Source organism: Phoenix dactylifera, chromosome 5 (assembly GCF_051530095.1).
Source record: "Phoenix dactylifera cultivar Ajwa chromosome 5, Ajwa_hap1_PhDact_Kaust_v1.1, whole genome shotgun sequence".
Taxonomy (NCBI): Eukaryota; Viridiplantae; Streptophyta; class Magnoliopsida; order Arecales; family Arecaceae; genus Phoenix; species Phoenix dactylifera.
Genome location: NC_143194.1, coordinates 24,400,775 through 24,529,827, shown reverse-complemented (window position 1 = coordinate 24,529,827; position 129,053 = coordinate 24,400,775). Strand labels below are relative to the sequence as shown.

The window sequence follows — 129,053 nt, the reverse complement described above, 5'->3', positions numbered from 1 at the left end:
ACCTCCTTTTCTCCTCTCTCCTCTCTCCTCTCTCCTCTCTCCTCTCTCCTCTGCGGTGCAACCTCCTCTCCTCCTTCCTCCTCTGCGGCGCCAACCGGCCGACCCTTATCTCCCTCCGTCCGAGAAAGAGCTACTTTATAGTAGAATGGAGAAGTAGGTAGTTTAATTTTATGATACTTTACATCCATATATTACTGTCTAATAAGAGAAGGTTTTTGAGCTGTTAAAAATATTATTTTTTTTCAGTCTCCAAACTTCAAACTTACCTCAATTCCCAAACCTACTCAAATTTCAAGACCCTTTATTATTTTTATTCTTTTTCCCAGCACGTGCATCGTGCGTGCTAGGCCACCCAAAGGGTTTGCATTATGTTGTAATAGTAAATGTTAATATTTTTTACAATTTAATGCCATCGGTCTATTAGGATAGTTATTCAATTTATCATAACTCATAAGTATTCATTGTCACCTTGACGTTTGCAAAACGAGCAACATGTGCGCGATATGGAGCATGCAGTTGGGTCAGCCACACGTTAATACGCAATGGTTAGCCCATGCTACATTGGACAATGAAATAATCCCAAACTCGTTGAACCACATTGCACTTAATATCTTGCTAGTTCTTTTCTCCTAAAGCCTATTTTGAAAATTCACGACCTATGTATCCAAATACTCATCAATCATAAATATCATAATATAGAAGTTAGCGTTCTAAAACTTCCACAAATCGAATGCGTCAACTTCTAATACCATGCATGGATTTCTCGCCTGTTCCGGTCCTCGAACCTATACGTACGCATGAGACACACATACTTAAAATATAGAATTCATATATATTGTTGATCATATGATTATGATGTCTCCTAAATTCTACTTTAAGACAATATGCTAGATGATGAAATTTTTTGCCGTAGTTCGTGCTAGCTCCAACAAGTATTGGATTAGTCTGATTAAGCTATGCAAAATTTTTGTTGCGATGTACACTTTCTTGGACTGTCACAGATTAAAAAGCTTGTGATGATGTTGAAGAGTTAGCCCGATGAGGTCTACATTTTTAATTCTACGAGTTATAGACATGTAGAATTTGAACAGTGAGTTATTTTCCACGAGTATTGTTTTGTCGATGTGCTCGCGCTTATGTGTGAAGAATCGTGCTGACATGGCCGCATGATTGATCTTGAATGAGACCAGTCTGATGAACTCCATTAGGATGCATGCAACTTGGTACGGATATATTGTTGGATAGATCGTCATATTATTAAAAATAGAAAAAAAACTATGGATGTGTACGGTTTATTTTATATAATAATAATAATAATAAAAGAAGAAGAGGAAGGAACTAACAAATGTTATTTACGGTTATTTTTTAAAGTTGAAGTCTTGAGATTTTGAAAAGATATTAATGCCGTATGACAATTGTTGTCGTTAGATTGAAAAATCTAATGAATATAGATTGAAAAGAGTCGTGTACCTACAAAAAGATGATTTATTTGGACTCTATGAATATAGCTGCGGTCAAAAATACTAACTTGTTTCTTCTTCTAAAAAAATTTATTATTTTTTTAACTTCTAAATAATTTTATAAAAAAAATTTAGATTTTTTTTTTGGTACGACGGCTGCTTATATCAATCTAGCATAAGTACAATCAGCAGAATTAAGAGAAATAAGATAAAAAAGCAGTGTAGGAATAGCCCTTTGACAAACGAACGGACTTCTTGTGAATGCTGGGCAAGAAAGATATCTTAGAATTTTTTCCAGAATTTTTATTTATGAAACTTCTTAAAAATAGTGATTTGCAGAGAATCTATTAGCAAACTTAATGTTCAAGTAGGAGCAAATATTATTTTAAAGATGGAGATCGACGTGCCAATATCAATCTAGCAGGAGTACAATCAGCAAAATTAAAAGAAATAAGATAAAGAAGCAGTGTAGGAATAGTCCTTTGACAAACCAACGGACTTCTTGTGAATGCTGGGCAAGGAAGACATCTTAGAAATTTTTTCAGAATTTTTATTTATGAAACTTCTTAAAAATAGTGATTTGCAGAGAATCTATTAGCAAACTTAATGTTTAAGTAGGAGCAAATATTATTTTAAAAATGGAGATCGACGTGTCTCCAAATCTTGAATTGTTCTACTGTTTTCTCCGGTCAAACCATCCTTTCCTCACCACTTTTTTTTTTTTCATTTTTCATGCAAAATCGGAGTGGACCGGTAGGCATCTGGTTTGGACTTATACCAAAAACATGATTACCAACTAGAAAACAAAGCGATGTAGGCATCAAAACGCTGTGATCATTTGACATCCGATCATCCAATACCATGAACAATTAATGAATCAGCTGAATGACTTCAATGGGAGGAGAGAAGTCCACCACCATCAACAATCGCATGCCTCTGATCGTGATGGGCGTTGATGCTTCAAGACAAATCATATGCAGTCGCTTGAATGACATCCGCTGCCGTACCGTGTCCTAATTCGATTTCTTTTTATTTTTTGGTAAGTAATTCGATTTCTGTACAGTGATCCATCCTTGACTGATGGATTACGTGCCATCCATCCCAGATTTCTCTGGTTGCACGTTACCACTTTCAACCTTTTCCATGATCAGGATGGTTATTATTTTGCACCAGCCTAGTTGATTTAATAAGATATCAATGTGCAAGTACGTCGAAATATATCTAAAAATTTTGTAGATGTATGAAGTAATATAGTTTATACTTACGTACACGATTAGTTTTTGTAGCTGGCGAGAGATTCGGATCGGAACAAGCAAATGAACAATAGAGTCTCCACTGAAAGAGACCGTATGGTTTTTGACCCTTAATTTTCCTAGCTTATCTGGAAGAGAAAGAGCATATAAATACGTGCTAATTAAAACTCCCAAGTTTGAAGGAATTACATTTTCTCCTTTCCTTGCAAATCTCTGTAACGAAGAAAACCAAACTGATGAACATATAGGACCTGTCTGCTACTCAACCAACAATTTTTAGAGTCCATGATTTCGGAAAGACCATATTACACACGCAGAATTCTAAATGTATGACCATAATATTATTTTGACAATATAACAGCCATCATATTGGAATGACTATGAGGACTGCTGGGGCTGATGTTGTGGGATGAAATTATGAAAATATACGATCATGCAAACAAGAATACCATGCATATGTTTTTTTTCAAAATCTACAGGCAAAGCTTGAGGCGAGTTGTCTGGCAACACCTTAATCGAACATAAAGCCTCATCTGAAGACTAGCTGGAAGAGTATTATTTAGGTTTCTTGGTTCTATCTAAGATCTATAGATCTATTAAGTGCATAGTTGATGTGACACTGAACCTGCACGAATCTTCAGAAAACTCTTCCTATTTAAATTTTTGTATTTTCTTCAAGTTAAAAATTCAAATCCATTCAAATATAATCATAGATCAATCTACATGCCTGTGCTGTATATCTCCTAGTCTATATAGACCATAGGCTGAATTTGCCCTAGTATTATTTATAACAATTCAGGTTCTTATCGAAAAAAACTAGCCAGAAAATATTATTTGGAATTCCTAACACTTTATAAGTATCCAAAATCTATCTCGTACATATATAACTTGCATGAGACCAAATAAATGCTTGTATGAGTTCTCACAAGCCTATATCCATCTCCATGGTGCATGGGTTCCAGTTTCGTTAATGACAGTGAACCACGATAAAGTGTGACCCTTTTTAGAAAGCCGCAGCTTTCAAAAATTTATCATATGATTTGGTTTCCCGTTGCGACAGATCCATTTCCTACTAGCCTCAGCACTCGAACAAATCAAAAGCAGATTCCATCAAAATCCAAATCGAACCAAAGCCACTTTAGTATTGGAACCAAGTGTTGGCACAGGGCGCACATATACCGAGCTACATAACAAATCAATTAGCAAAAGTCTTACAAGGTAAAGTTTCGAACCCGAATGCAATATTGAAAAATTATGTAATTTAAAAACATATAAAAGAATCATTTATACTAAATACATTATGATTTTGAATACAAAATCTAACAACGAACCATATAATGACTGTTTATGTCAATGACCTAACGGGATGCCTCCAAACCTTAAATGACCCTGGCCATTCTGACCTCGTTATGACCATGATTGCAAACAGAGCGGCAGATATCGTATTGGACCTGGGTTTAACTACAGACAAAATCTAAGCCTGCTCGAGGACCAGATTTGATCGATGGGAAAGGTCAACAAGGGGCACGGAAAGGAGAAACCGTGAGGTTTTGACCGCGGACTCCTGCTTCTCGCGCTCGCCATGTCGTCACATAATTTTAAAAATTAATCAATCTAAACACGTGAACTCAAATCCCCGTGATCGGCCAGATTACGTGGCAGATCTGCGCAAATCTCATCCGTCCATCAGTCAGCGCACAGATGGGTCCATGTACGGTCAGCGTCTTCATGCATCCTCGTGCGCGGACTTCTCCGGTCCTTGCATTCCGGCCTATATTTAGTCCACGGCGAAGGTTACGACTTCTATTATGGCAAGGTCTCGGGGGACGTATGATTTGTTTGTACAATATTTTAGAATCTCTGACTTAATTGATCTTAATTCTATTATCTTTAAAGACTGTTTGATTAATGGAAATCAAGATTGATGTCTAAATAAAAAATTCTTGATTCTACCATATTAGTCTTAGGCATTTGAAGTATTTGTGTGTAAACAGGAGTTTTTGAGTACAAATCCAGTACCTTGCTCTCATGGGGGAGAATGTATGGCTCTTTTGGGGGGTATGTGCTGTGTCCCAATGCAAAATAGACTGAATAAGATGATGTTCATCAAAATCTTAGATACTTATAGAGATGTTTGGTTATTGGAACAAATGGGGAATATCCTTGTCAAGCATCAAAAAAGACCACGAAATAGGGATTTGTCCCATGTGGGATATATAAGTGGATACACATGGTATAAGTTTATTCCACCAAAATGATAAACTAGGCTTATCATGTAGAATAAGCTGGTCTCTATTTCCTTTAGCTACCATTTTACCTTTGTCCATTCTGTAAATATTCAAAAGAAAACGAGAAAGCAATTTGTTTTTTATAATAAATTTTAAATTATTGCGAAGTCCAATATGCATTAAATGTTGCTTATCCTTACACCTATCCATTCAACTAAACATCAAAAAGATTGGATTCTATAAAATAGATTATTCTTTCAACAATTCAAGGGTTATATCCCTTTCAAAATTTATTTCAAAATTCCTAATTGAGAACAATTTTGTTGCCCCCAAACAAAATAGCATATCTCTCATACATTGTACCTATCCCCTGTAATGAACAATTCAGGAAGTAGAAGTCAATAGCAGCACTGAATTTATTAATCCTTTTGTACATGCACTTCTTGCTCTTGTCGTGTTCAGAAGCCAAGGGGGAGTGTATCTTCAAGACCACATCTATCAGCCAATTTTGTCGAGATCCGATCTTTGCCTTATCATTAGGTGGTCTTTTTAAATTCTTTTTCATGCAAATAAGCCAACCGACGATCACTCGTCAGGATTGTGTTCACGACCTTTTAGGGGTCATACGTTCGCGGCGCGAACTACCAATCCCTGCATGACACATGGATTTTTTTTAAAAAAAAAGAATTGGAACTTGAAACCTGTTTTCGATAAATAATTGTTATATCAACAAAAATAGAGTTATAGGAAAATATAATGGACAAGGTTTCTTAATCTCATTTTTAAAATTTTGTAACATGTCAAGTGTTATGAAAAGCACTTAAAAAACATATTTTTATAGAATCCAAAATTAGATTTTAAGCACGACAGTTTTAATAACATTTAGAACCAACTAGAATTACTGAAAAATAAACCTAATTATATGAAGAAATTTTTGAAGAAAAGGTACATTACTTAATAATACTAATTTATAAAAAAAATTTAATTTAGATTGTATTGAATCACTATATCCTTAGACTCAGTGAATGCACATATATAGCTGAACCAATGTACACAAATGATACCACACACTTCAAAGATGTTGCCATGCTTTACCATGTCATGGTGCATTTATACAAACTTTTCTGAAAATAAGAGAGGCAGCTACCACTCATATCCATTAAAGGGCTGTCTCATCCATGCTCATGCTCCGTTCTATAATTTTGCAATACATGTGCATCATATTGTACATGTTGAATACCTGAACGTACAATGAATGCATCTCATAATGAATAGGATCATACTATTCGATATGACTGTCCAATAAAATAAAAATAGATTGTATTTTCAATGCATTTGGTTCTGAAAAAAATGAGGGTAAAGTGATTTTTATCACTAATTTATTTAAGAAAAGAGACATTACTTTTGTATTCTCTCTTTGTATCTTGAGAGAAAGCCTACTACTCTGATTTTAATTTGCAAATTCACTCTAATCCCTCTCTTACATGCCCTTTAGATGCCAACCTGCCGGCATCAATCTTGGACAAAAGGGATATAATTCACGATTATGTTTATTAGAATTTTTACATAGATATTATTCTAAAAATTTAAATTTATATAAATACTCCCTTAAAATTTATATTTATTTTTGTATCTTTATAAAACACTATTTTTGTATAAATACTTCTAATATAATGGTTCTTCTAACACCGTCAATAAAAACCATATTTATTCTAATTACAAATAAAATAAAATTTTAAATGTACCTTTTTGTTCTCCATCCGATCACCTTATAAAAATATATTTTTTACACAAATACCTATTAAAAGTATTTTAGTCATTTTAATTTGAAACCGTTAATTTTTTAACAGTATTAGATGGTGTGGGTACATATGTAAAAAGAAAGATAAAAAAATAGTAGAATGACAAAATAAGTATTTTACAAAAATATACATATAAATATTAATTTTTTAAAAAATATTTATATAAAATTTAATATTTAGAAGGATATTTTTGTTAAAAAAATTTTATTTATTAACCCCAGCTTATCCACTCTTATAAATCAAGAATAAAAAAATACTTAAAAGCTTAAATGGACTTCTAAAAGTACTTAAAAGTAGAATAGACTTATAGAGTGACTAGGAGAAGCCACCAATCCACTTTTCCATCCATGATCCCTGTGTTCAAGCGGCGCGACTTTGTTTTGGACGGGGTTGTATGTTTTGCGCGTAAGAAGGATTCACCTTCCTTCGCACCATTCACCGTTGGATCATCCGCTTTGAGACCTGTGCGGTTGGTGATCCAATGGCGCTTGTGCGCAGAACATGCAACTAGCTTCCATGCTTTATTGCTATAGACCTTGAGACTTCCTCTCTGCTGGTGTTGCGCCCAAGCCTTGCATCTTGGAGCTCCCATCTTCTAGTTATCAAAATTCAACCATCTTAGTCTACCCGCTAATGGTGATAGTGCTGAAGTGGCGTTCGTGATCAGAGACCAGACCTCTAGGTTGATTGCTACGGGGGCCATACTTTTGAGACTTCTGTTTTTGGGGCAGAGCTCAGAGTTGAGTGGAAGGAACTCTCGTATGCAAGACGTGTGCTAGAGTCTGGGTATATCATCCTCGAGGAAGATTCAGCTGTAGTGATTGAGCGCATTTGAAGGGGATGGAGGGAGGCGGACCACCGGCTTTTAGGCGACATCCGGCTGATGCTGAGCGAGTATTATGTTTTTCGGATCGTGCATGTATTTTGAGAGACAAATAAAACTGCTGATTAGATCGTCTCATTTATTGTCCAACACCTTATAGAGATGCTTTAGTGTTCCTGTCTCCCCATCACTGTAAAACCTATTTTGAATGGTTCTGCTGCCTTTGCTGACGAGAAATTAGCATAAGCAACCAATGTATAAATAAATAAAAAAAAGGTTTAGACTTGACAGCCCTGTGGACCCTATCCTCGAACTCCGGACCAATTGCTAATTTCCATCACATAGCCCCGAGGGATCATCATCGGTCCCGCTGTCACGCATGCGATGAGATGACATGGGAGGCATCCTCATGGGTTTACCACCTCCACCCCAAAGTCTTCTCCGCCGCGTTCTCTCTTATTACCAGTCAACTCTCTCAATCGCCTGCCATATCTTTCTTCCAAGCCTATTCCACCCCCCTCACGCTTCCCATAGACCTCTTCCCCACCCAAGAGATTAGACATCTCTCCTTGATTCCCATGGTCCCCTTCTTCCTCAGTTGTTCTTTCTGCTTTTATTCTCTAGCTTCAGTTTGAGCATCTTCTCGACTGCCACGGTCTCCAAAACCTATCGAAATCCCCTTTTCCGCGTTTTTTTCTTATGCAATTTTGGCCCTGTTTCGCCTATGTTCTTGTGGGGCAATAAAAGAGACACCTTTTCACGGGAGAGGAAGGAGATGGAGCAGCAGCAGCAGCAGGGGAAGGGGCGGGGGCCGCGGTTGGAGCGGCGGAACGCGGGGAAGAACATCGAGTACGAGGTGGCGGCAGCGGCGGTCAGCGGCGTGTCCTGGTCCCCCTTCGACTCGACGGACGAGTCCTCTGGCCTCCGCACCTCCCGATCGCTGGACCTCCCGCCGTCGTCGTACTCGAACCAGACGAGTTTCCGAATTGGGGGCAGCGTCGAGGGCGAGGTCGACCTCATCTGCCGCAGCCTCGGGTTGACGGGACCGGAGGACTTCGCCATCCCCGTCACCGCCTGGAAGGCCCGCAAGGTCCGATCCCCCTCCGACCTCCTCCCGAGATCCCGCCTCCTCCGCCCGGATAGCCCCGCCCTTCAAGATCCCACCTTTGCCCCGAATTCTTCTCCTGCCGATGCCGATCCCCCCAATGTGCCGGCTGAAGAATCCGTCGGCCGGCAGGATGTGGAGGAAGTTCCAGGCGAGCCTGACAGGCCCGTGGCTGAAAGCAAGGTTCTTGATGATGAAAAGCCGAAGAATTTGACTCCGTCTCCGGTAGTAAAAGGAGGGGATGGAGGAATTAGAGGTGTTCGACCTCCAGTTCTTGCTCCTCCCCCGGTAATTTCAACTCTTTCCCCTCCACCAGGGAGGGGGGTGCTGGCACTGCCTCCATCAATGTCAATTCCTGCCATTGACAGCGGAGACTCGACTTGGGATATACTGAGGTCTTTTGCTCCTGATGAAGACAACAATGATTTTGGTTCGGAAGGGAGGAGAAGGAGATCCTTCAACTCGGAGGAGGATGAGGAAGAAGAAGCTGCTCCTGCAGGAGGAGAGGTTGCAGGGGAGGAATTGAGGCTGGGGGAGACATCTGAGGACTTTACTGGGACATCGTCATACTCCACCATGAATGATGACGACGCCTCCAGCACAACTACGGAAACAATGTTCATCATCTCGCCGAATGGCAAGTTCAAAAGGAGGATCAGGTCATGGATGCGGGGTGGGCTCCTTGGGAGTGGTTCATTTGGCATGGTGTATGAAGGGATCAGCGAGTAAGTAAACAAGCAAGGTTACAAGTTGCTGCAACTTCTTTGTTTGTGCTTATTTTTATATGTGCATATATCCGTCGCAAAATCTTTTATGGCAAATGTTGCTGTGACATTCACATAAATCCTACTTCTTCTCAACTTCCTATTATTATATCTGTGTTACAATTTTATGAGTGACTCAATGAATTTCTGTTAGGACTGCATTTTACTCGATAATTTAGTGGTATTTTAAATCCACTCCTTGTTATCATATAATTCTTAAACTCTCTATGGAGCAAGCATAATTGAAATCTTTCTGCTGTGATCATTATATTTAGCGGCATTCACTACAATTAGAATTATATTTTGTTGTCATTTTTATAATTAAGCCTGCAAATTATGTAAGGATTTTTGTTTTCAGATATATTGCTTGTGGAATTTGAATCCTCAGAGAGACATTGGAGTGAATAGCAATTGATCTGCACTCTGTAATTCTGATCATAATAATAATAGCAACTGAGAACCATTTCTAATACATGTGACAAGAGGTGGGACAGAGTCATAAATCCTCTTTGGCAATTTGAAGAGGGAGTTCTAACTAACACTAAATATAAGAATATATTTAGTTAGTATGGGGGACCTCAACTCATGATCCATCAAGTGTTTCTGTAGTATTTTTTACCCATGATCCATCAAGAGATTCCGTATTTCTTTTTATCCATTTCATAGGTTGAATGTAGTATCTTGAATTTTTAGTATTTAGGATGGCCAAAAACTGAATCGAATTTACAAGATCGACGTGATTGTCACCCACCGCTACTTATTATGGACGCATCTGTTCTCTTGTTCGGGATGTTAATCACAAAAATATATATAAGAAAAGAGATATTTAGATGGTGATTAATAATCTATGTCATAATCTTCTAAATCACTATCTTTGGTTTCCATATATAGTGTCAGTGATCGGCCTCATATATTTACAGCAGAAGATGGTGACAGCGCAGAGTTGCATTAAGCTGCAGCAAAAGGAGAGAGGGGAGAGTTCTATAAATCAGATAGGATGTGGAGAGGAATGTAATTGGAAAAGTACAAAAAGAGGTGCACAAGAATATAAGGGACAAAATTGCAACATATGGCCAGTGAAACCTTTATCTCACAGCTTCAAAAGATTCCCTTAATCACTTAATAACAGATCTGCAAATTCCCCGCTGTAGCTGTATTTTGTTATCATGTTTTTGGAACATCCGCACACAACTAGTACCTTGTTTTGGAAGTTCTCATTTTTACTCTTGAAAATAGCACTATTTTGTTTTTGCGTGAGCTCAATTATGTCTGCTTTTGTTGTCCGAACTTTGTTTGATGGCTGCAACTATCAATCTTATTTGGAAAATATCTTCTCTGCAACTCAATTATGATCCTTATCTAGTAAGATCGTATGCTAGACTTTTACAAAACATATTCATTTGCAGAATGTGTCAGACTTGAGTTTGCTGTATAGTGAATCATATATCCAAACTCCATAGGGGAGCAAATGAAATTTACTATCTGGTCAATATCACTTCCTCTGTAGGATGTTAGCTATGATTAGTTTGTTACTGTACTGGTATGAGTTATCTTGGTTGGTATTTTTTGTGATTGACTATGCTTGTTTGTGTCATCTTTACAGTGAGGGTGTATTTTTTGCTGTTAAAGAAGTATCTTTGCTTGACCAAGGAAGCAATGCCCAACAATGTATTCTTCAGCTTGAGCAGGTGGGATATTGTCGACTCTTTTGTCTGTTATACTTGATGCATTCATAACTTTTCTGCCCACTATTGTTCGAGTTGCTTCTTTTCTTTTCTGTTTGTGAAATTTGTGAAACTTTATTGACTCCTTCAAATATGTCAATTGAAAATTCTTCTGTTTGTGTTCACAATTCTTTTACTGAGCATGTTTTCTTCTAACTTATCCTTTCAGGAGATTGCGCTTTTAAGTCAGTTCGAACATGAAAACATAGTTCAGTATTATGGAACAGATAAGGTACGCTTGCATAGTCATTTTGGTGTAGCATCGAGTTACCGAGCCTTGCATCAATATTTCTATTCTGTTCACTTTTAGTTCTCAATGTTAAAGGAAATTGCAGTTTTAAGGTCCCATTTCATGATTTCCCCTTCCTAATGTCTCACTGTTGAGGCACAAAATTGTTTGGCATTCCATTGGAAGAAAATGTTGTCATAAGTATGAATTGCTTATTATAACGTATTAGTTGTCGCGAACTTATGCTTGAATAATTGCTGGATACTGTAGTTTGTTTGTTTTTAGTTGATCAATACTTTCATCTTGCTTATTCTACTGTACTATTTCTTTATATTAAAACATGGATTATCTTGCAGGAAGATTCCAAACTGTATATCTTCATTGAGCTTGTTACTCAAGGATCTCTTGCATCTCTATATCAAAAGTACCGTCTGCGCGCTAGTCAAGTCTCTGCATTTACCAGGCAGATCTTAAACGGTTTGAAGTATCTTCATGACCGAAATGTGGTGCACAGGTGCAGCAACTGCTTTAGTTTATGTGACCATACTTGATTCATTCATTAAATTTTCTTGACATTGTGTTTGAACACTGTGATAAAACACCCTATAATATGATCCTTTATTGCTCAATAATGGGTAAGTTTCTTGCATTTATATGATGAAGATGTTATTTCACTATGTAATCTTAGCTTAGAAAAAAGGTTAAATAGTTTAGACTCCTGATTTGAGGTAGTCGCATTCACTGTTCTGCAAGGTGTTTGAATATTTCCCTTCATTTTCTGTGATGCAATAAAAATTAAAATAGTATCAAGGAGCAGAAAAGAAAAAACAGGTACAGGGTTCCCTGTTCTACTATCAAGATAATAAGGAAATAGGGAAACCAACAGTGAAAAATGTCTAAAGAAAGGACCCAGAAATACCATATTGACTAAACTCACATCATAACTTAATGGCATTCACAGATTACAGAAAAAAAATGTCAAACTAATTTGTCTTCAGAAGTTCTATATCCTGCCTCTTTTTCTTGATATCCAAGTTTCCCTTGGTGTATGGAAAGACATTTCAAGCATCTTCGTTATGTGACTGAGAGCTTCAAGCAGCTAACAGACATGCATGGCTCGGTTTTCTCTTGTTAAGCTGCAGTACCAGGCTTTCTTTATTAGCTTGCAGTATTAAAAGCTGCATGGTGAAAGTAAAATAAAAAATTTAAAATTTTAACAAACTTTTATCATTCATTTGAAAATGGGATCACAAGGTTATTGTGGCATAGTTTTTATGCTAACCTGTTCAGCTGATATCTGCAATATAGCTTTTTTCCATTCGGCAGAGTTGAACAAGATCAGAAACTGAAACTGTAAATACACATAATAGCGCATATGAATGCATGTACATCAAAAAGTCAGGCTGTCATACTTGTGTGAATGCTAGGCCACAAAGTGCTTGTTAATTAATCTCAAGAAGGGGAAGCTGTTTCTATATGATGGTTCTGCGTTACTTCTATGATAGATTGGTGGTAAGCAAAGGAACTTTTAAGTTTGGCAATTTTATGTATACCAACCTGCCTGTACCTGAGTCTGAGTTAATCCCTGTCCCATCCATGCAGGGTTATTATGATGCACCATGTTTTGAGAATTATTTATGTTAGAAATTTCAACTTTGCCTAAACATTCTGCAAAATATACTAGACAGTAACCGTGTTGGAAATTGCCATGTGAAAAAGATTTTGCTATGTTCATGGAAAATATATAAACCTTGCTATGATATTTTATAATGGTATTTTATTCTTGATAATCTGGTTTGTATGATATAATTTTGGTTATTAGTGATTCAAAATATTCACAGTGTCAACAGTTTCTTAGTATATAGGTAAGATGATCCTTTTGTTCAACTGTTGATATTGTCCTGTCTTCTTGCCAGAGATATTAAATGCGCTAACATTTTGGTTCATGCAAATGGATCTATAAAACTCGCTGACTTTGGATTGGCTAAGGAGGTTAGTCTCCCCCATGAATGGTTTTATTATTCAACACACTTCAATGTGTTCCTTATCAATACACCTTCCCCCTCCCTCTCTCTCTCTCTCTCTCTTTCTCTCTCTTTCTCTCTGCAAGTGACTTTCAAATGTTCGAAAGTTAGTTGATGCAGTACTGCTCCTGTGTACATTTTCAGATAACCATGTTCAACATGCTGAAATCATGCAAAGGAAGTGTGTACTGGATGGCTCCAGAGGTTAGCTTATTCTTTTTCAAATATTCTTTTATTTATTTAAGAACCTGTAATAGACATCACATGCTATTAGATACCATCTTAACTCCATAAAATGTGAATGTAGTGAGCAGTGGATGCATTTGATATCTCCATTAGTGATAGGATCGAACACTGCATCTATAGCATGGTAGCACCTCTATTTCGTTTTAAATTTGTGACATTTTGCAATTGAGGGAATATGTGTTGTGAGAAGAAAGTACCACTCCAGCCATGGTGTAAAAAATTATATATATATATATACACACATATAATAGATGACATGAAAATGAGGCCCCTGCTGATGTTTGTTGCCTGTGAATTAGTTTCATGCTTTCCAGGATTCTTTAGTTTGTATAGTCACACATACCTTTACAGTTATTTTTGTCGAGAAATTGCTTTATGCTGGTTCTGGTCAATTATGTTTAGTGATTGCTATATGCAGGACACTCTAGCTGGCAAATTATTCAAGTAGTGGATACTTTTAGGGGCATCACATATTATACTAGTTCGTTGTTACTTTTATAAATTACATTGATAAATAGACTCAAGTAGGTTTAGAAATCAAGCTTAGATGATATGATTTCTCTTCAAAGGCAGATGATGTAGCCTTTCTCTTCTTCAAACTACACTTGTTACATTCTCTCACTCCCACTGAATGTGTACTATGTATTGTCACTGTATCAGACTTTATATTTGATTTGAGAGCAAATGTCATAAGCATTTGCTAGTGGTGATTCCTAACCTGTTATAGATTAGGGTGTCAAAAAGCTGACTTGGAGATTTGGAATAGATCTGTTCCTCATTTAAACGTCAACTAATATTCCTTGGAAAAAGAAACCACATGCACATGAACAATCATATGTGGATGTTTGTGTGTATAATATCCCATGTCATTGGTGAGGTTATTGATCCCAGATATCTCTTGTTCCAAATCCAAATCAGATATCCTCTTGCACCTCTTTTGCCAATCAGTATTGTTCCTATTGGACCTAATTAGGTTTTGGATGGAGTCCCTGCCTTTTGTGACTGAATGGAGAATGATCTTGTTATTTTTTTCATCTTCTACTGTTTTCAGAATAGTACTGCATGTGGGTTTTGAAGATGCGATGGCATAAATTTGTGCAAAATTCCGCGAGTTCTTATTAATTGGGGAATTCTCATTTTTCAGGTTGTTAATCCTAGAAAAACATATGGGCCCCCAGCTGATATATGGAGCCTTGGGTGCACTGTCTTGGAGATGTTGACACGTCAGATTCCTTATCCAAATCTTGAGTGGGTGAGTAATCTGTTTGTTTGAAACAGTCAGCTACTGTTCCTTCCTGTCTTTAAAGAAATTTTCTTCCAATTTTGTAAAAGATATAACAAACAATGTTCTTGCTTTGTTTCTTTTATTTTTAAAAGTCGACTTGCCTCAACCATGCACCTATTTACTGTACAACTTAATATAGATTCCTTAAATGCTGAATGCTAATGCACACTGTTGGAACAGCGGGTTGAGGACTAGCAAGCATGGGGTCGATAAAATTTGACTAAATAATCAGCTGCATCTAGATGACTTGAATAGTTCAAGGCATGTTTTTTTTAAAAAAAAATAAAAAAGAGAGGCTTTGTAAGTATCTAATAGATTATGAGGATAAAGTTAACACTTGGAAACGGTATATTATAAAATTGAAAAATATAATGCAAGAATTATATTCAATAGCTGCAACAGTTGAACTTGCTTTCAACTTTTGAGAACCTAGGGTTAGCGCGGGGATTGGATAATAAATCTTGGAGGATGAAATAAGATGAGTAGAAGGGGAGAGGAGATGTGGAACATTGACAGGATGAGTGTATGAAGGAAAACGAATCAAGAATGTGGATAAAGAAAGAAAGAGGTAACTAAGTATAAAAAGTTTGATATTATGGCTCGCAGGTTCAAGTGTATGCTATATACTAACAATTATGATAAGAAATAATTCTGGATTCAAAGATGGATAAAAGAGCAATTTAAGGTAGCAAGGACTTAAAGCTTCATTTAAAATAAATCAATAAACCATGTTGTAAAAGGTGGCTAAGTAGATGAAGACTGGCTAGGTAAAAATACTCCAGACCCATTATAGTTGTTCTTAAACCCCTTATGCCAAAGTGAGCTTGTAAACAAGTTGCTTGCCTTGGTTCACATCATGAGGTGATCGATCGCATGATGTGGATGGGCACTGCTAGAGGTCCAGCAGTCCCCATGCATTGCACCCAGAAATGACACAACTTGCAGGATCCTTGGATGTCCACATTCTGTTGGATTGTCTCTGATGCTAGCTGATTTTTTTTTTTTTTTTTTTTTCTGGAACGAGAGTGTGTAACATAAGCTGAATGAACTCTTTTGCCATCTTTCTTATAGATTTTAGATTTCACATATGGGATCATCTCTCAAATTAGAAGAATCTGTGAAGAATGCTCTCAATGTAGGAGTGTAAAAGCTGCTTCGCTTGTTTCCAATATAAATGGTCTTATGCAGTTGTGCTTATCTTATTATGCAATTAAGCACTAGAGCAAACTCTATTTTAATATTCTTCTTTTAGCACTCATGCTTTCAGATAAAGATGCACATGCATCACTCTCTAATGCATGTGGGTTATGAGGTCCCTTGAATTCAATATCTATGTTTTAATTAAAGACTGGCTTATGGCAGTGTTGAAGTAACCGACTTGCCCTGATTTTTTTCATCCCTTGCTCAAAATTGTTTTATGTTCTAAGCTGAAGCCTTCTTCAAACTTGTTCTGCATGTAAATTCAGTACTGGATAATGCAATTAGGAAAAGCTAGATGGTACTTCAAGTAATGTCATGTTTATCGTCACATCTTTTATTTAGAATAATTTATCCTTGCTATAATTTTGGAAATGGTGAGTCTATTAGAGGGATCCTGATATTATAAAATACTCCATTAAAGTCATATAGAAGTATTTATGAAGCTGTATACCACAAAGGAAACTAAAAGTAGCTGCAGCAGCGTCTGTATTAGTGAAAGTTGCAATTAACGGAATATCTCTACAAAACAGTGCATGCCAGAAGTGATTGAAAATCACAGGTATTGACATATGAAATAACTCAGCCACTTGTTTCTGTTTTGTCCCTGTACCTGTATGTCAACAAACTTGTTGGCTCAAACCTAAGGGGATCAAAGGTGAAACCTGCTCGACTTGGCTGGTTGGTCAGATAACATGTCGTTTTTTTGCCACATATAGTAAGTAGATTGATCCTCTGTGTAGAATTTTCTTCATGATAGAGCTGGTCAGACACCTTGCTGGTTATGTTTGTTGAGTTGGACAGACCTTGACCAATCCAATTGGCTAGACCACAATACCAGAAAAAAGCAGGAGTTTCAGATAGTAAAGCTAATTTTCATTGATGAAAATTTTCTTGCCATTTTACAAGACACCGGAGATTCAAGTGATGAATTCAATTCTCATCAATGAAAAATATCTTGCCAAGTTGTCATCCTCTGCATATGCAGAAGAACAAAACACTCTTTCGGTCTTTCCTAAAAGGTAAATAGCAGAAGATCATATAACATTTGGGCCTTCATGTTGTAGAAAGATCTTCTAGCAATAACTGCGACTGGAGTAGATATTGTAATTCCTTTTGATGTCTCCATCCTATTAGTTTGCCATGCCTGTCATGCAACTTCTAGGCCTGCCTTCTCCTTGTAAGTCAAAATTTGAAAGACTGAAGATATTTTCACTTTTATTTCATGCTGCAAGCTGCAAATAATGAGTTCCATAACTGTTTGAAGGAGTTAATAGCTACCTCCACGCATTAAGATGTTATTACTAATTATTCATGCTCTCTAATTTGCAGACACAAGCTTTATTTAAGATTGGCCGTGGCGAACAACCTCCTATTCCGAACAACTTGTCGAGAGATGCCCGTGATTTTATCAGTCAATGTGTGAAACTAAACCCAGATGAACGTCCATCTGCTGCTCAACTATTAGAGCATCCATTTGTGATGAGATCTCTGTCATCTTCTTCTGGATCCGATTCCTCTGCACGTAGTAATGATGGATGGAATTAACTGAAAGTGAGAACCAACACTCGGCTATGACTAGGCTGTTTCATTCTGGTGTCCCCCCAATGATATTGCTGGCTTTAGGTTGTTAAATTTTTGTTTTTGAGATGACCATCTGAAGATAAAGCAGATAATTGCAAGTTCCTGTGCAAATGGGTGCACCGGAGACTAGACTGGATTCTCTCCTGATTTACAAGCAGATTCTTGGCAGGCGACGAATAATTTTCTGTTTCCTTGGTGTAGGAGCTTCAGCAGTAGTATGATTTTTTTAAATAATTTTTTTTTGGGATAGTTTTGGTGTGTTTTGGTTCGTATCCGTCCAAAGTTGGTCATGTATTTGGGCTCAGAAGGAGAAAAGTTGATACGCACCCAAATTTGGGTGTGATGAATATATGATTATTATGTAAAATATGTATTTATTGAAGTATTTTCTGCAAGGCTATGTTTGCTTGGTAAACATTTTAGAGTCTTCTCGTGTTGGGAATATAAAAGTGCTTGCCTGCTTATGATTTTATGAATTTTTCTATGGTGCTATTTTAATATATAAATATATTATTCGAAATATTTTTCAATTAAGCTGTTTTTTATTTGAAATGGATGATTCATATAATTTAGGTATGAATATATCCAAAAAAATATAAAATAAAAAAGACAATAGATTGCGGAGCGCACTGGGTAAGTTTTTTTTTTTTAAACCCAAAGGCTCTCCACAAAGCGCACAGTGGTTCAGCCCTTCATTTTGGAAGGGTAAAACGGTAGTCCTTGATTTCCTCTCGTGGGTGGCAATGCCGTCAAACACGGTGGACCAACAGCGGTGGAGAAGTAGCGCTGGGACAACTGGACGGCTGTAGTGCTGCCGCTGGCAACGGTGGCGAGGTCAAAGTGTTGCAGGTGGTAGTTTGGTGGTAAAGAGGCTTAGACTCCATCCGAGTTGTTCGGATCGAAATGCGCGGACGCTGATTAAATCAAGGAACTGCATGTTCCACAACCGGATGATTCTGTGTGGATATGTTTTTCTTCCATCAGTACTGAGGTGACGCTATACGTAGATAACCCAGTAGGATTTCTTACGGATTGAGGAGGACACATGAAAACTTGCGACCCGCATTAAACATTCTGTGATGGAAGAAGGTCTCAGTGGGGGCTGCTACGTGGGTGGAATTCTGCCCCTCCCCCTCCTCTCCTATTTTTTTACCAAAAAAAAGTGTTGCGTCGGGTTCATTAAAAAAAATAAAAAACCTGTCTTTAAAGCTGCTATTGTTGTACCAAAAAAAAAAAAAAAAAACTGGTATTGTTGGCCATCCGGTCATCAAATCGTTCCTCTTCAATTGGAAAACAAAGTGTGCACGCGTCGAGTATTTGTCCGATATCTTTCTGTTTTGTTTGGGAACGGCGTTAATTGCCGTTTTCTCCCGTCTTCTCTTTATTAACCGATAAAGGCGTCAGAACCAGGCGGCTCGGGACTGTAACTCGTCAGAGGGGAAACAACTGAGATGGATGATTAGGTTAATAAACACTGCACCTCGCATCGAATTTGGCACGTGCCAAACCTGATGTGCTGCGAGAACCTTCCTAACGGCAACAACGATACGCATCGTAAAACCGTGTGCTTTTCTTTTGAGCAGACACTGATATGGCTAGCTAGCTAGAACACAAGCTGATACTGCGTTTGTTCCATTGAGAATAATTTTCTTCTTCATTCATGAGGCAGAAACATAAAATATGAATGAATGCGAAATATACTGAATCAAAGAAAGCCATACTAGCCCGTACGAACCGGTCCGCAGGGATCGATAGCGGATCAACATGGAATCCGGTACCGAGAGCTTTTCATAAAATTTTTTAACTTTATCTCAATTTCTTTACACTTTCTCTTTATTTCATAAAATACAGTACAAAAATGATTTCTCAAGACTGCTGCAAGTATTTCATTGCCCAAAATTTCATTGTTACATTGTTCAGATCACATTTTTCATGCTGATCATATATACACTGCCGATCATATATACACTGCCGAGATTACACAGCATGATAGGCATGCCATTTTTTACACCCGTCAAAAAACTATACAAGGTCAAGAAGTAATTGCGATATTCCTATATACACAACCTGGAAAATGAGTTATTAACCAAACTAGAGTTGCAGCATGTTGTAGCAGCATTAGTGGAAAGATCCTGTTTGCTAAGTAAGTAATTACTCGGTTCGTGTAACTTGCAATCAGCCTAGGTTCAATATCATTATATTCTGGTCTTAAAACTTCAGCCTCTCTCCAGGATACAGTGCATCAGATTTACCTATCTCTACTTTCTTTTGTGTGGAACCCTCCATGCCTGCTTTTTGAGTCTGTAATGGCACAACTGCTGTACTATTTTTCTCTTTATCTCTCTTTCTCCTGCTTTAAAATAAGATAACATTTTAAGAAAGAAAATGTTCAGCCAGATGAGGTTTAATCTAGCATTCATCTTAATTCCCAATCTTCTCACTAATATGCTGTCATACCTGAGGTGTAGTAAAAGAAACAGTGAACCAACTAGCGTAATTCCTCCAGCAACTGATTTCAACATTATCTTGCCTGGCCTCTGCATCTCGCCTGTCGTTCCATCTCTTTTCCCACTTGAATCAAGTGGTGTCACCAATTCCTCTTCACTTTCTTTTGTACCCTATTAAAAGAAACAAATTCTTGATTATTTTTAACAAATCCCGTATGCAAAATTTATTAAAGAAATCCTTAAACTTAAACAGGGAATGGAGATAGCTTGAAATTAGAGATGCGTGTCCCCTAAATTTCACCTCGGAAATTTGCTCTACGCAATTATTCTCTTCCCCTTCCACTGCACATCCTGGAGCTGAGAAGGGCAGGTTTTCCTCAGTCTGCAAAATGTTGTCCTGAACCTGCTTACCATTGCCATTGTAGGCAATGCTGTCATAACTTGCAGATTCGTACATAGACACCATTTCACAATCCCCACCTTGATCTGGTGATCCAGGACCTGCATTATGGGTATCCACAAATTCTGAGCCATCAAGTTCATTTGGGTAACGGGTGCAGGGTGCTTTGGAATTTTCAGTAACTTCAGTCCCTCCTGTTTCCGACCCATTAAATTCGTTTCTGTCCTTACAATATATCCCCAGGCTACCTGATGCTTTTCTCTGCATGATATCATTTCCCACTGGCAAGTATGTGTTGTCTGACGCATCAAGAACAGTTTGCTGAATCTGCTGCTGACATGATGAATCGAAATCACAAATTGATAACATGTCATTTGGCATTGATGAATGCAAATGCCTAATGGTCATTTCCTCTACTGAAAGAATCTGCTGCTGGCAAGATACCTGACAGCTGTTTGACAAAGGTTTCATCCAGCGAACACATGAATCTTCTACTTCGGAAGAGCTCGTGCAACACTCGTCATCATTCTCTGTTTCAATCAATTGTAAGCTGCATTTGGTGGAAAAGTCTGAGATGCTTCCACCCTGAGTATAGCAATTCAGACTATTTTCTGCACATTGTTTCTCAGGTAAGTGTTGTTTAGTCTCTACCACCGGATCTTGGCATGCTTCACATGGATGAAAACAGGAACTGTCGTTCTGTTCAATTAAGCTATTTTTCAATCCACCTTCATTTGCAGTGTTAAAGTTCCCAGCAATTAATTGGCTTTTGACACCATGAAAGTTGAAATTGGTCACAGATTTATGCTTTGGACAACTCATGGAATGGCCGTAAGTGGTATCTTCTTTATGTGCTGTTGAATCATCTGGCTGTTCAATTGCATCCATCTCACTATCAGAGGTGGAAACGTCTCTATTGCCTGGTACTAGGCACATTGCTACTCCTGAAGTTCCACTATGGGCAGTCCATACATTTTGTGAGAGAATATCTTCTGATTCAGCCTTGGAGCATCCATCTGACATGATTGTGCCAGTGGCACTATTGTTTTTACCCTGTGTGATCCCTGAATCAGAGAGGATATCAGAATGGGAAGGTATAACCCATTCATCACTTTTGTAAGCTGAATCTGCATGAGGTGGGTTATGATATTGGCTGCATAATTGCCTTACATTTCCCACACAAAAATCCTGCTCGTCTGCATTTGATGATAAAGATCCAGCAGAATTTTCATCCTCAGTTTTGAAGCAAGGCTGTGATTCTTTAGTATCACATCTAAGAAAATCAACAGGTTTACTAGAATAAGGAATGGGCGGCAACTTTATCCCATTCAAAGAGGTTCTTTTGATACCTGCAGTTTTGGCCCTTAAACAGCAGCTTTTGGGTGTCAACAAATCCTTGTCCTCATTTCTCTCTCTGTCATGCCAACTGGTAGTGGTACAATCGTACTTGTTTAATTTGTCTTCAGTGACAGCATTTTCTGAAGGAGCCTGAGCTTCAGCTGTAGACAGTATTTCAGAATCCAGGTCCTCCTCAAAGGGTTTCCTTTTATCCTTGCATTTAATGCCTCTACAATTTGAATCTAAATTATCCGTGTCCATACCGACTGAGCCACCTAGTACCAGTGAATCAGAATTAAGAAAGTCAGAACTGTCCATGCTGTAGACATTTAAGTCCGAAAAACTTGCTTGATGACTGATAAAGTCTGCTGGTGAAGTCTTCCTGTCGACAAAATTTCCGTCATGTTTAAGTTCCTCATTTCCAGAAACATTAATACATCCTCTGGGAGTTGGATCATATTCTCCATCTAAAAACTCTATGATGTCACTACTTCTAGGCTTCCTATCATGAGATTCAAGTGCACAATTATAACAATCATTGATGGTGTCCTCATACCGAACCGAGCAATCAGATCGTACATTATCCTCTCCTGGGGCATCACTTACAATTTCACCCTGACCACCTGCAGATGCCTTGGCAAAATCTTCTTTTTCATTGTCAAGATCTGTACAAGTATTGGAGATTGTGCATTTCGAAAAGAGAGTTTTATCATTTATATTCCTCAGAGCTGAGCCGACATACCCTTCATAAGCTTCTTCCCCGCTGACATTAAGTTTCTTATCTGATCCAGATGTAGAATCCTCAAAGCATGAAGGATAAGTTTGGAAACAGTTGATTTTAGCACTGTGAATCTCGTCACCAGATTTCTGGCAGTTTGGATATTTTATGTCTCCCATTTGAGCAAAATAGGTCCTTGAACCTTGATAAGTTTGACATTCGCTATGGAACAAGAATGACTTACAGTAAAGTGTATCTATGAAATCATGGCTGTCATTTCTTCTAACACATGCATGAGGCAAATCTACTAATTCAGTTAACATAATTTCTTCATGAAGCCTACACTTTTGCTCATCTTCACGACACTCCTGGCTATCCATGCTAAAGTCCATATGCATTTGAGATAAATTTTCATCATCAACTGAGTTTCCTTCAGGGCAATTCCCTCCAATGATGTTGAACAGGGCAGCAGCATCATATGAAGCATTTGACCGTGGACTCTGAAATTCTACTTCAGTAAAACAACTTTCTGCTTCATCTGACTCGGAATTTGAGTCATGGTGCTGAGCATGGTTACCACTGGGATTCCTCTACAAGAAAGATGAGATAACACCATCAGAATGCTTGAATCAAATTCTAGTAATTGATGCAATGAACAAAAAGCACCTTCAAGTATGCTAAAACTGCATTTTGACTATTTGGTTATAGGATATTGGAGCTTGCCTGTCGGTATATTTCCCTTAAATCAATGCAAGGACTATATCCGCTGGAACTTGATGAGCTACATTGTGCTTGTTCCAAGTTTCTGCGGATACCACCAACCAGATCGGTGGGCATGACTATTGTATATGTGACGATATCAAAATCTGGAACCTGCCACAGAACAACCAAAATATCTATCAGACTGGAATAACTCTTCTGTAAATCATGTACATATAGAACTACAAACTGCATGCCAGAGTCATTCCGCAGTTCTTACTCTTAAGTTTTTCAACCTGGCTTTCTTAGAGAGAGAACGTATACACATACAGACTCTGCGAACATCTCTTTTCTCAACAACATCAGATGGGGAGAACAAATCAATGCTAGTTAACCCCAGGATCTGGCAGATCTGTCAACAAGCAAACTTCTCAAACATTAGCAACTTCTGCAAACTATGACAAATTTTAACTCTTTACTCATATTAAAAACAACTTGGCTCCTTTCCTACAAGAGAAAAGAAGCAAAAGAATTCGTGTTTCTGACCACTTAATTACATGATATACAAGAAGTTTGGTTTTTATACTTTTCAAGATAAAAGAGAAAGGAGTAACAAAGTAATTGGAGACATAAAATGATTGTTTGTGGTAATACCATAAGAGATAAATGGATTCACGGGGACAAGCTTTGAGAAGACAAGGATGTATTAGTTTGCCATGCAGCATCTTGACAACTACTGTAGTAAGGGGTCTACGAGTTTTTATGGATAATATGATCCGGAATACATCAGGTGGCAACTATGAAGAAAAGTGCATCAGCTTTTTACAGATAAGGAGATATTTGCAAACGGGCTATTAAATTGGCTGAACAGAGAAGATAGCAGGGATTTAAGAGTTTTCATCAGTAACTTGCAAGCAGGAATTTAGCATGTCATGTAGGCAAGTTTCTATACAGAAGAGAACACAGGTTAGACATGACGTATGTCAATAGGAAGCCAGAAGAAATTTGGACAAGATTATAATATGTTCAACATTGTGATGAGGGGGAACTATGTGATGATTTGGGATAAAGCTGTGATATAACATTCTTGATGCCTTCCAACAAATTAATTAGTGCTTTTACTCTTCATCTCCATTGCTACATAGATAACCAAATATCTGTTTCACTCGTGATATCACAAAGAATAAATAATTTGATCTGATGACATCTTTTATTACCAAAAATAGCTTCATATCAGGATCAGCAAATGTACAGAATGTGCGACAGGCCAGATAACTATTTTACATCATCACACTCTATAACATAGTATGATGCACTTCCATCATTGTTTCAATGTTATAAAGCAGTTGTGAGAAGCCAACTATGGGCATAAAAGATGTCAGCTAGAAGATATGATGCTTTGCCCATCAGTATTACCATATAATGTTAAAGGGAAAAATTGAACTCCAATTCGTGATATGGGATGATGCTAAATTCATCTAGAATCACTGAACAGGCATATGTGAATTGAGCTATATGGAATTAATTTACAAATATTTGTTGGTAGGTGAGGATAAGTCTCCTGAAGTTACAAAGTATAGTGCTAGAATAATCACATAAAATTACACGAATAAGAAGAATAGCGAAGGACTGAACCACTATAGCCAGCAAGATAGATGAAAGAAGAATCACAAAAAGATTCTAAAACAAATGAAAGAAAGGCCACTGCAGAGGGGGGAAAATGCAGAATTGTGCATCAATGTGGAACAATTAATCTGCTAATTGAAATAACATGGAAATAAAATGGTGCCAAATGCTATAAAGATGGGGATAAGGGCTGTAACAGTAATTGGTTTGTGTAGCATGGGATGTTTAACAAAGTAAAGGAAGAATTACAACTACAAATAAGAAGTGTTAAGAGATGTTATATAATGGACTAAGAAACACTTGATCAATGTTTCCACCACAAAAAAAAATGTCTAACAGTTGAGCCAACAAATAAGGTAATGATGGAAAATCTCAAGAACTAGGAGGAATATGTGGATGTCACCAATTAACATACTTCTATACGTTGAGGGAATAATCAAACACAAATTGTTGCTAACATAAGCATGATCAAATAGTTTTTCTTTTCTTTTCTTTTCTTTTTATGACCAAGATAGAGGCAACTAAATTGCAAAGGAAAACATTTCAACTAAAATTAACTCCAGAATATTTTAATTGAAATTCACTTTGATCTCTAGGTGATACAAAAGTAAGCAAGTTGATGTGTGGTAGGGAATACCTTCAAAAATGAGTCAACCTTTGGATAAGGCATGTACTTCCTACCACTTTTGCCAAAAGAAGTTCGTTCATATATATAAACTTTCGAATGCTTCAGCTCTGGATACTTTTTCAAGAGCATTTTCCATACTATTTTTGATACTTGAAACCTGTTGGGCATGTAAAAGAAGTCAAAATAACAAACAATAAGAAAATATTAGGTGCACAAAAGAAAGAAGAAATTTGCAGTAGTACATATATGTTACATTTCGTTTTTGAATATTGTTTAGCCATGAGGACATGTCAAAGCACACACTGCATCAATCATTACATACTACATGGACATATATAAATAAGTAAATACTTATAACCATCTGTATGTATGTAGCAGTGTGCACACGTGTACATCTATGTGAGCATGAGCATGTGCATGTGCTTGTCTGCATCTCTGCATCTCTGCATCTGCATAAGTGGGCATTTGCATGTCCACATCTGTGTGCTTGTAGATGTGTAACAAAGGGTGGCCTTGTGCACGAGGCTCCCACTATTGTAGGGTCTGCAAAGGGTCATATGTAAGCTGGCTTAACTCTGGATGTAGAGAGGTTGTTTTCCATATTTCAAACCCATAACAACCAGGTCACAATAGAGCAATCTTACTATTGTACCAAGGAGCACCCTTTAGTGCTTGCACACATGTATGCATGGAACATTTCCTAGTACACTAGGTGATATACTCTGGATGATTCATATACCCATATTTTCGTTTTTTAACTCTTGGGGCATGAGTTGATGCTTGGACACAACATGATGTGCTTGGTTGTGAAAATCCTTTTCTACAAACATACACACAACACACATACACATGCACAAGCGTGCACACGTACACACCACACAATGAGATTTATATATAGCATTAGAAAATTAAGTATAAATATGGTGGCAAGCTCTCTAAATATCTAACAAACTTGAGACTTGTTGTGCAGAGGATAAACTCGAAAAGCCAACAAGGAATACGACTTACTAGAGATTTCCACCCTAGTAAGAAATGAAACAGGTTTAGACTTTAGACAAGATCACGTCAGTTGGCAAGTTAAGAGCAAATATAAGAAACAAAATATGTTTGAGAGAATCAAGTGAACAAAATAATCAATCAAAGACAAGTATCATAGAAGATAGTGGGATGAACCAAAAGAGGAAGACATTCGAACATAGTTAATGCTAGATCAGAAGACAGTCTTACTCTAGTCGGACAAATATGACCAGCTCGCTAGAATGAGAATCCTATGGATTATAAGGACAGAATCAATTCATATTGTGGAATAATGAGAAATAAGCTAATCAACACAAAAGATGTTCATGGTAAGCTTAGGAATACAGAGACAATGAAAAGCATCAGTGAGATCCATCAAAATGTGATGCAAGAATGAGCTCACTAAAAAGAAGAAGAAGGCATACAATGAACAATAGAAGAATGAAATAGACCAAATTATGGCAACAGATGAACCAGAAAAAGTGATGCTTCTAGTTCATCTTGCATATCTTCAGCATATCTTTTGACAGTCTGCTGATGCATTTTTGCAATACTTTAACTTGAGGTTCATTACACTTTCATAAAATCAGCATTAAAATAAAGTTATGCCATTAATTATCAATGAAGCATGCAATGCTATATCTGCATAGCAAATTGCACTTTTCAATAATTTCTCTCAAATAATATTTTATACAAAATGTTAAAACAGTGTAGTCAGAGGATTTAAATGACAAACTTTTAACTTGTGACACAATACAACTTTATGAAAATTACAGATCTGTAACAGTTTTAATGTCTTCCCAACGCCAATCTGCAACCAGCTAAATATTATTTTACCAAAAAGCAGGATATTGATGTGTATGAGATATACTTCCAATTTGATTTGTCATGGTATGATAGACATTTATATGACAGCACCAAATGAAGTACTTGCAAATCTAATGTGAATACATGAAAAGAGAAAATGAGTCAAGCCTTGCAGTTAGACAATGTCTTTATTGTTAGTATTAACAAAATTTTCCATGGTTATATTTATATATGCGCACCACTATGGATGTGAACCAAAAAAATCAATACATGGCATGGGCTGAGCAATAAGATAAAATCAAGAAAATAGTTAGACATACAGCAATTCCCCATCTGCAAGTAATTCGGCAATAGCCATCTCCTCATCAAATCTGATGTGCAGAACTTCCGCAAGCCATATTCTTGCCTGAGTCTATACGATAAACAAATAGAATGAACTTCCGCATAAAAAAGTCAACATTTCAAAAGATCAGAAGATATGTTGTTGCCGAGAACAGAAGGACAGAGTACCAATAGATCCACTGGACACTATTGTTCATCCTTCAATGTTTCTTCATCAGATGATAATTTTAAGACAAACCAATAATTAGTTGAGAAATATAAAACTGGAATGAAATTTCTCTAAGGAAAAGGCAGCACAGATTTTTTCATTTTCTTGCCAAGAAATATGCTTTATGTGTAGCTCTTCAGAACCACAAAACAGATTAACTCCTCTTTGTCCCATGACCCAGTATAAAGACTTTTCCATCAGTGCTCCATTTTTCTTTACAACCTCGGGACAATGAAAATGATAAGATAGTGCAAAGCAAAAGCCTACAAAGAAATCCTATCTAAAAGTGTATGAGGTGGAAATTTAACAAAATTCTTTAAAACTTGAGATGCAAACAAAGAAAAGATTGACAATTAAAGGGAAATATTGAGAAACTAAACTTAAGACAAAGACACACATATAAACACTGCTAAGTGGTGATAGAAATTTTGAGTTGTGCTGAAGAGAAAGCTGGAAACAGAGGGGTCACTTAATTGGAGTTGCCATCAAAGGGCTTGAAGAGCATAGCAAACATATATAGAAAGGTAAAACAAATACAGGAGAAAAGCAGAATAAATGCAAAGAAGGGAGCAAGTTATTAAGTTTATTACACACCTAGAAGTTGAAATTATAGAGCCTAGTCAATGCTGGTACATAGTGAATCGCATAAAGGCAAGATAATGCTGACTTCTAGTTACACAGTGCTGATTTCAGTCAATTGTTGTAAAATTTATAAAAATTAATAAGTAACTTCTCTCTCTTATGGTACTGCTTCCAATAATAAGTACGTGACGGTGAATCCTGGGCACAGAAGAAGTTTGGTTTCTTGTGTCATCAAAATGTGGGAGACTGAGAGACAAAACATGAACCCCCTCGACTCCCATATTTCATTATTCGGTTTCACCTCAGCAGATTCTAAATGGTGCATATTGTTGAAAAACAAGTAACTAAATCAGGCACATGTAAGCCTACAGTTGGTGTGTCCTTTGGTGCTCACAATTGATAACAACAAACAGGAATTCTTCAAATTGCAAAATTGCATTAGATGTTATACAGATTTAGACAGATCAAATGCTTGACAGATACATTAAACTTATTACTTCAGATTATTTCGTATCTTCTGTCCTGTATACTACTTCCATGAAAATATTCAATGTAGCATTGCATGGTATTATCTAGGTTATAAATCATGTTCATGTTATCCTTGTCATTTCTAATAATAATTAAAATTGTTGTGATCTAATTAGCAATAACTTGTATTGTAGAGGGTTCTGCTAGATGAAACACAACATTCTTTTCGCCCTATAAATATGCATAGGAAACAGTGATAACCATGACTTCGTTAACATTTACAATCGATCTGGCACATATCTTAAATTCATTTAATTATCTGTCCTTATCAGTCTTAATTTTTCCTAATATTATCTATCATTCTTTTAATTTAATATGTAATTTGTCATACAACAACAGAATGAATGGGTTCCGTACCTAGTGGTACAGAGGTCGAAAACTTTGCTAATATGTATATGTATATATATGTGTGTGTGTGTGTGTGTGTGCACACACACACACACACATATATATATATATATCTATACAAATACACACACACACATATATATATGTATGTATGTATGTATTTGCATATTAAAAACAAGATCTTAACTGCCAGTGTATGACGGTGTTGCTGGTCCATTTTGGCCCGGTGTTGACATGGGGCACACATGTCACATGCTTGTTTGGGCACCTAAGATTGCACAGTATCAACCCATGCCGCCTCACATCAGCGTATGAGGCTATGCCAGATGTGCGCAGATTGATCAGGTTCATTACTAGATATGGAGACAAAAGTTTCTTATTTTATTTTATTTTACTTTTATTTGGACTGGAATGGCTTATTCCAGGTGGCATGGCACAGCACAGCATGGCATGCCCCCATGCCAATAACATCTAAATTCTTAGTTATCGACAAAGGTGAATTGCATATAACTCAGTTGGCCTCACCTAGCACAAATCTACAGAAATAAACTTCGAGATAAAGAATACCATCCTGGACGACAAATATGATCCATTTAAATACTGATTATCGAATAAAAGTTGGCATCCATGGCATTTATATATGAGCAATTAATTTGTCACCTACTGGCACATCAACATTAACAAAAAAGCACTACAAAAAAAAGAAATCAAAATAAACTAAGCAGAACTTCAGATTGAATTGCATATTATATGACACTACTATGTGAAACTGCAAAAAAGTAACCTCTAAAAGCAGCATTCATCTCAGCATGTCTTGCCAAGCATTCCTTTGACATCGTCATAAAAGCAGAAGAAAATTCCTCCCATACCATCTCAAGATCTCTACTATGAAGCTAACTTTTCTTTGGCTTTCTAGAACATATTTTCTATAACCAGAAATGCTTACACAAAGATCTTTTCGTAACTGCAGTTTTAAAGAAAATCCCAGCACAAGCACACTTTACAATACTTTGCTATCAAAGTAGTCATCACTTGGCATGCGTTAGGGAGGTGAGAAATTCTTAGATTTCTTTAACAATCTAATGACATTTAGAATCACTTTACTGGTCAAAGAACCACAAATTTTAAGAACATCTGCAAATTATACAAGTTATAAAGAAATTAGAGGACTAGATGGGACTGAACAACAGATCTACAATGCAAAATATCTCTCATGCATCTTATCTTTTTATTATCTCTTTCCTTGATAAGAGAGTTGAGAATGTGGTCCAATGAGATTCGGACTTGCAACCTGTGGCTCATTCACCAACATTCCAACCGAGTGATGAGGAGTACACTTCACTTTCTCCTTCTTCTATTAAAAAGTTAATCATACTCCACTACATTTCCTTCAAAATTAAAGTTTTCTCATGTAATCAATTCTCTTTCAAATTCATAATATTTTAGCTATTATATCAAATATAATCTTACAAAGCTAATATCTATATGTGTATGATATATTTATTAAGGTAACAGTTAATCTTCGAAGGAAGGATTCGTGCTTCTTCCTGGACATCACTATAAATTTCTAGGTAGATAGCATTTTAGGTTATTTTCCTCCTTTACATTATTAATTGTAAATTAGTTTCTAAAGTCTTAAAACAAGATCTTTATCCAGTATCTCATTCTTAGCTGCATAATTCCCAAGTTTGGTCATTGAATAGTTATAAGAGACCATCAATTTATTTGTAAGCATGCAAAACATAACTCCATTAACATCTTATACTCAAAACAAGGTTTTTTTTTTTCTCCTAACTTTTTCTCTGTTTAAACAGAGTGATACACACATAATGACCTCTCTTCCTTAAAAAAAAAAAAAAAGGCTCGATGAGAAAAGAAATAAGCTGATATGGTAGAATTTAGTCAATCTCCTCAAATGACTCCATAAGCACCAAAATACGATGGTCTTCAGAGCTTGCCAGAATAAATCATCAATGAGATGGAAAAAATTGCCTTTTGGAGTTTACCATATCCAGTAAAGATTTCCTCCTGTTAAAAGAATACACATTGATTTGTTTCTAAACATCTTGTTAGTTCAGATTACTACATTCCTACAAATCATAGTCTGTTTCAGAAGAAACCCTTTCTGTAGCACACAATTAATGCCTATGTTCCCCACTTTCTGCTGTATTAGCTAGAGAACTGTCAAGAAACCATTTTTGTTGTATTAAGATTCTTGAAATCTTGTTTCCTGAAAATTTCATAACACTGATAAATGCTTAATAACTGTGCCTCCATTCCCGTTTACCTGAACCAATTTGTCAGTATATCAATAGCCACCGTGAACTACATCCTCTGTCACTATTGAAAACCACTGTTTCCTAAATCATAAGAAGCATATAGACATCTCAAACTAAGAAGCAACAGTCCATGATGGAGTACTACCACCAAGCAGTCTCATAACACCTATCTACCAATCAGTCCGACCTTTCTCATAACGAAAACATCATCGCAGATAAGGCCATCCAGAAAGAAAAGAAGAAAACCGATCGATATTATCAATCCCAAGACAAAACTTGGGACTGTTTCTCGTGTCTTTTCTTGATAATTTTGCAATATCCACCACTTCTCAATAAGCAAACCCCTTCCTCCATCATGCCATAAAATTCCAACTCAACCTTTGTATCATTTGTAACCATTCAAGAATCTCCCTTTCCGTGAAACCAGATACCGAAAATCTATTGAAAAAAAAAACATATATATCAAAGAAACTCACAAGATGTTCATCGATCAATCTAACCGCCACTATTCCATCAAAAGCCGATTCTTGAACAAGAGAAGCAATTCCAATTTCCCGAAGAAAAGAAGCGAAAAGGCTCCCACCAAAAGTACCTGCAAGAAGACGTCGTCGAGCTCGCGGAAGCTGGACTCCGGCGAGGACTCGTTCACCCTCACCACCTCGACCACCTCCGGCGAGTCCGCCCGCCCCACCCGCCTCATCTCCCACCTTCCCGCCAAAGCCAAACCAGAGCCCAAAAATAAATAAAAGAGAGAACCACAAGAGATCCAAAAAGAAGATCTCTCTCTCTCTCTCTCACTCTCTCTCTCTCTAAGCCATCTACAGTCGTGCTGCTTCTGGCATCAGAAGCTTCGTAGTCAAAGCGGCGGGCGGTGACGGGATCCGAATCGGAATCATGGCTACTTTTTTCCTCCCTTTCTAACAATTTAGTATTATCTCTCCGTCCTAATTTTTCTCCGCCTCTCGCTCGTACTCCAACGAGACTCGAACAAAACTCGCAGCTGTCTTCTTTCTCTCTCTCTTCTCTTGGTTTTTATTTTTTTCTTCTCGAATTTTTCTTCTCTTTCTCGTTTCTGCGTCTACCCTTCCTCCGGTCTTTGCTTTCAGACGGTAGCTGCATCTTGTCGGTACTCACCCGGAGTATTCCGGTGTGCGAAATCTCCACCGTGTGATCCTGATCTTATGGGTGTGATGATGGATTTTATTTAATTTATTTTCTTAGAATGCGGACAAGGGGAGCGCATGATGTCGTAGCGAGGGACGTAAAACCCGGGGGGGGGGGCGGCGGCAAGTGCATCCATAATAAATGTAATGAATTAAATGAGGTTAATGAGAGGACGTGCCGGTTACGAGACCCGAGAGATGCCACGTTCTGGTCCCGGCCGTCCCAGGTGCGTGTGCATGAGACAGCTTTCTGTTTTTCGGGTAAGGAAATTAGAAGAATTTAATTCGCAAACACCTTTCTGTTTTTGGTTTTATTAGATACATCGGACGATGTTTGGGGAGTACGCGTCTATCGAGAGTAGGAAGCGTAGACCGCCGGGAGTTTGAACTTGGGGACGAGGTTTGCGCACGGCCGCTGCAATGAGCGGCTTCTATTGGTTGGATGATGCTATCTTCATCGAAGGGAAGGAAAGGAAAACAAAAGGGAAGACAAAAAGATGGTGAACCTCGTAGATGAAAGATGCTGGAAATTTGGTAGTTAGGATTTAAAAAAGAAATTGAAAATCAAAGAAAAGTACTCTATTAGGAGCTAGCCTAAGAGCTTTGTTATATATATTAAACAAAAAAAACAAAGACGATGGAGCATTAATAACCAGAGGTGAAATTTAGAATATCAAAGTAAAACTAGACCTGACTAAAATTAAGACAATGCATAAATTTGCTGCTATGATTGCCGAGATATCATTCATTTTTGTTGGGTTGTAACATAACATGACTATAACCTAAGGATGATTCTGTCTTTTATTTTTTAGAGAGAGAGAGAGAGAGAGAGAGAGAGAGAGAGAGATCCTCTGATGTAAAGTCCCAACGTTTAAATACCAAGTCCAATTTGGAATTCACCTGTATTAATCCACCAGGATACATACAACGCTTTTAGCTGAAAAGATTTAACGTCCAGAGTTAGATAAGACCCACCCGTAAAAGAACTAAACAATTCAACTCTAACCGTTAAAAAGAGAAGTTACCGGAAGTTTGGTTCGGGATACAAGCATACAGGCATGCCCCTCAAATACAGTTTCTAAAAAGGATTTCTGCAATGGTTCGGCACAACCTATAACTTACAAGAATGCCCAATTTTTCTCAGCCACATGGAACTTTTACAGAACATATTTTTCTTCTTTTTTCTTTCCAAGACATCCACATTCGACATGGCTCGCAATTTTGTCACTCACCCCTCTCAAAGCAATAGTAGTTTGCAATCATTCAAGGGTTCAAAGCCCATTACAAAGCTGTAGCTGTTCACAACAGCCACATAAAGACAGGTATAGTCCACGGTAGAAGCTCTAGCAAAAGGGCCTGAAGCCTGGGCCCTTTGTTTCCCTACCAACACAACAAAGAGAGATAATCGACCGTTTCGTACTAACGAGCTTCGTTTCGGTGCATCCAGATACAATAAACACCTCTGCCGCATTCCTTCATGTAAAAGCGGATCCAGGTCAATAAAAATGATCGTTTTTCCTTGCAATGACTAAGCACCACAATCTTCCTTTGAATATTAGCAAAAAGTATAGAAAATAAAACAAAAGACAAAAAGGTCAAAAAAAGCTCTGAACTTTCCGGACTGTGCAATTTTTTTGTACCCTGGTAACCCTATCTACCTTCCTGTTAAACCCCCAATTGATCCAACAAAATCGAAAGGGAGAAGGCTTCAATGAGAAAGCACTCAAGAGTATGGCAGGACAGCACGATGAGTTTGAGGATTGTAGCAATGCATCTTATTTCGCATGTCACATCTCTTTTTCGAAGCAAGAGGGGAAAAAACAGCTTCCTTTTCTTTCAACCTTGCAGATTTCCATGAACACTCTTCCCGGCACTCCAAATCCTCCTGATGTCAATCAAAAAACCTCTTGACTGCAAAAACAAGAGCCCTCTCAGATATGGAAGCGGTGGTTGTTCAGCAAAATCGCACTTCCGCCTCTCAAATGAGTTCAATCGAGACGATTGCCAGCTACACCACTCTGACCAGTATCAGGAAGCACCATCCTCAATGGCCGAATCTCACGCTGGCCTGTCCTTAAAGATGTTATCCGAGCCTCATGCTGTAAAAGGTAAACAAAAATGAAAAAAATATACAATTAGTTGGTTACTAATCAATTAAAAAAAACCCTGCTAAACACCATTAGAAAAACGCAACCCTTTTCAGATAGGATCAGTTACCTGACGGACAAAATCATTAATCTCCTCAGGTGTTAGAGCATCTCCCTCCGCATTTTCATCCCATCCAAGTCGTCGCAGTAAGTCTAATTCTTCCTCGCTTGGTACAACAAGAGGGTCTGAAGATGGACAATCATCAACATTGTCAGGTGCAAATACTGGGGCAAGAACAGGGCCTGAAGAACTCTCTCCTACATTGCCAGGACCAGAATCTGGGACAACAGGGACTGAAGATGAACTTCTCTCGTCATTGTCAGGATGAGCCCTGCTAGGCAATTCACAAGCATCGCCACCACATTCAGTCACACCATCCCCATTCTCCACCGGGCGCTCCGAATCAAAACAAGATGCAGAACTGCCCCGTTCTTTATTAACAGAAGTGGAAGTGCCTGTGATCTGCTCACCCAACTTTGCCGAACAGGATGATGCAACACAGCTTGGCTCAGGAAGATCAGCTGAATGGTTCGCAGGTGTTTTCTTCCGAATGAAATTGAAGAAATCATTACGATTCTGAGCCTGAGAAGTAGGCCTTTTTTCCCCAAAGGAACTGTGAGTAGAAGATGGAGAACCGGCCTTGCTGTCTGCTTTTAGCTTCGGTTTAACAGGGCTCTTGGGTGCAGGAATTGAAGTTGTCTGAACACCGCTGAGTGGGGTTGCAACTCTGCTGGGATTCATTAGACTTGGGGCATCTTTGGCAGTAGGAGAGATGCCATTTCTCTCACGGTTGAGGACTTGGAAATTCCCAACCTGAGATACCTTTTGGGTATCTGTTCTAGCAGGTGCACGGAGGGTGAGATTGACAAATTGAGATGACTGCTGCCCAACTTTGGAAGCACCACTGAGATCTCCGCTTCTCACTCCTTTGGTTTTTGACTTCTCTGAAGAGCTGAGAGCCTAAAAGAAATAGCACCATCAAAAAGTTTAGAATGCTAAACAAGAGTTCCATAGCATCTGAAAATCAGATTTCAATTTTGAATCAAACTAATATTATGTTCATGAAAGAAGCTATAAAAAGTAATGGTGTTTCCGATGGAAGGCATGTTGGCTGAGACTCTGGACAATTTCATCGAATAAAGCCCAGAAAAATGGAACAGCTAAAGCTTGAAGTTGTGGACTTGATTGGCAACCTGATCCAAGCAAAATTTGACTTGTGTGATATCAATGACGCAAATATGGTACACTAGAAGCACATTTCAAGGGATTCCTTTCGAATAGTTTTTGACAAATTACAATAAATGTAGTGTGGTCATGTCTCTAGGGTAATTTTGCATTACATTTCAGTTTAGAAATTAACAAAATTGGTTTACTCCAAATTAATACCTAAAACTCATTTGGATTTGTGCATCTTTCAGCAAGTTGTATATCCAAAATCATGATTCGAGCTCAGGTATCATACTGTCTTTGATTCTGTTTTATTATTTGGTAGTTATTTTTTGCATTGCAATAAACATTGCCTCCCCACCATCCCCCCCTCTTCTTTTGCTCTGGATATCACTTCCCATTACCAAAATAAAGCATTTTCACGCATTATATACAGAGCTTCCACGTATCCTCAGTGGGTATCAAATCTGAGACTTTTGCAAAGATTGTCTGATAATAGATTCTGGAGCTCTATGTGCATTTCCCACACCAACCATGGCACGAGATTCTACAAAAAGAACACGTCAAGAACAGCATAGAAAATAATTAAAATTCTCATTAGATGGATCTGCAGTGAGATCAGATGGCTTATCATATTTTGAAAATTAATGTGAGGAATGATACAATGCCTAGAAGAACGAAAAGAAATGATGCTTCCACATTTGGCCCAATCTTTAACCTAGATGCCAATCACGACAACCTTCATATCAGATGAATAATCCACTGGCTAAACAAGAGGGCTGTCCCTTTATAAAACTCCCATACATGAATATGAATCCAAGTAAGAGTGAGGCTACTCCATTGTTCAAAGCTTGAAATAATAAAACAATAAACATTATCCGAAACAGCTCCAATGGAATTCTTAGACTCTAAAATGATCATAAAGACCAGAAAATCATTGCTCAACAAGTGTGCAACTTCCATAAAATGAAAACAATAGAGGTAGAACATGCCCAAGTCACAGAACGAAACATTACAGTAGGGGTGGTGATCGGGCCAAGTCAAGTCAAATACGGGCTGGGTTGGATACAGGTTGGGTCAAAAATTCATCAACCCAAACCCATCATGTTTATTAAACGGTTCAAAATTTCAAATCTAAATCCAACCTATTTATTAAACAGATAATCCGACCCGACCCATATAACCCATTTATTAAATAGGTTAAATGGGTTAGACGGGTTTTTAACAAGTTAAATGAATCTAAATAGGTTTAGCAGGTTGAGTTAAATAGATTAGAAACAGATTAAACAGGTTCCAAACAGGTTAAACAAATTTTAAACAGGTTAAATGGATCAGGTATAACCCAACACAATAATTAAATGGGTTAAACAAGTCAAAAATTTAAACCTGAACCCAACCCATTTAATAAAGAGATTTAGATGGGTTGACCTATTTACAACCCAAACCCGTTTATGTCAAACCCAAACCTACTTAAAGTAGATCGTTCGCGGGTCGGGTCATAAATTGCCACTCTTACATCACAGCATGTTTGCTGTCAAGATCCCATCAAACACTTAGATGAATTTTAAAAAAAAAAAAAAATCAATCAATTTTCAAAGCTGAGTAGGCTTAGGAATATAAAGCCTAAAGAAACTCTCCGATAACATCACATATGTGGGTTTTTGATACAAAGCAATTTCAACTTGTTTCATGTTGATATGAATCTGGTATACCAGAAGGATATCGTATTATATGCTAAGCAATTCTTTCCCATTTAGGCTGATTAAAAATCACATAACTTAGGGCATGCATCTAGTATGAAATTGGATATTTACAATTTAAAAAGCATTAGACCTAATCTGGATTTTAACAAACAAAAAGGATTACTTGGAATTACGGATTAATTTTTTTAAAAGAGCTCCATGATATGAGCAAAGCCTAGTGGGAATGGTTATAATTTAAAAGTCATACATTTTTTAAGGTAGAATATTTAAATAGTAAATTCATATCCTTCCTGTTCTTCTTCCCTTATTGTCTCAACCATCACTAGTTCCAGTCAATGGACCAAAAGAGAATTTGATTGCTTAGCATAATATTATAAAGGGACTCAAAGGCATTTTCAATTGCTAGTCAGTAGAATTTTCTAATATTGAGCCGTCTATCATTACATCCATCATACCCAAGTCATCCGATACAACCTAAAGCAAACTACCCATCCTTAAGATCAGAACCTCTTCACCACACAAGCAAATCACATCTTCAGCTTTTATAAGATTAAACATCCTTGCTTCATAATATAGACACTTTCAACACAACTATTACTCGTCCACATGCTAAAGACACAGCACGGCCCCATGCTCAGCAAGACGATTTGTTCTAATACCAGTTTGAATCTTGCCATCCTTGTGGATAAAATCAAAATTAGGATCGACATGATAGTTTAACCAGACTTCAAGAAATGAGAAGGAAAATACAGAGCTCATCAGATCCATAACTATAGCTGCAAATCCTCAAGCCAAGGAAAGCCTATAGCATAGACTCCAACAGGTGCAAGCAGAAGGGGGGCTACAATTAAGTTTTCTTCAATCTAGTCATTCTCCTTGAAAATTCATCCCACTACAAATAAAGTGCACAATGACTTGACTGCAAAAAAGGGGAAGAATCAAATAACTAATTTAATAAAAACTAATGCTACTCAAACTACACTCATGAAACAAAAGAAAATAAAAAGGAAGATAAATCCATGTTCAAATTCAAGCCATGATACCTTGGTTTGCATGAATCAATTTGGTGCTTTCAAATTTGAAAGAAGTACCTTGTCAAGGTGCACTGAGTAATGCAACATAAAGCTAAAATGGATGCTTGAATCTAAATTCTAAATATGGAAAAAGAATTAATAATGTTAATATAAAAAATTCAAGTGGCACTGAGAGGTATCAAGATACACCCCCAACCTTAGGTAGATGCAGGCTTAAACCTAGGTTGTCACACCCATTTCCTAAGTATGTTGTTAAACAATCTTGTTGATAGCTTCACTTTATCAAACCCATAACCTAATTCAATTCAGGTAACCAAGCCACCAACTATAATTAGCTTTTAAGAACAAAGGACTCAAAGTGATGAAAGACCTGAACCAGCTAAAATTCCAAAAATGGAGACTGCAGAAAGTATTCTAACAGGTTTTTCTGTTGATGAAAGTTTACCTAATTTACAAAACAAAGCTTAAAGCTTTACCAAAAGTAACATAGTCACGGATGTAAATCAATAGAGAATGTACAAAGATGCATAAAAAGGGATAGAGTCAATTGAGACAACATCATCATGTGCAACAAATGCCAGCAGAGGCCATGTCAGAATTTGGGCACAACAAGCTTGCATCCAAACAACAAAATTGAAAGAATAATGTCACCAGCTTACAAACACATGCAATACAAAATATAAAGAACTTAGACCACAAAGATAATGAATCAAAGGGAAATCAAAAGCCTTGAACTCCTAAGCAGCCCACAAAAAGTCGCAAAATCACAACAGCTCCTCCCCTATACTATCCCAGAAGTTGATAATAACTATGAAAATACAAAAATAAAATGGGCCCTATACCTGTACCAATCATACCATACCGTACTGATAAGGCATTGGTACGGTACCAAGGTTCAATTCGGTATATGAGCCGAATCGGTTCGTACCAATCCGAACCTAGCAGAACCGCCTTGCACCGCTTGGTACCAACCCATACTACCCAATTTCGGACAGTGCCATTGCTGGAGTGAGAAAAAAGGTCGGAAGGCTATCTCGTATGAGATGCGTACTGTACCATCCCGAACTGGTAACGTACCAGCATGGTTCTCGATGACAACTTTGTGAACCTTGATTTCAACCAAGGTTAGATTGGAGTTCCTACCAATGCCAATAAAATACTCCTCCCTTGTGGCCAACTACCACCAACACAAACAAACATATTGCACAACTAGTTCTCATAAGGTGCTATTATGGTCAATCATCTTGCTTACACCATTATGCATAAGCCAAGAACACAATCAAATAGGAAATACCCATACAAGCACACCAACAACTTCCGTCCATACATGGATTAAAAAAATCATCCACATTATAGTTCGACTACCACATTTTAAAAAGGTACCCAAAATTACAAGTTCCCACACAGCCTCTTCGAAAGCAAAAATTAAAGTAAGAAAGTGGGAGCAAAAAGGTACCATAGAAATGCATTTCCAATCGATAAAAATCCAAAATGCAAAAGGAAACATAAGCAAAAGCACTTTTTGGAGAAAAAAACATGCATATGAAGTTTACGATCTCTGTTTCCACTCAAAACTCTCCTTGAAATATATGTCTCCAAGCATACAGAAAGCAACCATGGCTCCGGTTTGATGCCAAAAGAAAAAAGGATTTACAAAACAAATAGAAGAAGAGAAGAGAATATGTACAAGAACCAAAGGAAAGAAAACATGCAGGTCTCCTTAGCTAAAACATAACCTACCAAAAAGCTTAAAGTTTCACTAAGCATAAACCTCAAAGCCCCAATTCTACTTTCAAGTACAATCAACAGGCTATTTATAGTTAAAACTCCCCAAAACCCTAAAATAACCTAAAATAAGCTTTTACCACAAAATCAAAAACCATTTAGCCTAGCAGCTTCAAGAAACATAAAAGAAGTTGGAACGAAAACCATGATAATTTCTGCAAGCAATGTTACTATGGATGGCAGAACCATGATTGCTTATTGTTTACCATCAATAAAGATGGCCATAAGGCTGAATTTTATGACTGGTCTATTGAAAATCTTATTTAGAGAACCTTCCCCTAGCTTTCTCTTAATCTTTAAATTCCACGCCATACCTAGCTTGCTATAGAGTAATATGTTGACTCTTCATGCATACTAATGGTCTTCAACTAAGACTCCTCATGAATTCTGATCTGCACTTTATAATATCACAGGCATCCTAGTATCCCCTTCACTTTTCACACAACAGTGAAGACCTCTTACATATACAACAATTAATGAAATTCTAGCTATTTATAGCTGCATGAGAACTTCCTCAGCATCTCAAGCATTTGTTGATTTTAATCTTGATGAGTTAACAACATTGGTTCCTCTCATCCTTCTCTCAACTCATGACTCTATCTGAAGTAACATTTTCTAATATTAAAGACCAAAATCCTCTTCATGAATCAAATTAGTGGCTATCTTCCAACACAGATAAACCCATATTTCATCAAGTTCAATAACAATATGCTCCACTGCTATTTGGGCTTCAATCCTAGACAACCATAACTATATGCAAATATCACTTTATTATTTGAATAGGTAACTAGAATTTCAAATAAATCGAGCTTTATTGGATATATTAAATGCATCGCACATACATGTGAAACTTCATAAAAACAAATTTCTAAATCACAACCTATTCACGAGCCCCACAAAATTTCATTTCTAAGCTAAGATACATCTTCGACAATTGCATGGAAAATATAAAAAAAGGTGTTAAACCATCAAATGAAGCTTTCAATGTTCGAAAAGACTGGAACTTTAATAGTTCAACGGTAACAAATATCAGTATCTGAAAGATAATAATCATTATGCAAACAATAGAATCACATACATAATCAAGATAATACTCATCATATTTAAAAATCATTAAGTGTTTAACCAGAAAAAAAGTCTGCAAATGATCCTACAGCTACACTCCCACCTTAGAGCAACAGCCAAAGGAAATGCTTGCATTTCAAATGCAGAAGATAAATGTGAGGCAACTACAGAAACAATGAGGATATAAGGTACCTTAGAAATGTTGTGCACAAATATTTTTAAGAAAACAATTGAAATCTTAAGTCGAATATGCAGCAACCATACAGAAAATATGGAAGCTTCTAATAACAATGCAATAGTTCCTTTTAAAATGCTAGAATGGTGAAAGTTACAATGGCCCTAGGTGATCCAAGGCCCTAAGCACAAAAGGGCCACCCAAGATCACAACTAGCGCCTATTTTCTATAAAGTTTAGATACGAAGTTTATTTCAGATACAGATAGCAAATTGTGGGTCCGATCCACATATTGGACATGAAAACTATGATTTGCTGATGTCTTTCATTCAGAACAACTCCCTCCAGCCTGTTTCTGTCAAGCCCAATACCCTCCCAAATTCATCAGTAACTTCGTATTCCCTAAAGTTACAGTTAACAGATGCAAACCTGCTTTGTATAATCTCATCGATAACTGATCTTTCTTGATTCCAATTTCCAAATAATAACAATCCCATATATAGGATCACACCTGTTTTGTCCTTGAATCCTACTATTTGTATGGTTAAAAAGAATATGTATGCCACTCATCTAAGAGTGAAGCTTCACTAAAATGGAGCCATAAATGGTGCACACTAAATATAGCAAACATGCAAAACTTTGATCCAATGGAGGACATGATCTCAGACACACATGTTCGCTAAACTAATGAAGCAAATGATACTCCAATTATAGATGCAACATGAAATACAGCAGATAACCCTTCAACTTGCTTCGCAGATAGCAAGTTGATACTTGAATATGTCAGAGACACCTGAACTGTGATCATGAACACAACAAACCATGAGATGCTAAGTTTAATGATCATGGAAAGCAAATCACGCTTGGTAACAAAATGACAAATAAGAGAATAAGACCCTACCAATCCACAAACTTTAAGTTGCCCATTCCAGATATTTGATATTCACGTCTAGAGATGAAAATGTAAAATCAGAAATTATTATATTTTTACAGGGATTTATGCTGAGTCAATCTCGATTAGGTTTTCAACAAGATAGTCTTTAGTTAGAGCCTAATCTTAGTGTTTATTCAATTAGTTTGGACAGTGAAACAAAGTTGTATACAAATAAGAAAATCACATTTAAGAGGTGAAAACATGTTGTCAAATATAATATGTACAAGAGCCAACAAAATCACCATACTGACCAAGAATTATAAGTCTATTTGATATTAGCCTAGGCAAAGCATTAATATCCATGAAAATAAAGCTACCCATCCACTTCATGTAAATGATTTCTTAATCACACTGTACATAATAGTACCGTCCAAATCATTGGGGCACTTGTAAACGGCACCACAATAGAACAGATGAGTATATGTTAATGAAATCCATTGAATGTATCATTCCATATGAACACATTCACATGATGCCCATATCACAAACCTCAATAAGTTAGTCAACTAATGTACCCTATGCACTTGACCACCAATATACTCCATTAAATCTGTAGCACATCAATCCATATAATAAACCCAACAAGTCATCACACACACTCACAAAAAAAAAAAGAATACCACTCAAGATCAGCAAATTTATTACTATTATACACAAAAACCCAAAGAGCATTCATGAGGCTCCGCTTGGAACGCCATACATCTCCACTCACGTGCATAGCATGTGTCAATCTCTAGCTGCATAACAAACCAAACTAACATACCAGAACATCATGTCAACTGAACTCCTCCAACTGCAATATCCAAATCCAAGATAATAATACAACTCCAAGCAACAGCATCATCCAAATCTTAAATCTTAAATTCTTAAAGAATGATAATTGGCTTACATACATCTTTTATATTACCTTTAAATATTCTTTTATATTACACATTCAAATTCCACAGAACTTTCTCACTTAAGATTACATCATGCAAATCCTAGCCCTAATTACCTCCCAATTGTGATTAACAGGTATCTAAAAGTCATATAATTCTCTAAGCTCTTCTCCAAACTTCTCATGAAAACATTATCCTACAAGACTACCAATTAAGTTCCTGTTCATTGGAGCTACCACTACCAACGTCCTCCTTCATCTACTATATCCAATAATCAAAGCTACTAAACCGCTGAACTTCCAACCCGATGAAAAAAGTTAAGAAACCAAGTTGCCTCAACGACAGAATGAAGCATACAATCTCACATTGTAAACCATAGTTCAAATGATACCCTTGTAATCTAGCACTAACAGGAAGTGCTTATAAGCAGCAAAAATATCACTGAGAGGCCTAAATAGAAAATTATCTTCCAAGTTCCTAAATGACAAGCATCAAACTTATTCAAGCCAATGGAGTAGAATAAAATGCCTCCATGTCACATACTATTCCACGTGATGATCCAAGAGTGAACTTGTCCCAAATCTTTTTGATGGTTGCTCCATCCTTACACTCATTTATTACACATTCTCCATGGTTGGAATCGAGAAAAACACTCTAATAGTTCTCAGAATACCTAGCATTACCTTCCACTGTTAACTCACCAAATAGTTCCATCATCCTCTATTAGTGCCCTTCACATATGGTCCAGCATTCTTATAACCAAGTCTTCTTCAAGTCTTAGTTGAGCATATTCATGCCATCTCAACTACTTCAACAACTACATACCAGACATGGTCCAAGATCATAAAGGATAACTGTAACTCAATTGAAATTATCAAGGAGAACATCAACAATCTTCTAATACTCACTTACATACGATCCACATGCCCATCGCACTAACATGCCAAAGGCACATCAAGAATATCACCATGTTAGGCACATATATATGTATTTGTTGAATGTAGATCGCATACTCCATCAAGAATATCACCATGTTCGGTCGCATACTCCATCTACCAATCCAGCAAACTACTTGAGTCACATCTTCTAGCCTATATAGGCGAACATTAAAATCCATTTGCATAAAAGAATATGAGATCCTTCATGCATCTGCTCCTTCCTTTTTATGGATCATTAGGTAGGATTTCGTTGGCCCAAGCCCTTATTTGTTGAGAAGAAACTGGTCCAATTCGAAGTTGTTGATGTTTATACCAGTCAATCATAGAATAGAAATTCTGATTCATTCAAATCAAGCTTCCTTTCTATTAATCTAGAAGTTCTTCTCAGATACATGAAAATGATTCAGTTCTAAAGCTAAAGATCGTAGTTCTTGAACGATTGCCAATACTGGATGTCGTTTTTTCCCAGACAAGATGCCTAATATTTATAGCACTTTGGTAGTTGAGGGCCGAGATACTATCAGTCAACAAATTAATGTGACTTGTGAGGTACAACAATTATTAGTAAATAATCAAGTTAGAGCAGTAGCTATAAGTGAAACTAAAGTTCATCGACCTTCAGCTCCCTGCTGCACTTAATATTGATAACCAAACAGAACAATGACATGCTTTACCAATGACCAATAATCTTCTCTAAAAAAAATAAAACCTTCAAATGGAATTTGTTCACCAAAGTTTGCTCCCTAATCCTAAAAACCTCAAACTTTCCTAAAGCCGTCCGACAACAACAGTACTCAGCTCGATAGAGGAAAACTCTTCCATAAAAGGAACAAGGTCCTATAAAAGGACTACAACCCTATACTCCTGAAAGAACATACCCCACATTGGAATAGCCACATGTCCATCAAACTAATCTCCCCTCCATCTGCTCAAATATTCAAGCAAACCTTCACTCCACCCTCCAACACCTCCTTACTCCCCTCCACTGGGTCTACCTAGAATAGCAAATAATCATAATAATCTTCAAGCTAAGGATTCAACCATTTTAGTATTTTTCAGTTTCAGGTTTCAAAGATTCAGTATCATCAGCAAATGTTTGCCATCATTTATATCACCGCCAACCTTGTATGAAATCATTAGTGGTCGTAAGTTTTTCTAAAAGGAGAAAAAGAGACACAGACTCATAACTTTGAAAAAACTGAGTATCGAGTGTAAACGACCTTCCAAACCCAAGTTACACAAGTCATAAACTCTTGTTTGAATGAGTTCAACAAAGATACAAGCATTCCGTATCACAATGTTCGATCAGAATCTCACATTTCTGTTGCTAACTTTGCAGTAACTGATAATGCCCAACCAAGCATTTCCAAATCACAAAGTTTAATAGGATCTCCTATGTTTCTCAAACTTTTGCCAGCTAGTAAAATTCTCAAGTTTTGTGAAGTAGTATTACATAATTTTTTCACGCTAAGTAGAAATTAAAGCAAAAGGATGGGAGCAAAAATGATAGCTATGTTTCAGCAAACATCAGCAACAAAATAAATGAATCCTATTATTCAAATCGAAAAGCCACAATAGAAACAAAAAATTATGCTAAAATAGGATGCATGATGCTATCCAAAAAGTTCCTTTTCAGAATGCAACATTTTAACAACCTCAAATAGAGCCAAGAAAACAAATTTAAAAAAAAAAACAAAACTGACATGTGCTCAAGACAGTGGATAAAACATTATTGGGAACTTTCTTCAGATCATGCAATAAAAGAACATTACAAATTCCAACTAAGCACCAACAAAAGCATATTGACGAACATTATTTAAAGCCGTACCCCCTAGTTGAATACCCATTTTCTTAGAGATTATGCATACATGTTCAAGTCCGCGTTGCATGGACACAGATATAAGAATTGGATTTGGATGCATATCCAAGTATCAAACTTGGCAGGAAGGAAAAAGGAGACATGAGGACACTTAAGATAAATTATAATTTTAATTGAATTATATACATATATATATATATATATATATGTACACACCTTTGATATTGTTTGTTTAAATATTAAGAATAAACATTAAGAAGATATCATTTGTTAAGGTCTTTTAATATACATATTTTTCATTAAACTTCATAATTAACTTAAGAAAAATAAAAAAAAAGTAATACTTGCAAAGTTATTTCAATACCTACATCCTTGACCAATCACTAAAACTAATGAACTTCTCACTTTTAACATGAAAATGGTGGGTCCGCCTCATTGTTAGAAGAGTTAACCCTCTGCTCATCTTTAAAGGTGGCAACCATAGAACTTCATAAGTATCCAAGTGTCTGATATGCATCAGATTGTATCCGACATGAAATTTTAGAGCCACATGCAAGTGTTCAGGTAACACAAGTTTATCCAATTTAAAAATACATAATGTGTCAGAACAAAAGGATACAAATTTCTAATAATTATATAAGCAAGCCATGCAATGTATATGCTAATAGTAAGCTAACAGTACCTACCAAGCTTTTAGTCGTTGAAGGAGTCACAGGTATCAGCTTGCTGTATTGTATACGAGTCCGTTCCTCAATCCTCTGGGTGTCAACGGATAACTGCAACCAGAAAAATAAAGAAAAAATGAATTTAAATGACAACTATCTACACACAGAAATCAATAGATTCAATAAGATACCTGAGGTGGAGAACGAACTCGTGAAGGTGCCTGAGCCAGTGTCTCAGCCATGTTTAACCCTGTACTACTGCTCGAAGCATTAGATCCCGGAGTTGCAGAAGTCTGTGAAGTGGAAGAAGGCACTGGTCCATTGCCTCCAACTTTCATGGGAATGTCTACCAGAGCTGAGGTCCAACCATTACCACCAATCCCTTTGGGAAGGTTTTGAATGGCAGAGCTAAGACCAGGAGAAGACACCCTGCCTATTTCTGGAGGCCCTGGCTTTTCTTCAGCCCCAAGAGATGGAAAGTCTCTCTCAAAAGAAGTTTTACTGATGCCACTGATAATACTCGCCCCAGATAATATACCATTTTTCAAATCATTCCCCAGTCTTCTAGGCAAAGACTCAACTTGTTTTCCTGATACCATAGAGTGGGAGCGCCTCAGAGTGTCTTTCCCAGACCTACTTCCCATGAATGAATCAGAATAATCACAGAACCCGTTGTCCGCCAAATGGGACCTATCTCTGTCACGAAGGTCGATATCCTTCTCCCGATCCCTATCACGATGGCACCTACCAAAACTACCATAAGTGCGTGAGTGCAAAGGGCTATCCTTATCATGGCTCATGGACCCATTACTGCTTGCACTCCTGCGAAAAGACAATGAGCTTCTATCCAGAAGTACAGAAGATCGAGGAGCATCATGCTCACTCACACTCAACAACAATCTGTTTCTTGAGGCATGTCCAACTCTGTGTTCATCTAAAACAACAAAAGCTAAATTAAGTTGCAATTCAAGCAATACGGCAAGTATAAATAACGACTAACCAGTAAAATAAATGCAAGAAACAAGAATTTAATACCCAAATGCGATGAAGATCCAGAATGGTGGTTTGCACTGCTACTTCCACTTGCACTGCTTGTAGAACTTTTATACCACTCGGGAACAAATGTCGGCTCACCTCGCTCCATAACGAATACAGACCATCATCTGACCATTAAAATTTGCTATATCTGCACACTGTCAATCTACCCTCCACCTTCCATAATCCAACCTCCAAACTAAATTCTAATCATCGTGCATGTACAACACCAGAAGCCGCTCAAAACCCTACTCAGCCTTGGAGGAAGGACGAGCCCCAGCTGGGCCAATGGAGGCCAGGACCCGGCATCCACTTGGGACACCGAAGCCACCCCCGCCGTTGTATTCTTCCACACACACACACACACACACCTTAAAAAAAAAAAAAACAAGAGATTTCTCTCAGCGCCCAAAATCCAAATCCCTCGGACGGCTTCAAGAATGCAGCAGAAGACAAGTGTCCATCTCCAACTGGCACCCGAACGAATCAGACACGCCCGCGTTTCACACCAAGAAATCCAATCAATCAAAGTATCGTCATCACAAAAATGAGCCCTAATTCGTGGGGAGGAAAAAAAGCTACGGACGCCCTCAAAAGACCCTCATCCCCACAAAAGATAGAAAGAACGAACGAAAAGAAAAAATCGTTCAGAAATCGAACCAAAGAAGATGGGAAGAGTGAAGAAGAACTGGAAGAGAGAATAAGAACCCTAATCCCATCCAAGGGGTCATTCAGGGAAGATTGGAGCCGAAATGAAACCCTAGGATCAGAGCAACCAGCGACCGAGAGTCGAGAAAAAACCCAGCGACTTTTGGAGAAACCCTAGGGAGGGAGCAATGGTCGAGTCGAAGTAGAGGCGAAGAGAGAAGGTGGTTGGAGAAACCCTAACCCTCGCTTCGATTCCGGCGGGGGGGTTTCACGTTTGCAATAAGACCCGTGCTTCAATAAAAGGGAAGGAGGGATTAGAATTTAGATGGGATGCGATGGTATTATAGAGCGAAGAGAGACTTGCGGCGGAGGGAATGGAGAGTTCCACTCTTTCTCGGATTCTTCTCTTCTTATCTCTTTCTATATGCCTTCTCTTCCTCCTCTAATTCTAATAAATCTCTATCTCAATCTCTTCTTTTTATGCTTCTCTCGATGTCCGTTTTTCTTTTGCTACAGTTGGGTTTAGAGGGGAGCGGCGGTTGGCGTTCCTCTCGGGGATGGAGGGAAATAAGAGGGGAGGCGAGGGGTTCCCACGGTGGTTTTATCCTGCTCTAGGGGAATTGGAAGGGAAATTTTATCGAGAGAGAGAGAGAGAGAGGAGGAGTGGTGAACTTGGGAGGGCTCTCTGTTTTCTTGGAGTTTCTTTATCTCCTTCGGATTTTAGGGTTGGGAAGGCACTGCCTCTCTGGGGCTCGCAGGATTTGGGGCTCTCTGGCCATGGATCTCTCTCCCGGCCTGCATGTATCCTGGTCAAATTTTGATGGCACCAGCTCCCCCGAGTCACAACTTTTATTACTTTATATATATATATATATATATATATATATATATATATATATATATATATATATATATATATATATACATATTTGATTATCTTTTTATTTTTTCAAATTGTTCAGATTCATGCATTTCTTGTAAATATTTTTCAAATTCTTATTTCCATATGTTTTTAAAGCACCAAATTTTTGTGCTTTCTTTTATTAGCTATTTTTTGATCTAAGTAGTGTTAATTTTATTATTGCTTTATGTTTATCTCTAGTTTATTTTTTGGATTTTACATGATATTCATTTCTCATTTTTTTCATATCACAATCTTCTTATTTCTATGTTCCTAAGTAATTTTTTAACTCATATTTATTAAATGTTTATTCAAAGATAAATGGAAGAGAGGGATAAAAATTTAATATGGGCATACAATATATAAAAAATATGAAAGTAGTAAAACAGGAAAATAGTAGGCAGAAAGAAGATTTCATTATTAAATAGGAAAGATAATTGGCTGATGATCATTTAATTGAGTTTCCCAACTTGATTGCTCCCTAGAGGGATTGATTGGCCACTTGTTGTTTCTTTTCTCCATATTTATACTATCAACATAGGATATAGAATATCGAGTGAGAGATAATTAAAAAATATTAAATCAAGATGTGCCTTTTAAATTGATAGTATTGATCAAAAGTCAACAGTGTTAGAAGCCAAAGATTTTTGTTCCCCTCTTTTTTTTTTTGATTGAATAATAGATTCAAATCAACACAAAAATTTGCAGCAAGCAGTTTTATTAAGCTAATAATGATCAATATGAAGTTTTTTTTCTATGGTTTGAATTTAATTTTTTAATTTTTTTTAGTAACAGATCATAATGAGTTTATTGATGCCATGAATTAGACATCACTTTTCTATGGTAAATGTGTATTCCTTTCCAATTAGATAGGTTGCTACTCTAAATTTTATGTATAGTTTCTAATGTTTGTGATATTGTTAATTCCATATGAGTGCTATATTTATATTTATGACTATACTAGCAAACTTTGCAAATGCCCATGCATGGTATGAATGAAATTATTTTAACTTTAAAGATTCAAAGTGCGAAAGCTACGAAAATAGAACAAATTATTTTAGAATAAAGTCAGCAAGATCTTAGATATATTCTATCATTGCTTGATTTTACCAATGAAATGGTAATGAATTTTTTGGTGACATAAAAATAATCCATCTAGTATATGATTCTTTGTTGGTGATATTTAAACAAAGCATCCAGCATATCAGAAGGGTAATACAAATATAAGTCATCTCTCATTTGAATCGATGTGATAACTTAGAAGCTTGATCATATTTTTAGAGAGGGAAAACAAAAATATCTATGAATTTATCAATTAGAGATATTAAAAACATGAAATGTATTTCGGTAACAATACAAGGAACATGTCAAAAAAAAAAAAAGTATGTGTTAGATGAGAACCATATATCAAATGCTCTTGCCATCTAAAAATTAAACTATAATATGTTGTATATAATATCGCCACATTTTATCATTCTGTATTTTCTCTCTCGCACTAGTCTATCAAATTACGGCGTCAAAACATATTTGTTGATGCATACATGTCCATCTTACATATCATAAAGGGCACACAGGTTATTTATATATTTTATGATCTCATATAAAAGCCATATTTATTATCAAGAAAACTATATTATTGTATTTCTCAGGGGCAATATTAAAGTAACACGAAAACTAAAATATAAAAACCACACATCTATGGAAGAGTTGATCACAGGCCAGATGGCCCGCTTAGCACAGCTAAATATTTAGCAGGCTTGGGCATTAAAAGTAGGCCCGTAGAATGGGCCTAGGAAAAAAAATCAGGTCTCATAAAAAAAAAAGCCGAGCTTGGAAAATTTAAAAACAGCCCAATCCGGGCCTCCGGCTCGACCTAAACCCAAGATATTATTTATATATATATATATATATATATATATATATATATATATATATATATATATATATATATATATATATATAATGTAGTATCACAAGCTATGTGTTGAGCCTAGTAAACGTTGCGGCAACCAAAAAAAAAAAAAAAGGTAGAAAAATAAATCCTAGTCCTGGAGAGCACCATCAGGCAATGCCTTGATCTCCGTTTAAATTTTGTTTTTAGAATTGCTTGGGTCGTTGCTGGGTCCACTTCCAAGCAAATAAAAAAAAAATAAGGTTGGGTAACCTTGCTCTACAAAATTGTGTTGTATAGGTAAAAATTTAAACTCGATGGTCGAGCCGGGTCAGGCACAACTTGCCTCATGTTTGCAATAGAATTCAAGCTGAGCCCGGCCTGACCCAAAGTTTGATTGGCTCTAAATTCTATGGATCCCGGGTACGATGCGGTCGGCATCAAGCTACCGTTGGATCATCTATTTGATGCTTTGAGATCTGTGCATCCAAAATTCAGATCACTTTGAGAGCTGTGCAGTTGGTTGATCAGCCGGTGGATTGCGAATACTACTTTCACGCCACTCCTGCTGACGACCAAAATGAAAAGGACCGGGTTGCTTCTTTAGTTCTCTCGCATTCGCCTTCTTTCGCGCGAGGCCACCGTTGGATCATCCACTGGATACTTTGAGAGCTGCGCAAGTGGAGGGCGAAGGAGTTCGGATCACTTTGAGATATGTGCAGTGGGTGATCCGATGATGGATTCTCTCGAAACATTGACGCCTTTGGCCGAGCGCCGCCACTCCCTGCCCCTCCTCGGCAAAGGGGGAAAAAAAAAATGCTCTCTGCTTCTCGGCAACTACAACTTCCTTCCCAAGCCTCATATTCATATACAAAACGAAAACCAAGAACTGAATGCAACTGCAGCCATTGGAGTCTGCTCTGAAAGCGCAAGCAAAATTGGCAGGAAGAGCATAAGCCAGGTCTTCAATTACTCCTCTATGAGCTGACCCATCTGCAGACTGGTTGTGTGAAGATCCATGCGGGTGTGTGTTTAGTCCTGCATTCGTTATTTACTGAAAAAATTTTAGAACTTATATAGAACTAAAGAATCCAAAAAATACTTTTTGGCTAGTCTGTTTGGATTGAGGTCCTGAATCATTACAAATAGTATCAAAGCAAACTCGGTCTATAGTCTATGTAGACTAGGGGACACTGTTTTATGGAGGTTGATCAAGGGCCTATTGTGGTGCTTGTGATTAAATTTGAATGAATTTGAATCCTTAGCTTAACGAGGATGCGGGCGTATGTTTAGTCCTACATCGGTTGTTTACTAAGAAGATCTTTGATACTTATACATAACTGAGGAATCTAAAAAAATATTTTCCGGCTATTTTTGAGTAAGATGAATGGTTGCCCTTAGCTCTAAAAGAAAACTAAGCTCTTTGCCGTATATCCTTGAGCAATGGGAGATGATCTTCGTCTTCTTGAATTAGTTTGTTCATCCATCTGATAACCACCATTGAGTCACCTTCTAGCTATAAGTTCAGCTGCAGGTACAGAGAAAGCATGGCGAGTTCGAGATGCAGAAGCAGTCAGTTCAGTGTAGGAGCCAGCTTCATCTCTGGTAACAAGATTTACGTGGAAGCCTTCTCCGTATTACTTCCTGCCAAAAGTATTTAATTCGAGGTATATACTAGATGAGAGGACGCCTCAGTATATTTAGTGATCAAGCCATATACCTCCTTCAAATTAATCCTATAAGATTTCCTGCAACTTCCTTTAGGTATCGGCAATCTAGTAGTTAGTTCGAACAATATCTCAGACTGAAGAGAGATGATAGCTTATGGAAGTCCCATGTTGTTTTTGGAGCGATCGAACCTGCCACCTTTCAAAGCAAAAAAAAAAAAAAAAAACTGCCACCTTTAAAGCATCATCATAGCTATTCATGTTCAGAGGACTAGGAAAAGAATCAAGTGCAGTGAACGAGATCCAAGGCTGACCATAAATATTGATATCCTGGCCTTTAATATATTCTCCAAATGGATGAAGACCTCATGTAGGTTTATATATATCCCTCCCAAGTTCCAGTAAATTTATATTTAGCCCTTATCACTTTGCTCCATGGTGTGAGGATGTGGAGCAATATGAACAACTGACTTTGCTAGTAGCGCAGTTCTCCTTGATCAAAGCTGATAAAGGCCTAATCCGCCATTTTGCTTAGTTTGGCGACTAGAATCCAAACCAACTAGATGCAATCTCCTCTTGTATGATGCATGACCCCAGACTCAGAGGGAAAGCCTTGTATTCTTTCTAAATTCTATCCAAAACCTGACAAGGCACAGAACAATCACCAGCAGTATAGATTAGGACTTGAGGATTATTAGATTATACTAATTGTAGAAGGGTATAGCTCTGCCTGCAATCGAAAGACTTCGCCATTTTCAACTGTCGAGCCTGGACTGAATTTTGTCAACGAAATATCCGAAGCCAGAGGAGTGTAATTTGGTGCAAGATAATGGAGTTCCAAGGTATGATCAAACCTCCTCCTTGATAGATATAAAAATATTTGACATTGTTGTGTTGCCTAAATTGCCATTTATCTAGAAGGGAAAGAAATCATATTTTATCAGAACATGGAGAAGTTAGTAGGAAAATGTAACAACACTAGCTTATAGATACGAGACCTCATAAATTTAGCAATAACAAAATGAAGAGATGAGATTGTTTCACCTGTTAGGATGAGAAAATATGACAAAACAAATGGGTTTTGGATAATGGCAATGAAGGTCTAAAGCATAAAATGTTTGATGTAAACAATAAGTGATGGACCTAACTTGGTCCAGTTGGTAATTGGTTCGAAATACGGTATTAATATTTAAATATAGTTCTTTACTGTTTTCTGGATTCACTAAATATCAAAACATAGAGCTGAAAGATAATTTGGTGGACACTAATTGGTCATGCAAAGCATGGTAATGCACACGTTGGAATGCAAAGAACGAATGTAAGTCATGTCATCATACTAGTGACTTGTGAGTGTGTAGTGGCACATGATTCAGCAATTTGTGTAGGGAATTCGATACTAATCTTGATCGAGATGGATGAATTATGTCGTATTGAATTAGAAGGTATTTATAGGTAAATTTGAAGAAGGCATTAAATGCAAAGCTGAATGCGATTCAAGAGAAGATGCGAAATAAAGGTTCAAGATTATTTTGGGAAATGGCATACCTGAGTGTGTTCTGATTGATTTACGACTAACATTTACTTTTACAAGGGATACATGCATCGGCTAATCCATTAAGCGGGATTAAAGAAAACAAATCAGAAGAATCTGCAATGAGATGGACTACATGTTGAGGCAATCGATAAGAAAATGTTATTATTAATGTGTAGATAGTGTCAAGTATTGTCTACGAGTTTATGAGAGGTCCAAAGACGGATATTGTGAAGGAGTAGCGTATAGCAACATGCGATCTAGTGACACCAAATGCTTAGTTTACATTAGATACATTTAGTGTTTACAATAATAGATCAGGCTTGGTACAAATAGATTTTCTTTTAATGAGGGGGGAATGAACAACGTCCCAACATGAAATTATTAGCAGATAAGTCTGTCACTAACTGCATATGCTATCAAGCATTGTCATGGAAGTAGAGATGAGAGAGAGATCAAAGCAATTTTTGCTGGAATATAAGGTTCAGCAGGGGATCCATGAAAAAGGTTGATGGTTCGAGAAAACCTATGTGAATAATATGAAAGAATGGAATGCATTATGATGAGAAAAATCTGGTAAATGTAGATATTTATTTGGCTTATGGCGTATTATACAATAGATTAGGCTTGACGGAAGGCTAGGATGTCAGCAAATTCTAAGATAATGGTAAAGGGAAACTAAATTTGCCGTTGATATTTAGGTTTTTGTCTGCAGGAATGGTTCGTGATTGTGGAAAAAATTACAGAAAGATCTGAGGGAAATAAAATGAGACATACTGAAATATATGAAATAGTTAGTAGACTAGCTAATGCTTTGTCCTACTAGCTAATAATTAGCCTGTTATATTGTGGCTCAACTATTGAAGGTGGGAAGGCAGTTTACGAATTAGCAAAATATGAGGGAGGAAGTGGAGATATAAATCAAATTGCCTATTATTACAAATTTAGATTTGTTGAAAGAGGATGAGGTGAACCGGAGACAAACTGGACAGTTCACAACATCAGCGAAGAAGAAGTTTCCGGGGGGAGCAGACTTTGGAGGAGACCTTCATGGTGAATTTCTTTGTTGCATTGGTAGATTAGGATGACATTGGCTATGAAAAATTCGAAAGGACATAGAGTTTTAATTTGCTTGGACTAATTCTAATGCTAAACAAGTATCAAACATTAGGGAAGAAAATAGATTATTATGGTAACTAATGTGTTTATAGCACTCTCTGGAGTTTTAATTTATGGTAACTAATAAACTAGATTCATTAGTGAACACATATGATGGGGAGGCAGGGAACTGGAGCCTGCATAAATTCTCTGGAGCATTAGCACCTTTACCTCCCCCACCTGTGACTACCGTCAGCACCACCACCAAGCCACCACCGCAGCCTGCAAATTTGACGTACTCCCCACCTTCCACAGGTTGGGGAAGGCTTTGACCATGAGCAGGAGGCACCTTGTGGAAGGAGAACTAGATATCATAATGGCATGAAGTTTGAAAAGCCCTAATGTTGTTTTTTAACTAGTATATGGCCATCCCTATGAGTTGGAGAAAGAGAGTTGCCTAGAATGCTCCGTAATTTACTGTCTTTTGACTTTTTTGGATTTGTCCATACTAAAACTGCATGAATCATCCGTTTTAGCCAAAAAAAAAAAAAAAAAACTCTAATATTGAAACCTATGGCAGCTTAAAATCTTTGCAGATTACTTATTTGAGAACTTGGCCGCATGGAAGGAAAAATATCCTAGGGCTTCCATGGCAGCGGCCGAAAATATGAATGCTTCTCTTAGTGATACAAACAACCACCATAAATATGTATTGGCTCCATGTACATTTTTTTTCTAAATGGGACCACTTGTGGATGGAAAATGCACATAGGGTCTTAATTATGCTTTCCATCTTAACACATTGATTTCTTATGGATAACATTTTCCATCGACACTTCAAACTGATGATGTATGGTGATTCTTTACATGGGGTGGAGAAAGGGTCACACATACCTGAGTCACGTGCAACCACCTTTAAGCCCGCATTGTTAATAAGCTAGGCCAACAAGAAATCCTGAATAACATATATTTTTGGGCTTAAATATGTAGAGCTTTTTTTTTTTTTGCATGAGTAACATATATCTCAAGATTGCAACCCTGGATGCACAAAAGCTCTACCTATTATAGCTTGCGTAAAATGAGAATTTAACATATTTAAGCACCATAATCCATCAGTATAGACACTTGAGCACAAATTAACCAACTGCTAGTGTTTAAACGTAAGTTGAGAAACTCTAGCAGCGAAGTCAAGGTGCAAACATGCCAAACAAAATAGTACACAATGAAAGTCACGAGCGTGCCATGAAACATGCAAAGCAAGCGAACCACAAGTAACCACAAAAACTCTTCCAGCACCATAATCCAACAGAAATTCCTGGGTTTTCCCTGAGTTTTTCATTGAGCTGACCAACCAGATCTTAACTTTAAGTTGCTGAATGCTGTTCTGCTTATGAAAATACGAAGTACCTATGTCATGCCACTCACAAAGCTTTGAGAAATATTCTATAGCATGCCGCATGCCTAGATGATACAGACAAAAAGATACAGACTGTAGATAAATTACGGGGGAATCATGTAAAATCTGAATGAAACTGGGTGCAAATGATACGTCAATTGCAGACATCCTGGGGCCAGCTCTGCTGATGGGTCAGCTAATTCCTAGTCGGAGTCTTCGTCAACCTCTCCGTCATCAGACAGCTCATCAAACGATCTTATATCAAGCTGGTAACGCAGGATTCCACCAATGCCACCAAACCCTCTGCAGAACTGCGAGCCCTCCTGAGACTTGTTGGTAACAAACTCAAGGGTGCAACCAAAACGCTTGTATTCATTGGCAAACCACTCAAGCAGAGAAGTTTTGTCCTGCACCTCTAATTCGGCATTTGAAGCTGGATCACGGAAGTTGTTCTGGTCAGCTTCTTGCTCCTTGTTCAAATGTTTTATGATGATTTCTCCAGTAACACTGTTCTTCAGCACGTATCTGTTAATATCCAGATTTTCCCAAACAATCAAGGTCTCCACAGCACCCATTTCAAGAGCTTTAAGGGTGTCATCCACACCAAAAACATACTTTCCAGTGTCTTGGCTTATTTCCTCAAAATACTTCCCAATTAATTTCTTTTCCTGTATAAACTTCACATTTGACAGAATTTCCGCTGACAACTCAATGGCCTGATTGAAGCCATTCTCTCCTCCATAAGAAACATCAACTACATTAAGTATTTTGGCCTGAAGACGGGGATCAAACATGTCTGACTGGCTTAATTCTGTTTTGAAATCAGCAGAACCAGCCAGAATAAGCCCAGCAACATTCGGCTGACTAGTAGCTGGATTAATGAAGAATTGAGTGGCAAGCTCGGCCGTCTTTCGTACATAGTTATGACGTTTCTCCATCCGAAGCCGAGCAAATCGCAATGCTGATTGCCCTCCTCGACCATGCTTCTTTGGAAGGTCGACAGTGAATTTGTGAAGCACCTCGCGTGTATTGCCGCTCAAAGTGCCAAAAAGTGTTCCATTTCCATCCATGACTATGAAACCAAACTTGTCATCAGATTCCAGGAGTTCATTTAAAGCCTCCGTGTGGAACTTATTATCACAAAGATACAATGACGCATTGATGGGCTTGAATGGCTCAAAATCTATAGTTACTTTCTTTTCTTTTCCATCCTCCGTAACTATGGTTCCGGTATACAGAACCAGTCCATTGGGAGGAACCTTGCTATAAAGCTTGAGCCTCTGCTGCGCTGAGGTAATGGCAGCCAACACAGACTGCCGATTGACTCTACTCTTGATGTTTGATGCAGTTCCATATTCATCACCCAACATCTTGGTGACTCGAGAGATTTGATCTCGTGGTGGCATTATAAGAGAGATCATGCTAGTGCCATTACCTCTTGCAGACTCCAGTGCCTTAATCAATTTCTTAATCTTCCATATCTCAATGTTCTTGTCAGTTTCGTGACCATCCGCCATTTTAGGAGACTTCTAGAACACCGAAGGGGCACTGTTTGACCAGCGGAAAGCACCAAATACACCATGGAAAAAGTGTAAGAATCTAGTGCAAATGGGGGAAGAAAAAAGTAGTATGGACACTAATTAGCTTGCCAAAACACACGATTGGCTATCCAAGTAAGGTGCATGCTGATTTAACATACAATAATGTCATTTTGATGATGCTATATATATAGTTGCTGAACGACTAGCAGAATTTCAAAAAACATGAAATACCAATGGTAATTGTAAAGCATGCAACCACCATGCAGTATACCTAATAAAGACAGCAAGTGTGACGCGTATATTTAGAAAACTAGATCTTCTGAAGAGTGAAAAATAGAATAAATTTGATCAGAAATAAAATGCTTGACTGCCACAGTTCACTAACATTAGTTGTAAAGAGTTTGAGTGGCTGGTAAAGGCAATCTACCAAAAATAAGCCTAGAACACCGTGATCCATATGGTTAAAGGCAGTCTAAATAGGACTGGAATCTCTAAATTATACAATATTAACCAAAAGAGACTGTTTTTCATTCTTAATCAAATTATTTCCCATAATGCTGCATCAAGGTTACAAGCCTTAAATCTTCTTGTTTCTAATTGATTCGAAACTTTCAGGTCCATAATTTATGAATTCAATGGATTAGTATCAACCACTTCAATTGAGAGAGGTAAGAAATTCAAGAGTATTATCTCAAAAATTTCAGTAAAGATGCTCTATAATTTCTGGGACTAAAAGATAGTTTTAGATCTAATCAGATTTTGTTCCACATAACACTTGCTGAATAGAAATAATGAATGTCCACATGCATCAACTTTTTTTTCCAGGCTTATATACTTTAGCCACATCTGGTGAAAAAATGCCAGTTCACTAATGAAAAATCAACATAAATCTGGACAGACAGTGACTCTTAAATTTCAGGGTTTTATTGTAATTTAAATAATTTAATTATATAAATCATTCACTAGAAAATAGATTGAGCATATTAAGTTGTAGAAATATCTAAAAGTAGTGAAGTCAACATTAATATTGTGGATTTCAAATTTGATATGGTCACGCTCAAATTATCAATATTTAAAAAAAAAAAATCTCACATTTTACATAATTTATTTTTTCCACAACATAAACAATAACCTATTCCTTTCAAATACCTTTCTGCTTCTCCCTGGAGGACCTAACAATCTTCACTTTCTTTTCAATTTTTATTTCACTCCATTGCTCATCTTTCCCAGCAGCAATCTTAATTTTTGTTCTAAATATGATATAGCTCATATGTACAGCCCCCAATACCCTTTCCATTAAACTGAAACCCAAGCAATATCCAGCAATGAACCCCCCACCAAAAAAATTGCATTTGGCATCAAAATCAAATTCTAAGAGATTGAATTGATCATGCGACATTTTCAACAAAAAAAGAGAGAAGAAGCATTTTTTTTTGTTGTGCTGGACTACCAAAACATTCATTACTAGAAAGAACTGCCAGCTACTCCCAACTATACCAAATTAGGAACCAACAAGAAAATCAGTCAAAAGAGCCAATGAATTCTATTTCATTCTTAATTAAGCGATCCTGAAGTCATGATTAATATCATGGACTGATTCAATGTGCAGACAGTTAATAATCAAAAGATTCATCAACTGCGAGAGAACTACATGCACATTAAGACAATCCCTTGACCAAGAAGTCAACCACTGGAGAAGCATGCATGTGAATACAAGTTATTATTAGACTTTATGGATTTTTCATATATTAATTTCAGCCTAGAATTGCCGAAACTATATAATGGAGATCCTACATAATGCAAAATACTCCGAAATAATCTGTGTTAACTTTTCTTGACTTCTTTTATTATTCTCCTACTTTTCCTTTTTTGAACCAAAACTTAGAAATTGGAGCAACATTGTCAAAGACAAACTCCACAATCCTGATGAAACTAAAATTGGGCTCTGAAACCTTGGTATAATAATAACAAAATTTATCAATTTGAATAACTACTTTATATGAAGTTTAAATGCAAAATGAAGGGGTCAAAGAATGACATAACAATCAAAGCTCGGACTTAGTTAACCCTCCATTGTTTTTGTTTTGAAAAAAAATGTGAGTAATAAATGGAAAGAGCTAGTCTTTTTTTTCTGTTGAGGTTAAGAGCTAGTCAAAAATGTTAGGAAATGAACACAGAAGCAGAAGCCAGATTTAAAAATAATCATTGCACCTTGATAAAACATTATACATATTGCATAAGTAATGTGAGGCACAGCTATACTTTGAGCCAAGAGTTAAAGTCCTGGTCCCTGTGCCAGTATTAGTTGGGCAACAAGTCGATAGAATACCATTGGGAGCTGTTGGCATATAGGTTTAATATCGATGCTAATTTTTTGAGTTTTTCCCTTTGTTTCGATTTTTATTGTTGTTTAGAATCTTTTATGTTTGGTTAGGTCATAAATTAGGTCACTTGAGGGTATTTTTTTTCATTCCCTAAATTAATTCTTTTTATTTTTATTGCTGTTTTTTCTTTATTATCCCTCTCTTTCTCCTTTTCCCCTTTCTCCACTCCCCATTCAAATGCCAACAGAAAAAACAGGGATCCTTTTCTACATGTTCTGATCAGTATCAGTCCATACTGGTTGGTGCCAAACCCCATTCCATTTGGTACCAGTAAATTACCAATCAATAACTACTGGGGGTTGGTCGATAAGAGGATTGGGGTTGCAGGTGCAACCATGACCCGATCAGTCACAGGTGCGATTTTAGTCGCCTGGTACCAACAAGGTTTTAACATTTGCTCTGAAGCATGGCTCAGAGCAACCTTTCAAAGAAATTGATGATGTCCAAACTCGAATAAATTTAAGATATTAAATGTAATGATACATTGAACAATGGCTGGCATGTGGGAGTAAAAGCAAAAGCAAAATAGTGCAATCAGGCAACATCTCAATGAGTTTTAAGATACCAAAAATTAAGAGAAAATACACAAAGGAGAAGAGAAATTTCTCAAACAAACTACAACCACTTAAAATTATAAATGCTTTAAGAAAAAGAATAATTAGTCTCATCAACAAATAGAAAAGGCATTATGTTGTCATCAAAGAGGGAGATTTTTTGTATGGAAGATTCTTAAATAGCTAAGCCACAAATACATAAAAAGATTCACCTCAGCCAAGTACTCTTCTACCTCAGCAAAACAACAGCCTTTCCAACTTAAACTTTTTATTTAACATATTACAGAATGCAAAAGAGTTCTTCAAAGCAATATGATGAGAAGGGAGAAAAAGAACTCTTGAGGCATCCTAATATAGGTGTCTTTACATACTAGAATCTCCAAGTGATACATGTGCATGCACACATGTTCTCACATGCACAGACACATAGACGTATTGAGCTTGAGCTCCAATTTGTAAATGACCATCGTGAACCAATGAATCAAATAAAAAAAAAAGTAAACTATGTGCACAATTGTATCTTCTTTCAAAGCTGCAAGGACAAAAGAAAGCAATTATCCGGAAAATGCAAAAGATTTAGATAAACTTTGATTATACAGAAAATAATCGGAGCATAAGTCCGATATAGTAATTTTTACAAATTTCAATATTAAAAACTTATCATAGTTTAAGCGAAAATACACAAAACCATGGGAATGTATTGATATGTAATACTGAATTACTGACACAAGTCAGAAGCAATTCTTAATTAACGGCAATATGTAGAGACTACACGATTTTTAATTATTTTAAAAGTAGTATTTTCAGCAGAACTTTGAGTTGGATTGGAGAAATTCTAGGTTTTCCCTCTCTTCCACTTCTCCATCCACCCAATTCTCCTCTCTTTAGGTTTAACAAGGCTTTTAAGACTAAAGATCTCTGTCTTCATGATGGGTGGCCAAGACCGAGATGGACCAAGATCTTGGTTTGTCTCAGCTGATATGGTAAGTTGGACAAATGGGGAACGAGTAATATATTTTGGCCAAATTTTAGGAACAGAGATTTCCAAATCTAGGCTAATATAGTCAGCATGAGGTCAATTATCATTTAAGACGATGATCTGATATGAGAAAATATGCCAGTTTATATCATCCAAGTCTCTGTGAGCCCATGTATTGACTATATCATATTGGTAAGTGACCAAGATCAATGCAAACCGATATCTCAGCCAATAAGAATATTTTTTTTAAAAAAAAACTTGATGTTTAAAGATTAACCTCAAATTGTGGATATGATCTCCCCCATAGTATGAATATATGATTTTGTTCCCTGGAAAGTCTTTACTCATAAATAACTTGAATTTCTTTTCAAAATTATGCAATTATGAAGATATTAAATGAATTCAGAGTTTTATGACTTGTAAAAATTGGTCATCCTAATCTTTTCTACAACAATCACACTGACCCATTTTAGTAGAGATATAGATAAATAAACAGAGGGAAAACAACATTTTATGACCCAGAAGAACATCATTCAGTCAAACAAATAAATTGGCTGAATGGTTTATAAAAATTCTATATAGATCTACATGTCAACAAAACTGCACGCACCGATATAATTTAAAGTACCTATATCACAGCAACATGTACATATAAATCAAAAATTCAAAAAGACGCACACATGAAAAAAGCGTATAAGACCGAATACATTGCAAGGCTCCACCCCCTGACAGATTATAACCATCTGGCCTGGTCCCAAGCATATGGGATGGCTCCGTGCCTAATGTATTAATGAAACTAAACACATGAAAATAATATAACAATGGATCTTACACAGGCACGATTTGAAGTCTCTGAAGACAATTTACATTTTCTTATATATAATCAAACAGAGAGAAAGAAGCTGCAGATATGAAATGCAAACTTACCAAATATAAACTAAGAGAAAGAGCAAACTATGAAAAATTACGCACAGAAACATCAGATCAGAAAAGGTGCCTAGGATCTATAAGTGAGGATGGAGGACAAAAAAGAACAATAAATGAATGCAAAACTCTGGGTGTGTGAGAGGGAGAGAGAGAGAGAGACCCATAGTAACTCAAAAACTAAAAAGATTAAAAGTACGTCCTGCTTTGTAGTTTATACTCATACAAATACCAGGCACGCATGGGACCATATTTAGTAATTAAGAACCTAAATCTTAAAATATAGGTTTTTAATTAGTTCATAGCAAAATCCAGAACTGCTTCAACAAGTAACAATAATGATAATAAAGCAGACAATGAAAATGTGGATTTAAACCCCAGATTTCGTGAACTATAAGGAAAGAGCGACATACATATTATATTCCTAATCCACACATGGGCCCATATTAAAAACTTACTTGAAGGAGTTCGACCCTCCCGCCTTATACACCATATTGGCACATTCCACTAAACCCTAAACTACCAATCCCCTCAAAATAATTCCAACCCTATAAATCCTGAAGAACCATCTAAACTCAAAAGATCTTCATCCCTAGGAACATTAAAACTGCATCAGTTCATCATAACATCCATACAAGTCTAAAACGCACAATGGCCTAAGGATGCGTGCATCTGACCCTCTCCAAACCGCACAATGGCGGGAGCCCACGCTTTTTTATTTAAGAAATCTGGTGCAACAACCACCGAAAATCTCAACACTCCTCAGATATCAAACCAAAGCATCAAGGAGGGGAAAAAACTAAAACCAAGCAAACCAGAAATCTAGCACCTAAATCGGAAAACCCTGAAATCTCGGTGTTTAACAGCTACCAGAAATCCGATGCAACAGCAGTCGTAAACTCAAGATCCTCCGAAAGAAGTCAAGCAAACCCGAAGTCCACACCGTAACAATTCAAGATCGATAGCATATCCTAAAAACATCTAGAAAGTAAAATTCAAGAAGAACCCATCATTTCTCAGCTACAGATCTGATGTCTATACAGTCACAAAGCTTAGGATTCTTCGGTAAAACGGCTTCAATCGGAGAGAAAAACAAAACGAAGAATTCACTGCAAGACAAATCAAAGACCCCAGAGATGGGATGAGGGAGAGAAGGGCTACCGGCAAAGAGCGCTGACGGCTGTCGAAAGAGAGCGAGACCCGAAAAGTTCCTTCTTCCCCTTTCTTTTTCGGATCCGAGAGAAAGAAGACGAATGAGTCTTCTCATTTTCTACTCGGTCGCCGTCCAGTGTCCGCACCCCAGCTTCGAATTCCCGAAATGCCCCCGCCGGTCCAAGGGCATGCCCTAACCGCACTAACCAGTGGAGAGTGTAAAGCTGAAAGTAATGACGGCAACCTGTTTGCCGACTCTCAGTTCCCCTCACCCGAGCCGAGCATCGCGTGCAAAACGTTGGAGGAGGCGGTGAACAAGAAAATTCTACGTTGGGGCCTCGATGGTGCATCATATACATAGAGAGCCCTTTGAAAAATATGTGGATTTGTAAAACCATAATTCATTTGAAAAATATAGTCTTATGATACACACACCCAAAGAAATCCTCAATAAATAGAGTGCCATTTTTCTTTATTCATGTTTTATCTGCTAGTGAATTTAAATGCTCTCCTGAGATATTCTCTACAGAAATCCGGTTGAACAATGCTTTTGTCCTCTGCCAAATGTTATACATAGGTAGTATCAGCTTGTTTTTGTTACTTTATGCAAGAGAGGAGCATGAGCTCTTTATGGTTTGACATCCAAGCCATTGAAACAAATGGAGAGCCTTGGCGTAGCTGTACAGTTGCTTTATTTTGACCTGAAGATTATATTTGAAACACAAAAACCACCTTTTGCAATCTCTCTAGATCTTGTGTAAGAGCCCCGTACATTGGACTGCTCTTTTTAATCCAAATTGTGAGAATGAGATTGAGATGCATTAGAGCTCCATTTTTAATACGACGGCCCATAATTTCACCAAATATAAAGATCCCAATAGTCAACATATTTGGAAAGATTAGAGGATGTTCATCTGATTAGAATGTGCATTGTTTAACAAGTGACAATTAAATTATTTTCATTTTTGTATTTTGCTTAAAAATAGAAGGCAGCTCTTTTTTCATAAATACTGTGTTCGAGATCTGCAAAAATAGTGTCGAGAACCGTATCAATATATTATCGATTCGGTATAATATGATATGTATCCCGTATTAAAACAAGCATCCAACACTTATTCTCACTCTCAGCTATTATGTGGGTCAATACTAGATGGTACAAAATAGTTTTGCTCAATTTGAACAGGAACAAATCGATTCAACTCATATGCCTAACTGATTTGCACGATACGGTTGGTATCGGTCAGCGTAATAAACCTTGATTATGTATTCACTTCTGGTTTTGTCATGTGAGTATTAACAACTGATCAAATTTCAAGGGCATGGAAATGACATGGGACACTTTGATCCCATGGTGGCGAATATTGGTCAAAATGTAGAGTCTCTGCATGTTTCAAGTGTATTCATCCGCACTGGTGGAATATTTGAGCACAAAGAAATTTGAGAGCATTACAGCGTTCGGACAAGTTACCCCCATTAAAAGGCAATTGCCAGAGACAACCTTTCTTCAAATCCATTTTCTCTTTTTTTTTAAATTATTTAATTTTGTAAAGAGAAAAGCTACTCCTCGCGTGAGCACTTCAAGAGGCATGGATTATTTGTAAAGCATGTACAATCAGAAATAAATACGTTTTTTGGTTGGCGTTACATTTTGATTGGCTGAACTCAACAATATATTCTTAGAACATACAATGCTCTTGTTCTGAGAAGGGGCAGTCTTAGTAATGACAAATTGGCTCTCCCTTTCAGGATAGCTATTTCCGCTTGACTCATTTACGTCAGCAAGAATTCAAAGAATTAACAGCATAAGCCCCTAAGGGTCCTCAAAAATATCTTGATGGGCAGTGATAGACGTACTTCGTATGTTTGAGAAAATATGGCTTGACTGACTGGAAACACACTTACCCCGATCAGGAAGAACAATGTCATGTACCTTGTAAGGATCTTAGGTCTATATGAACTTGGATAAGAACAAAAATTACATTTACAGTCTGTTCAGGACAGGCTGCATGCTTTCCTAGCACAAGGTGACATTTTCTGTAGAACAAATATAGACTGCATTAGATAAATACATTAATTGAAACCCTGGGGAGTTTCCAAAGCAGGATCCTAGCTCTACATAAACTTGACAGATTTTGGATAAGAAAAAAAAATTACATGTGTATTTTGTGCAGAACAAAAACTGAAAGATCGGCCGCACCATTTCCTAGCACAGCGTACCATTTTCTGTAGAACCAATATGGACTGCATTAAATAAATAAGTCATTTGAAACACTCTGGAGCTTGCCAAAGCTGAAAGATTTTTGAGCGAATATTGGCGCATCTCATTCTTCACTTCTACTGGTCACCTCCACATTTATCCAAGTTAGTACTGTAAGTCGTGCTTGAACGAGCAACTTTATCTTTTGTAAATACTTGTCATCCATTTATCATGTGGAACCTACCCCATTAAGGCAGCTGCTTTGATTCAAAAATTCCACATCATCAGGTGACAGTGATAGTGCGCCAGAACTCAAGTAGTGCCCTGATTGCCGAGACCTGCGAAAAAAGGGTTAGCACATTCACATGAGTAAGCTCAACAAGCATTGGGAGCTCAGCTGTGTCCCTTTTTAGCCTGGAACCAACCCTAAACCTGGTGATTGGTACTGAAGCATCCAGCAATGTCCTTGGGTCAAGCTGACCAGACAGATATTGATAACATGACAAGAAACTGAGGGCAATTTTATGGAATCACATGTCAGGCTAGATCAAAGGCAATCCTTAGTGAACATAATTAAGCCCATAGATGGACTTGTTAATATGTATCTCCTGACTCTCCAATAGCTGTCCATAACTAAAGGGTTCATTTTGTAAAGTGATCTAAAAATTAAGAGCATACCTTGTCCGTGGGTACCTTCTCTGTGGGCTCTGATTTGTGCTTTTTGAGAGTCGCGAGCACTCTAATTTGGAGATCTGGCTCATGAAGGACAAGTATTCATGGAAAGCAATGCCTGTGAATGTCTTGAACAACCTTGCTGGAGCTATAGAAAGAATGATGTTGTGAAGTCTAGATTCCAATTCCCTGCATAACAGCAATGGAAGAGTCAACACTTGAGCAGCAGTGAAGAAAATGTAAGTCCTAAAGAATAGATGGAAATTTTCAGCAAAAAAAAAAAGAATAGATGGAAATCCCACTGGCTGTTATTCTACAAGCATGGCCACATATACATTGCCACAACAAGATAGCCCATCTTTCAGTCCAAGTATCTTTTTGAGGAACTTTTGCCCAGTACGTAAGAGAGATGGCATTTTGTTTTAACAACAAAACAAAGATAAGCACCATAAAAAATATTGGTTCAAAGACTTCCATAAACTGACCTCTAACCCATGCCTACAATTTATAATGCATCTGACCAATAGATATCCAAACTATCTAGCGTAGAAGTGAAATCTGTAAATTGTGTTTTTATTCTCCATAGCTCTATTTTATGGTTGCAAACTGACTTTAATCAATTGAGCTCTAGCTCATTCCCATGTTGCTAATTGCACCGACCAAAAATACATATGCAAATTTTTTAAAACAGAAATAAAATCTATAACTTCTCTCATAGCAGAACTGAGAAAAATGAAAAAAGTCTGTTAGTATATATGGTGGGACCGTATTTATCAAAAAATAGATGATTCTCTTCATGGAATCAGCAGTCTTTTCTAAGTAAAAATCTGAATCCAAGCTTTGGAATTCATCCAATATAATATACTAAAATAAAATGATAGTTCCACCTAGGTGGAAACTGATATCGGCCTTGCCATGTGAAATAATATTGGTGAGCAAATCCTTTAAACAACATCTTAGAGACTTTGAAAGAATTAAAAACCTGCTCTTCAAATTGCTATACAGAGATCTTCTATATTGAATATTAGATTGATGTTCGCATTAATTAAAAGAAAAAAGAGTTCCCTTAAAACGGCATTGTCCTTGCATCTTCCAAGAACACTAATTACCTGACTCTTTGTGAGTATATTGGGGCTTGTCTCAATAATCACACCCCTCTCCTCAGCAAACAGAGGTTCTGGATTCGAATCTTGGGTAGTGCATCCCCAAATCTTTAGGCCTGAGTGATGAAAGTGCAGGTCGCTGCCTCCTTTTATCTCAGAAGGGGAAAAAACTCTCTTTATAAAAGCATTTTGATATTATGTTAAGACAGAACCCCTTTTCTTAATTTAAACCTTAATTATATTCTCCTCTTTGACTTGAGGAATCTAACGCGCCAAAAAGCTTGATATTTGAAACGGCCAATCCCCAACTCCCAAGACATGAATAGATCGGTACATCGTCCACGGACAAACCATGCAAAATAAATTCTATTATTCTCAGCTAGATTATGACAGAAACTGGAAACTGGAAACTGGAAACACTTATGCTCATGCAGACACCATGACTCCATGCGTATAGAAAAGAGAACCCTAGACATATTCTAGAGTGGTTGGACTTAATACAAGGGAAAGACATGCATGTAAAGAGGAAATGACTTAATGACTAGAAAATCACAAAAGAGGCAAAGCATTTCAACACCTACCCTTCATGCATAAGCGATCTTATACGTGCTTTAAAAGATGCATAGTTAGAGATGCAGGATACTTAATATTCAGAGCTTACTCCAGCAAGTACCATTTCTTCAACAAGCACCTTATAATTACTGCCTTACCAGAAGATATAAGGTCATACCTTCTTATGGATAAGCCATATCTTGGTGCCTTTATATGCAATCTTCCATCATATAAATTTTGACTGGTGACGTTCCCCTGGGCGAGCAGCTTCCCCAGGGCCATAACATTAGTGCTGGAAGCCAGCATTTCCTGTGCCAAATCCACTGTGTTTTCAAAGCCTAATTCTGAGCCTAGGGACAAGCACCTGCTTGCGTGAAAGCAAAGGCCATGTTGTGCATATGTAGATCCCATCTCAAGTTGCTGATCATACCAGGAAGAAGCATCTGGTTCAACACAGGGTGTTAATGACGGCTCTAAGATGTCCTGCAAAAATTTCTCAACATCATTCAGGAAGTTCCCAAGGCCTAAAGAACATAATTTCTCAAGTGTATAGAAGTAAAAAGGTTATTATCTTACATTGACAATGGGGTTGCAGCTACTGAATATAATGTCAGTTTCAGAAAGAAAATCAGTCAGTCCAGAAGCACACTTTATTATTGAAGAAGCTTCATTCTTGTTACTTCTTAAATATGATTTTAGATCTTCACGTTGATTGCGTAGTTTTCTCCATGTTTCTGGCACAGAAACAGCTTCCTGAGAGCACTTACCACATTTCCCAGGTGTCAACCGCATGTTGAAATCAATCCGGCTACATTCATCCATCAATTGATATCCACTGGCTGAAGGTGTTTCAACTACATTTTGAGAATCTCCTTGTTCCTCATGTCCATAAATTGACTCCACATCCTCACGTGTAATTCCAGCATTGCTTTCCGAACAGGTTATTGATTCAGCCACAGGTCCATCTAGAGTACCAGCATTTGCTTCTGGCAGGGCACAAGTTGACTGAACAAAACCAGTAAAACAAACAGATGCATTGTTAGAAGATACTGCCATTGATAGAAGATCATCCTTTTTGTGGGCCCCAGCCTCAGATATGAAAGAAGATTCTGGAACAAATGACACATCCAGCAATTTGAATGTGTCACAGATATGTGAAGCAGATACCATTTCAAGAGTTTCAAATGAATTTTGAGCATTAACATCCCTTCTAGATTGATATATGGGATCACTACACAGATCCAAGTCATTTAGTGCCTGTAGACTTGGCACTGTCAACATATCTGCCAGATGACAGCTGTTAGGAGCTACTGAAGTAATTTCTGCAGGTGGAAGGTCATTAGCACATAGCTCATCCTCAGACTGGGAAGACAATATTGTACTTCGACTGTGCTTAACTTTTCGTCGAGCATTTGTCGCTGGGGAATCTGAAGCATCAAATAAGTCATTCAGATCATTGGCCTGAGCTGAAAATTCTGCACAGTCAAGGCTTGAATTTTTTCTTTTTAACTTGTGTTTTTTCCTAGTCTTGATAGTATTTGCTGTGTTCTTTCTCGTTTTGAAAAAATTGGTATTTTCTTTTGAGTTAAGTTCTTCTTGCTTCGTCATCTCCATGAACTGTTCTTCTACCAAAGAAATTGTTTTATTGATCTCCTTACCCACCTTTTCTGACAGTTCACATCGAAACTCAAACGGAATTAGTCTTGGCATTATGAGATGTGCAGCATCAATATCAAATGGGAGGGGACTGTATGTGGTGAATTGCATTTTCCTGTCTGAAGAATAGAAAGAGTAGAAATCACTAAATAATTATTTAGAAGAGTATGATAAACACTATATTATAACTTATTAACAAACTTTCAGTATAAGTAGATGCAATTTGACATAGGTAGAAGTGAACTGGGAAAACAAATGATTGTTAAGCTTAGAAACAGAAGATAAGAGTTGCAGAAAGGTAATATAACACCATAACTTGATACAATTCAACTTCTTAATTACTCATAATCATTTACAAATACCCAAGGCCTAGTTCTGTGATTAGTGAGAGTCGAATAAACATATCGCAATCTAGGGGCATCTAGCTAAAGTCACCAGAAAAATCTATGACAGGAACAATGCCTGCCACTAGGTTTTAATGTTTAATCTTCACAGTGAAAAGTAGACAATGGGATTCCAGAACCAAGCAATAAGACAGTTCATGGCATGAGATAACATGAAATTTATAAGCTGATCCTCTCATCAGAGGATTAATCTGCGTACACAAGAAAATACAGTAAACAAACACAGCTTCAAGGCAGCAAAATATATACAGTAGCAATATAAACTAAAATCCTGGCCTTCTCAGCAAAGAGCAAAATACTTGTCTTGTTATAATTTGCTAACCTGTATGGTCTCTCTTGCCCTGGCACCAGAACTGAAGAAGCATAAGAGTCTTACGGATATCACCTAGACAAGACCTGATTAAGTGCTCCATCAATTGGGCAGAAATTTGAGCTTTCTCAGAAGCACAAATCTACAAAAAAATTGAGAATGAACAATTTGGAACACCAATTAACACATCCAAGGTACCCAAGGCATGTAGAAATGACAGATATATGATTTCAAAATTGCAATTTTTTTTACCATGTGTACAAGTGACAGCAGCTCCTCAGATGATGGATGTTTGAACTCCAAAGTGACCCGGTCCAGAAGCTGTGGTAAGATAGGATTCTTATCTACATATCAGATAAATATACAAGGGATAAGAAATTTATAGTCGCTAACAAACTCTACCATGGATTGATTAGTTACTCACTATTGCTTGTAAGTATCATGGGTCGCTTTGCAGTTTCAGCCAGCTGAAGTATAGTAGAAATAAAACCACGATCTTCATCAAAAACAGTATCTACATCCTCAAAGAGAATTAGGGTTTTATTTGCAACTTGGGTCAGGGCACGTCTATTCTCTACAACATTACAAGAGCATTCTATATGAGCTTTCTCTATTTCACATTCTCTTAAAGCCATCTTAATTGAGCAATTCTCAAAGTCATCAGCTTCTCTCATGCAAACTGTGTTAGGCAGTAACTCAGAGTTATGCTTTTCCCTCGGACCTATCAGTTGAGACCTGGATGAAGGAACACAAGCACATCATGTTAATCTTCATCAATAAAAATAATATAAAAATAATGCAGTTTGTTTTATCCCTGACTGCATTGCAAAAGCAGTGGAGCAAAATACAATACATGCAAACATAGACAGTCTGTCAAAGTCATCGCTCAAAATATACAGAGAGCAATCAAATGAAAATATAGCTTAAACAAGCTAGAACACCACCTATTTTATGTGTTGCATTCAAATGGGTCAGCACTTGTTCCTTTCAGATTGATAGAATAATAGAACCATCATAAAAAAAGATCCGAATAATCCTTCTGTGCGGCTCATCTCTATCATAGTAGAGATTTAATACTGCAGAGAGCTTTTTCACAGAATCTAGAGAATATTTTGTACCGAGATCTAAAAACTAGAGAATATCTTGCCAAAAGCAGAGTTCCTGTATAATGCACCATTTAGTGGAAGGGTTGTAGAGGGGATTACAAAACTCATATGAAGTATATGACTATTTACAAATAAGCCAAAATCTTCAAGATCTGAAAGACCAAAGAAATATTTGAAGATCTTAGGGTATCCAGAACTGAATGATTTAATAAGAAGATTAGAACCCTCGTGAAACAGAAAAGAATAGGCATATGCAAGTGTTGGTACAAAGAATGATCATTTAGGGCCAAAAGGAGACATGATAGCCACAAAGTTGGAACCGGAAAAGGACATCAAGTTGGTTTGATCTAAATTATATTAGCAGGTAGTCTCTGCATCTTAAACATTATATAAAGTAACCCTATACTTGCTGAACCCTTTGCTTTATTTGCATAGCGCAAACTGAAGCCTCGTAACCATCTTGCTTTAGTGGCCCTCCTTAATTGATTTTCCTCCCTCCTTGCTCCTTGCTTTATTTGCATAGCAAATACTTGAGACTTTTCTATCTCTATAGCCAAAATTCTAGGTCCATAGGAGACTTGAAAACTACAATAGTCTAGCTCATATGAAGAATGCATATTAGTTTGCGAATGAAACAACATAATCTTAAGTTTGGGAATAGTTTTTGTGCAGAAATTTTCATGTCAGTAAAACAAATAGCTATTTCGTAGTCAAATGTTGCCCACATGAATAACAGGTGCACACAATGTAGAAAATAAGATTATTTATTTGATAAGTTGTACACGTACAAAGACATTTGCTTCCTTTGTTCTGATTCTATTTCAGACACTGAAAATGGTGCTATATGCGAAGAGGAACCTTTAGCATTTAGAAGTTTTTGACAAAGCATATGGAAGAACATAAAGAATCAACATTTTTATCCACACAATGTTGGAAAAAGAATTCTTTAGCAATTGTCCAAACTAGACTAGTTAATTCCCAAAATTATACACTCAAACTACAAGAGCAAACATCTAAACAAGCTACAGTCAAATCAACTATCATATCAAGTATAAAAAAAAGAAACCTTAAAAATTATATTAAAACCTTGTGTGCAATTAAAGATAGAGAAGATTATGGGCCGAGGAAGAAAGAGCATATCAGATGGTTTGGGCACACATTAAACAAATAGAAAATGAGATCTTAAATATAAAATCTATCCTATAGAAGTTGTGACAAACCATCTGTTAAATCCATGTGATTCCATTGCCTCTCCAAATTTTTGCTTTACATGTGCTCCATTTCTTAATTCAGATGCATTCACCTGTCAAAGAAGATAAAGCTTATAAATACAGAACCACTGAATCCAACAAAAAGTATCATTACTTCATTGAATAGATTGCTTAAGCCTCACAACAGAAGATAGTTAATGCTTCAGAATAAGTTTGTGAACATAATTTAGGTCGTGACTCCCCGATGCAGTTCTAGAACTCCCGCCTCTCACCCCATCCCCCTCCTCCACCCCCCCACCCCTTCCCAAACACACACAAAAAAAAGGAAAAGAAAAGAAAACAGAAAGTGAAAATAGATTACTTTAATAGAACACCTTATAGAGCAAAATCTGCAGAAATTGTTTTAAATTGTATCTATTTGTATGACCAGACAGGTCCTTGGATGTTAATACCATTATTCTCTAGTTATAACAGAGCTAAAATGAAACTGTTTGTCATCTTTGCGGTTTCAAAGAATGTGCATATTTCCCAATAAAGAGATACTCAAAGGATATATTGTCATGATCCGAGATTCAAATCATTCAAACGAGGATTAGCCACTTCATCTGAATTGTCAATATTCAAATGACCATCCAAGATTCAAATGACTATCCTATGCAATTAAAATATGAAAAATGTTGAAGTATATGCCACTTCATTCGAATTATCAATGAGGATATGAGTGGACCCTTGGCCAATTGGTATTAGTGGACCTCAAGTATATGAGTAGCTTCTTATCCTTTAATAATGAGTATACAAATAACTTTATCCAAATTATTGATGAGAATATGAGTGGACCTATGACTAGGTGGTATACATGGCCTCATCCGAATTATCTATGAGGATATGAGTGAACCTCTGACCATCTAGTATTAGTGGATTTGGAGGATATGAGGAATCTCATCTGCTTTAACAATGAGAATATAAGTGACCCCATCCGAATTGTTGTTGATGATATAAGTAGTCTCATCCATTTTAACATTGATGATACAAGTAAACCCCTATAAGAAATGTGATCATCCGAACCATTTTTTGAAGCGTTGTAAGAAAATGTAATTTAGTTTGAATTACTTGAACTTTCCTAACTCTTGTAGTGAATGATCCTTTTCAAAGAAAGAGAGCCTGGGCTTTTCAAATCACTATTGGATTCGATGATTATTCAAGCAATGCCAGCAATGCAGCTGATTGCATTTTGTTTATGCTGTTTATATCAAACAGATTATCTTCAAGAGTTTGCAACTGGATTTTGTTTAAAATTTATTTCTTGTGATACAATTTTAGTAATGCTTTGGGAAATCATATGCTTCCATTTTAATATGGTTCATATTTTGATTGTTAATGAAGATCACATTTCAAGATTCAAATGAAGTTCCAGTCACCAGTCATGACATACATAGATACAATCAGCTAAAAACAACTAGTAAGACATAATCATGGTGGAATTTAAAAACAAAACAATTGATTTTATGCCAGATTCTTCTCTATTAATTAAGAAACAGACTTGTTATTCGACATGGAGGGAAAAAAATTTGGGCATCAAGCAAATTGCATCATTATAGGCATAAGAAATATTTGCACCACATCCAAATTTATTAGGCAATAATCTAGGTTACACGCAGTGGTGGCTCAACTTTTGGAACCATGTGAGAGGAAGGCATGATGTCTCAATTTGGACACCTTAGGCCCAAACTTGTGCTCCACTCAAATATCTTGAATCAAAAAACCAGTAAGAAGTGAGAGTGAGATAGTGAGATGGTGCAAAAAATTTCACATAATCTTCAAGGAAACTTTCAAATTACAATGTCTAAATATTGAAAATTTGGACCCAAGCTGATCCAACTAGATGGCTAGAAATGTGTAAAAAACAGCATTAAGTTGATCAAGCTCAGTTTCACAAGGCACATATAACTTTTATGTATATTGTATACAATATAATGATGTATATAAACTAAGATGTACTTAATGGTTAGACCAAATCCAACAGCTGATCTTTCTTCTTTTGTCTGGTTTTAAAATGATGAAAAGGAAGAACCAAGAATGAAACTGAACTTGAAAGTTGATTCAAACTTGAACAGAGCTTGAAGGAAGCATTTATGGAGCTTGATACAAGCTCAAATTGATTGCATCTATAACAAGATTATCGAGCTGATCAAAATAGGCTTATGTTTGGCTCAGTTTGAAATTAACCTTAATCAAATAATAAATAGGGCCAAGCTTGATCCCATATTTCAGGCTCAAAATCAATTAAGCCAAGCTTGACTGGACCCAAACACAATCGAGTTTGGCTTGATTGCAACCATACTCCAATTTATTGTTTCTTCTTTCTCTTATTCTCTCCTTTTCATTCTCTTTCTATCTCAACTTTCTCTATTTTCTTATTATATTTTCGATTTTCCTTTAAGTCCGTAGCACTAGATCTCATAGTTGATTTGCATAAGAGTTGCACAACCAAAAAATATGCTTCCTCCCTCTTTAAGCCTAACATGAGTTAGAAGCCTGATATGGCACCTCTTCTTTAGTATTCATAAATGAGTCTAAAAATCTAACAAATTCCATGCAATTTCAAACTTATCAGACCATTCAATCAAAGCCTGATATGCCTTTCTAAGGAACAAAATCTATTGCGAGTCATTTTAAAAGGATTGAAGTGCCGGCCATGCCAGTAAGCATGAATCAACATAAGCTACGACATGTCAGTCAGAGAGGAAAGTTCTGTGCATGCCAACATGTGCCGTCTGTTGGCCCATGCATGAGTCACCCAAGTGCCAATCAACATTGCCGTCTGTGCACCCAGGTGTCAACACCAGCCTTCATACCTTGTTTTAGACCATATATACATAAATTTGCAGACAATATCTCGTGTGATTTAAATAAGAGTGGATTTAGGGAAGGATAAACAAGCTTGTGAAATTAAGAATTGGATGAGCAGACAATTCAAGTTTTCTCAAGCTGGCATTGAAATTTAGGTGTTGTCTATTAATCTAACAATCAACTTGAATATAGGTGACTAAGGCAAAGAAAATAAATTCATAAGTACCTCAATTACTTCAAAGCCTTGCTCCTTTGCACAGGCATAGATGGCAGCAGATTTACCACTCTGCATGAGAACACACCAAAAGTGATTATAGATTCAATTAATTCATGCAATTAATGCAAGTAAAAGAGAAAAAAAAATAAATATATATATATATATGTACCAAAAAAAGAGAGAGAAATTATATAACAACAGCAAATCAGAATATCCACTTCGGAAAAAAGATAGACATTAAAATGCATTGGACAGATTCCCCTTTTTTTCATGTAGGTTGATGGGTTAATCCAAGTAGTTAAACGAGTGAGTTAAATCAAGTTATATATTTGTATAAGAAGATAAAATCTAATCGGCTATTTACAAGAAATAGACAATAAGAGACAAAGACTATGTACCCAAGAAGGAAATTATTTGTTCAGTCATCATATCTTGAAGCAGAAGCAACTGATCAATTGAATTAAGTTTTAAGTATAGTCTTCAACATAATGCATACTGGAATTAATCGGAAGTTAGTGGATGGTTAGGAACTAATCACACAATGCATCAGTAATAAAAATAATGTATATTATCCTAAAAAAGATGCATTTTGCATGCAACAACTCGTAAAAGATTTCTAAGTAGTGGAAATGACTAAACACTACTCTAACATGACACTGATATAGAGAATAGTCCTTCTGACTTGTTAAAGGTACGACGATCAGGAACCGATTACTGGTTTAAATTTCTCTTTTCTATTTGTACCCGTTGCTGAGAAAAAAAGAAGAGAAAATATGCAAGTATGAAATAACAGGATTAGACTGGATAAATAAAAGATAATTAATTTTTCTTTACTTTTTCACCCATGTTCAAAAAGATGGAATCAGTATTATGATTCATAGACTTAATGCCTAATTCTTTAGAATAATAGACACAATATGTGTTTTATTGAAGAAAGAAGTTAGTGACAAAGATTATTTCTAATTTTAAAGATAAGAATGGTACCAAATTGAAACTTGAATTTCAGGTGAAAGCAAAAAGTTAAATAGGGTTAAAGACTACGGAGAAAATCTCTGCAGTTCCTAAAGGAGCAAAAGTACTAAGAATAGGGTCCTAAACTGGATTAGCTGTAATTGATGCATAGATCAAATTTGGAGTGCAATAAAGAGGATTAATAGCAGATAATGTGCAAGGAAAAAGAATAAACACAAATTTCTGAAATTCAAGGTAGATCCAACATCTAAAAATATTATCTGAAGATCATACTCAGGAATAAGTGCAGCATTCAAAAAAGTCAGATCAGGAGGAGAAGGACCTTCCTTATCTTTGTACAGGAACTCCATTTAGCCACTCAATGTCCTCCCCCCCCCCCCACCCTTCCAAACACACAAAAAAAAAAAGAATAGAACAGAAAAGAAAAAACAAAAAAGGAGAAGGAAAAAAGAGCCTCCTCATCATCTCCAAGTTTGTCCTCTCAGAACCCTACAAATGAAGTAACAAGATTGTCTTTATCCTAAAAATTATTCTAAGCAGCAATAGACAAAAATTTTGATGACCAATAGGTATATGACTAGTCAACGTAAGAAAAAAGACTTCCTAAATCAACTTAGTTTCCTTTCTTCATTTTTTTTAATTTAAAATTAATCCTATTAAAGTCCTTTCACCATTTGACGCAGCCCTCGGAAACTTTGGTTTTCCCTGATCCTTTTTATTGCCAAAAATCCGAGCTTTCATCCAGCAAGATCAGTCAAGATTGCATCCTTATGGAGAATTACTAAGACAATTTGACATTTTAAAAAAATTGTGAGGCTATCTACCAGAAGATGCACTCAATGCATGACATAACACATCTCGGCTCTTGTAGGAAAGAATATTTGCTTCTGTACGTATCAACATGCCTGGTATGGCTTGTTACTTGTTAATATGTCAATTAAAACCACTGAAAATGCACACATAATGCTCTAAAAACACATAACAAATGGGATAAAAGGAAAAAAAATATAATAGTAATAATATATTTACTGAGGTGAATACACACCCCAACAGGTCCAGTAATTAAAAGCACATTTTTAAGGATAGCTGCATCTTCTCTGTCATCCCTGTCAGAATCATTTTCATATAAGCTATCCTCACTCTCTTCAATGGCACATTTTTCACCAGATTTACAGTTCTGACTGCTTTGCCGTCCTCTTTCATGCCATGACTTCAGCCATTCACTGAGGGATCTAATAGATTCGCTGTTTCCACACACCTGGAGAATAAACCAGTTTAAGTTAATAATAATAAAAGCTATAGTGATATTGCGTCAGGATGGCATGCATTCCACATAATGAAACAGAAGCAGCAGAAAAGGCAGAAAGATCCATAAAAAGATTTTTCTATATCTTTATCAAAATATGGCATACATTCCACATACTGAAACAGAAGCATGAGAGCACCACAAGTGACTCACTTCTGAGGCATTTTCTGGCTGGTACTTGTTTATCCATAGGCTACACTCAGGCCAATAACTGCAACGTCGAAAGTATGATGCCAACCTAGAGATGAGAAAATTTCAGGACATTATGTTCAGAACATGATTATTTAATTTCTCTCCTTGGATAAGAAAAGCAAACTATATTAATTGTTTCAGTCATCAACATGAACATAGTAAATCATCTGCACATTATTTTTGGAGATATCTTACCTTTCCTTAAGTAGCAAATCCTCATGCTTGCTCTCCAAATTACTTACGCAACTACCACATCTAAATGACAAAGAACTATTGCCATTAACATGGACCTACAGGCAACATGAGCAATGAGTAAAATGATGCACATAAGACACTTGAATGAAGATTTTCACATTGTCTGAATACAGCAAAGAAAGTCTTGTATATATAGGTACTTTGGAAAATATACCAACTTCAAGTGTGAGAGCAACTGCTCGCTTTGATTTTGCCCAGTGGATAATATAGATGAGGCTATTGCTGAGGTTAAAGAATCCTTTTCTTCTCTATCTAATAGTTGATCTAGATGCACCTCTTTAGGACAAAGAGTATGTAATCTGAAAGGCTCAACTGAGCCCTCAAAAACTGAAAAATCATTTCTCATGGCAGAACAACCACTCTTGTCAAGCAGAGTCCTCTCTGAAAATACCCAGTTTTTCCAATCTAATGAAATGACATCATCCTAGAGAGGAAAAAACATATGGCAGAATTAGCTAACATAAAAGTTTTTTAAAATTTACATATAAACTTCACAAATGAATACATTGTAACATCAGATAATAATGATAAACTTTACGGTAACACAAAATCAACCTCATTTTCAGTACCTGTTTATCAAATACATGAACAGGAGGACAGGAAACAAAATGTCTACTTTTCACTTTTGCAATGGCTTGAGCTGATGACGCACTCTTGGCTGGTTTCGAACAAGTGAAAAATGGATGCATTCGCTTTCCTGTAGATAACCACACATTTTCCTGCTAACAAGCAACAATTGCTATTTAGACAGTCATCGAAAAACATTTAAATTGTTTGTTGAAAAAATAAACAAAAACAACAAAGCAAATAGGTGAAACAAGAAAATAAACCCGAATAGGAAGGGTTCTACAACAAACGACTTCTACATACAAGGTAAGTGCTTACTATGAATACCCTCCTAGTATCATGCATGTGGTTGCTTAAGATTTGAGATAGAATACAGATACATTATTCTTCCTACAAAAAAGAGAGATATCAAAAAGGAAAAAGCCCAGCATGATGCCAAGGCAAACCCTCTCCACACAACATAGGGTAGTAGTTTGACAACTGGTGTAGGAAGAAAAGAAATGAAAATGCTATACGCCTCATATTCAAAATTGATCAAAAAGAGATCCAATAATATGATCAGCTTGTTATCTAGGATCCATTACACAAAAGAATGGAAGCCTAGACTATGCATATAAGCATGCAACAGAAACAGAACTGGAGATAAGTGACACGATGCTTCCTGGTGTTATGTGAGCGACCTATCCTCTGAAGGCATAAGAAAAATATATAGAACAGTAACAAAGCCTTGAATGCTGTATGGAGCAGAATGCAAGGCAATTAAAAGGGCTTGATCAACAAGATGTACATGACAGAAACGAAAAATGCAGAGATAAATATGTGATGAAAGCAGGTGAGCAGGAGCGACAAGCTTGCAGCAATTGAAGACGAGATGTCGGAGAACTATTTGAGAGGATATAGGCCCGTGTAGCAGAGATCTAAGTTTCAGAGAGACTTTAAACAGAAGGGTGGAGTCTAAGTTATGATGGATGGAAGTTGCATGAAAGGACTTGGAGAAACTTGTTCTATCATCAAAATTAGCTCTTGATAGGTGATAAAGAAAGATCAACTCTGAGTATTTGGGATAAGACAATCGTTATGGAATGGTGCTGGTTATGGCTATGGAAAACAGAATCCAAGAATTTTTTAGATCAATTGTTATTTCTTGGTTCATCGGCTTATTGATGGAGATAAAAAAGTGCCCTTTCTAGTAAAAAATTTAATATACAAGTGTTCTCACATGCAAAGTTGCAATAAATCATATATTACTAAGTATAATGTTCCTCTCCTATGATGAAAATGGACCGTGTTTGAATTTCTTAAAGACGATCTAAAAATTTTCCAATATGCCTTAATGGTGAAATAACAAACAGGTACACATTTCCTTGTCAAGGGTGCTCAATTTTTAGGGTTACGATTGCACATACGAATGCAAGAAGTCATATCTAAAGGTTATACTTCTTAGTTTATCCCCACCGACACATTCAGTTTTCTTGAGATAAATAACTAATTATAATGCTCTTGAAAACATCTAAAATTTGAGGAACTGGTTTCAGTATCACTGCTGATACATGTGCATTCCATTTGATTTAATAAGATATTAAAAGCATATTTTTTAGGACTTTTTAAAAATTTTATACTATTTTTTCTGGCAACATATTGGTCACACTAATCGTACACATTTACAAAAGTATGAAGAGAGGTTGTCTAGTGGTTTTGGCCAGAATTCATATATTTATGATTAACTATTTGCATGCAGCACGATCACGTGCACTAATTGTGCCATGACCAAAGAATACATTTATTACAGAAAATGTCACTGTTGCAGGATCCAAAATACTGGGTTCACTACCATCCATCCACTCTTAAGTGAGTATGATATTAGAGATCCATTTCATAGCATGTAAATTCTTTAACTATCAAAACAAAGATATGTAGAGTTAAATGAATATATAGAGAAAAAATATATAGGGCATCCAAAACATATCAGAAACAGAACTACTGAAAGAAAGAAAGAAAAGTAATTGAAGAGTACCTCTGCAGCTATTTTTCCCTCCAACCGGAGATCACAGACCAGTTGGTCCGTATGCAGACTTAGGCCATCTAGATCCATTGCAGCATCAGATTTGCCATTGACTTTTCTCTTCACAGAATATGACTCCTTTAGGTCACTAGGTATTGCAACCTTTCTAGGTTTAGCCTCATCACTCAGGTTGTCCTTCAACTGCTGACAATCTTTGTTACCTTCAAAAATGTGTCCAGCAATCAAATCTTACTACTCAATTTTCCATGGCATACCAAGAACAGAATAAGGGTAAAAGTGTTCCTACTCTGCAGCATAACTTTTTCACTGCACTTCACAAGCAATAGTCAATCAAAGAAGAGGATGGAAACAGCTATGAAGATAAATACGACTTGCAGAAATTATTCTCTATTATAATTTCCAAATAAAGGAAATAAAGGGCATTAGCAAGCATCTTACCCCTAAACTGAATCAGAGCATCACACCAAGTTCTCAAGCAAGGCATAAATAAAGTTGCACAATTGGAAAGCTTAAGCCAAATCGAGGATTTTCTAACAAGAGAATGTGTATTTTTGTAATTCCTTTTTCACCCTCTACAGCAACTTGATATTTGGAAACCTACTAACTTATTCAATTCGAAAAAATGGATATACTTGTGACTAAAGAAATACTATTTTAATATCAGAACCAATTGAAATTTATCATGAATCATGTATTAAGCCAAGCTTACCTTAAATTTTATTCTCTGTCTATAATCATTAAAGCAACAAATACTTGAGAGAGAATTAAGAGTTGGAGGATAATCAAGAGTTAAATATGTATATTGCACTAACTTTAAGGTCTTGAGCAAAAAAGAGTCCAGAATTTTCTTATGTCTGTCTTCAATGTTAGTCCTTAATGTAGGCACCAGGTGGCATGCCACAAGAGTAAAATCCATTATTTAAAAAAAAAGTCATAGCAACCGCTATAGCGGTTTTGGACATAAACCACTATGCTGTGTGCTGTAGTGACCTCTTATAGCATTTGGGCCTATAGCACCCAATACGATGGGTAAAAAGCCTCTTTACGGTGACTATGCTTTTGGATTATAGTGGGTATCATGTGCCAAAGCGGTTTATATGGGCATCCCTTAATCCTTAGCATGATGAGAAAGTTCACCAATAAAAGAGATTTGGTGATACCAGGAAAACTCGGTTTGCTACTTTTTGAGCTTGCCAAGTATGATGAGTAAGAGAACAGACTTACTGATTAGGTTAGTTCTAAATAGTACAACAAAAATCAAGGAAGGAAGAACCAAGGCATGGTTTTGAGCTCCAAATTTTAGAATAATGTGGCATTTTCTTTCTATTATGCGAACCTGAGGTGCTTAGGCATGGCCATGCGTTGTCTATGTGGTGATTTGATGAATGTTAAAAAGGCGGTAGCTTTACATTTGAATGAAGATGAGAAGTACATTCCAATTTGGGCAATTGTTGATTCAAGATGGGATGCAAAACTTGAAGGCTCATTGCAAAGGGCAGGCTACTTCTTGAATCCCTACTTCTATGCCAATAAGAATAAAATCCAAAAATGATGAGCAATTTATGGATGTGCTGATTGAGTTCATTTTGAAATTCTATCCAAACGATCAAAATTTGCAAGATGAAATTTCAAGGGAGATTCCTAGTACACAAGAGCTACCGGATCATTTGGAAGACAAATTGCCACTAGACAAAGGTCATGGCACGAGCTTACTAATGCCTTATTTGTTAGTGATATGTCTTCAGGTCATATGATATGATTAGTGTATTAAGAATGATGCATGTTTCAATCATTGAATGAAATATATGAAGGTACAACTTATTACGTAAATAGCCTATAATGTTAGCTCAGCAATCTTTTATAGCTTTGTTCTTGATCTTTTTTTTATTTTTCTCAAAAAATTGATATAAAGTACTAATGTTTGATACTCCGCTTATGTAAATAGCCTATATGTTTTAACAGCCCACTTTGGGTTCATAGTGCCCAATATCCGCCATCCACTATGAAATCTCACCAGCCACTACGTGCCCGCCATCCACTTTTGGTACAATGATAAAATCATTAGAAAATACAGTCACACCTCAAAAGTGGTTCTGATGGCAGATGTGGCTCTTACAAAATCCCCAAAGAAAAGAAAATCAAGGGCTTTATCTCAATAATATGATAATATAGCTGAAAAGTGCCTTGTCTTTCATTTTTCAGTAAATAATTTATAACTCGAACTCACCTAGAATTTTCACTTTCAGAGTATATATCTTCAGCTATTGTTCCAACAAACTTAATCCTATCCTTGTTCATGGAGTAACTAGTGGTGGAAAGAGAAAATCTCACTAATTAAGCTTGCATTAGAAAATGAGCAGAGGCCGGTATGCCAACTCAAGTATAAACAGGAAGGGCGAACAAGGTGTATGGTGATAGTTAATATATTGTCATGTTGAAGTTGGATGCAGCATTGAAGCAGCGCCTTAACCCATACTTACTGGCCATGGATTCTAACATGTTGAAGCGATTGCTGTTCCCCACTTTCAAAGCTACAGCTTCGAGTTGCTCTACAGTTTTCTTCTGTCGTGGACTCCTCTCTGAAATTTTGGAAGAAAGTCAGAATCCATGTGTTTGTATGTGTGTAATCTCCCAAATAAATAATGTGCATGCATGTGTGGGAAAGCGCGCGCACGAGAGAGAGAGAGTCTTTGCTTGCATAATTTGTAAACTTACTGACTGAGTCTGGAGAACTTTTGCTTCCAGTACTTAATCCCCGCACTTGTTTGCCTTTGACTGGAGACTGTGAAGGCAGTTTAAAACAGGTTAGCTGAAATAGCTATAAGCTTCGAATTGGGAAGAGACAGGCTTGAATAGGGAAGTACGGTATAAGGACTGATAAGAACCATAAAATAAGGGTGCATATGGTTAAAATTCAATATTGTTTCTTAAGCGAAGCTTATCAAGAGCATAAACACTGACTAACTGGTAAAGTTAAGGGGATAAAAGTAGCACAGCTGCTCACAAATCAAAATATGTGCATAAGCACAAACGTAGAAGTAAACACGAACGGAGTTAGGTTCCAGGAATGAAGCTTACATAGTTGCCAAGAACAAGCACAACTTTTAGGTCAAGGGTCACCTGGTAACTTATATAAATGTAACAAATAAACACACACACACCATGCCTTTGTCAACTAGAGGCCAATTATTGGAAGGACAAGATTTAGAATTTCATTACCCACATTGTTGAAAGAGGAGCAAAAGTCATGCTAAACTGACCTTCTTATTTAAACTAATTCAACTCGTTTCTACCAACGAGTGCATAAGGTTGGAACATTGAATGAAGAATTTTGCCTCTTCTTTAGAAATTGCATACCCAAAAAAAAATCCGAAAAAAATAAACAACTACCATAGTTATTAGGGAAAAGCCACAAATTATATATAAATTATTAATATACCACATTAGTATTAGATCCGATTATCAGTTAAATAAGAAATTCAAACAATGAATATGATAATATATTTAAAAAGTAATTTTTGAAAAAAAAACAATGAATTTTCAGAAGGAGCAAGCTATCGAAACCAACCCCCATCATCCAATCAAAGCTTGAATAGAACAATGTACCTTTTTAGGAGTTCTTGGCTTGGATTTTCCTTTCTTCTTCCGCTTCCCCTTCTCCTCCGCCTCTTTCTCATCCTCCTCCGCCGCCGCCCCTATCCCATTGGCCCCCTCCTCTCGGGGAACAGCCCAAGGGAGCTTCGACTGGACGCATCTCCGCCGCCTCTTCGCCCCCGCAGGCGATGGCGTGCTCCCGATCTCGAGCACATCCTCTTCCTCCACCGATCTATCCATCAGACGACCGGCAAGGGCTAGGTCGACACCTGATTCTGATCAACAGTGGATCTACGTAAAGAAAAAAAGGGGGAGAGAATTAGGGTTTCGATCGAACACAGGTATGGCGCGGGGGAGAAGATGGCGGGAGAAAAGAAGATTCCCGCGCTGGAGGATCTCTTTCCCGTTCCCACCGGAGAAAGGAGAAATCGTCAGGGGTTTTATAGCGACGCGGACTCCCAAAAAGAATAGCGGCCTCGTTACCAGCCACGGTGGGAGAGTTTGATCCGGTCTCCGATTAACCAATAGAGATCAATTGTAAGCCGTTGGATGATCTTGGATCCGGTTTAACGGTCGCTTTAGTTATCTGGGACGTTAAGCCGCGGCAATCAAGTAATTAAAAAATAAATTTGATTACCAAAATTGGAAAAAAAAAATCTGCTGCTCAAAATAACAATCCATGATAAATTCCCCGCGATACGTATGGATGCTTGCCGGATGATCATTACGTGGCATTGGCGGCATGATCATCCGTGGAAGAATCGATATAATATTTATCATTCTAATTATATCGGTCAAAATTAATTAATGTGTCCTGGCCAAATCAACGTTAGCAAATTTATAGGCGAAGTTATTATTACTATCTTGCTTTTAAATATTAAGATAAAATGATATTGTTTTTGATGCATCCATTGAGATAGTGAGATGAAGCAAATCCACCATCATTTTTTGAATACTTCATATTCTCTCTCATGTTTTTTAATTGAAATATAGAATAGATGATTAAAGAAGAACAACGAAGACAAGAGAAGTTAGAAATGTTGTGAGATTGATGTTGATTTTAGAGAGTATTTCTGGAGGGTGTCACCATAGGATCACTTGAGTTCGATAGCTGTTAAATAGACATGTTGGGCAAGCAATGAGAGGTATCGCTTAATGGCTCTTAAGCAATGGTTGTTCTAGTGTTTAGAGCTACGGTGGAAATTATTTTCTCAAGCTTCCTCAGCATAGAGAAAAGGTAAGATTAGAAGCTATTTATACGCCAAGTAGAAGTCGGTGAACTATACGTTGAAGGAAACTATGCAATAATGATTAAGTGAATATGGGACAAGCATAGATACAGAGATGGACATCTATTGCTTTGTAATATTCACAAGCCGGTGAGATATTATGGCTCCTTCCAAGCTGCTCATATGTACCAAAAGGCGAACGGAGCCGCAGATTGAATTGTCTCCTTCAAGGCTCGGCACTTGAAGAAATTTTATTGGAGAAGTTATGTAGTTATTTCTTCTTTTTTTTGCCAACTTCTTTATTATGTACTTGTGCAAAATCTGTTAGTAAAATTGAAAAAAAAAACCTGCTATATGAATGTTCCTTCTGGGCTTCTGTGTTCGCTGCTTATCATCCATTATAGCCTTTCCGCTTGTCAGTCTCTCCAGATTCACCCTAAAAGTCCCTTGGTCGGAAATTGGAATTACTTTTTACCTATTTTAACGAAGGAGCCTAACTTTTAGACTATAAATTCGCTCTATTTTTATGGAAACTAGGGATGTCAGAGATGCGTCAAGCCAAACCGGCAGACACTAAAAGACAACAAATTACTAATTCCTTGATTAAGCAAAAAAAAAAATCTATTAGTTATGATTACAGAATAAAACCAAAACCATGGGAAGGAAATTGCTTATACTGTGAGTTTGAGACTGACTGAAACAAGAGGAGCCCTTGTAAAACTCCACATACCTCTTTATTTTTACATTTTTTTCTTCCTTTGTTTTTTGATTTCAGAAGGAAGCAGCCCATTAGCCCTACCATGTACAACTATTGGCTCTAGAAAGGCACTATTGTGAGTGCCAGTGAGAGGAGGATGATATGAGAATAGCTACATAATACTACTCTTCGTTATGTCAGCAAGGGGGCGGGGCCAAGGGAGAAGAGTGGTGGTGGTGGAAGCGCAGGGACTCGCGCTCGATGAGCCACCGGATGTGAAGGAAGTCGTCGATGGAGCAAGGAAGTCTCAACGGGCCGGGCGACTGGTAGCCATAAACCTCTTGAGCCCTGTCGAGAAGGTTGGTGAAGAGAGGGTGGTGGAGATGAGATATGGGGATCGTGAACTTCCTGAAACCACCGTCTTCTTCTTCTTCGAGCCCCACGCGCACCGCCAGCCACCCCTTCTTCACCTTCCTCCTCTCGTTCTCCGGCATCCTTCAGCCGTATGGAAAGGGGGAAAAAAACGTTAAGTCTGATGGAATGGCAGGAGCGGCCATGGCCTGGGGAGAGTTTTATAGGCGGGGAAGGGATTGAGAAATGGAGGTACCCTGACACAAAATCCGCGGCCAGATCCTTCCACTAATTAATTGTATTTTATTTAATGAGACCGTGACCGTAGCAAGCACTGAATCGCATTTTGCCTTTTTTACAAGTGTGTGGAGATTGGTGAGGTGAACCAAAGGTGGAAAACTTTCCTTTTTGAATCGAATAGGCTTTGTTAAACTATGCGATTTCAATCACTTAATTCCTATCTGGTTTATATACATTTCCCTGCACTCCGTTTTGTGTGTGCGAAATATTCAGGTGCTATGAGGATGGATTCAAAGAATAGTTAGGGCATTCATGTGCAAGGAATTAATGCACTCATTGAGAATATAAGGTTGGCATTGGCCGTCTGGGTCGGACTCGGCTTAGTTCGTGCATCTTCGACTAAGTTCTAAATGGTTTGCCATTGGATCAAATCCATCATGAACTTCAAATCGAGAATGTGATATTAATTTGAGAAAAAAAAGGTTGTGTCCGATTTATGTCTATGAAAAAATGATTTGTGTTAAGCTAAGATGGATCAAAGATTTGAAGTTCAGAGTCCTTGGGTTGCCCTAATCCAACCTTTCGTGTTTATCTTTTTAATGGTTGTAGTCATGAAAAATAATGATAGAGATCGAGATGCATGGAAGGATTAATGTAAGGACTTATGCGAGCGTATATCTAGTCTCACATTGATTATACACTAAATATATCTTAGACGGTTATATAGAATCAAAGAATTCAAAATAATATATTCCGGCTAATCGTTTTAGATAAGGTATTGGATTGTTGTAGTTAAAGTTTAAGATGATAGTATGTCTAATTCTTGTATTTCGGCTTTATTTGTTTTTATGCTTCGCCTTTCTCTCGTTCTAAGAGATGACTACTACACTTTCACTTATCAACTTTTATTATTGCTTCATCTCCCTCTCTCTCCTCCGATCCTTCTCTTTTCTCTTACTTATTTTTATTTAACTTGTTGACTAATGAATGGATAATGGTTGCCCCTTACAAGCCTATATATATATATAGCTTTTAAGATGTAGTAATTTGAGTTCTTTTTAGATAATATTTTTAAAATTTAGATCGTCTAAAAGATGAAAAAAAATCAGAAGTCATTATATTGAAGAACACCCTCCTTCTCTCTATAATAAAATTATCCCGAGTGAGGTATATGATTTTTGTTTTTGTTTTTGACCAAAGCCTGTATGTTGCTCTTAAAGCATTCCATCAAGTATTTCTTACTTATTCATCTTATTTTAATAACCATTATATTTCTTCTTTTTTGTAAAAGGTAATTTATCCAACACATATTCGCTACCCCTTTCTTCTCTATCCTTTGTGTAATGCTTTTTTTCCTCTTAATAAAAGTGATTGACTTTGGCCTTATCATTTGTCCAAAAAAATAATACATCCTTAACAAATAAAACATTACCTTGAGCTACAAATCATTAATTACATGCTAGCCTGTAGTTTTAGTTATCTCGTATATTGGAATTTTTTTTGGAAATCTAATACTTGCCATTTCACTTTATCCTTCAAACAGTCAGCATTTTCATATTTAGCCCTAATCACATAGATAAAATGGTTAGAACAATATTGTTAATTAGCACTTAATTATTTTGATTTTGTACATCATCAGATGTAAATATGTACATGGCTGTGGAAACTATACTTAAGATAGCCACTGCAATCAAGAAGGCAAGTAAATTTTGCAATAAACAAAAGTTAAATATAAAATGGTAGTCGGATCCAAAGGGGTGGATCTCAAATTCCCTAATTTTTTGTTTACTTCTGAAGGATCTCAAATTCTATTTACCATCATGTATAACTCAAACTCCAAGATTTACAAGAAACCATTAGGATTTATATTTGCTGCAACATTCAACTCAAATTCCATAATTCTTTGTTTACTTCTGAAGGATCTCAAATTCTATTTACCATCATGTATAACTCAAACTCCAAGATTTATAAGAAACCATTATGATTTATATTTGTTGCAACATTCAACTTTCAAGTTTCGTTTTTCAATAATCTACATCTAAATATACTAGATTTATTTGATTTCAAATTATGTAGTCATCCAACAAGAAATCTAACCGGCCATCAGAACACCCCGTTATTGGCTATCTATTCCTTGTCTTGATTGGTTGATGGAAATGGATAATGCTGAGATTTTTGAGTGAGTTGGTGCTGAGAAATAATACTGTTGTCTCGAATAATGGAGTTCTAACCACCCTATAATGAGAGATTTAGAAGAAAATCTTTGAAAATGCGAAAAGATAATCTTAACAAAAGGAGCAGACCACGTGTGTGCTTGCACGCGCACAGATTAACGTCCATCTCCAAGCAGTGCAGCCCACGAGGTGTTCTTTTAAAGTGGGGTTATGATTCTTATACCTTTGCCTTTTATCGCTGATGCTTCTGGTGGTGGGTTGCGTTGGGGCTTGTGGCTTTCATCTCTATCCGATCACTTACTTTATAGTGGTCTGAGATGCCGACTTCTGCGCGAGTGGCCTAGGTTCAATCACTAATGGCGATGTGCAATGCGTGCGTGCGTGATTTGAAGGAATTATTTAATGGACAGGTACGATGTCATCAGTTATAATTATCTGAAATTATATTTCATAAATATACTTTCTATTATAATTAGTTTATCATATTTGTTATTATAATAACATTTTCTCGGCCATCTGAGCATCTATCTTTCTTTAGATTTGAGTTTGGCATTTGTCACCCACACTGATAGCCTCCTCTGAAACAGATGATTCATATATTTTCGATGCAGATACATTTCATAAAGTCTAAAAATAAAAGATTTCGGAATGCTTAAGATAGCTCCTCATTTCAAATTCATAGAAAGCCTCCGGAGTGACTGAGCATGTATAAAACCATCCAATCTGCGGTCTCATTTGTCTTTCTGAATACGTATTTAGCTAATCAACATTAATTTAAGATCAAATGATTGCTAAAAATTTAATGATGCTTGCCTAGCTCTTTCAGGAGCTCACACCAAATGCTTTACATTTATATGTGGACAGAATCTTTGTCTACTTCGCATCTAATCAGTACCATTTGCTCAATTATGCCGACAAATAATACACCTAACAATTGGCGACACTATAGAGCAATGCTATATTTATCATATATCCTTCTGAATCAGGATTAGCTTCTGAGTAACTGTATTTAAGAATGGCAATCTGCTTGGTTTTGTGACCCTCCTCCCTATAGAGAGAGATTTCGTGTAGGCAAGAAAGGCGTCACTGTGTTTATAGTTGTAGCATTGCTTGTCAAGAATCTAAGTAGATTACTCCAACAAATAATTGTCATCCTCTTAAAGGATACTGTTACAAGTGATGCGATCACCCACTTCCTATGGCTGACTAAATGCAGCCATCGAAGATGGACGAGGAAACGAAGTCAATGCCCTTCAAATGCCACCCATCACGCACAAAAAGGGAGGCCCTACTTCCTCAAGCTTCTAACACGTTGAAAGATGAGCTGAGATTCTGCTGAGGGCTCCACCTTGACCTCAGGAAAGCTACCAGCACATCATTCCAGTCCGCTAGTCTTTGGCAATCTATTTAACTTTGTTGTTTCACCATCGATCTTCTACCAAGTGTACATTGACTCCAGCATATTCGATGAAATTGGCAAAATCAACGTATTCATGAACAACACAATAAAGACTATGGTATACTATACCGGTACAAAACATACCGTATCGTATGGGTTCGGTACCAGTATTTGGTACGGATAGTGTACTAACACTCGGTATGCTAAAAAAATTTCGTACCATACCATACTAATATTGTGTTAGTGTAGCGCCAATACGAGGTCCGATACCTCGACGGTGAACCTTGATAAAGACAATGGCTATTTTTGAGAAGAAGCTTGTATTAAATATCTAATGTAATATTGCAAGCATTTGCATCAGCTTCGGGGCAAGTCCACATCATCATGAGCACAGTTAATTATATGTGTTACAATTGTTATAATGGTGCCATGGAATGGTCTTAATGATTGCTTCTAACATTTTTGCAATTTTGTATAAATGCAAATATTTAGATATCGAATATACATCATGCTGCTGTTTACTCTAACAAGATGTTATATGTTCTTATGAATGGGTAATAGCGGCATTTATAATGCAGAAATAGAATAATTTAACCATGTTTTGGATTTGATCGACTATTAGGGTTGAAGAATTTTTGCATGAGGAGAAAGTAAAAGAGTTTATAGTTAGTGGTTGTCCGAAATAGTTGTTCATGTTGTCCTTGAATATTTGCTGATTTTTTGAGGCACTAATTTGGAGTATTTGGATGGTATCAACCCTTGCCATTTGGACAAGGGACGAGGTTTCGATTTCTGTTAGCATCAGCCCTCAAGAGGTGGAATGGTATAGAGTAGAAGGTGGGGAGGCTCAAGGAAGTTTAAATGAATAGAAAAAACAAGGTTCCAAGATAGTTGTTCAATAATTTAATGCAAATGCTCATACCGAAACTAATTGAATGTAAACAGCAGCACAAAAGAAGGGGAAAAAAAGGGCAAAAGTGATAAAATAAAAACTAAAAATTCAGTATAATAGCAGACAAAAGAAAGTAGAAGGATTGTCAAAATTGTATATTGATCAAGGCAGGGAAAGAAGTTTAAACTGTTCCTGAATGCTGCGCATAGTGACTTTCAATTATAGAAATGGTTACTTTCTTTCCTTAATAGATACATTCAAGTATTATTTCTCAAGGAAAGAGACTAAATAATTTATAACTATTGAGAAGAATAAGCAAATTTCTTATTAGACTTCCAAGCTACATGGCTTTAATATATGACATCTTTACAATGACCATTGCTAGACAATGCCATGACCATCGAACTTGTGTGTTCAAGCAGAAATTCTATTGGAAGTTTTCTTTCAAAAATGTATAGTGTGCAAAAACAAAGTGCATTTACAGCCATTGGTGATCAGTGAATTACACTCGGTGAGAAACGGGTGAAATGAGAGGCAAGTGGAGAGCAGGGGACAAAAAGCATGAATGCAAGGCAAAAATCTGATCACTTGTACATAATTTTCTGAAGGAGACTCCATAGATCCTGCAGAATAATAAAGAATCCAGACAGGTCCAAATGCGTAGATACATGACATGCTGTAGGATCGATCACATGTGATGCTAGATTCCAAGTAGCATTTATCAAAACCTGCAACTTCACTGATAGCTGTCCTCGATTCAATTACTTCTTGAGCTTGGACTCGAGCTTTTCCAAGTGCAGCATCTCATTTGCTCATCCATGAAATAATCAGATCGGCAGTATTTCCATCGCAACCAAAGACAGGTGAAGCTACAGAAGTACAAGTTCATAAAAATTGCACAACCTAACGGATTGGCATGATAGTAATGAGTAAGCTATAGATCAATCTTAAACTCTATATGCATGCGTATAATTTCAAACCCAGGTTAACATAAACAAGAACCATCAATTGACCTTTAGATCCTGCTAATTATTTTACCCCATGCCTAAGAGCAGCTAGTTTATATAATAAATCCTGGAAGGGCCACTGAGATGCTGCAATCTATAAGAAGTGTCAGTATAGCCAGTAATCTTGTTATGACTGAAAACAAGATAAAACTTGCACAACTTAATGGAGAAATCCACGTTTGCACAACTGGCATCCAAAAATAAAACAGCGTCGACTTGTTAAGAGATGTAGTACAATATAAATAAAAAAATATCGCAAAACTTCTAATGGGAAGAGGGGGAAAAATAAAAAAATGTTAGTATAGCGATAGACCTCACAACCTGGATGAACATTCCTCAGTTCAGCAACCAACACTTCATGCGCTTAATCCTCTGTAACTGAATAAACAGTCTATCCTGATACACTCCGAGCCCATTAAAATACGTGTACAAATATTTAATGTTCTGAGAACGGAAATCACAGCAAGACTTTGGTCTGTGTTTATCCTTGTGGCACAATAATTCCAAGCCTTAACTAACCAATTTTCCTATTATCAGTACTCCTCTTAGTAACAACCAGGTGTTGTGGACAGTATAGGATTCAGTTGCGAGGCAACTCAATCATAATTTGGCTCAAAGTATGTTCAGGTCAGGAGGTTGCTTCATGTATTCTGCCATGCTAAAGGTTGACCTTTTTTCTCCCATTTTTTTTTCTCTCTTTTTGAGCTTGAGGAAAATAAAGATGACCATGTAGAACATTCTGATATTCATTAAACTAAAACCCAACCCTGATCAGAAGAGAGTACTCCACACGCCATCATCTCCCTCGCCACACCTTGTATGAACTTCCTTCATTCTCTCAACTGACTTGCAGATCCCGCTGCAGGTCCAATCAAATGATGCAATGCACACATTTCCAGCCTGGGCCTTCCACTCACAATCTAGAGGGAAAACAGTGATGAAAGATTAAAAACTGGATTATTTGAGAAGGGAATCATCAGAAAAAGAACAACTAGAAGAATACCGCACCTGGTGGAGTTCCACAGCACATGTTACGCTCATCTATGTGCTCAACTTCAAGGCCAATAAACCAAGAGCCAAGTGATACATCTTCATTAGCATATTTGTGCAGTATAGGCCTGCACATAATGACTAACTTATCAGAATACTACCATCATTTTCTGCACACCAAAATATCTTATTTTGTCCTATCCTTACTGGTTGATTGAAACGTATGTAGCTAGATCTTTGGAGATTGCATAGATCTGCCCAGTTGCATGACGGAAGTATTTGTTTCCTTCCTCTCCAAATTTCCAGTATTCAGGCTCGTGATACTTCACATTCCTAAAACACATACAAACAATTAAGAAATAAACCTTTTTCCTGTTTAAATGTAACCTTTTTCAATGAACAAACAACTAGATGCTTACTTCTGAGAAAGAACTTGGCCAGACTTCATACACCCAATGTAGGTCCTGGGTTTTGATCTGTGACGAGCGAGTGTCGCAGCAAGCATACCTACAATATGTATGAAATATTTCAACAATCTTTGTCACCCATGAGTGCACCAGGAGGACAAGTCTCAAATAATTGAAGTCCAACGACAAACCTAGATTAACATGGACATCATCATCCACCTTGACATAAAACGCAGCATCCCATAAGGCAACTGCAGTAGCAAAAAATGTTTTTGTTTTTGCAGATAGTTCGTGATAACCTTCAACATGATCCTATAATAGCGAGAAAACACAGTCAGCTTGCATAACATATGATTTCATTAAGTCTGGGACTCTCACTATCAGAATACTTGCAGAATATGCCTTACCAGCCTCAGAAAATCATTATGCTGAGCATCTTCTGCATCAATAGCCCGATCAAGAATGCTATGGGATGTCGCACTGTGTAGAAGTAACTGTGGTTAGCATTGGATCGTCCAGGCAGTACATCTACTGTGTACATTTATTATTATTGCAACTGCTTATAACGAAGATAGTTTTCATGAAGATCATTGTAGATAAACCAACATTATACTATGAAGACGATGAAAAGAAAACAGTTATTTAGAAAATAAACAAATTAAAACACAAAAAAACCAGCAAAAAAGTTTCACCAACCCTACTGGATGATAGTTACTGGAAGATATCCATGACTCTTTGAAAACACATGTTACTTAAACAAAGATTTCTTGAAAGAGACCAAAGGCAGAGGGGAGGGACCCGTAGTGAAGGGCAGGACCTGGTGGGAGTGGGATTTAGAGAGAATTTCTCCTACCTAAAAGTTAAAGGCTCCTATTGGCTGCCCTATTAGATCAGATCTACAAACCGATGTTTAGATTAAAAAAGGTACCCATGAAATTAGTAAGAAAGGATTTGGATCAACAAATAAAAACATATACTCTTCTCTGGTGGAAACTCTACCAAACTAGGCTCAAACATTTTGGAATATATAATGTCTATCAACAATATAATATGCAAATATTTTTTGATTGTGCCATTATCAGGTTGGAACAACCCAACAGATCATTAATCAGGTCATCGGTTCAGATCATAATTAATCATACCAAAATGTTCCAACCAAACCCGACAAATATGGTCAGATTCCAGTGGCAGCCAAACAGTGATAGCATAGTTCCTCTCCTATCATATTAGTTATTCCAAGCTTGAGGATAGAAGTCATGGTTTCAATTTACCACTCCACCACCCTTTCTAGGCCATCAGACTCCCTCAAGCTCAAAGTCTTTTTCCAGAAGTAGTTCATACTTTTGTCTCCTTCAATCAGCACGCCTTCAACTTTTGTCTCCTTTGTCAAATTCACTCTCTCTCACTCACTTTCTTTGCGTGTGTATGCAATCTTAGCTGGAGATGGGTCAAGTGGTGCTAGAAATGCAACTCACTAGTCCACAAAGATCCATCAAGCAATGAAAATACTATATAACTAGAAGTGACACCCTCCACCCCTTCCCAAAGACCTCCTTCATGTATAGAATCATAGGTAGATCCAATTCTTCTACCATTGCACCAGAGCATTCCAACTCCGCTGACTACAATCTATCTGCCAGGACACTCTTAATTCGGAAAAGCATTTATGCTTGAGTTTTCTGGGAAGACAAATCTCCCTCACTTCAAATCCCTCATAATGCACAAGAGCTTGTTGGACATCGCTGATGAAGCGATGTCTAGTCCACCCAACTTGGGTGCCTCAAAGCTTTAAATGATTTATAAATAACCCCTCCAATCATGTAGTTGCGAAGATGATGCAGGCAAAATAGACTATAGAGTGAAAGGGCGATCATCAGGCAAAACTAACCTAGTCATTTAGAGATAGGCATCCCATCCTAGACATATTTCCATATTAAATGTATCGGAGTATAAAAGATGTAGGGCCCTACTTTGTTAAGGATTAGCTACTACAGTCATTGAATCTGAGTAGGGAAAACAAACTAGATTATGCTGCCAAGTACGTAGGTCAAGATTTGCTACTGTTAGTGTAAGCTGGACACAAGATATGAATGTCAATAGTCTGGGTGTCCTAAAGTATCCAACACATCAACATCAAAAGAAAGACAGGTACGTCTATATCATATATAAGGAAAAAAATAAAATGAAGAGATATTGAATTATTTTATTATACAAGACAAAAGTTAAGTCATTGAAACATGCCGAATATTTGTCAAAGGGAAACATGGCCAATAGCAAACTGCTAAAAACGAATTAAAGGAAAAAAATAATGGCATCAAAGAAAGAGAGGAAGTGGAATGAGAGTGGACAGTCAGTTCTAAACAAAAGGAAAGAAGGTCTGCCATAATTTTTCTAAAAAAGGTTAGGAACCATGAGTGCTTGGGTGCTGCCCTTCTGTTGTTGTTTGAGGAGGGGAATTAGAAAAAACAGAAGATTCTCTGTCCTATTTCAAGAAGAAGAGACGAAAAGAAGAAGACGAAAAGAAAATAGAGAATGGGGGAGTGAGAGGAAGAAAAGATGCTGGGAAGAGAGAGGTGCTCGAAGGTGAAGAACCGAGTTAGGTTCTGGCCCTATCCATGCCCTTCCAACATTTCTTTCTTTCCCCTTTTTTCTGCTTTTTTCATATGTTCTGTAAAATTAATTGAATTTAACACTAATGAGATAGAATCTTGGAGTACTTTAGACCATCTAATCACCAACTTGAATTGAGCCTATTTCTTTCTCTTATGTCACATTGCTTCATTCTTGCGAGGTGAGGCACGAATGCTTCCTTCAAACGAAATAAAGGCACGAGCAGGTTCAATCCTTACCATTAATCACATGATCAAGTGGTTCAGGATTTTGTGGGCTACCAGAAGTAGTGCAACAGGAGTAGGGGAGAGTGGGCATATCCGAAGAAAAGGATAAGCAAGACATGCATACCGTGTCATATTGTAGTGGGAAGATGGCACAATTTCCAAATTTTGCGGTGTCCAACTATCACTGACTACTATGTTAGTAAGTGAAGCTAAAGAGTAGGAAAGATAAAGTAGATCATGCTGCCAAGCAACTCAAGATTAGTAGGTCAAAGTAAGGAGCATAAGTGGTTTATTTGGGCATAACACCAAAATCTGGACCCATTATTTTGTCAACCTCAAGCAGAACTGTTCCTTATAAGGGATAAAAAATTAGATCAACCAATAGAAGTCATCAATATTTCTTAACAATTACCTCTCATCTATAGAATTAGATTAAACACTTCTTAATGCAACCCATTTCAATATCATCATCATTCCTGATTAGCCTAACTATATTAGCACAGTAAGCTTACTACAGACCTGGAACACATCTAAACATGTTGCTCATGCCCTCGACCGGAATTTTCTACATCAAATTAGAGGCAAGCACAACACTCTAATATTTGGACAAAGAAGAACCGACAAGATTGATAAAGGAGAAAGAAACAGATGGAATATTTAAGAATGAAGTCAATATCCAGCAAGCACTTCACTTATACATCACATAGCCTGTACTCAAGGGGACTGACAACCACCAAGCAAATAATGATAAGGGGCTACTGCCCCCTCCACACGGGAACTTCTGTTCTACCATGATACCACTATATTCTCTGATGCAGTCCGCTAAGTTTTTAACCTGACAAACAAATTCTTCAAAAAGCTGTGCCCCCCGCCAACCACCCTTGTTCTAAGGCTACCTATCAACAATGAATTCAATATCCTTTACCCACCTCTACTCCACCCTAGCCTTCAAATGGTACAAGCAACATAAAAGACAGCAGGAGTGACATTGCTCTCCACTAATGGATACCATGAATCCTCCCAATGTAGAGACTTACAGTGGCTAGGCACACACTTCCCACTTCTTCCTTGATTCCTAGACATCCATCTCTCAAATGTAGATAAAGTTGCATAAATTGTAAGAGGAGATGATACAAAAGCAGTTTTAGACTCTCCAAGGCAACATTGCTGGTCATCGCATGTATCTGTGTGGCGCACGCGCGCGTGTGTGCGTGGGTGTGTGTGTGTGTGTGTGTAGAGAGAGAGAGTGCTAGAATACACACTTTGAATTAAATTTTTGACAAGAGGTTCAACAATTTTGACATCAATCATGGGTCATCCAAATCAAAGATCCATACTATTGAAGACGATCTATACTCCAAAAAAATGCCTAGAAACCAAAATTCATGTATTTTGGTAGTCTTTAACCTATGCATCAAATATATACAAAAATATATGGCAACAATTGCACTAGTATGCTAAAATACATGATATGATATAGATAGAAAATCTACAAACATTGGTCATGATTTGCATATGTCCAAGGATGGATAGATTTAAATTCACTAGGCTTTGACAATTAAATATAGTAAAACATAGTACGTGCTATTTAAATTTTAAACCATCGTTTTTTTGTGCCCACTTGATGCATAGGCTAGAGGTTAAAAAACCCATGAATTTTGGTTTTTAGGCATTTTATGTAGTGTAGATTATCTGTAATGATTTGGATTTCCAATTTGGATGGATCATCACTAATTTTGAATTGTTAAATCTTTTTTTCAAGGAGTTAACATAATGTGTTTAGTCCAACTCATACATGTGTGTGCGTGCATGCAAGCGCATGCATTTGCTATGTCACAAATTTATTTGATTATTGGTGTGCTAGCAAGATCAAATTGAAATGGTAAGTAATTAAATCAAAACAAATCTCTGGAGCATAGATATGGCAGTGCATTGATACATTATATGATCACAATGCATAGCTTTAAAGCATAATGCATAATGCAAACATTTCCCAAATGCAGTATGGCAATCCCTTAACTGCAAAGGCATACTCCTAATCCCTGGTAAGAGGCACCAGATGTCATGGCACTTTGGGTCAAATTGCTTCACTGCTTGAGGAAGTACTCTATCTAGAACATGTCGTACTTTATAAATATCATGTCGGTGCAATCCCAAAGAAAAATAATTTATTTGCAAATCATTCAGGTCATTTTTTCATAAATCAACATCAGCTACCGGGATATAATGAATCCTGCAAATTGAGTATCAATCTAACTTCACTTTTGGAATTCTTAAGTTTGCTCGATCTAGCTTTGTTCCTTAAAAAAAATGGTATCTGATACAAGACGCAATAAGCTACTCGAGTTTGAGTATCAAATGCATTATTGGATTTCATATTTCAAATCTGTGCACCCATTTGCCATTCATACTTCTAGTGCCCCTTTGTAAATGAAAATGCATCTTTGTCTCATTCATCGATTATCTTCTATGTATCCCAATGTTCCATTTTCATTTACCCATTTACATATTCAACTATCTTCTTTCCTAACATAAATGCTAGCAGCCTAAAATTCATTGTGTGGAAGCAAATATCTTTTGAGTCAGAGACCAGCCTATATTTATAAATTACCTGTGACCAATCATGAATCGGACGACAATTCCCTTCTCGCGCTCTAGTCGTTGGAGCTTTTCACCTGCTTGGGAGAGGCATATGATGTAAAGTATTAAAATAGATACAAAAAATATGAAAAAAGGTAGAGCTAACGAAAAAGATTTCACAACATTTTCAAGAATTTCTGGACCACATTATAAGCATGATGACCAAACATTTAGTGTTATCTATTACTGGCAACAGCCAAATACTAATCACAGCCTATTCAAGCAGTTGCCAGCATGAGAATCACATTCAGCACTAAAACAATCATATCAATAACATCCATTTCTTCACCCCCGCCCCGCCCCAAGACCATGAAGTCCAAAATGTGAGCATAATTCTCCATGAACTGATATCTATTTAGATTTAAAATTTTGAATGTTAATGGATCCAGGAAAAAATTCATGGGGAGCACATGAGCAAGATGACAAAATAAGCACAAATCCAACTTGAAAAGGATGTGATCATTGGAAAGGATTATTAGGGGAAAACACCTTGAGGCATCCAGGTTTCTCTGACCGAGTCCCGCCTCTTCCTGCTGCTAAATGCAGTATTGATCCCAATCACAACGAAGGCCTTCTTCTTCTGCTGACCAGATGCAGGGGTCGACGGGGAACCATCCAGTCTTATCAACTCTTGAGAGCTCCGAGTGGCTGCCAGCTCCATCTGAAGTGTTGCTATTGTCTTATCCAGAGACCTGAACAACAATCATGAGCTAACCGAATTCAGTTCTTGAGAACTACGTGACTTTGAATGACACCAAAGGGACATTGTTCAGGATTCTTATACGCACTGTATAGCTTCATGCGTCTTGGTCACCTCTCCCATTATATCCTTATCTCGGCCAGGCTTCTGATTTATAATTAAAGAGAAATTAAACTTAGGAAGAACTAAATCTGTCACAATATTTTCTTGGCTGTGCGAATCAAAGCTGACCTTTTTGGTGGTGCAGTCACCTGATATGACCTGAAGCTCTTGCTCCTGCCGCTGCCTCGAGATGATCTGGCTATTCGAGTCTGGAGCAGTCCAGAACCTTCCACATCAAACCACCAACAATTAGACCCATCAACCATAAAAAAAGAAAAAAGAAAACATTTTTTTTGAGAAGAAAAATGAATCGATCGGATTAAGAAGGAACACCTAATAAAGAAAGCCAAGAACAGAATGAAAAAATAGACCAATTGAACGAACAAAGCCAAATCCAGTAAAATTACTTCAAGGAATCAGTGAAAAAACGAATCTTTCTAGCAGAACACGAGAAAATAAAAAAAAGATATCTTTTCACGAATCAAGATCCTGATTCCCTTCAATATGTAACTGGGAAACGAGATTAGAGTTGAGAACGGGACCAGTCTGAAAAAGAGAAACAAGCCACCTGTCCGAGAACAGCACTCCAAGGCCAAATCCGGCGACGCAGGCGATCAGAATCCATCTCGCCGAGACTCTCCTCTCGCCACCGCCGCCGCCGCCGCTTCGGGCCTTCATCGGCTTCTCCCGATCTCTACTTCTCTTCTTTCCCTCCCCCTCTCTTCCCCTCCCCGCTTCACCTCTCTTGCGTCCGGTCTCAGATCCACAGAGACGGGGAGCAAAGAGCAGAGGAAAGAGGAAATAAGAAGCCAAAACGCCAGCAATGGAGATGGAGGACACAGCAAATGCTGCAGCAACGTAACGCCGAGGATTTAAAAATAGCGAAAGGGCAACGCCGATGCGAAGCAAAGCCCTTTCTTTATTGCCTCTCCTTCCCCCGGCGGAGACGCGGCTGATGGAGACGGAGCTGGGCCTTGCTATGGACTCTCCGCCTGCCGCTACCTCGCTCGGGGTGGAGCATCTGCCGTTGTTTTGAAGAAGAATATCTCTCTCTCTCTTCCCCTCTTTGTCGGTCTAATTGATCCAGACAACATATGTGTCTCCAAAAACGTCCCCAGAACTTTCCCAACCGTCGTAATAGAGGTGGAGACTTCTCACAAACCGACGTCCCTTGTGGTTTGTAATCTCTGGGTGGTTTTCAAGGGGTAGCGTAGCGACAGTTTTTAGGCTTTCGGACAGAGTGGCGTGGTCTCAGGCCTCGTTAACTTGTGGGTGGCTTCCAAGGTGGGGTATTTTGAATTCAATTTGCGGTGGCAGTTTGGAAAATTGACTACGCGTTTGCTTCGCCATGACCGCCGGCCAAGCTCGAAGAAGTCAATAAGCTATACAAAATGTTTCATTTTATAGATATGCTTGCGCATAGGAATTAATATGAAGATGTCGGGAATATACATCTCACCTTCCGAGTATGTGGATTAGTGTTATTAATATGCTAGTGGGATTTTATAAAAAAACCCACATCATTCTAGATTTTGAATTAATAGAAGCGCTAGGTCATTCACACGTGGCATCAGACATACATTCCATCCACATATATATGGCAAGCTCTGCTTCAAGTTGAAATAGGGTTCACCCATAATTCAAAGAAGTACACAGTTCATGGCACATGCATAGCATTTTGTTGAATGTGTGATATTGATTAAAACTTTGGTAGGTGATAAGATGTGCGATAGTTATATTGCTCTTTCATGTTATTATATTTCTTTAACAAGAACTACTGATGCAACGTTTGTTAAAGTTGATAGATATTTTTATTGCTATGTACCATGCATTTTGCAGACCGTCGTGCTATGTAAAGGTACGTTAAAATATGCTTATAGGAGGCGAAAATTATTTGTAAAATTTTGGCAAGTAGTTGTATGGAACACACAATATATGCTAGGTAGGATTTATATGGTAATTTTTTACTTACATGGATATTAGTATCACTCTGTTGTTATTTTGTGTTGCTGATTTTTACTTGCACATATATCAATGTTGCTCTATTATACAAGACATGCATTGTTAACCCATATTAGTAGTAGAGCTCATCTTTACAAATATATCTCTTATTCGATAGATATATCTTTGTATCTTTCTACATTTTAGAAATATTCAGAAAGGAGAATCGCCACAAGCAAATCGGGATGCATCTATTGGCCAATGCTTAACAATTAAAAATATAAACGTGCCATGGACAAAGTTTCATATCGAATTATCAATTAATCAATCAAAGCACACCTATTCTCTCCTACTTGGACCAAACAAATGTATTATATATATATTAACTAGTTAAAAACACTACCTTGTGCCATCATTGTATTTGAAACATTCAAATTTACTTAAGAAATGATTGGATTAGACAACTATATATATCTTTTATGAAGGGAGTCATGTTGTAGACATATGAGCTGGATTTGCTTGCCATATGGAACAACAATGTTTATGAATGGAGAATTTTTCTGCTTTCTGATTATCTTATCAGATACTTAGAGCTGATATATATATAGAGAGTGGGATTTTTTAGCTGAAGCAAGGGGCCCTTGGCCTCTTTAGCTTATTATATTTTGAAATTTTAATACAATTATAAAAGCATAAAAATGGACAAAGTTTTGAATGAACCACAATATTCAGAAAAAAAAAAAACAAGTAAAAAATGTAAATCATTCACTGAAATATGATGCATGAATTTTCCTTACATATATTGTCATGGATAAATTGGAAAATATTATGGACATTGACTAGTTCTCTGCGAAATCAACTACTTGCCAAATTAATTCTCCGGCAAATCATTCGTATTTTTTGATCATCGCTCACTTTGCAAATGGATGTGAAAATCGATGATTGGCCGAGCATAAGCAAGACTCTGACCAATGCAGTCTCCGCACCTTGGATGATCAGACTAGCTTTCACAAGCAGGTGCTTAGTAGCATTACTCAACGTTGAATCTAAATCAAATCAAAGTGCAGTAGATGAGATTTAGGGCTCGTTTGGTTCGCGGGAAAAGAAAGGGGGAAAGTGTGGTCAACGGGAAAGTAATGAGATGGCTCTTGTTTGGTTGGAGTTTTCAAAAGAGAGAGAAGGGAAAGTTGTATTCCCATGGGAATGTGATTCCCACATTTCATGGGAAAGTCTTTCCCATAAGAAACATGGGAAAGTAAAGGCGGAAATCACTCCATTTTTACTTTTTCCCAAAAAGTCCCTTCAGCATTAAAGAAGCATTAAAGAGGTATTAAAAACCTAATTTTTATTAAGGGCATAATAGGAATTATATATAACTTTCCTAGGAAAGTGGATGGCCAACCAAACATAAGCACCTTGGAAATTTGTCACTTTCTCATGGTCAACCAAACATGCCAAAAATACTTTCTTAGACATCCTCTTTCTAGGAATTTGTTTTTCAGGAATCATATTCCTAGGAAGGAAAATGCTTCCCGCGAACCAAACGAGCCCTTAAGCAGCTTAGATTCTGGATATCCAATTATTGGATCACTCATCTAATAAGTTCATCTCGAATTAAATAAAATCAGCAAAAAAAAAAAAAAGATATTTTGGCCAAATGCATCGGCGATACTGGGTTGTCTTGGAGACTTGGACCGACATCCGGAAAACTCGCAGCCCAATCAGCAACTTGCATAGCGTAATTGCCGGTTTAAGTCAAGATTGGGTCAAGGCTTACCATTAAAAAATATGGGCCTAATTGTAGGCCCAAATGTCTCCTTATTCTTGGCCCATCTCTAACAAAGCCCATATGTGAACCATCGGGCCAGCCGGCTTGGTTCCAACTTCCAAGTCATCGTTCAGTTCAAGAGGGTTCTTATTTTTTTTTTATTTTTTTAAGGAAATGATTTAAAAAAATAAAAAATAAAAACGGGGAGCGGGTCAGCCCGGCGATGGCTCATGAGTCGTACCTCGGCATCGCCGTCGGAGACTTCGAGCTTCAGATTCCGTTCTTTCTTTGTTTCTTCCTGAGTCTCTCCAGCGGAAGTGGGTGATCGATCGGATCCCCTTCTTTCTCTCCCCCCCTCTTCGGGGCCGCTCCTTGGCCTGCTCGATCGGTCGATTGGAAGGGCCAAGGCGGAGGCTTTCGTTAACCGATGGACGGCAGCGGCGACGGCGGCGACGGCGCGTTCGGCTCCTCCACCGTCTCTCACACCTGGAACGACTTCTTGGAGCGCATGCGCCAACCCTCCGCCATTGATTTCGTCAAATCCAGCAAGAGGTCTGCCGTCTGCCCCTTCTCAAATCCTCTAATTTCTTGGAACCCTTCTCATGACCTCTCTTTTTTATTTTGTATTTTGAATGGCATCTTGAATATAGATTGAACCCATTTTTTGTTGGAATGATTTGTTTTGGTGTGCCATGGGCTTCTTATTGGAGTCAAGATTCTGCCTGTCCCAAGAACTATAACGATAATTCTCATTAACGTTCATCTCACCGATCGAGTAGCCTGCTAGAGATGGGATTATTATAAAATGATACTCTCGGTGATTCATCGGGTCCTTTCTTTTTATGCGACACGTTTGAATCTAGTTTAGGAGGAACTGATAACTTCATTCTAAAATTATTTCCCACCGTCGACTGTTAATTTTTCGGAAAAAGAGCGTAGTTATTCCATCATGGCTACGTGTCCTCTTAGGAGACAAGTTGAAGAGATTTGACTCCAATTTTCTTATTCAAGATGACTTATGTCCCTCATTATCTTATCTACTGTCCAGAAAATTTAGTTAATAGAACATTCGAGGATGACACAAAAATAACGTTTTCCTTCATCTGCAACTCACTAAGAAATCATCATGTTTCACCTCATTGTTGGTCCAGGCTTGCCTTTTTGTTTCCTCGTTGTTTCTTTATGAAGTGTTAATGTAGTAAATGTTTTTCACATATTTTAACTAAGCTGTCGTCGAAGTCTAAACACTGATTTGTGTGGTGGTTCTACTTTAGAAGACAATCCATGCATGTTCTAAACTGGATCAACCTAAAGTGAGTAATGTGACTCAGGGAACTTGTAGATACCTTTCCATACCTTCTCTTTTTCCTGTTTCAAAATTGTTGGACAGAACTTAGGTGGTTACTTGGCTACTTGATCTATTTTTAAGAAATTATTTTGAATCAAAGCTTGTGAGGCCCTGGTTAACGACATTCATGTTCCACTGGACACCGAATTGATCACTAGTTTGCGCAGCACAAAGGGTGTTAATTCAAAAGTTATCTTCTTGTTAATTTGGACCATTTCAAACCACATGCTGGTGATTCTGTTTCTCAAGACTGAAGCTTTCTTTCTGATATTTTATGATGATAGAGTTTACTTTTATATTTCACTACCAATAACTAAACTTGCAATTAAATGGAAAACATAGATAAATTTGAAAATATTACACTTGGCAGTTTCATTGTCTCCTTTTCAAATAAAGCTCCTGATCCAGAAAAGGATAGTGCTGCTGTGCAAGAGTTTCTGCCAGCATGGAAGGGGCTATTTGGGCCCGTACGCTTTGGGCTGGTAGTTCAGAAGAAGAGCTGGAGAGTGCTGGTGAGGTAAGCTTTCTCATAATTATCTTGCTCATATGTGGATATCAGATCAGCTGTATTTTCTTGATGAACTTTTGGAAGTATATTACTTATTGCTGAGAATGGAAAACATAATGATGAAATATGCCAAAGCCCGCACCAATTTAGGGTCAAACAAGGAACATCCACGGGAGATGATCTAACTTCTACTTAAGAAGTCTTGAGGTCTCATACATTTTCCATGCTGTCATTATGAAGTATAAAGTATAAACATTCATATCCCTCTCTTTCCAGATTCCATCATAATAGCACATAACTAAGAATTTAAAATTTATTAGCTTCTCCAAACAAATTTTGAACCAAATCTTAAAAAAAAACCCTACCTACTATCTAGCAGTATCGCTAGGTCTATAACTCTATATATACTTTTGCACACACAATATTCAGAAATGTGTACTTTATCTTTTATTCTTCCGTGAAAACTGCAACTAGTGTGAAAGTGCATGACATTTCCTTACTCATGATGTATCAGAAAGCACTCATCAAACAATGCCTAGATATATTATTGTCTCATGTGGGTGAATGGATCCTTAATTTTAGATGTAATGTCTTTTTGTCAAACACAACATATGAGCATGCCAAGATGGTTCTGATGCTTTGAAGCCCATCACTAGGGTAAACTGGTGCCGGTCCCCTTTGTGCTTGATTTTGAGAATAGGTGGGTCGATTCAAACCAAAATGAATATGTATATTGCTAGATTTTATTCAATCTTTGTTCTTTTCCAAATGCCAGCCACAAGTCCTAGGTCATGAAATGGTGATTTAGCGTAAAGATCTTGAGATTATGAAATATGGTCATGTAAGTGGCAAGTGGCAAGACTTAAGGAAATGATTTATTTGTGCCAGAGGAAGTACGTGACAGATCTTTTAAGTAAATCTAATATATGTGGGTCCATTTTTATAAAATATGGAAGGATTTGGATGCTTAGCCTCTCGCTGATCAAGGAGAACTGTTTGAAGATCCTAAGAGATGCATAAGATTGGTAACTCGTTTGTTTAAATGATGATTATTCATTGTTGGTGAATGTTGTCGACCAGTTTATGCAAGTTTTGTAAAAAAATCTCACATGGATGCATGGATAGAAAATCTTAGATGCTCAAAAGGTGGTCATGAACAAGATATCTTATATAAGAGAATGGCCATGTCATGTCTAAGTGTTTTCTAATGTCTATTGTGGAGGCCATTAATGGTCTAAGGTCAACTCTAGTACTGTACCTCTAAGATCAGCTACTGCTTATTGTATCTCTAAGATCGACTACTGATTTTGTACTTTTGCTGGAGGTAACCTATTAACCTTAAAGAGCACGAAATGAAGTGTAGGTGCAAGATTCGGCGCAAAGATAGACCATGACATTACATAATTCATGAATTCTTATGGTTGTTCATTCTTGTAAAATTGAAGCTTTGTTTAAGGGTCATTTACCATGGCAATTAGTCACCAGGGGATTAAAGAAACGGCCAAGCATTTCTTGAACATAAGAAACATATTTGCATGGACTGACACTTTATATCAGACTTAGCTGAGAATAAAGAAGTGGTCACATCACAATTCTGGTCAAAGAATCAATTGAATGGCATGTTTATATTGTTATTCTATGCTCGGACGGTTTGGTATCTACCTCTTGCTTGAGAGGGTTGTTAGAGATTGCAGTTTTATTGGTTGAATTGATATGTGTTGCTTTTATTAATAATTAAATAGCTTATTTAATTATTTAATATGTATCCATAAAAGAGCATGAATTCATATATGTGGCTAATAACCACCAAAGTTCAAAAAGATAAGCGTTTTAGGAGTTAATGATTAGTTGCTGATTTCTAGTTTTCTAATTGAAGGGAAGTGGGTGTTCAACTAGACTGAGCAATCCTTTATTTTCTGTTTAATCTTCTTTCTCTCTCTTCTTCTTCCTCCCTACCATATTTCTCTTCTTTTTGCTTTTTGGCATTGTTAACCATTCACTGTAGTGTCTTTCTCATTTATTTCTCACCTGCAATCTGATCTACTCTTCAAATCAGCTGATCTGCTGCTTTCTTTGATTGGTTAGCTTTACGCTTCTTGCGTAGTAAAATTAATATCAAATATAAAGACAATGTCTCTGCTGGGCGCTCTTCATTTGTCTGCGAGCAATCACCAAGTTCCAGACCAATCATTTGTGGTAAGTAGAGATCCAAATGTGAAGGACAGATCAATTGCACCTGGGCCATCCACCTCAGATTTGTAAAGAAAGGGGAGCCACTGATCTTCTGAAGGATGATAACTTGAGTAGATACTTCGAGGAGTAACCACTCTTGTTTGCTTGCGCTGGAGATTTTGACAGTTGCTGATGTAGAAAACCTTCTGAATTGCTACAAACAGCTTGTTCTTAGGTATGTATCTCTTTCCAAAGGAATGGACATCAGTAGTGAATCTCTTCCTGTGTCCAGTGAGCAGACACCAGCAGAAACTGCAGCCACCCAGGAGCTTGAAGATGTAGCAGAAACAGAGATGAACAATGAGAAGGATGATGTGATTTGTAGAAAAAATGATAGTTCAAGTGAGAATTTGATTTCAGGAATGGATGGCACTGAGTACAAGAATGATCTTGCCCTTTCAGGTGCAGAAAAGGATGATGAAATCCATTACCTTACTTTCGCAACATGTGGAACAGTTTTTTCTGCCTTATGTATAGTAGATGCCATGGAAATTATTCTCTACGCTCAATGCAAGTAGAACACAGTTGTATGTCAGGAAGCATAAAGCTGGTGTTTGATTTAGAAGATTGTGGTTCAGAGGGAGAAGGGAGTGGAACATGGCTGCGTTTTATGAAAAAAAAAAGGTATATTATACCTGTCTGTGGGAAACACAAGTAAACCAAATTCTGCCGGTCTATCAATTTCCCCACTCTTGGTCCACCTTTCACAGGTCAACTTGAATGCTATTGAGAGCATTTTTTTTTTTAGTCGGTACAAGCTCTTGAGAGCATTTAACATATTGAAATTGATTCATCAGTGCAGCATTTCACTTTGCTGCTATTCTAATACTGCTTGATCTGGATGATGCATTCTTTCTTCATCCTCTTTCCAGGACATGTCTCCAGGTACGCCTTCTCTGATTAATACTCGGGATTTTGCTTGCCAACCTTAACATTAACAAAGAAAAATCTCTAATCAAATGGTTAAATATCTATCTATGCTGTCTTAGGCAAGCATCCATCCACTAAAACAACGAGCTTGCTATCACATTCACATCCAATCCATTACTATCCAGATTGGCTAATACCTTTCCCTCCTTCCGAGAGAATTCATTAATTTTCATAAGTACTCGATAGAATTGAGGATCTAGTGTGATCTCTATCGAGTTTAGTGCGATCTCTTTCAACCAGACCTGGCGCTGGGCTTGATTGGCCTAATTCTCCGTAAGTTAAAGATGTTAGAATGCCACATCATTCTTCTCTCAAACTATCTCCCATAACTATTCCGAACTGTTTAAACAGAATTAGTTTTAATTAGTTCCTTGTAACCAGCTCATTTAACTAATTCTGGAACCTTCATTTTTCCTCTATAATACTGTATCACAACTCAATAGTCTGTGTGGAAAATCAATACATTCTTCTTCCTCATTTCACTTTTATTTTCCTCTTTGTTTTCTCTGTACAGTAACCAGCATTTCACCGTGCCGGTTACTGTTCAGTTGTGCCAGAGTTTCAAATGTAAAACTCTTCATGGTATCAGAGCAGGGATCCAGTGCTTCATCTCATGCACGGATTATATGTCTGACTGCTTCAATCTTGAAGTAGTTCTGCCTTCCCTCAGCAATCGATCGATGGCATCTCCTGGTTCCGTCAATAGGTCCGACGAAGCTGCCAGGAGCTCTTCTACCTTGGCTATATCTCCCAATCTCAAATTTCTGGTCACCAGAATACAGTCCTTAGTACCTAATCATCTCACATCTGATAACTATCTAACTTGGAAATCCCAGATTACTAGGATTTTTAAGGCTAGTGGCTTCTTCGGTTTCCTTGATGGAACCACTAAACCTTCTTCTCTATCCAACCCTATTGCGTTTGAAACTTGGTCCTTCACTGACCAGTTTCTAGCTACTGCATTAAACTCCACCATCTCTTCCACTGTTTTACCATTTGTGATTAATCTTGATCACTGTGACCAAATCTGGTCTACTTTGGAAGTTCGTCTGAATTCTACCACCAGATCCCATATAATTCAGCTTAAAAATGAACTTCATAATATCAGGAAGAATGAACTTTCCATGCATCAATATCTTCATGGGGTTCATGAGAAGGTAGATGCTCTGACTGCAGCTGGTTTGAGTCCGGATGTTGAAGATGTAATTCTTTATATTCTCAATAGACTTCCACCTACGTATGACTCCTTTGCTACATCATTCGGACACGATCATCCTCCATTACTCTTGATGAGCTCTATGCTCTATTATGCAGTGAAGAATTTATTCTAGCTGCTAAAGACAAGCAGGCCACTGTAGGAGATTCAGCTTTTGCTCTGCTGGCCACTAGAGGATGAAGCTGAGGACGTTTTGCCTATACTAGCAGGGGCAGAGGTCGCTCTCGATTCGGGAGTTGGAATTCTTCTACACAGAGCAGGGATCATAGATCCATTGTTGAGTGTCAAATTTGCTACAAAAGGGGACACACAGCATCATATTGTTGGTTCCGAATGGATCCCAACTACCATGTGCCAACTGCTACTTGTCCTCAGGCTCTTATTGCACATTCCTCCTCTGATTCTACTTCAGGTGATTGGATTTTGGATAGCGGTGCATCTGCCCATATGACATCGGATTCTTCTTTACTACAAAATCCGGTGTCATATCGTGGTTCAGAGAAAATTATGCTTGGTGATGGTTCCTCTACTTCGATCAGCCAGTCAGGTACAGGCGTTATTCACACTCCATTTCATTCATTTCGTCTTTCACAACTTTTGCATGCCCCACATATTTCTCATAACCTCCTGTCTATTCATAAATTTGCCACTGATAACAACTGCATTCTAATCTTTGACTCTACTGGTTGCACTGTCAAGGACAAAGTTCCCAACAAAATCCTTCTTCAGAGTCCTTGCACTGAGGGGCTTTACATAGTTCCTCTTCAGACTGTTCAACGTTCTTCATCCTCATCATCGTCTCAGTCACTTACTGCTTCCATGTCCTCCTCTGCATCTCTTTGGCATCATCAACTTGGGCATCCTTTGATCTCTGTTCAATCTGAAGTATCCAAGCAGCTTCGTCTTCCCTCTGTTACAAGTCTTTCTTCATGTTCATCCTGCTGTATGGCAAAGAGTCACAGGCGCTCTTTCAAACTGTCTTCCATTTCTTCTTCTCAACCTTTAGAAATAATTCATTCTGATGTATGGGGACCATCTCCCTCTTTTTCTGTAAAGGGATTCAAATTTTATGTGTTGTTTCTTGATGATTTCACTCGTTTTTCTTGGGTCTATCCACTGGCCAGCAAATCTGATGTATTTCCCACGTTTGAAAAATTCAAAACGCTCGTTGAAAATCAATTCTCCTCCTCCATTAAAATTTTTCGCTCTGATGGTGGAGGTGAATTTCACAATGGACGTTTCAATTCTCTCTTTGCTCAATCTGGCATCGTTCATCAAATGTCTGCTCCTTACACGCCTGAGCAGAATGGTGTTGCTGAACGCAAACACCGGCACTTGCTTGAAGTAGTCCGGAGCCTGCTGCTGCATTCCTCTCTTCCCTCTCAATTTTGGGTTGAAGCTTTACTCACTGCAACCTATCTCATTAATCGTCTGCCTACACCTTTACTCTACCACAAATCTCCTTTTGAACTGCTGTATCACAGGCCACCTGACTACAAGTTCTTGAGAACTTTTGGTTGTCGTTGTTATCCATGGCTCAAACCTTCTGTTTCTTCAAAACTTTCACCTCGGTCCACTCCATGTGTGTTCCTTGGTTATTCTTCTCAGCATAAGGCATATAGATGTCTTAATCCCTCCACTGACAAGGTTTTTATCTCTCGACATGTCGAGTTTGATGAAAACAATTTTCCATTTTCCTCTTCCAATGCTACTATCTCGTCTCATCCACCTTTACTATCTTTTCCTTGTTTAGTATCACCATCTATGCTCCGATCTTCATCCTCTAATTCCTTGTTATCTCCATTTTCCGATACAGGTTCTCTTGCACCCACTCATTCCTCTGCTACAGCTACTTCCACTTCTCCACCATCACTCCCATCCTCTATTTCTTCACCTGTCCTGTCTACTGTGCCTGTTCCTCGTCACCATATGATTACCAGGTTACAAAGTGGCTCTCTACGGCCTAAGCGCATATTTTCTCTGCACTAAACTACTGAGGATCATGCCGAGCCTTCCTGCTACACCTCGGCAGCGAAAGATCCCAATTGGAGACGGGCTATGTCTCAAGAATTTGATGCTCTGATGATTCAAAACACCTGGGAATTGGTTCCTCGTCCTTCTTCTCAGCATGTTCTTGGATGCAGATGGATATACCGACTTAAACATCACTCTGATGGCTCACTTGCTCGGTACAAGGCCAGGCTTGTTGCACAGGGATTCAAGCAAGAATATGGCATTGATTATACTAAAACATTCAGCCTTGTTGCTAAATTTCCCACTATTCGAGTTCTTCTTGCTCTTGCTCTTGCTCTTACATCCAAATGGAGTATTCGTCAGCTTGATGTGTCCAATGCATTTCTTCATGGTAGTTTGGATGAATCTGTGTTCATGGAACAACCAAGAGGCTTTGTCAATCCTTCCTATCATGATCATGTTTGTCATCTCAAAAAGGCCATCTATGGGTTGAAACATGCCCCCAGACAGTGGTTTGCAACCTTCTTAGGTTTTTTATTGGATCATGGTTTCAAGTCAAGTGAAGCAGATCCATCTTTGTTTATTTTTCAGAAAGCTGGGGATGTTCTTTACATTCTCGTTTATGTGGATGATATCCTACTCACCGGGAACAATCCTACAGCTATGTCTCTTCTTTTCTCTCATTTTCATATGAAAGATCTGGGTAATATCTCCCACTTCCTTGGTCTTCAGGCTACTTTCTCTGCCAATGGTGTTTCCCTCAGTCAACAACACTATGCTCTAAAACTTCTTCAGAAAGCTGGACTACAGGATTGCAAACCGGTTTCCTCTCCATTACCCACCAAACGTGAGGTCCCAACGAATTTATCTGGTCTATTTTCCAAATCGGAGCTGTACCGAAGCTTAGTTGGTTTTCTTCAATACCTCACTGTTACTCGTCCTGATATCTCATTTGTAGTAAATTTTCTTTGTCAGTTTATGCATTCCCCGCTTGACTATCATTACTAGTTGATCAAACGGGTTCTTAGATATGTAAAAGGCACACTATCTTCATCTCTTCAATTTCAGCCTGGGTCTTTTCAGTTGGTTGCCTATTCAGACTCCGATTGGGCAGGTGATTCCACCGATCGAAGATCTACCTCAGGTTTTTACATTTTTCTTGGGCCCAATCTGGTTTCTTGGCATGATAAAAAGCAACCAACCGTAGCAAGATCTTCAACAGAAGCTGAATACCGAGCCCTGGCAGTCACCGCATCTGAACTCATCTGGCTTCGACGTCTTCTCTCCGAGTTTCGGATTTTATCCTCTGCACCCACAGTTTTACATTGTGACAATATCTCTGCCATTACTCTGGCCAACAATCCAGTCTTTCATGCCCGGACGAAGTACATCGAAGTGGATTGCCACTTCGTTCGGGAAAAGGTTCACTCCGGCGAAATTTGTTTGGCTCATATAGCCACTGAGGATCAACCAGCCGATCTGTTCACCAAACCAGTCTCCATTTCTCGACATCATCATCTCTGTTCCAAGCTGAAGATTCGAATGCCTCCTTCAGCTTGAAGGGGGGTGTTAGAATGCCACATCATTCTTCTCTCAAACTATCTCCCAGAACTATTCTGAACTATTTAAACAGAATTAGTTTTAATTAGTTCCTTGTAACAAATACAGCTGAGATCTACCAGCTCATTTACCTAATTCTGGAACCTTCATTTCTCCTCTATAAATACTGTATCACAACTCAATAGTCTGTGTGGAAAATCAATTCATTCTTCTTCCTCATTTTATTTTTATTTTCCTCTCTGTTTTCTCTGTACAGTAACCAGCATTTCACCGTGCCGGTTACTGTTCAGTTGTGCCAGAGTTTCAAATGTAAAACTCTTCAAAAGGTAGTCTCGGGCTCTCGGCAGTCGACCCAATGGATCTAGCTCAGGTGTTTTCTACCGATGATGTGCAGGCTCTAGTTCTAGTATTGTATATAGTTTGAGCTGTACCCGGCAATTGGCCTGACGTCGCCGGTGTAACTTTCAACTAGTCCCGGCACTTGCCCGAACGGGACTAGTTCAATTTTTACGCCGTGCAATCTCTATCTAATTCGAGCTTACTCCTGACCGCTCGGGAGTGACATAGGTTATAAACTTTGAACTAGTCCTGGCAGTTGGCAGGACTAATTCAAATTATTATGCAATCTTTTTCGAGTTCTAACTAATCTTGCCATAGAACCTAACAAAACTAGTTCTCTCCTTTTTCTTTTTTTTTTCTTTGATTCTTTTCATATATAGTCTCGGCGGCTGTCCTGCCGGGACTAGTTTAAGTGTATTTCATGCATTCAAGATATCAAGTTTAACTGTTGCAATGACAGAATTGGTTACAAGTAACCTCATATATATATATATATATATATATATATATATATATATATATATATATATATATATATATATATATATATATATATATATATATATATATATATATATATATATATATATATATATATATATATATATATATATATATATATATATATATATATATATATATATATATATATATATACACACACATATATATATCATGTAAAAGTTTCTCATGTAAGATATTCGAACTAATCCGAACAAATCCCTGCAGTTGGGGTGACCCGAGCAGTAGTTCTCTGTTAGGTTTTAACCAGTTCCGGCACTGGGCTTGCCGAGACTATGTCAAATATAACATGCCTGCATTTTTTTTGAAAAAAAAACACCACCTCCCATGGCCTCCGTGGCATGTGATTTTGGGTCAGATCTATGTCAGTCCTGTGCTGTTATCTTGACCAAGACCTGACTGCCCAAGGATAAAAATCTGGCATATAGACTGGACTTGTAAGCACAAGGTGGGGACTGGGTCAAGTCTCCCAGTACTTAAAAATTACAACTTCAGATGTAGCACGTCAAGACTATGTAGGTCTAGTCTAACAAAGAAATAGAAATGCACTAAGGAATTGAAGGTTGTGGCAATCATTTTAGACACTGATGATACGATTTGTTAGTCTTTGAAGAAAGAGAAGTCTCTAAAATGGGGTTTAAATCCATTAAGCTTATATTTTTTGATTCAAGAATTAAAATTGTTTGCAGCTAAACTAGGTTTGAAACATTCCATGGGGCTGTGTCTGCACTCTCTCTTGGCATTCAACGGTCTTTGGTTTGAGGTTGTATCTTTCGCACGAAAGAAGGATACACGTTCCTTCGCACCCATCGACTATTGGATCATCCATTGGATCACAGTCTTTGATTGGTAGAATACATATACAATTCATAATTTTAAAATTCAATAATTATGATGCAAATCTTATTAGATGGCTTATATGGTGCACATCTTGTGCACCTAACTCGATTGATCCAATCATACTCACTTTCGACCATCCTAAATCCTACAAACTTGCACCACAATTTTATAAGCCCATGCCATCGAGCTCAGCGAAATTAAATAATTGCAACCATCATCATGAAGTACACTTTTATTTTAGAAAGTTGAGTTTGATCATGATCATTGGAAAAATTATACATCAAGATGCTAGAAAAAACATGCCAAAGAAAGGAAAAGGCATGCATTAGACATGGTTTAATTAAGATCATCATAACAGCTCGCAACTTCTGCATATTTACACACATATAACAATGGATGATACCATGTTTTCAAGAATTCAAAATTTATTTTCTTACAATAGTTTTAAAAACTATAACTATAATAGTAAAAATAAAAGATAAGACAAAATTTATGTATTATAATAATAAATAAAATGAATGCTAATTAGATGTCGTCATGTCCGATAAATTTATTATCCCTGCTTATTTAAGCACCTTAATTTTCTCCTATATCTTCATGTGGGGTCCTACATGCAAAGAGTAGGGATGCAATTTTGCTAGCAAGGGAGATCAATATCTTTGCACTGGTTACAAGTGCTATCCAATTAATATCAATGTGCATCTTATCTACTTTTAATTATTGATACTAAACTAGACATCAGTGCTGTGCTTCTCCAAATGAATGGTACACCTTTTTTTCTCTCTTGAAAAACAGAAAACACTTAGATGGGAAAAAAGTGATGCAGTGTCATATAGCTATGGATGGTAGACTAGCTGATCTCCTTTTCAGAGAGAGAGCCAACTTGACATGCCCTAGAGTTTTTTTTAATATATATATATATATATATATATATATATATATATATATATATATATATATATATATATATATATTAAATTTTTAAGATGAGGATGGAGTTCCAATTCTGCCCCCTATCCTCTACTTGTAGCATTTCGGTTTGTTTTTTTTTTTTGAGATAAAAAAATTCTCATCTTTCTTTTTTTTCCGACATGTATTTTTTATAAAAATATTAAAGTAGGTTGCAAAGAATAAAAACACCTAATTTTGATCATGTTCAAAAAAGAATCTTACCGTATCTCTGAAATCTCTCAGCAAAACTAGCCTAATACTCGATACTAGATAATAAATTCATAGCCATCGAGAGGCGAATGGTGCTATGGATCGGATAGCTTTCTACATGGCCGAGCATTTCGGTGATATTTCATGAATTGATTCTATATTTATTTGTTCTCCATTTTATAATATTTTATTTTTTTAATTTTATAGATGTATTCATACTAAAATAGCATAATTTTTTTATTTTTTTTATATATAAAGTAAATCATCCATTGCTGCGTCTGAATTAAAGTTCGGTGATGAACCCTGGAAGATCTGAATTTTGTAATCTTGACCCACCCTCTCCACGCTTGGCAGCAGTGCTTAAATGGTCAGGGCAAAGCCTAGGTGGGAGCCTTCCTCTTTTCTTTTTTTTTTTTTCTAGTAAATATGCGAGCCTTCAATTTTTCAAGATGAGTGGGCCCCAAAAACCCCAGTTTGATGTCGACTACTCGACGCGCGTTTTACTCCAGTTCGCAGAGTCTGGGGACCAAGAACGATGGTTCCAAACTCTGCCCCCCCAAGTCTTTCCATGTTACTTCCAATCCACTTCATATCTCTATCTATGCATTTGGACGACTTGAAAGTGTTGAACTGTTGATTGGTCGAATGGAAATTAATTCTTGCCACTAGGAGAATTAGGAAATATTATCTTGCTGAGTCCCTCTCTGATCTTTGTTATTTGTCCCTTAACTTGTAGGAATTATTGTTTGATCCCCATGGCAAACTCCTGCCCATTCAGGATGGCCTTTTATGTTACTACATTGTTAGAGCTCATCATTTCATCATATTAATGAGGCTTGAAAAATTGTTTGATATTACCTTCTTTACTCCCAGGAAGAGAAGTGGTATTGAGATGCAACCTCAAATAAAAACCGAGCTGCAAGGACAATAACCAACAGACTGAAATGTAAACTTTAGAAAAACAGCAATTTTTTTTTTGTGCAGGAAGATGTTCTTCTGTAGTCTGTACATAACCATGCAATTTTTTTTACTCTTTGTTTCTTCTCTTTCCTCTACTCTCACAAGAACTAACAATTTTCATTTTTTTCATGTCATTCTCTCTTTTATCAAGTTGAAAAATTTGCTTCCATGAAAAATCTAACAACAGTCACAAAAAAAAAGAAGAAAACTTGCTCTCTCTTTTGCCCTGTGCATAACAAAAGTTCTTTTTTTTGTTGCATATTGATGGGGAGACCTAACTTCTTGAAAAATATTCCAAGCAAAATAAAGCCTTTCACATTTGTTTTGAGTAAAATTGAAATACTAAAAGAATTGAAATTATCCAAATAAGTAAAACTACAACTTCCAACCATTGGCACGAAAAAGTATGAATTGAGGATGGAGATATTAAGAAGCGATGAAATGCATGTACAAGATTTTCCAAACAACAAAAATAAAAGACAATTTAATAGACTCGGTGCAATTACAAGGACCTGCAAAGAAATCAATCTAACTCAAGGGACTTCAAAAAATGGTCAATTTGGGCCAAGAGATGAGGCTTGCCATAGACTCGGTAGAAATTTGTCCACCCTACTCCGGGGCTACGATATAATTCTCCCTCTTGGATCTTGATATTTTTTTCCCCTGCCAAGAAAATTCTATGAATAGGTCCGAACGTCCCATGCACGTTAACGTAGACCTAAGACCACACCTTCAAATATTCTTCATTGACTGACCGAACACCCCCCCTCAAGTCTCCCATATATCCCCACCTCCTCCCCCACCCCTCCCCACCACCTCACAAGTCACACCGGCCACTTCACCTCAGCCCAATGGACCGCCGCCACCACCACCACCGCCACCGCCGCCACCACCACTACAACGCTGGCCACCAAGTCAGCTCCTTCAATCTGTCAGGGTGCATGAAACTTCCTCAAATCAAAGACACCACCACAAAGATAACCCCGGGCACCGCCACCTCCTCCTCCTGTCCTCCTCCGAAGAAAAATCACCATCGCGGCCGCCACCACTTTGTGACCGCCGACCCCTCGTCCCCGAAAATTGGCTGCATGGGCCAGATCAAAAGGAAAAGCAAGTCATCTAGCTCCACCACCACCACCTCCTCCTCCTCCTCCTCCTCCTCCTCCTCCTACTCGCCGTCGTTGAGCACTAGTTCTTCGGATTCGAAAAGCCGAAACAAGTTGTTCGGGCTCAAGAGGGCCTTCATGGCGAGGAGCGTGGGGTCGCAGGCGAGCTCGAAGGTCAGGGATGATCGCGGCGGCGTGTCGATGGTGGTTAACGTGGCGGATTTGGACCCGCCATTGCCGGTGGTGAGGCGGCGACCGGGGAGCGACGGGAATTCGGTCGGCTTGTGGGAGAGGAGATGCGGTGGGGAGGCGTTGGCGGGTCTCCAGCTTGAGCAGCCGCGGCTTTACCTCTATGCCTCTGTCCTGTAGCGCGGGGGCGGAGGAGCAAACGGTCATCTAATGTTGCATGCTATTTTTCGCTTCAAAGGTTAGGACTAGTACTAGCGCTTTGTATAGCACAGTGAGAATTTGGGCCCTGTTGCTAAGGGGGGGGTCAATCCAACTCCTTTTAATTCTTCTTTTTTTTCCCTTCTCTTTTTTTCCTCAAATAAAATCATTGTATTAATTTCGAGGACAGATGTTCAGCTTACTTTGTTGCAAGCATGGTTTCTTTCTAAAACAAAATTGTGGATTTCTTCCAAGAACAATTGTGCTACGTGAAGATTTGAATTTAGAAAAAGGTTGAGTTTGTTAAAAGTTTGGACGAAATTCAGTGTTTTTTTTTTTGAGCAAAAAAGTGTGACCACTTGGGAAGTTCTTGTGTAGCACCCAGAAATTCAGATAATTAAAACTTAGGAAAATGATAAAAATGTAGAATGTAGAATCATTGGTATTCATGCAATGAGAGGTTGCAATAGTGAACAGCAAAAATTCATGTAATATTAAAATTCATAAATCATTAAGTTAATTTGATCAATTTAATCATCCAAGAATGGATCAAAGAATCATTTGGCCAACAAAAGGAGAAGTGAATATGTAGTTCAAGAGCTTTTCAATTATCTGGAGAAAATTATTATTATCATTTCTGAATGGACAAGATATTGTTACTTTGAGTTCTCTCCTTCTGCATACCTCTATTTGTAGTAAGAAGATAGGCAAAATCCATATCAAACTTTGGGAGTGTCATATAAACATGGGATGCTCTGTTTATTTAGGATTTTTGAGTGTGACACCATATAGAAATTTAATATTATAATTATATCCCTCATACTACCTTCATATTATTTCTCTTTGGCAATCACCTATGAATATTCAAGCTTCAATCCAACTGCTTTTCTCCTCGTAGTCCTCTCCAATTTGCTCATCCAGCATCTATTGTATTAGCGCTTCAAGCTAAGTCAGTATTTGTGTTACCAAACTTATTCCCAAGTTGAATTGCAAAGCAGCTGGCTAAATAGGCTGCAATTCGACCGAAATCATGAGGTTAATAACTATCATCAACATTTCACAATACCTGCCCATAACCATTGCGGTGCTCCGGGAAAGGACCTCCTTGGATTAGGGATAGCTCTATAGCTAAAAATAAGGACGCTAATGCTTCTCTCATCCAAGACAACGTTAGCCCCTTAAATGATTTCTTTTCACTCTCATGATTGGTATTCATCTTAAAGTTACATAATTAAAAATGGTCGATCAAAGATTGAACAGTTCGCATGGCAAGTTACCATTATGAGTGTCAATGGTTGATCTAGGTACCTTTTTTTTTCTGAAATTTTTCCTCCACCACCAGCTAGAGCAACAGGCCTAACAGGAAAAGCATTCTTCCAACAAAATGTCAAAAAACTTTTCCTGCATATCTCAGAGGCTAAGACGCTCTAGATACATTTATCCGATCAGCCAGAGCCAAAATTTTATTCCATTTAAATAATCTTCTCATTTACAAACATGGCATTAACTTTTGTTGCACAAGTTTTGGATTAATTGATACCATTGAGATGGACATTAGAGATAGACACTTGCCCGATAATAGGATTACTCCGGTTGCTTAGAAATAAATAGCACCGATATTTTCACCTATGTAGATTATGACCGATAGGATTTAAAACAGTCTTAGGAAGACAGGTTAATTAGCAGTAAGAACTCCGAAGTACCCGTAAGGAAGCTATGCAATTTGTCAAAAGCTTACTCTTCTCTTCACTGAGAAGTATTCCCAAGCAAAAGCTTGAAACAAAGCCACCAGAGCAAGAGCCCTCACAGTAAAAACTAGGTCATCAACAAATGCAAGATTAGGTCATGTCAAGCTTGATATAATTAAATTATTGATCCTTTTGCTATCAGCTTAAGCCTTTTGGGATTAATCGATTAATATGGTATAGCAATCTATTGAAAGCAAAGATTAAATATATGTGAAGTTTGATGAAGAATAATATGGAAAGTTCATAGTTTCTAGCTCTCAGAATGCAAAAAATCCATAATAAAAGAAAGCAACTACCCGATTTTTATTGGAATTTTACTCAAAGATTAAATATATGTGAAAGATTGACGAAGAATAATATGTGTTGGGGGAGCGCAGTCCCCCCCCCCAGCCCATGAGAACTCTGCCGTCGAAGGACCGACAACGGGCGACCTCGGGCGGCCGAGCTCGGTGCCCGACCTCGGACGGCCGAGCTCGGCGCCCAACCTCAGAACATCCGACCCGGAGAGCTCCCGATCTCGGAAGTCCGCCCTTACCGCCCACCTACCACGGGTACACCCTTCTGAAGCCCGGTCAGGGGCCATACCCTGCCACCGCCCCCAGCATTTAATGCGCACGATCTCTGCAAACTCCCGACTCACTCAACAATTAATATGTGTCTCCGGCTCACTCAACAATCAGTGCGCATGACTCCTGTTATCTACGGATCCTCAATCCTCCACGGCAAGACGGCTCGGCAGTGTCCAGTCAGCCATGACAACTCTCTGATCCCGGCCTCACTTCCGACGCCGAAGCATTAATTCACCTGATTACGCACCAACTTGAGTGACGTGCTGAGTCGTACGGCGACCTCACCCCATCACATCACAGGTAATCCGACTCTCCTATAAAGAGGAATCCCTCCTTCTCAAGGAGGGGGTTGGACTCAGAAAAAGGGCAGCAGAACGCTCTTCTGCTCTTCTCCTCTTCTTCTCTCCCAAATTTAAGCCCCCTCTAACTTAAGCATCGGAGGGCCGGCGCCGGGAACCCCGGCCACCGGCTTCTTGCAGATCCCCACCCCACGGAGGACGCCGCTTGCCGCCAGGTCGCCGCCCGCCGGAATCCACCGAAGCTCCTCCTCCTCAGCCGACGACCGCCCCCGGGTCCAATTTCCAGCAACAGTTGGCGCTAGAGGAAGGGCCCGAGTCGCGGTTATGAAGTTGAGAAGTAAGGGAGCCTCCAATGCTTTCCGACGTCCCCCGCATAGTCCTGGACACTCTGTCCAGAATTCGCCTTCTCCGGCTGATCCGGCCCCCCAAATTCAGCCGGAACAGTTTAACACTCTGGTACAACAGGTCCAGGCTTTGGCCGCCGCCGTCCAAGGCCTGCGGTGCGAGGAAGCCCCACCTACGCTCGCCCTACAGGCCCAGGCCCCGTCGGTGCTTCCTCCGAACGGCCCAGTTCTCCAAGGCCAGAACCTTCACGACTCTTCCAGGGCCAACAACGAAGAGTGTGTGTCTCCCCGGAGAGAGTTGCCGGGGGGATCTTTAGACAGAAGACCCCAGCTCTCCGAAGCTGAGTCGGCCCCGGACCGCCGCGAACCGGAGCAAACTACGGTGACGATTCCCCGGGCTGGGGAGCTCGACAGGAAAGTCGAGAACCTGGAGCGCCAGATTGAAGCGCTCCGCAGCGGGAGGGCAAGGCACGAAGGGGACTTTGAGTTCACCACTAAGTCCCCCTTCTCCCGCCATATTGAGGACGAGCCGATCCCCTCGAGGTTCAAGATGCCTCAAGTGGAGCCGTATAGCGGAACCACCAACCCCCTCGACCACCTGGAGAACTATCGGGCTCTCATGGCACTGCAAAGTTCTTCGGAGGCCGTGCTCTGCAAGGCCTTCCCAGCGACCCTCCGAGGGACAGCTCGGCTCTGGTTTTCCGGGCTGAAGCCAGGCACAGTATCCTCTTTCGAGCAGCTCGGCAGGCAGTTCACCACCAACTTTGCTGCCAGCCGACGACAACGGCGGACATCAGACTCCCTCCTAGATATCAAGCAGAAGGAGGGGGAATCTCTCAAGGAATATCTTGACCGTTTTACCGCCGCCACATGGAAAGTTCGCGAGCTCGACCAGTCAATAGCCATGTCGGCACTAAAAACTGGGGCTCGCTCCTACAGATTCATCTTCTCTATCGAGAAGAGCTTCCCTGCCGACTTCACCGAGATGCTGGCCCGAGCTCGGAAGTATGCTAAGGCCGAAGAGGCTATTGCATCCAGGCGGGGTATGACTGAACAAGCTTCAAAGAAGCAGAAGAAACGCCGCGAGGAGCGCGGCCGTCAAAGAAGCCGGTCCCCCCGCCAAGAGAGGAACCTCCCCCAGCTGAGGAGCCCGCCTTGGCAGCGGGGACAGTTTCAACCGAGGTCCCCGCCTCAACCGGGATCCCCACTACGACCTCGGATGCACCCGGGGAGGTACGAAAACTACACCCCTATCAACGCACCCCGGGCCGAGATTCTGATGGAGATTGAAGGTCGGGACTTTTTCCGACCTCCACCTCCTATGCGGGATACAGAAATTCCCCGCAATCCCAGAAAGTATTGTCGCTTCCACCGAGACCACGGGCACGACACAGAAGACTGTTTTCGGCTCCGAGACGAGATTGAGGCGCTCATCCACCGCGGAGTACTCAATCGGTTCGTGAGGAACCAGCGTGAGGAAAGAAGACCGGTGGAAAACGCCACACCGCGTAAAAATCCAAATGGCAACAGGCCTATCGCCGGCACTATCAACGTAATTGGAGGAACCTCGGCTGGAGACTCAGCCCAAGGAGGAATCCCCCCAAAGCGCCCGCGCACTTCTGAAGCCATCTCGATCTCGGACTAGAATTTGGAAGGGGTTGAGACCCCTCACGATGATGCTGTGGTCATCTCCATGATTGTAAATAAATTTGATGTAAAACGTATCTTGGTTGACAATGGAAGCTCAGTTAATGTTTTGTACTACCACGCTTACCAAAAAATGGGGTCAACATAAAGTCAGCTTCGGAAGGTTAATGCCCCGCTTGTCGGATTCACCGGGGACTCGGTCCCGGTTGAGGGCGAGGTCAGCTTTCTTGTTACGGTCGGCCTCGCCCCCCGAGAAAGTACTGTGAGGACGAACTTTCTTGTGGTCCGCCTACCCTCAGCCTACAACGCTATTCTTGGATGACCAGGGCTGAATGCCCTCCGAGCCGTGGTCTCGACCTGCCACCTGCTCATGCGATTCCCCACCAGCCAGGGGGTAGTCGAAGTCCGCGGGAACCAATTAATGGCCAAACAATGCTACATGGCGACCCGGAAGGCAAAGCAACCAACTGAAGCGTCGAGTCGGCAAGAGCTATCAGCCGAGACATCAACTCAGACAGCGGGACGCACGCTGCCCATAGAAACCTTGGACGCAAGGGATGACCTCTGGAAGAAGCAAGTAGAGCCCGGTGAGCTTCTTAATCAAATTCATTTACAAGAAAATTGCCCAGAGCTAACTGTGCAGATCGGCTCCGGCCTAAGCCCCTGCGAAAGGAGACGCCTGACCGAATTCCTCCGGGACAACATTGACGTCTTCGCTTGGTCGCCTGCCGACATGCCGGGAATCGACCCTGAGGTCATAAACCACCGACTCCAGGTGAAGCCAACCTGCAGGCCCGTAAAACAAAAGAAACGGGGCTCTGCCCCGGAACGGCAGCAAGCGGCGGCCGAAGAAGTCGACAAGCTCCTTGAGGCCGGCTTCATCCGGGAGGTCTTCTACCCAGATTGTCTTGCCAACGTGGTCCTCGTAAAGAAGGCCAACGGAAAATGGCGCATGTGTGTGGACTACACCGACCTGAACAAGGCCTGCCCGAAGGATAGTTTTTCTCTCCCCAGCATCGACCAACTCGTCGACTCCACCTCTGGGCACCAGCTGCTGACCTTCATGGACGCCTTCTCAGGATACAATCAAATTCGAATGGCGTCTGAGGACGAGGAGAAGACGGCCTTCATCACCGACAAGGGCACCTACTGTTACAAAGTAATGCCATTCGGGCTGAAGAATGCAGGAGCCACGTACCAAAGGCTGGTCAGCCAAGTGTTTGGAGATCAGATCGGCAGAAACATGGAAGTCTATGTAGACGACATGCTGGTGAAGAGCCGAATCGCGGAACACCATATAGCTGATCTCAATGAAACATTCTCCAAACTCAGGAAATACCAAATGAAGCTAAACCCGGCGAAGTGCACCTTCGGAGTCACCTCGGGTAAATTTCTGGGCTCATAGTGACCCAGCGCGGAGTTGAAGCCAACCCTGAGAAGATCCGCGCATTGCAAGAGATGACACCTCCAAGGACGGTTAAGGAGGTCCAGCGGCTCACTGGGCGGGTCGCTGCTTTGGGGAGATTTGTCTCCAGGTCGGCCGAGCGATGCCTTCCATTCTTCAAGATCCTGAAGCGGCCGAAAAACTTCCTGTGGTCGGAGGAATGCCAGTGGGCCTTTGAAGAGCTCAGATGCCTCCTGGCCTCCCTCCGCTGCTCACCAAACCCCGGCAGGGCGAGGTCCTTTACTTGTATTTCGCCGTCTCTCCGGTCGCAGTGAGCTCGGTCCTGGTTCGGAAAGAGAACAAGCTCCAGAAGCCGGTCTACTATACCAGCCGGGTCCTCAGGGACCCCGAGACCCGATATTCAAAGCTTGAGAAGACGATCTTTGCCCTGATCACTTCAGCTCGGAGACTCCGGCCCTATTTTCAAGCACATACCATAGCCATATTAACCGACCAGCCTATAAAGCAAATACTGCAAAAGTCGGATCGGGCCGGAAGGATTGCCAAGTGGGCAGTTGAGCTCGGGGAGTTCGACCTTGAATATCGGCCCAGGCCAGCCATTAAAGCTCAAGCACTCGCCGATTTCATCGTGGAGTGCACCCTGCCAGACGACCCCGAGCTGCCACTCACACCTGCGGGAGAGACCCCGAGGCCGCCATGGGTCCTACATGCGGACGGTTCCTCGACCTCTGGGGTAAGCGGAGCGGGACTCATCCTCACCAGCCCAGATGGGGTGGTGGCTGAGCAGGCCCTACGCCTCGAGTTCCCAGCCTCGAACAATGAGGCGGAGTACGAGGCGCTCATTGCCGGACTCAAGTTGGCAAAAGAACTGAAGGTAGAAGACCTAAAGGCCTTCAGTGACTCCCAACTAATCGTGAGCTAGGTCCAGGGGGATTTTGAAGCGAAGAAACCATCAATGCAGAAATATTTTCAAAAAGTGCGGGAACTTACATCCGCTCTAGGCTCCTTCAGCATCCAGCACATCCCCAGAACGGAGAACCTCAGGGCGGACTGACTGTCAAAGCTGGGACCTCCCGCATGAGCGAGCTCTTTAAGGCAACGGCGCTCGAATACCTCCGAATACCCAGCACAGAGGAACCTGAACTGGCCATGTGTATCGACATTTAGCCAAGTTGGATTGATGAGTTCATCAACTACCTCCGGGACGGGACCCTCCCACACGACGAGCTGGAGGCTCGCAGGATCAGGCGTCAAGCTCCTCGGTACGTGCTATATGAGAATAGACTTTACCGTCGGTCATTTACTTCTCCCCTCCTTAAATGTCTCCGCCCCTCGGAGGCAGACTATGCCCTCCAAGAGGTCCACGAAGGAATTTGCGGAAACCACCTGGGAGGCCGGGCACTAGCCCATAAGATCCTGCGACAAGGATACTTTTGGCCCACGCTTCAGAAAGATGCAACGGACTTCGTCCGGAAATGTGACCAATGTCAGCGGAACGCCAACATCCAGCGCCGACCTTCGGCCCCGCTGACCTCAATTATCGCCCCCTGGCCATTTGCCCAGTGGGGAATTGATATTCTGGGGCCCTTTTCCCTAGCCACTGGGTGAAGAAAATTCTTGGTCGTCTCCATCGACTACTTCACTAAATGGGTCGAGGCTGAACCTGTGGCCCGAATCACCGAACAGAAGATGCGAGATTTTGTTTGGAAGTCCATAATCTGCAGATTTAGACTCCTCCGTATTCTTATATTCGACAACGGCCGTCAGTTCGACAATGTCCGTTTCAGAGAATTTTGCTCCGAACTTGGCATCGATCACCGCTTCACTTCGGTCGCCCATCCGCAGACAAACGGAAAAACAGAGGTAACCAATCGTACCATTTTGCAGGGGCTCAAGGCTACGCTTGATCGGTCCAAGGGACAGTGGGTCGAGGACTTGTACAACGTCCTCTGGGCTTACCGGACTACGTTCTGATTGCCCATTGGCGAGACCCCCTTCAACCTGGCATACGGCACGGAAGCTGTTATCCCACTGGAAATCGGCCTCCCCTCCTTAAGGGTGGAGCACTACGATCCCGACTCCAACTCTTCTCGGCTCAGGAATAACTTGGACCTCGTCGAAGAGACGCAAGAGATCGCCCGAGTCCGCATGGCAAGGTACCAGCAGAAAACAGCCCAGTACTACAACTTCAGAGTCAAGCCCAAGCTCTTTAAGGTGGGGGGACCTTGTCCTCAGAAGAGCCGGAGCTTCTCAGCCCACCGAGCAAGGAAAGCTTGCCCCGAACTGGGAAGGACCGTACCAAATCGCCCGGGTGCAACGACCCGGGGCGTACAAGCTGAAATCTCTTGAAGGAACCTCTATCCCGCGAAGCTGGAATTCCGAGAATCTACGGATGTATTATTAATAAAACCCCAAGGGGTTCCGGGCAATCAGGAACATGGATCCTGTCTCCTCTTTACAATAATTTACTTCCCCACGATGACCATGATTACGATTTCTCTAATATTGGGTCGTTTGTGGTCCCCAGATACC

At 38.3% G+C, this 129,053-nt stretch overlaps 7 protein-coding genes and 1 pseudogene across 18 annotated transcripts; 2 read left to right on the top strand and 6 right to left on the bottom strand.

Moving 5' to 3' along the window:
- Positions 1 to 7,938: 7,938 nt before the first annotated feature.
- LOC103715246 (mitogen-activated protein kinase kinase kinase 1-like) lies at positions 7,939 to 18,139 on the top strand. The gene is made up of 8 exons (XM_008802815.6): positions 7,939 to 9,396; positions 11,039 to 11,123; positions 11,329 to 11,391; positions 11,745 to 11,902; positions 13,305 to 13,380; positions 13,557 to 13,616; positions 14,803 to 14,910; positions 17,473 to 18,139. Exons 1-8 carry the CDS (start codon positions 8,291 to 8,293, stop codon positions 17,686 to 17,688), a joined length of 1,872 nt encoding a protein of 623 aa, XP_008801037.4. The 5' UTR covers positions 7,939 to 8,290; the 3' UTR covers positions 17,689 to 18,139.
- Positions 18,140 to 19,586: 1,447 nt separating this feature from the next.
- Positions 19,587 to 32,842, bottom strand: LOC103715266 (uncharacterized). Of its 7 annotated transcripts, none has more exons than XM_039128826.3 (8): positions 32,284 to 32,842; positions 27,725 to 27,816; positions 25,590 to 25,737; positions 23,607 to 23,738; positions 23,351 to 23,500; positions 20,473 to 23,217; positions 20,182 to 20,342; positions 19,587 to 20,074 (listed from the first exon to the last, which is right to left on the bottom strand). In XM_039128826.3, exons 1-8 carry the CDS (start codon positions 32,389 to 32,391, stop codon positions 19,933 to 19,935), a joined length of 3,678 nt encoding a protein of 1,225 aa, XP_038984754.3. In that variant the 5' UTR covers positions 32,392 to 32,842; the 3' UTR covers positions 19,587 to 19,932. The 7 variants fall into 7 exon arrangements, with proteins under 7 accessions (XP_038984754.3, XP_038984753.3, XP_088578080.2 ...); XM_039128825.3 differs by having other exon boundaries at positions 19,587 to 20,077; positions 32,284 to 32,782; XM_088721954.2 differs by having other exon boundaries at positions 19,587 to 20,077; positions 23,607 to 23,753; positions 32,284 to 32,765.
- Positions 32,843 to 34,366: 1,524 nt separating this feature from the next.
- LOC103715244 (uncharacterized) lies at positions 34,367 to 49,691 on the bottom strand. 2 transcript variants are annotated; one of them, XM_008802813.5, is made up of 5 exons: positions 48,200 to 49,691; positions 47,356 to 48,098; positions 47,186 to 47,275; positions 35,072 to 35,962; positions 34,367 to 34,953 (listed from the first exon to the last, which is right to left on the bottom strand). In XM_008802813.5, the coding sequence occupies exons 1-5, from the start codon at positions 48,306 to 48,308 to the stop codon at positions 34,843 to 34,845; spliced, it is 1,944 nt and encodes a 647-aa protein (XP_008801035.4). In that variant the 5' UTR covers positions 48,309 to 49,691; the 3' UTR covers positions 34,367 to 34,842. The 2 variants fall into 2 exon arrangements, with proteins under 2 accessions (XP_008801035.4, XP_026663551.4); XM_026807750.4 differs by having other exon boundaries at positions 47,374 to 48,098; positions 48,200 to 49,539.
- Positions 49,692 to 57,071: 7,380 nt separating this feature from the next.
- LOC103715243 (eukaryotic peptide chain release factor subunit 1-3 pseudogene) lies at positions 57,072 to 65,069 on the bottom strand (annotated as a pseudogene). The gene is made up of 2 exons (XR_015987191.2): positions 64,875 to 65,069; positions 57,072 to 58,879 (listed from the first exon to the last, which is right to left on the bottom strand). The product of XR_015987191.2 is annotated as a eukaryotic peptide chain release factor subunit 1-3 pseudogene (transcript).
- Positions 65,070 to 66,776: 1,707 nt separating this feature from the next.
- LOC103716027 (P-loop containing nucleoside triphosphate hydrolases superfamily protein) lies at positions 66,777 to 86,545 on the bottom strand. Of its 4 annotated transcripts, none has more exons than XR_605463.6 (19): positions 86,065 to 86,545; positions 85,174 to 85,240; positions 84,939 to 85,037; positions 82,450 to 82,658; positions 80,438 to 80,587; positions 80,023 to 80,292; positions 79,809 to 79,903; positions 79,575 to 79,659; positions 79,161 to 79,373; positions 77,153 to 77,212; positions 74,086 to 74,168; positions 72,184 to 72,494; positions 72,012 to 72,103; positions 71,772 to 71,901; positions 69,966 to 71,164; positions 69,568 to 69,872; positions 67,741 to 67,923; positions 67,020 to 67,400; positions 66,777 to 66,899 (listed from the first exon to the last, which is right to left on the bottom strand). XR_605463.6 is itself a non-coding variant. In XM_088721951.2 (19 exons), exons 2-19 carry the CDS (start codon positions 86,290 to 86,292, stop codon positions 67,292 to 67,294), a joined length of 3,888 nt encoding a protein of 1,295 aa, XP_088578077.2. In that variant the 5' UTR covers positions 86,293 to 86,343; positions 86,466 to 86,542; the 3' UTR covers positions 66,777 to 67,291. The 4 variants fall into 4 exon arrangements, 3 of the variants coding, with proteins under 3 accessions (XP_088578077.2, XP_008802093.4, XP_088578078.1); XM_088721951.2 differs by having other exon boundaries at positions 66,777 to 67,400; positions 86,065 to 86,343; positions 86,466 to 86,542; XM_008803871.5 differs by having other exon boundaries at positions 66,777 to 67,400.
- Positions 86,546 to 87,937: 1,392 nt separating this feature from the next.
- On the bottom strand, positions 87,938 to 88,571 carry LOC148703489 (auxin-induced protein 6B-like). The gene has a single exon (XM_088721953.2). It carries the CDS (start codon positions 88,470 to 88,472, stop codon positions 88,176 to 88,178), a length of 297 nt encoding a protein of 98 aa, XP_088578079.1. The 5' UTR covers positions 88,473 to 88,571; the 3' UTR covers positions 87,938 to 88,175.
- A 5,810-nt stretch (positions 88,572 to 94,381) lies between these two features.
- Positions 94,382 to 103,093, bottom strand: LOC103716026 (beta-1,3-galactosyltransferase 7-like). Its single transcript, XM_008803870.5, has 11 exons — positions 102,286 to 103,093; positions 101,847 to 101,943; positions 101,704 to 101,762; positions 101,405 to 101,607; positions 100,887 to 100,950; positions 95,846 to 95,918; positions 95,630 to 95,750; positions 95,451 to 95,538; positions 95,239 to 95,364; positions 95,050 to 95,159; positions 94,382 to 94,961 (listed from the first exon to the last, which is right to left on the bottom strand). Exons 1-11 carry the CDS (start codon positions 102,393 to 102,395, stop codon positions 94,813 to 94,815), a joined length of 1,200 nt encoding a protein of 399 aa, XP_008802092.1. The 5' UTR covers positions 102,396 to 103,093; the 3' UTR covers positions 94,382 to 94,812.
- A 2,501-nt stretch (positions 103,094 to 105,594) lies between these two features.
- Positions 105,595 to 110,384, top strand: LOC148703488 (vacuolar protein sorting-associated protein 9A-like). Its single transcript, XM_088721950.2, has 3 exons — positions 105,595 to 105,978; positions 107,145 to 107,291; positions 109,368 to 110,384. The coding sequence occupies exons 1-3, from the start codon at positions 105,854 to 105,856 to the stop codon at positions 109,384 to 109,386; spliced, it is 291 nt and encodes a 96-aa protein (XP_088578076.2). The 5' UTR covers positions 105,595 to 105,853; the 3' UTR covers positions 109,387 to 110,384.
- Positions 110,385 to 129,053: the final 18,669 nt, after the last annotated feature.

Coding starts and splice junctions, on each gene's coding strand:
- LOC103716026 (XM_008803870.5), bottom strand. CDS start 102,395: ATGAAGGCCCGAAGCGGCGGCGGCGGCGGTGGCGAGAGGAGAGTCTCG. Junction 100,951..101,404: donor AGAAACCTGGATGCCTCAAG/GTGTTTTCCCCT, acceptor TCTCCCAAGCAG/GTGAAAAGCTCCAACGACTA. Junction 95,919..100,886: donor CGATTCATGATTGGTCACAG/GTAATTTATAAA, acceptor ACTTCTACACAG/TGCGACATCCCATAGCATTC.
- LOC103716027 (XM_008803871.5), bottom strand. CDS start 86,292: ATGGATAGATCGGTGGAGGAAGAGGATGTGCTCGAGATCGGGAGCACG. Junction 80,293..80,437: donor TTCATGTATTTGATAAACAG/GTACTGAAAATG, acceptor TTTCCTCTCTAG/GATGATGTCATTTCATTAGA. Junction 72,104..72,183: donor CATGATACTTACAAGCAATA/GTGAGTAACTAA, acceptor TCTGATATGTAG/ATAAGAATCCTATCTTACCA.
- LOC103715246 (XM_008802815.6), top strand. CDS start 8,291: ATGTTCTTGTGGGGCAATAAAAGAGACACCTTTTCACGGGAGAGGAAG. Junction 11,903..13,304: donor GACCGAAATGTGGTGCACAG/GTGCAGCAACTG, acceptor TCTTCTTGCCAG/AGATATTAAATGCGCTAACA. Junction 14,911..17,472: donor CTTATCCAAATCTTGAGTGG/GTGAGTAATCTG, acceptor TCTAATTTGCAG/ACACAAGCTTTATTTAAGAT.
- LOC148703489 (XM_088721953.2), bottom strand. CDS start 88,472: ATGCCGGAGAACGAGAGGAGGAAGGTGAAGAAGGGGTGGCTGGCGGTG.
- LOC103715244 (XM_008802813.5), bottom strand. CDS start 48,308: ATGGAGCGAGGTGAGCCGACATTTGTTCCCGAGTGGTATAAAAGTTCT. Junction 48,099..48,199: donor TGGATCTTCATCGCATTTGG/GTATTAAATTCT, acceptor TTGTTGTTTTAG/ATGAACACAGAGTTGGACAT. Junction 47,276..47,355: donor GAGTTCGTTCTCCACCTCAG/GTATCTTATTGA, acceptor TTCTGGTTGCAG/TTATCCGTTGACACCCAGAG.
- LOC148703488 (XM_088721950.2), top strand. CDS start 105,854: ATGGACGGCAGCGGCGACGGCGGCGACGGCGCGTTCGGCTCCTCCACC. Junction 105,979..107,144: donor TTCGTCAAATCCAGCAAGAG/GTCTGCCGTCTG, acceptor TACACTTGGCAG/TTTCATTGTCTCCTTTTCAA.
- LOC103715266 (XM_039128825.3), bottom strand. CDS start 32,391: ATGAGGCGGGTGGGGCGGGCGGACTCGCCGGAGGTGGTCGAGGTGGTG. Junction 20,343..20,472: donor GCGTAGAGCAAATTTCCGAG/GTGAAATTTAGG, acceptor TTCTTTTAATAG/GGTACAAAAGAAAGTGAAGA. Junction 20,078..20,181: donor TTTCTTTTACTACACCTCAG/GTATGACAGCAT, acceptor CTTATTTTAAAG/CAGGAGAAAGAGAGATAAAG.